Source organism: Oncorhynchus tshawytscha, linkage group LG07 (genome assembly GCF_018296145.1).
Source record: "Oncorhynchus tshawytscha isolate Ot180627B linkage group LG07, Otsh_v2.0, whole genome shotgun sequence".
NCBI lineage: Eukaryota > Metazoa > Chordata > Actinopteri > Salmoniformes > Salmonidae > Oncorhynchus > Oncorhynchus tshawytscha.
The window spans coordinates 33,983,202-34,127,380 of record NC_056435.1 but is presented as its reverse complement, the minus strand read 5'-3'; the positions used below and the strand labels follow the sequence as shown (position 1 = coordinate 34,127,380).

General features: G+C 42.6%; 3 protein-coding genes across 7 annotated transcripts in view; 2 read left to right on the top strand and 1 right to left on the bottom strand.

The window, feature by feature from the left end:
* Positions 1 to 11,249, bottom strand: part of LOC112254425 (NEDD8-activating enzyme E1 catalytic subunit) — an 11,912-nt gene extending 663 nt beyond the window's left edge. The window contains exons 1-17 of one of the 3 annotated variants that reach the window (XM_024427004.2): positions 11,146 to 11,245; positions 10,977 to 11,015; positions 10,200 to 10,320; positions 9,914 to 9,994; positions 9,551 to 9,633; positions 7,810 to 7,890; positions 7,429 to 7,472; positions 7,245 to 7,309; positions 6,870 to 7,025; positions 6,666 to 6,768; positions 4,307 to 4,420; positions 982 to 1,035; positions 771 to 807; positions 588 to 669; positions 370 to 470; positions 185 to 248; positions 5 to 59 (exon numbers count right to left, since the gene is read on the bottom strand). In XM_024427004.2, coding sequence (XP_024282772.1) covers positions 5 to 59; positions 185 to 248; positions 370 to 470; positions 588 to 669; positions 771 to 807; positions 982 to 1,035; positions 4,307 to 4,420; positions 6,666 to 6,768; positions 6,870 to 7,025; positions 7,245 to 7,309; positions 7,429 to 7,472; positions 7,810 to 7,890; positions 9,551 to 9,633; positions 9,914 to 9,994; positions 10,200 to 10,320; positions 10,977 to 11,015; positions 11,146 to 11,165 — 1,300 coding nt within the window. In that variant the 5' untranslated portion in view covers positions 11,166 to 11,245. Of the gene's footprint in view, positions 1 to 4; positions 60 to 184; positions 249 to 369; positions 471 to 587; positions 670 to 770; positions 808 to 981; positions 1,036 to 4,306; positions 4,421 to 6,665; positions 6,769 to 6,869; positions 7,026 to 7,244; positions 7,310 to 7,428; positions 7,473 to 7,809; positions 7,891 to 9,550; positions 9,634 to 9,913; positions 9,995 to 10,199; positions 10,321 to 10,976; positions 11,016 to 11,046; positions 11,070 to 11,145 lie in introns of those variants that run through there. The other 2 variants (XM_024427005.2, XM_024427006.2) reach the window with 2 other exon arrangements.
* Positions 11,250 to 49,029: 37,780 nt separating this feature from the next.
* On the top strand, positions 49,030 to 95,060 carry LOC112254423 (FYVE, RhoGEF and PH domain-containing protein 5). Of its 2 annotated transcripts, none has more exons than XM_024427003.2 (20): positions 49,030 to 49,322; positions 51,953 to 54,731; positions 60,731 to 60,848; positions 61,500 to 61,558; positions 62,056 to 62,086; positions 71,890 to 72,041; positions 72,462 to 72,618; positions 83,723 to 83,813; positions 83,984 to 84,034; positions 84,213 to 84,271; positions 85,542 to 85,613; positions 85,822 to 85,890; positions 90,732 to 90,815; positions 91,658 to 91,737; positions 91,916 to 92,012; positions 92,213 to 92,350; positions 92,556 to 92,795; positions 92,916 to 93,017; positions 93,439 to 93,593; positions 93,681 to 95,060. In XM_024427003.2, the coding sequence occupies exons 1-20, from the start codon at positions 49,313 to 49,315 to the stop codon at positions 93,715 to 93,717; spliced, it is 4,581 nt and encodes a 1,526-aa protein (XP_024282771.1). In that variant the 5' UTR covers positions 49,030 to 49,312; the 3' UTR covers positions 93,718 to 95,060. The 2 variants fall into 2 exon arrangements, with proteins under 2 accessions (XP_024282771.1, XP_024282770.1); XM_024427002.2 differs by having other exon boundaries at positions 92,916 to 93,044.
* Positions 95,061 to 103,964: 8,904 nt separating this feature from the next.
* Positions 103,965 to 142,008, top strand: LOC112254422 (protein kinase C delta type-like). Of its 2 annotated transcripts, none has more exons than XM_042324336.1 (17): positions 103,965 to 104,112; positions 127,148 to 127,280; positions 127,460 to 127,729; positions 131,197 to 131,362; positions 132,273 to 132,304; positions 132,492 to 132,577; positions 133,324 to 133,453; positions 133,601 to 133,701; positions 133,807 to 133,900; positions 134,330 to 134,454; positions 134,764 to 134,937; positions 135,059 to 135,150; positions 135,331 to 135,393; positions 135,539 to 135,677; positions 135,844 to 136,032; positions 139,342 to 139,470; positions 139,628 to 142,008. In XM_042324336.1, exons 2-17 carry the CDS (start codon positions 127,172 to 127,174, stop codon positions 139,784 to 139,786), a joined length of 2,058 nt encoding a protein of 685 aa, XP_042180270.1. In that variant the 5' UTR covers positions 103,965 to 104,112; positions 127,148 to 127,171; the 3' UTR covers positions 139,787 to 142,008. The 2 variants fall into 2 exon arrangements, with proteins under 2 accessions (XP_042180270.1, XP_042180269.1); XM_042324335.1 differs by having other exon boundaries at positions 131,194 to 131,362.
* Positions 142,009 to 144,179: the final 2,171 nt, after the last annotated feature.

Sequence of the window (144,179 nt, the reverse complement as noted above, 5' to 3'; positions counted from 1 at the left end):
TCACCTTTCAGTGACTTGCTCAGATTGGGGCGTGTCCTCTGTTCAATTGACGCGACAGTCTGTCAAAACAAAATATGAGTCAATAGCCAGCCAACTACTTGTATGCCTGCTCAAGACTATTCTTTTCACCATGATCAGAACAAAAAAAACTTTACATATTGCATATCAAAATGTGAAAATTCACCTGCAAATACAATGTTTTATTTTTTCCTTCCAATGTCGCAGTGATGGCTGGAGATTTCATTTGTCTGAAAAATGTACAGTTGTGAATGTCATTATGACCAAGACGCAGTCCAAACTACTGTATAATATCACATTGGGGGTCACAGATTTCAGGAAACATAACACCTACGTGGCAGGTGAACTTACAGAGAAGCGTTTTCAGTCAGGTAATCGACCACCTCCTGGAGCTTGGCTGACGGAGAGAAGTGCAGGTCCTGGGGGACTTGGCTGCAGGATGAACAGTTCTCCTGACATTTCAAACAAATATAGAGGTATTAGACAAAAATGTATTACCAGTTACCTTTCATCATACCATTGTTAACCTGAGAGCTGTACACAGAAATCCCAGTACACAGAAAACCCACCTTTCGCTCTGCCTCAAACGTATAGGTATACAGACCATCAACGTCATTGAACACCATGTAGTTGTTCAGAGGAATGTAGGCACTGCAGACAAAGCGGAAAGTCATGAAGCTGTTGTGTAATGCATATGCACTTCCATGTACTTATGGACTGGTTTAGTAGTAAATCAGCAATTGAAAACTCACCTTGATGCTATTTTGAAGACCTCCGTGGCACAAGCAGCTAAAATGGGGTCAAAACGTAATTAGCTAAAGACATTTCTATTTACTAATAGTAAATACAGAAAGTCCTATCACAATGCTGCCTAATGTTTAATCTAGCTCGTAAAACCCTTTATGCACAAATAAAACTAGCCAAATAAAACGTTGACATTTCCTTTAGTGTGTACTCATTTACCAGCAATGACTGCATTTGTGGACGCCACAGCCGGGATGATCCTCTTTACAACACCTGTAGCACGTGTACAAAAAGAAAACATTCACTGTGACAATACTACCGGTCAACATTTTTAGAACACCTACTCATTCAAGGGTTTTTCTTAATGTATTTATTATTTTCTACATTGTAGAATAACAGTGAAAACATCAAAACCATGAAATGGTAAACAAATCAAAATATATTGGTCCTATAAGAGCTCTTTGTCACTGTTCTGACAAAAACTCATACTCATTCTTATGTTTTACAAATGTATCATATAGTGTGTGTGTGTGGCAGGCTTACAACGATGGCAAAAAACAACATATGAGAGTGCGCTGACCCTGGTGCTAGAAGGGGTACGCAGCTGGAGGTTGAATGTTTGAAGGGGTACGGGACCAGAGTTTCTCTGTGGAGATGGGAGAACCTTCCAGAAGGACAACCATCTATGCAGCACTCTACCAATCAGGTCTTTTGGTAGAGTGGCCAGACAGAAGCCACTTCTCAGTAAAAGACACATGACAGCCCACTTGGAGTCTGCCAAAAGGCACCTAAAGGACTCTCAGACCATGAGAAACAAGATTCTCTGGTCTGATGAAACCAAGATGGAACTCTTTGGTCTGAATGCCAAGCGTCACATCTGGAGGAAACCTGGCACCATCCCTACGGTGAAGCATGGTGGTGTCAGCATCATGCTGTGGGGATGTTTTTCAGCAGCAGGGACAGGGAGACTAATCAGGATTGAGGGAAAGATTAACGGAGCAAAGTACAGAGAGATCCTTGATGAAAACCTGCTCCAGAGCACTCAGGACCTCAGACTGGGGCAAAGGTTCACCTTCCAAAAGGACAACAACACTAAGCACACAGTCAATACAACGCAGGAGTGGCCTCAGGACAAGTCTCTGAATGTCCTTAAGAGGCCCAGACAGAGCCCTCGGACTTGAACCCGATCGAACATCTCTGGAGAGACCTGACAATAGCTGTGCAGCGACGCTCCCAATCCAACCTGACAGCCCTTGAGATGATCTGCAGAGAAGAATGGGAGAAACTCCCCAAATACAGGTGTGCCAAGCTTTTAGCGTCACACCCAAGAAGACTCGAGGCTGTAATCGCTGCCAAAGGTGCTTCAACAAAGTACTGAATAAAGGTTGTTTTTGTTTTTACTTTGTCATTATGGGGTATTGTGTGCAGATTGAGGGGGGGAAATAAATGAAGGTATTTTAGAAAAAGGCTGTAGCGTAACAAAATGTGGAAAAAATCAAGGGGTTTGAATACTTTCCGAATGCACTGAATATACAGGCTTATTATCTAGTAATCTATTTCTCTTGTTATTAGGTCATTTATTCCTCTCTTTTGGTTTACCAGAATATACCGTTAGACATTAGCTTTCAGCTCAAGTAGACTATTTGTAGGTCTAGGTTTTGATTATCAGGTCAGTCTCACTGTGCATGCTGCAGATGCATCAACTACTGCTGAACAATTTCAGTAGGACATTAGGCTATTTAGAAAAGGTGGGTACGTCGCCAATGTTAGTTGTGGTTTTGGGGGTTCGTTAGTAATACTGTATGTTATGCTATGTAATGAAACTGTATGTCATGGCTGAGCTGTGCTCAGTTAGGACCTTTCAGCATGCAGTCTGCTCAAGAATCCATCTGTCTGCCTACTCTTCATGGCCTACGGAGAGGCAACAAACATGCATATCAGTATCGTCTACTGTATGGTCTTCGATCTGTGCAATGTCTTCTGTTATATAACCACGTATGCCTTTTCTATTCCAATTTCAGGAGGGCAAATGTGCCTTATGTTCCAATAGCAGGGGTTCAGTTCATATTGAGAGTTAGGACCTTTCAGCATGCAGTCTGCTCAAGAATCCATCTGTCTGCCTACTCTTCATGGCCTACGGAGAGGCAACAAACATGCATATCAGTATCGCTCCTCTCTCTCAGTAGCACAAGTTTGAGTTCACATTAAGGCAACGGTGTTGGGTTTACATTATGCTGTTCCAGTGGTGGTCCGTATGATGGCATTAGGGGTACTTCAGTATGATTACACTAAATGTTCCTTCCCTTCAATCTTACATGATCTCTTAAGTTCTGTTTGCATTACGGCGTCTCATATGTGGAACATTGTCGTCATCATCAGAAATAACACTGCTTTGTCCTCTCATGTTGTGCTGCCGGCATGCTGAGCACGGGCAGCACCTGGCGAACCTCAACATTGATGCTGGCAACCAATGACAAAATACTGGAACTCATCACGGTTCTGGTTCCTTCGTCAGCACTGGGGGATAGCTCTGAGTTATAGGCCGTCCAATTCTGCATCGGCGCCGCTACGGGTTCTCAATTGATCCCAGCTTCACTCTGATCCTCTGCTGCTACAATGCATTGCTTCTGAGCTTGTGAAACATACATGAGTTTGTGCAGTATTCTTGCTCCCACCCCAGCCTCCACCTGTTAGGTTCCCTGTTCCTGTTAGGGGGATTGGTATAGCTTACCACACTCATTGCTCGTCAGCCATATTTTATATGACTGCTTTACTCGGGCAGTGAGTTACCCTGGAGGAGCAGAGGCTATATCGCCAAGACATGCATTATTCATTGCTGAATAAATGGATGAGCATATTTCTACGCAGCGTTTTCTTTCTGAAATGAAACGTTCTGTTTTCCTTATCTTAATCTTTGTAATGGAATGCTTGAATAATATAAGACTAAAATAAGATGTAGACTTTCACTTCTCTTCATGAAGATTGAATGGATATGGGTGTACAGGTCTGAATAAAAAAAACAAACATGTTATAGCCTACCGCCATCGTGCGTTCTCTCTTGATTCAAACTCCCTGTGCGTTCAATTGGCTGCTTTATTTAGCATTACATGTTCAAGTCTTTGAAAAAGCTATTAGTGTAAGAAATGCCCCCCCTCCACCGATTAAGCTTTTTGTGAAACTCCAAGAGCTATGGGGTGTTTTTTAAAGGAGAGGCCAGGGGAGCACAGGTGAGTATTGCGCAAGAGACAGAGGCTATAAGTTTGAAGCTCATGCATAACCCATCATTCCTTAGCTAAATATACAGCTAATACTCTATTGACTTTATTACCTGAAAGAGGTAGGCTAGGACATTGAGAGATATATAACCATCTTTAACAGGATGATCTATTTTGAATGCAATTTGAATGGAATTGATTAAGAGATATGGAGTGGGTTTAAGCATGAAATCTCAGTAACCCGTTTCCCGGTATTCAACCCTAGTCAGATCCTTATGGAGGTCCAAGAATAGGAGCACAATTCAGTATTGCAGAATGTGTGTTCTCACCCTGGGTGAGTCTGTAGGTGACTCCTGTGATACTGAACTCTGCTGCCCGCTCCTGAGACTTCTGGTACACCCACTGGATGTGCTCCGGGTCATCTGCATCCAGCCCCACACCATCTGACAATACAACACACAATCAGGATAGAAATGTTAAGGGATCTTCATGTACAGTTGCAAAAAAAAAAGTATGTGAACCCTTTGGAATTACCTGGATTTCTTTCACCAAAATGTGATCTGATCTTCCTCTAAGTCACAACAATAGACAAACATAGTGTGCTTAAACTAATAACACACAAATTATTGTGTTTTTCTTGTCTATATTGAATACATCATTTAAACATTCAGAGTGTAGGTTGGAAAACGTATGTGAACCCCTAGGCTAATGACTTCTCCAAAAGCTAATTGGAGCCAAGAATCCGATAACCTAGAGTCCAATCAATGAGAAGAGATTGGAGATGTTTGTTAGAGCTGCCCTGCAATATAAAAAACACTCACAAAATGTGAGTTTGTTATTCACATGAAGCATTGCCTGATGTGAACCATGCCTCGAACAAAAGAGATCTCAGAAGACCTAAGATTAAGAATTGGTTTAAGGGTTACAAAAGTATCTATGAAAGCCTTGATGTTCATCAATCCATGGTAGGACAAATTGTCTATAAATGGAGAAAGTTCAGCACTGTTGCTACTCTCCCTAGGAGTGGCCGTCCTGCAAAGATGACTGCAAGAGCACAACACAGAACTCAATGAGGTTAAGAAGAATCCTAGAGTGTCAGATAAAGGCTTACAGAAATCTTTGGAACATGCTAACATCTCTGTTATAGGTCGACTGATTAATCAGATTGGCCGATTAATTAGGGCCGATTTCAAGTTTTTATAACAATCGGAACAATCGGAACAACCTTTATTTAATCTTTATTTAACTAGGCAAGTCAGTTAAGAACACATTCTTATTTTCAACGACGGCCTAGGAACAGTGGGTTAACTGCCTCGTTCAGGCGCAGAAAGACTTTTCACCTTGTCAGTTCGGGGGATCCAGTTCTTGCAGTCTAGTCCAACTAGTCCAATGCAATAATGACCTGCCTCTCTCTCGTTGCACTCCACAAGGAGACTGACTGCCTGTTACGCAAATGCAGTAAGCCAAGGTAAGTTGCTAGCTAGCATTAAACTTATCTTATAAAAAACAATCAATCATAATCACTAGTTAACTACACATGGTCGATGATATTACTAGATATTATCTAGCGTCTCCTGTGTTGCATATAATCTGACTGAGCATCCAAGCATACAAGTATCTAAGTATCTGACTGAGCGGTGGTAGGCAGAAGCAGGCGCGTAAACATTCATTCAAACAGCACTTTTGTGCGTTTTGCTAGCAGCTCCTCGTTGTGCGTCAAGCATTGCGTTGTTTATGACTTCAAACCTATCAACTCCCGAGATGAGGCTGGTGTGACCGAAGTGAAATGGCTGGCTAGTTAGCACTTGCTAATAGTGTTTCAAACTTCACACGCTCTGAGCCTTGGGGTGGTTGTTTCCCTTGCTCTGCATGGGTAACGCTGCTTCGATGTGGTGGCTGTTGTCGTCGTGTTGCTGGTTCGAGCCGAGAGGGACGGAAGCTATACTGTTACACTGTTCTTAACTGACTTGCCTAGTTAAATAAAGGTTAAATATATATATTTTTTTTTACATCTGTCCGCCAATTGAAGCTCAACAGAAGTTGGGTGATGCAACAGGACAACAACCTAAAACACAGAAGTAAATCAACAACAGAATGGCTTCAACAGAAGAAAATACACCTTCTGGAATGGCCCAGTCAGAGTACTGACCACAACCCGATTGAGATGTTGTGGCATAACCGCGACATCCTAAGAATATTGCTGAACTGAAACAGTTTTGTAAAGAGGAAGGGTCCAAAATTCCTCCTGACCGTTGTGCAGGTCTGATCCGCAACTACAGAAAACGTTTGGTTGAGGTTATTGCTGCCAAAGGAGTGTCAACCAGTTATTAAATCCGAGGGTTCACAAACCTGCATTATGAATGTTTACACGTTGTGTTCAATAAAGATATGAAAACGTGTAATTGTTTGTATGTTATTAGTTTAAGAAGACTGTATTTGTCTATTGTTGTGACTTAGATGAAGATCAGATCAAATTTTATGACCAATTTATGCAGAAATCCAGGTAATTCCAAAGGGTTCACATACTTTTTCTTGCCACTGTACCTATGGCTGGTACTACTATTGAAATAAATCTGTCACTCCTTATGGAGCATTAACATATTTGAATCAAAAAATAATCTGTGAGAAAACGAAGGCACAGTAATATCTGGTCAAATAAGCATGTTAACAAGCTGATTGGGTACATACCTCCGAAGGGTTTCTCTTTAGGCCACAGCAGCATGCGGACATACTCAACACAATGTTCTGGTAACCGGGGCATGGAGGCTATCGTACACATGGGGAAGTTAATCTGAGAAAATAAACATATTTAGAGGAAGCAACACATTAGATCCCGGAATAAAAAGAATAGCCATCCTGATACATCTGGACGTAAAACAAAAGCTAGCACACCTGTGGTGGGTAGAGCTCCAGGGTGCAGTCGATGCAGGCAGTCATGCCAGGGAAGATGACCCGAGCGTTTCCCTTGAAGCCCTCTGTCCCCCCGTCAATCAGCGGGATGATGGAGCTGGGGTCCAGCACCCCGTCTTCATAAACCAGCAGAGACAGCTAGAGAGGAATGGAAAATCACACAGGGTAAATTGTGAAAAAGGCAGACCAACTGATCTCTGTTTAACAATCAGGTTTTTTTTTATATCTAATGGACTGGCTTTTTATAGATTGATCATGGAAATCTGTGCAGGACATAAGGGTACTCGAACAAGTGAGCACTAGATTGCATTCCACTTGATCTATATTTAACTTAGAATACATTTTGTAATAACATACCAACATGCCATTCATCCATCTCCTGGCGATTATGGAGTCGAGTCCACAAACTATTATGTGGAATTCTGTGTGAGGGAGACAAAGCTGTAATTATTTAAAATGAAACAAAACATACAGCTAATTTGATATTTCCTATAATGAGTCATCTGAAAGAGGACGAGGATAGACGAATCCCAGGACTTACGTCTATAAAACGACTCATCAAAGTCTTGTATTTTCTTGAAATGGCTGTGCAATTTTATAAGGATATCAGTAGATTAGGGAAGCAGGTAGCCTAGCGGTTACAGTGTTGGGCCAGTAACCGAAAGCGTCCTGATTTGAATACCCGAGCCGAAAATGTGAAAAATCTGTCAATGTGCCCTTGAGCAAGGCACTTAAACCTAATTTGCTCCAGGGGCGCAGTACTATGGCTGATCCTGTAAAACAACACCTATCCGGGTGTATGTGACAAACTTTTTTTTTTATTAACCTGGGCTATAATAATAATGTATTATATATTATTATTATTATCATTATTATAAATCAACTCCCAAATCATCCATTTTACTTCATCTCCAAAGGATACGGGACCACGTTGCATCCTGGAATGCGTCCATTGATAAAATCCGCTGCAATGTCTGCCTTTGGCCGACCCACATCCTTTAGCCTTCAGAGATACACATACCATCCATTAGAAAAAGTATAGTGCATTTGGAAAGTATTCAGACCCCTTGACTTTTTCCACATTTTGTTACGTTACAGCCTTATTCTAAAATTGATTAAATTGTTTTTTCCCCTCATCAATCTACACATAATACCCCACAATGACAAAGCAAAAACAGGTTTTTAGAAATGTTTGCAAATGTATTAAAAATAAAAACGGAAATATATCATTTACATAAGTATTCAGACCCTTAGTACTTTGTTGACGCACCTTAGGCAGCGATTACAGCCTCTCGAGTCTTCTTGGTTATGATGCTAAAAGCTTGTCATACCTGAATTTCGGGAGTTTCTCCCATTCTTCTCTGCAGATCCTCTCAAGTGCTGTCAGGTTGGATGGGGAGTGTTGCTGCACAGCTATTTTCAGGTCTCTCAAGAGATGTTTGATCAGGTTCAAGTCCGGGCTCTGGCTGGGCCACTCAAGGACATTCAGAGACTTGTCCCGAAGCCACTCCTGCGTTGTCTTGGCTGTGCTTAGGGTCATTGTCCTGTTGGAAGCTGAACCATCACTCCAGTCTGAGGTCCTGAACACTCTGGAGCAGGTTTTCATCGAGGATCTCTCTGTACTTTGCTCCGTTCATCTTTCCCTCGATCTTGACAAGTCTCCTAGTCCCTGCCGCTGAAAAACAACCCCACAGCATGATGCTGCTACCACCACCATGCTTCCAAACCTGCTGGTGCCAGGTTTCCTTCAGACATGACACTTGGCATTCAGGCCAAAGAGTTCAATCTTGGTTTCATCAGACCCGTTTGTGTACCAATGTTGTTTCTCATGGTCTGAGAGTCCTTTAGGTGCCTTTTGGAAAACTCCAAGCGGGTTGTCATGTGCCATTTTACTGAGGAGTAGCTTCCATCTGGACTGATTGAGTGCTGCAGAGATGGTGGCCCTCCTGAAGGGTTCTCCCATTCCCACAGAGGAACTCTGGAGCTCTTTCAGAGTTACCATCAAGTTCTAGGTCACCTCCCTGACCAAGGCCCTTCTCCCCCGATTGCTCAGTTTAGCCAGGCAGCCAGCTTTAGGAAGAGTCTTGGTGGTTCCAAACTTATTCCATGTAAGAATGATAGAGGCCACTGTGTTCTTGGGGACCTTCAATGCTGCAGAAATGTTTTGGTACCCTTCCCCAGATCTGCGCCTTGACACAATCCTGCCTTTGAGCACTACAGACAATTCCTTTGACCTCATGGCTTGGTTTTTGCTTATATAGACAGGTGTTTGCCTTACCAAATCATGTCCAATCAATTGAATTTACCACATGTCGACTCCAATCAAGTTGTAGAAACATCTTAAGGATGATCAATGGAAACAGGATGCACCTGAGTTCAATTTCGAGTCTCATTGCAAAGGGTCTGAATACTCATGTAAATAGGGTATTTCCCGTTTTTAAAACATTTCTAAAAACCTGTTTTCACTTTGTCATTAAGGGGTATTGTGTGTAGATTGAGATATTTAAATGTAAAAAACTATTTTAGAATAATGCTGTAACATAACAAAATGTGGAAAAAGTCAAGTGGTCTGAATACTTTCCGAATGCATTGTATGTACAAAATCAACAACACCAATAATGACAAGGGATGAGTAGAAAAAAGTGAAAGGCAAATGATCTGACCTAAAGAGGAACTGTCTGTTGAGGTTGGAAACGTCAATGGTATCCATGTCAACAACGTGTATGTGACGAAAACCTGACAAGGCCTGGTCCACAGCATCCCCAAAAGATGGGAAAACGACAGAGTGAATATCTATCAGAACCAATGTTGTTATAAGTGTCCTAATTAAACTACTTAAGTAAGTCTACACTGGGTATCTTTCTCCTCAAGAAATAGGCTATTCAGCATTTCCATGAAAGATATGATACGCAAACTGACGGTTACTAGCAGAACAGTGTGTGCAGGTCTATCTCTCACATTGCCACTCATTGCAAAGGGAAAATATGTTGTAGAGTAGCATGTGCATTCAAGAGATGAAATCATACCAGATCTTTGAGAAGTTCACATCCAAGGCCACCTGCTCCAATAACAAGTATTTTGCAGGTGTCTAACAAAAACTGGAGCGACTGTAAGGAAATAAGCAACAGTTCCATTAGGGTTAGGTTAATCAGTAATAAAGGAAGCCATCACAGCACAATCAAAAGTATTCAGATGTGCAACTGAGCTCTGGTATGACATGAACCATGGCTTTTAGTATGAAATTATTTGCAACCTATTCAGTGCTGTTCCTTGTTTTATTTACAAACTTTGAGTATGCACTGTGATGATTACCTCTGTGCTCGGCTCAAAGTCAGGGTGAGTGAAAGGTCCTGGTCTTTCCAGAAACGTATTGATGTGGTTCCATCGTCCGTCCCATTCGCCCCCGTCTCTGCTGCCCCCATCCACCACCATCCTGGAGAGAACACAGGACAGGAGTCCAGCTAAATATGTCAGTGGGGAGACATTTGAGGAATATAAAACTTCATTATCTAATAAATGTTTTATCAATTAGAAACAGCTGCCATACATGTTTATAGCAGACATGCAAATAGCAGAGAAGCACATTGTTATTTTATAAACAATCATATGTAGAAAGTACAGTCATGATTACCTAGCAGCAACCTTATGACATATCTTATTGTCTCATATGTTTTTTGTTTATAACTCTGTGATGGTTTAAACGTGTATCGCTGCACATAGGGTGCCATGCTATGGAAGAAGCACAGTACCTTATTGGCAGCCAGTAAGTGGATAGCCAGCTAGCCAACAAGCCTACACTACAGTAACTGTCTCAGCGCCTCTAGCACTGAGATGCAGTGCCTTAGATAGCTGGGCCACTCGGGAGCCCATTCAATGATTGAATCGGTTTCAAAGCAGCCATTTGTAGGGATACTATATTATAGACCAATAACAACAGGAAATATTTACTGTAGGCTAGTTAGAACTAGCTAGCGTAGCTATATATTTATTTGGATTTAGCTGCCGTCTGAGTTATTCGAGACAGCGTTTTAATCCCTGCTCTATTCACCCTCTCAAACCTGCTGCCAGTTCTAGCAATTCATTACTAACTTCTCAGTCAGCTCCACTACTCTCCTTCTTTTCTTCTCCCTAAAAAGAGAGAATAAAAGAAGGTTCATACATGCTTTGCTTTCAGCAGGTAACCAGTTAATGGGATGTGAAAGCATCGTTCGGGCAGTTAACGGCTATGTCTTGCTTGTTTACTTCTGCAGCTACTTACGGCTCGTCAGTATCCGCCATTTTCGTGCCCAGGAAGACCAATAGCTACCCACAATGCATTGCACGGACACCGGTGTGGAATGGACAATGCAATCCGAGATCCTTGTGACGTCCCTACCATAAAACCCTAACCTTAATATAAGAAATTCTAAATAATTTATACTTTTACTTTTTATTTAAGTACATTTAAAACCAACTACGTTTAGACTATTACTCAAGTAGTATTTTACTGGGTGACTTTCACTTTGAGTAATTTTCTTTAAAAGGTATCATTACTTTTACTAAAGTATGAAAATGGGGTACTTTTTCCACCACTGCTGATTGGCTTCTACGTTTGTGGCTACTGTCTAGAAAATTGAGTACGGACCAAAACGTGCACGTTCGAGTTGCGTCAGGGACAACTGTAAGCATTTTAGCTAAACCTAACCCTTAACCTACATTCAACGTTAATTCTCCTAACCTGCTACTTTAATTATTCAAACCTACTGCGTTAGTTCTCCTAACCTGTTATGTAAAGTCTGGTCATCAGTATTGAGAAGCCAATAGTAGGCCTTTCATCTGTGTAAAACTAAAACGTGCACCAAGGGTGGAGGCGGCGCCCAGACCGAGATTTGGAAACCGAGATCGAGACTAGAACCCCTTGGGAAAGCCTTTATTCACCATGATACCAGTAGGTGGTAGTATATACTATGAAATGACAGAGAGAAACTCGTGGAAGATCAAACATATTGAATAAGGGTAGGCCGAGTACACAAAAAGCAAACATGCAGTGTATTTCAAGTACCCTGTTTGCCGTTCTCTTTCACATGTTCTATGTAACGTTTTACTTCTAATTGTGGTTCTTTTGTAACTACGTTTCTTTGGTCCCACGTGTTGGATGGATGGTGGTTTAATAATGGCAAAGAAGGTGAATGTGACTCATTGGTAATTACTTGATAATTACACTGCTGAAGGAACAGCTCTTTAAGATTAGCAATTACCCATAAAACCAGTTAACAGTCTCAGAGGGGATGGGAAAATAGCTTGTCTGAAGTACATTTCTGTTCAAGAAGAAATAGTCCTTGAGAGTGGCAATTAATGTCAGTTGTCCTTATTGGCCTGGATGCAATCTGTAGCACAATCAATTATTCAGGGCTGCCTTGGCATATATTTACATCACTCTTCTCTTGGGTGTTATTTTTAGATGTAGGGCTATCTATTTACACCAATGGTTCCCAAACTAGGGTTCACAGCCCCACATGGTTTCACCTGATAAGAAAATGGGGTCTTGGGAGAATTTTCAAAATCCACAAAAAAAAAAAAAATATACAGTACCAGTCAAAAGTTTGGACATGCAGACTCATTCAAGAGTTTTTCTTTATTTTTAATATTTTCTACATTGTAGAATAATAGTGAAGACATCGAAAACTATGAAATAACACATATGGAGTTTTAAACAAATCTAAATGTAATTTATATTTAAGATTCTTCAAAGTAGCCACCTTTTGCCTTGACAGCTTTGCACACGCTTGACATTCTCTCAACCAGCTGCATGAGGAATGCATTTCAATTAACAGGTGTGCCTTCTGAAAAGCTAATTTGTGGAATTTCTTTCCTTCTTAATGCGTTTGAACCAATCAGTTGTGATGTGACAAGGTAGGGGGGTATACAGAAGATAGCCCTATTTGGTAAAAGACCAAGTCCATATTATGGCAAGAACAGCTCAAATAAGCAAAGCGAAACAACAGTCCAGCATTACTTTAAGACATGAAGGTCAGTCAATACGGAAAATTTACTGGAGTGCACTTGCAAAAACCATCAAGCGCTATGATGAAACTGGCTCTCATGAGGATCGCCAAAGGAAAAGAAGACCCAGAGATACCTCTGCTGCAGAGGATACGTTTATTAGAGTTACCAACCTCAGAAATTGCAGCCCAAATAAATGCTTCACAGAGTTCAAGTAACAGACACATCTCAACATCAACTGTTCAGAGGAGACTGTGTGAATCAGGCCTCCATGGTCAAATTGCTGCAAAGAAGAGACTTGCTTGATCCAAGAAACACGAGCAATGGACATTAGACTGGTGGAAATCTGTCCTTTTGTCTGATGAGTCCAAATTTGCGATTTTTGCCAACCGTCGCGTCTTTGTGAGATGCAGACATGGTGAACGGATGATCTCCGCATATGTGGTTCCCACTATGAAGCATGGAGGAGGTGGTGTGGGGGTGCTATGCTGGTGGCACTGTCTGTGATTTATTTAGAATTCAAGGCACACTTAACCAGCTTGTCTACCACAGCATTCTGTAGCAATACCCCATCCCATCTGGTTTGCGCTTAGTGGGACAATCATTTGTTTTTCAACAGGACAATGATCCAGAACACACCTCCAGGCTGTGTAAGGGCTATTTGACCAAGAAGGAGAGTGATGGAGTGCTGCATCAGATGACCTGGCCTTCACAATCACCCGACCTCAACCCAATTGAGATGGTTTGGGATGAGTTGGACAGCAGAGTGAAGGAAAAGCAGCCAACAAGTGCTCAGCATATGTCAAATCAAATCAAATGTTATCGGTCACATGCACGTTTAGCAGATGTTATTGCGGTTGGAGATGTTATTGCGGTTGGAAAAATGCTTGTGCTTCTAGTTCCGACAGTGCAGCAATATCTATTAAGTCATATCTAACAATTTCACAACAAATACCTAATACACACAAATCTAAGTAAAGGAATGGAATTAAGAATATACAGTGGAAAGAAAAAGTATGTGAACCCTTTGGAAATACCTGGATTTCTGCATAAATTGGTCATAAAATTTGATCTGATCTTCATCTTGGTCACAACAATAGACAAACACAGTCTGCTTAAACTAATAACACACAAACAATTATACGTTTTCATATCTTTATTGAACACCCCATGTATACAGTCACAGTACAGGGTGGGAAAAGTATGTGAACCCTCGGATTTAATAACTGGTTGACCCTCCTTTGGCAGCAATAACCTCAACCAAACGTTTTCTGTAGTTGTGGATCAGATCTGCACAATCATTTTGGACCATTCCTCTTTACAAAACTGTTTCACATCAGCAATATTTTTGGGATGTCTGGTGTGATGTGCTCTATTGAGGTCATGCTGCAGCATCTCAATTGGGTTGTGGTCAGGACTCTAACTAGGCCACTGCAGAAGGTGTATTTTCTTCTGTTGAAGCCATTCTGTTGTTGATTTCCTTCTGTGTTTTGAGTCGTTGTCCTGTTGCTTCACCAAACCTCTGTTGAGCTTCAATTGGAGGACAGATAGCCTTATATTCTCCTGCAAAATGTCTTGATATACATGGGAATTCGTTTTTCCATTGATGATAGCAAGCTGCCCAGGCCCTGAGGCATTAAAGCAGCTCCAAACCATGACGCTCCCTCCACCATACTTTACAGTTGGGATGAGGTTTTGATGTAGGTGTTCTGTCTTTTTTTCACCACACATGGTGTTGTGTGTTCCTTCAAAACAACTCACCTGTATTTCATCTGTCCACAGAATATTTTGCCAGTAGCGCTGTGGAATATCCAGGTGCACTTTTGCAAACTTCAGACATTCAGCAATGGGTTTTTTTGGACAGCAGTGGCTTCTTCCGTGGTGTCCTCACCATTCTTGTTTAGTGTTTTACATATCGTAAACTCGTCAACAAAGATGTTAGCATGTTCCAGAGATTTCTGTAAGTCTTTAGCTGACACTCTAGGATTCTCCTTAACCTCATTGAGAGTTCTGCGCTGTGCTCTTGCAGTCATCTTTGCTGAACGGCCACTCCTAGGGAGAGTCGAAACAGTGCTGAACTTTCTCCATTTATAGATCATTTGTCTTACTGTGGACTGATGAACATCAAGGCTTTAAGAGATACTTTTGTAACCCTTTCCAGCTTTATGCAAGTCAACAATTCTTAATCGTAGGTCTTCTGAGATGTATTTTGTTCTAGGCATGTTTCACATCAGGCAATGCTTCTTGTGAATAGCAAACTCAGTTTTTGTGTGTTTTTTATAGGGCAAGGCAGCTCTAACCAACATCTCCAATCTCGTCTCATTGATTGGACTCCAGGTTAGCTGACTCCAATTTGCTTTTGAAAAAGTCATTAGCCTAGGGGTTCACATACTTTTTCTAACCTAAACTGTGAATGTTTAAATGATGTATTCAATATAGACAAGAAAAATACAATACGTTGTGTGTTATTAGCTTAAGCACACAATGTTTGTCTATTGTTGTGACATAGATTAAGATCAGATCAATTTTGATGACCAAATTATGCAGAAATCCATGTAATTCCAAAGGGTTCACAATTTTTCTTGACACTTTATAAACTTGACTTGGAGTAATGTTTGAGCTTTACATACTAAGCATAGCCTGTAGATTTACCCTACTTTTAAGATCATGCTATTGCAGGGTGGGTGTAGAGAGACACATGATATGACCCCATTGGATATGACTTTCAGTCTACTCCTCTGCTTCTCACCAGTAAATCTACCCAGATTACACTAATGACACTGGGAGGTTAATCTCATCACAGAATGATTAATAAACCTTAGATGTGCCTCAACGTATTTTAAGATACATGCCTAGGAGCACATTAATGTCATTAATCCATCTGCCCAACCCTCACCCACCCACATTAAAGCACATTTGCAACCATTACCTTCCGCGGAGGTCACCAAAATCTGCCTAATGTATGCAATTACATCATGGAGCTCCCTGCAGTTTGATGCAGATATAATTCTGGGATTTGTTAAAAACATCAGCATTGGTGTGTGAGAGTCTCTCTGTGTTTGTGTATGCAAATCATGTGTATTCATGCAATATAAAGTGCTCTCTGGGTTCTATCTGAAGAGAACATTCAAGTTTTTTTCATAATGAGATTTTTGTTCCATGCGACAGCCTCTGACATCTGATGACTAATAATCATGTTAACCCAGAGATGTCCTTCATAGCTGACTAACTGACATTATTATAACCTCCCTCTCTCTCTCTCTCTCTCTCTCTCTCTCTCTCTCTCATCAATGATGTCAACAAGGCAGACAACAGAGCAATCCGATCAGAATTCTATCAAAAGAGCTTAATCACCGTGAAAGAATCTAATTTGAAAACATTAAAAAGTTCCATGTGGAATATGCAATTTGATCTCTTATTGTGATATCATTGGTAGAAGGTTTTTGACATTGGAGTGATTCCCCAGTACTTTTGTATACTTTTGAGCCAGTAGTTCTGAAAGAGGCACTCACAAGCCAAAAGTGGTCCCTAAGAATTGCATACTACGTCACATATGTGCAGATATGTGCACCACTTCATTGCTTTCTCGTTCTGCTGTGTGTGTATCTTGCTAGATGTCACTCAAATGGCGGGGGGCTGAAGCTCATTGGCTAGAACTCAAATTGCTAGAGGCCTGGCCCATGTCGGGGAAGATGCAGGGAAAATAGTCACTTTCAAACTAGGGATTTTGTCGCCAATTGATGTAAAACAGTAATTTTGCTCATAGATTATGCATGTATGAACTACATATTGACACTTCCAGCCCAATACTTAGTAGTCGCCAAAGTTCCGTAGAATGTCTTTAAGACTCCATAATGTTTTATCTGGAGATGTTACAATGCAAAAATTGGTGGCTTTAGCACTTGCTCTGTACAATGAGTAGTATTTTGATCTCAATAAAGTATTTATGAACATTGAAGAATATATACATGAATATTGAAAACTTAACATTTTTGATTTGGCAAATGTTTTAATATATTGTGGAATATAATATACTCTATGGGCATATCAAAGTTCCAAAGTGGGATCTCTGCTAGTTTTGAAGGTAAGGTCCATTTTATACAGATAAATTGACATAATAGGCAAAGGACAGTTGAAGTCGGATGTTTACGTACACCTTAGCCAAATACATTTAAACTCAGTTTTTCACAATTCCTGACATTTAATCCAAGTAAAAAATTAGGTCAGTTAGGATCACCACTTTATTTTAAGAATGTGAAATGTCAGAATAATAGCAGAGAGAATGATTTATTTCAGATTTTATTTATTTCATCACATTCCCAGTGGGTCAGAAGTTTACATACACTCAATTAGTATTTGGTAGCATTGCCTTTAAATTGTTTAACTTGGGTCAAACGTTTCAGGTATCCTTCCACAAGCTTCCCATAATACGTTGGGTGAATTTTGGCCCATTCCTCCTGACAGAGCTGGTGTAACTGAGTCAGGTTTGTAGGCCTTGCTCGCACATGTTTTTTCAGTTCTGCCCAGACATTTTCTATAGGATGAGGTCAGGGCTTTGTGATGGCCATGCCAAGGACAACAAAGTCCTTAAGCCATTTGCCACAACTTTGAAAGTATGCTTGGGGTTATTGTCCATTTGGAAGACCCATTTGCAAGCAAGCTTTAACTTCCTGACTGATGTCTTAAGATGTTGCTTCAGTTTGTCCACGTCATTTTCCCCCCTCATGATGCCATCTATTTTGTGAAGTGCACCAGTCCCTCCTGCAGCAAAGCACCCCCACAACATAATGCTGCCACCCCCGTGCTTCACGGTTGGGATGGTGTTCTTCGGCTTGCAAACCTCCCTCTTATTCCTCCAAACATAACGATGGTCATTATGACCAAACAGTTCTATTTTTGTTTCATCAGACCAGAGGACATTTCTCCAAAAAATACAATCTTTGTCCCCATGTGCAGTTGCAAACCGTAGTCTGGCTTTTTATGATGGTTTTGGAGCAGTGGCTTCTTCCTTGCTGAGCGGCCTTTAAGGTTATGTTGATATAGGACTCGTTTTACTGTGGATATAGATACTTTTGTACCTGTTTCCTCCAGCACCTTCATAAGGTCCTTTGCTGTTATTCTGGGATTGATTTGCACTTTTCGCACCAAAGTACGCTCATCTCTAGGAGACAGAATGCGTCTCCTTCCTAAGCGGTATGAAGAATGTGTGGTCCCATGGTGTTTATACTTGCGTACTATTGTTTGTACAGATGAACGTGGTACCTTCAGGCGTTTGTAAATTGCTCCCAAGGATGAACCAGACTTGTGTGTGGAGGCACAGTCAACTTTATTTATATAAACTTCTGACCCTCTGGAATTGTGATACAGTGAAATAATCTGTCTGTAAACAATTGTTGGAAAAATTACTTGTGTTGTGCACAAAGTAGATGTCCTAACCGACTTGCCAAAACTATAGTTTGTTAACAAGAAATTTGTGGCGTGTGGTTGAAAAATGAGTTTTAATGACTCCAACCTAAGTGTATGTGAACTTCCAACTTCAACTGTAACAGATCACAGTCCTCCTTTTACTTCTATCATTGCACATCCTGCAAATGACCAGCAGAGGGCAACCATTTTGAATTAATTTTCACATTCTCTCAGTTGGTAATGCTTCAAATATGATCATAACTCCAATAGTAGCAGAGATCCCACTCAGGAACTTTGATTTGCCGAGAGAGTATTTTATGTTCAACAATAATGTGAAACATTTGCCAGATAATTGTTTTGATATTTTCAATATTAATGATTATATTGTTCAATGTTCATAAATTAATGTAAAAAAACATTATTGCAATCAAAATAGTATTCATATTGCAGATCAAGCGGCAATGCTTCATATGACACTTTTTTCCCCCTTATTTTTTTCCCCACACATTTGTGGGACACATTTTTTAAATGTATTATTAAATTGCTTCTTTATTATAAAAAAATATGTTTTTACCATGGAACAATAGGGAAGTGTGGGCTAAAGGTTCATGGTCCCCCAGACTACCACCCACAACTCCCCCAGAACACCCTCACCCTATTCAGCCCACTACCTTGATGAGGTGGACACACAAAAAACAAACAAACAAGCAATTACCCTAACAAGCTACAAAAGGACATGAACAGGAATTACATACAACAAAATAAAACAATAAATGCACCTCAAGAAACAAAAACAAGAAACAACTAGAATTGTCATAAGACTGGAGCACCTTCCCTTTGTATATGAAATTAGGCCCATCCCTCTTGACATGTTATTTGGTCCCACTTATCAGTCAAATCTTGGGACCTCCCACTTTCACCCTTCTAGTGTATAATAGTGTTTTTCTTTAATATTGAAAGAATCCAATACAAACATATTTGTTTTCAGATTTTTTAAAAGTGAGAACCTTCCCCAGCAGAGTCAAGAGATTGTATATCTTGTTGCATCTGTCCCTTAAGCCATACAATTTAACTGTTTGTGGAGAGATAACAAAATCTTGTGAAACAGGAAGTGACCACTCTTGTACTTTTGCCCAAAAGTTAGAAACTACGGGGCAGTGCCAGAAAATATGTAACAAATCCTCCACTTCCAAACAACAAAAACAGCACAAAGGGAATTCTTCGATGCCCCATGTTGTAGCATCTTGTTAGTAGCCCGAAATGTGTCTGTTGTTTTATAAATCAAACCAAAAACCTATTCCCGAGGGTTGGGAGTATCAAACTGCTCTTTCCAGTAAGAAGATTTGTTTTCCAAATGAAAATGGTACATGTCTTTATTGATTTTATCTCTAATTAGCATCTGTGAGATTTAATATAAGGTCTGCAAACAAACAGTTTCTCTTTTCTTTCCCTTAAAACTTTTTCTTCAAATCTGTTGGAATTGCTGCCAGTAACTGATTGTAATTATGATTTGTACATACGATATGTTTACATACATTGGGGATAGTGTTTCAAATACAATAAAATTCCCATTACTATCAATGATATCTTTTAAAAAATAAGATCCCATTTTCCAGAAACACTTTTTTTTTATCAGTATATTTGAATTCAGCTATATGATTTGGCTCAGAAAATCAGTAATTTTTTCCAGGGGAAAATATTGAAAATGCAACCAAGCTTTTACTGATTCTTTGAAGAATGTGGATATGTCCATTAAGAAATCCTGCAGGAACCAAGTAAAGTGCAAAGACTTAATTTGTATAAAAATGTATATTTTGGAATTGAAACGTGGGTTTGTCTTTTCTCAGATTTGACATGAGATCCAACTCATATTTTACAAATAGTTTTTGAATCCATGAGGCTTTCAGAAATTGATTTAAGGCTTCAATATTCTTTAAGTACAGCCCTCCATTGTCATACGTAATATAGATATAATTCCATTTGACCTTTTCTGGTTTACTATTACATATAAACGGAATGATCTTGGCTTCAAACTGATTAAAGAAAACCTAATCTGGGGATGGACGTGACAGGAAAAGATAGATAAACAGAGACAATGAAGGTGTTTATCAATGTCACTCTGCCATATAAAGACAAAGCTTTACATTTCCCCGGCAATAGTATTTTGCCAATTTTGGCTAGTTTCAAATCAAAGTTCTCCTTTACAAGATCCTTCATTCTTGTGTATGCCAAGCATGTCCACTGGGCCATTTCTCCACTTAGTTAGTACGCAACATGGCAAAGGATAGTTGGACTTTTTTAAGGAACCCACTCTCAAAATGGTCAATGTCTCATCATTTGGTTTAAGACTTTATAAGCTGAATGGGAAATGTTGTATCCTCTGGATAAGGACATATTGGTTTCAAGACCATTGATACTCAGACCGACTATATTGGAATTGTTCCTGATTCTGATGGCCAGCATCTCAATAGCCAATAGGAATAAATTAGGCGAAACTGGATCCCCGTGTCAGACCTCTCTAAATAGCTCAATGTTCTCCTTTAAATACCCATTATTCCCTACTTTACTCTCTGCTTTCTGATATAAAATTTAAACCACTGAATAAATTTAAATACTGAAGGCACCTATGAATGAAATCCCACCTTTTCTTATTAAAATCCTTCAAAAAAATCTGCAATGAACACCAAACCTATCTTTTCTTCTTTTACATAATGTTCAATCATTTCCAGAAAATAAAGAATATCGTCACCAATGTAGTGACCCTCAATAAAGCCACATTGCTCACGGAGTCATTTTGCTTATTACTTTCTTTATTCCAATGACAAACATTTGAATACAATGCAGGTGTCACAGCACACTACGGGTCTCTAGTGTTTGAGGTGTACAGGGGTTTTATGCTGTCTCAATAGCAATGTAATCAGTCCCTCTCATTGGGTTGTTGATAGTTCTCCCCGTTCAAAGGAAAAATTTAAGCAGTGTAAAAAATAAAATAAAAACATATACACCTCAATTGGTGTACGGTCATAGCCAGGAGGTTTACCAGTTTTGAAAGGTTAATTTACATTAGTAGTTCATCGTCAGCAATCAACCCCTCACAGGATGCTTTTTGTATTTCCATTAACTGGTACCCATCGTCTTCAGGGAAGGTTAGCCGCTCCTTGAAAGAAGAAATGTGACTGAAATGTTGTACTTTCTCCTGTATTATCTGGTTGGGTGATAAGAAATTAAGCCCTTCAGAGGAAAGCAGTTTTATGACAGTTTTCTTATGTTGATTCCTTTGGTTCAACCTACAAAAAAAAAGCATGTAACACTTTTCCACTTTTTCCATCCAAGCTGCATTTGATCTGTAAATAATACCATTAACCCTTTCTGCATAAAGGCTCTCAAGCTCATGATGTCTACTCTTGATCAGAATAAGTATTTCAATTGGAGGTTCTATTACTGCATCAATTTGTTTATTCAAGTCATTTATATTCTCAGTTAATTAATTTTCCCTCCTAACATACTGTATATCCCCCTCCCCCCCATTTTTGAAAGTGTCCCAGACAACCTGAGCATCAGTTGATCCCACATTATGTTGAAGGAAGATCAAAAATCAAACAAGATTAGTCATTTTTTATAACAAAGTCTTCATCTTTTAGGAGTGATTGACTGACACCACTGTTTGCTTTGTAGCACCTACGGATGGAACCCTGTGAAGTCTTAAAGGAGACCTGGGTAAGGCCAAAATGTCATAAGTCATTTCTCAATTATGCTTTTAGATATAAATGTCAATAATCCTTCCTCCAAAGGACTATTCTATGAACTGCATTTCTTGAGAATCATGGTCTTCATTTGTCTGGGTTTCATAAAGAATCCCTCATCGTCTTCGTATCTGTTGAAGAAGTTATCTGACTCCTATGGATATTGATCAAAGTGCGCCATCATTCAGGATTTTCCTAATCAAGTCCTGACGGTCAATACAACTGTGATAAGATACTGTGTGTAGTCTAATTGAAGAAATGAGAAAATGTCTTTATAATAGAAGAGAGATGATCTCATATTAGTGTAATAACATGCCACATGGTAGGCTACAGCTTACATAAGGCAGTGATAGCCTAGCTACACATTACAGTGAAAAACACTCCTCAGGTATCCATTCCTGCCCCCTCGTGTGAGATTCCTCTCGAGTTGAGGATACTTGATGCGCTTTGAGGAAGTGAGAACACCACGTCATCTGTCAATTCTCCCTTTTCAAGAACATTCTGAATGTTATCCATCATAGTACAGTTACTGTTGTAACCAGGGAGGGACTGTAGTGACCAGAGGAATCCTAGCCCAACACTCAATCATTATGGGATGGTCAGTCTGTGGTCAAATCATATTTTATTTGTCACGTACACATGGTTTGCAGATGTTATTGCGAGTGGAGCGAAATGCTTGTGCTTATATACTCAGCAAAAAAAGAAAACGTCCTTTCACTGTCAACTGCGTTTATTTTCAGCAAACTTAACATGTGTAAATATTTGTATGAACATAACAAGATTCAACAACTGCGACATAAACTGAACAAGGGGGGGTGGCAAAATCAAAATTAAAGTCAGTATCTGGTGTGGCCACCAGCTGCATTAAGTACTGAAGTGCATCTCCTCCTCATGGACTGCACCAGATTTGCCAGGTCTTACTGTGAGATGATACCCCACTCTTCCACCAAGACACCTGCAAGTTACCAGACATTTCTGGGGGGGAATGGCCCTAGCCCTCACCCCCCGTTCAAACAGGTCCCAGACGTGCTCAATGGGATTGAGATCTGGGCTCTTCGCTGGCCATGGCAGAACACTGACATTCCTGTCTTGCAGGACATAGGCAAGATACAATAGATGGTATAAAATACAGTATATACATATGAGATGAGTAATGCAAGATATGTAAACATTATTAAAGTGGCATTATTAAAGTGACTAGTGATCCATTTATTAAAGTGGCCAATGATTTGAAGTGTGTATGTAGGCAGCAGCCTCTCTTTGTTAGTGAGCGTGGGGACTCTCACTAGAACCTGGCATCAGTTTTTGGCATTATCTTCCTTGCACTGAAATGTACCATTTTAAAGTCAATCAAACACATTAGCATTTGTGTCCATTCATTTTATATAGATTGTATTTTGTGGGGGGAAAGGTTATTCTAACATGAGTCCCATTGCCATACTGGACATTTAGAGTATGCTAAGTCTACAGTGGTGATAGTAGTAATGATGATGTGTCACCATTGTCTTCCATGGAGGGCAGTGAGCGGTGCTGTCAGGGCGAGGAGAGGATAGAGGGACACTACCCAGATTGTTATTGCGCCGTGAGTGATTCATTACTCTCTCCGCCTTAGTGGTTTGATTAAGGCTCCTGTGATTTATCTATGTTATTCAGAACATTATTATACCATCCATATACGCACTCAACAAAGACACAGTGTCGACTGGCTTGTGCACGTGGGTGCATGTGCGTGTGTGTGAATCTCCTTGCTATAATATAAATCTTGTAGCTTGCCAAGTGCGTCTGAATAAATTAGGAAATGTACTCCCTCCAACAATTGCGCATTAAAGCAGTATTGTGGAAAAATCTAACCAAAGACTAAGGCAGAGACTACTTAATTGTATAATATAAAAATCGTTAAACAAGCAGCTGTGAGGGAGATCTATCTCTGATTTCACAGAGAAGAAGTTCAAGAGTAAAATGGCCCTTATATAGTGGGAGGTAAAAATACAAGTATTATTGCCCTCTGACAAACCATCAAACAGGCAAAGCATCAATACAGGACTAAGATTGAATCGTACTACACCGGCTCCGACGCTCGTCGGATGTGGCAGGGCTTGCAAACTATTACAGACTACAAAGGGAAGCACAGCCGAGAGCTGCCCAGAGTCAGGAGGCTACCAGATTAACTAAATTACTTCTATGCTCGCTACGAGGCAAGTAACACTGAAGCATGCATGAGAGCATCAGCTGCTCCGGACGACTGTGTGATCACGCTGTCCGTAGCCGATGTGAGTAAGACCTTTAAATACAAGGCCGCGGGGCCAGACGGATTATCAGGACATGTACTCCGAGCATGCGCTGACCAACTGGCAAGTGTCTTCACTGACATTTTCAACCTGTCCCTGACTGAGTCTGTAATACCAATATGTTTCAAGCAGACCATCATAGTCCCTGTGCTCAAGAACACTAAGGTAACCTGCCTAAATGACTACCGACCTGTAGCACTCACGTCTGTAGCCATGAAATGCTTTGAATGGCTGGTCATGGCTCACAACATCACCATTATCCCAGAAACCCTAGACTCACTCCAATTTTAATACGGCACCAACAGATCCACAGATGATACAATATCTATTACACTCCACACCACCCTTTCACACCTGGACAAAAGGAACACCTACGTGAGAATGCTATTCATTGACTACAGCTCAGCATTCAACACCATAGTGCCCACAAATCTCATGACTAAGCTAATGACCCTGGGACTAAACACCTCCCTCTGCAACTGGATCCTGGACTTCCTGATGTGCTGCCTCCAGGTGGTAAGGGTAAGTAGCAACACATCCGCCACGCTGGTTCTCAACACATGGGCCCCTCAGGGGTGTGTGCTCAGTCCCCTCCTGAACTCCCTGTTCACCCATGACTGCATGGCCAGGCACGACTCCAACACCATCATTAAGTTTGCAGATGACACAACAGTGGTTGGCCTGATCACTGATAACGATGAGACAGCCTATAGGGAGGAGGTCAGAGAGCTGGCAGGACAACAACCTCTCCCTCAACGTGATCAAGACAAAGGAGATGATTGTGGACTACAGGAAAAGGAGGACCGAGCATGCCCCCATTCTCATCGACGGGGCTGCAGTGGAGCAGGTTGAGAGCTTCAAGTTCCTTGGTGTCCACATCAACAAACTATTATGGTCCAAACACACTAAGACAGTTGTGAAGAGGGCACAACAAAGCCTATTCCCCCTCAGGAGACTGAAAATATTTGGCATTGGTCCTCAGATCCTCAAAAGGTTCTACAGCTGCACCATCGAGAACATCCTGACTGGTTGCATCACTGCCTGGTATGGCAACTGCTCGGCCTCCTACCGCTAGACACTCCAGAGGGTAGTGCGAACGGCCCAGTACATCACTGGGGCCAAGCTTCCTGCCATCCAGGACCTCTATACCAGGTGGTGTCAGAGGAAGGCCGTAAAAATTGTCAAAGACTCCAGCCACCCTAGTCACGGACTGTTCTCTCTGCTACCGCATGGCAAGCAGTACTGGAGCGCCAAGTCTAGGTCAAAAATCTTCTTAACAGCTTCTACCGCCAAGCCATAAGACTACTGAACAGCTATTCAATTGGCTACCCTGACCCCTCTTTTATACTGCTGCTACTCTCTGTTTATCATATATGCATTATGGATAGTCACTTTAACTCTGCCTACATGTACATATTACCTCGACTAACCGGTGCCGCCGCACATTGACTCTGTACCGGTCCCCCTCTGTATATCACCTCACTGTTGTTATTTTACTGCTGCTGTTTAATTATTTGTTACTTTTATTTTACATTTTTTACTTAACACTTTTTTTCGATTAAAACTCCTTGAAGCGTTGTTGGTTAAGGGCTTGTAAGTAAGCATTTCCCTGTACGGTCTACACTTGTTGTATTTGGCTCATGTGACAAATAAAATTTGATTTACATAAGTTATTTTATACAAGCAACAGTTCCAGAACACAATGGCCTTTGTTAGGGTGCAGACATAGCAGGAGTCTATGAAAGGCATGACATCACAGTCCAACACAGAACATATCCTTTGAGAAGTTACAACATCCCCTGATGCGCATTACACACTTATTAAATTATTTAAAATGTGATGGATGTGTTTACTTTCAGCTGAAATTGCCTGGGTATGTTCATTGTGCCAGAAGCGTAGTAAATATGTCTTATCTGCTGTGAAAATGCATGTTGTGCGTTTAATGGTTCAGATCTGTGAGCTTCAGTTTGTCTTCATGTCATCAGGTTGACAGAGTGGAGGAAGCAAGATAGCAGCAAATGCATAGAGTCCCTAGACGTGAATGGAAAGGTGGAAGTAAATACATACATCATCTATGATTTAATGTCAAATGAGTGTAGATGCTGGATACACTTTCAAGAACTTTGGCTACATATCAATGGATTTGAGGGGTTTTCAGATCTTCATCTTTCAACCTGTACAACGTGTACCTTTTCACCTCGAAAATGTTTTGATGACCCCCACTTCCTCCCTTTAACAACTGACCCAGGGCCTGCATTGGAATAGTCTTAATCATAATAGTATCAGTGAAGCTGTAATACATAGACCAGTCTAAATCAGTCTTTAAAAAACAACCAGGGAGTTCAGTAGTCCATCTTCTGGATTCTGCTGTCTTCCTGGTGTGAGGGGTGGGTGGGGCGTTATTGCTGGTTTGCACGTTGTACTTCCTGTTTCTAATGGGCAGACCCCCACATACAGGCAGTTTGTGCTCGGCAGTTCCTGCCAGGAGGGGTGGAGGGCTAGCACTGACCTTGTTTCGCATGTTTTTTCCCGCTGTTGTCCCCAAGAGCTTTTCTAAGACGGAGGAAAGGCCCTGCCTCTGTGATGTTGGCTGGATCTGAAGTAGGCTAAGTCAGAGACGCATCTATAGTGGAATTCACATTGATCCCAGTGTTTATAATGGCCCAAAAGTAACATTTACACACACGTTGAATATGTAATGGACAAAAGGACAATCTTAGATGTTTTGTTTTAAGAATGCAAGGCCGTTTCTTCTGTCATATAACAATGTTTACACTTGGTATAGGCTTACTATAGTAGTCACCAAGCATATTAAACAAATTGAGTTGAAATCTGTTTTTGGGACCTGTAATAGTGCTAATATTACTGCACACATTATACAGCACCTTCAGAATGTATTCATACCACTTGACTTATTTCACATGTAGTTGTGTTACAGCATACATTTAAAATGGATTAAATATATGTTTTTTTCTCACCCATCTACACACACAACACCCCATAATGACATAGTGAAAACATGTTTTTCGACATTTCTGCAAATTGATTGAAAAGGAAATACAGAAATAGCTAATTTACATGTATTCACACCCCTGAGTCAATGCATGTTAGAATCACCTTTGGCAGCGATTACAGCTGAGAGTCTTTTTGGGTAAGTTTCTAAGAGCTTTGCACACCTGGATTGTGCAATATTTGCACATTATTATTTTCAAAATTCTTCATGCTCTGTCAAGTTGGTTATTGATCATTGCTAGACAACCATTTTTCAAGTCTTGCCATAGATTTTTATGCAGATTTAATCCAAAACTGTAAGTCATTGTTCATCTCCCAGTGTCAGGTGGAAAGCAGACTGAACCAGGTTTTTGCCTGTGCTTAGTAGGATTTTGCATGTGCTTAGCTCTATTTGGTTTCTTTTTTTATCCTGACAAACTCCCCAATCCTTAAAGATTACAAACATACCCATAACATGATGCAGCCGCCACTATTCTTGAAAATATGGAGTGGTACTCAGTAATGTGTTGTATTGGATTTGCCCCCCAAATAACTCTTTGTATTCAGGACAAAAAGCTTTAGGGCTATTACTTTAGTGTCTTGCTACAAGGTATTCTGTCCAGGCTTCCTTCTTTTCACTCAGTCAATTAGGTTAGTATTGTTGTTGATCGAACCTCAGTTTTCTCCTATCACAGCCATTAAACTCTTTAAATTTTTTAAAGTCACTATTGACCTATCGGCAACTGAGTTAGGAAGGGCGCTCATATCTTTATAATGACTTGGTGTATTGATACACCATCCAAAGGGTAATTAGTAATGTCACCATCCTCAAAGGGATATTCAATGGCTGCTTTTGTTTATTTTGACCCCTCTACCAATAGGTGCCCTTTCTTGTGATGCATTGGAAAAACCTCCCTGGTCTTTGTGGTTGAATCTGTGTTTGAAATTCACTGCTCAACCGAGGGACCTTACATATAATTGTATGTGTGGGGTACAGAGATGAGGTAGTCATTAACCTCTTACATGTAATGGCAAAATTAAGATTTCCATGTAAGTAGACATACCCAAAAGTATCTGCTATTCATGTGTAATTACATGATTCTGACATGCAAATCCTTGGTATATTTGGAAAGAAGACATCTGGGAGATTATGAGGAAATTATCAGAAGACAGATAGGAGTTACATAGCTCAGAATACACAAGGTCAAGCACACACAAAATAACCTTGTTAAATTTTGAAAGTCATTGATAATCTATAAGTGAATTATTGATGACCAGAGCTGAAAACACATCAGATAGCATCCACAACATGTGAAGAATATCAGAAAAAAATGGGATTGATAGACCTAACAACTAGAAATGGGAAGATGTTTTAATAAGTGCTGTCAGGTGTGGTCACGGGACATTTCCAAGTATCCCTAAACCTCTCCAAAGTGGTATATGTCTGTAAATTAGATCATTCCAATGCTATTTCATATTTGTCCTTTCAACCTCTCCAAAGTGTCCGAATGTGGTAATTGCACTGTTTCAGCACACTGGATGTGCCGAAAAGGTATTGTTCACTATAAAAAATAAATGTATACAACACCCAACTCTTTCAAACTATTGTGGTGGTTTTAGGTGCCAAACAGGGGATATCCATTTTTTTTTTCAACCTCTCCAAAGTGCCTTAACATTTAGCTTAGGCATATCCAATGTATTGGTCCTAAATAAAAATTAACTGTTTACAAAAATAATATAAAAGCAACAGATATACATTAAAAATATATATAAAATGTCTTATCAAACACAAACTTGGTTACACACGTGTCCTTCACTAAAAAAGGTGCAAAAATAGAAATAAGCTAACTATTTACCAATTGCGTTCGTGTTTGTTTTACATCCGCTGTGTAGATGATTAGATTTCACTTTCACCATGGCTTGTGCACGTGCTGATAGTCTTTGAAGCAGTCCCCCTCTGCCAGGAAACAAAAAGTGAACTGGCATTTCAGACAGAAGATCTGGCATTTCCCCCTTTTTCCCCCACCTGTGTTTTGTGCAATGCTTGCAGTTCTTCCTTTTGTCTTTTTGCATGTGTGTTGGATAGTGGAGCTCACCTTGAGTGGGTCTTGTGACAGTTGTGAAGTTGCTTTGGGCCCCCAATTCAGCCATTTCCACCACCAGCTGCTCTCTGAAGGCCAACTGGGAGAGAGGGGTTTGACCTTTTGCTTTGGCCATCTGCTTGTGGAGAATGAAAGAAAGCATTTACTGTAGCAATGTCCACAAAGTGGTAAAAAACATAGGCTCATACCACTTCCTGGTCTTGTGGAGGACCTGGTTGTAGCCTATCAGAGCATGCTGTCATTGTAGTCCTTCACAGAAACAGGAATGGGGATGTTCTTCCTCACTCATGCCCATTCGCATTTTTCACCCTCCTTGAGACATGGTTGTTACTGAATGCCTTATGCTGTGTGGTGAGCATGGTTACTTCCCTGGTGTCCTTCCATTTCACAAAAAGCAGCTTGTTAGTCCTGATCCAACGTATGGTCCCCCTCTCCGCTGTCTTCATCATGCTGTTTACCTTGGTCTCGGGGAAACTGGTTCTGTTAGGACAAATGGTGCCACAAGCCCCCATTTTCTTTTTCAAGAGGTCTATGAAAAATGGATGTAGAATCATCAGACGGGCTGATTGATATAGCAGTGGGGGGTGAAGACCTTGACCGGCGGGGGCGCTTGCTGGGGAAGGGTGGCTCCCAAACGTCAACATCCAAATCTTCTGCAACCTCCAGTCTGTGGTGAATAAAATAAAGGGATATATTGTTGTAAGACACACAGAATTACATTTGACAAAATCTACAAAACAATATTACTGTAATGTAAAAACACCAAACCTTAACTTTGTCTGTACAGTGACTCACATAGAAGGTGTGAAGCACACACACACAATGCAAACAGTAACACTTCAGAGACAAAGGTGAGAACCACAAATAAACAATGGCCATGAGAGTTTATTAGCCTCTCCAAAGTTACAAGGATGAAATTTAGAACAGCAAACAGTGAACTAATATGAAACATAGACAATAACTACTTTGGAATTATATAATATTTAAATTATTTGTTAAATAGGCCTATGTCAACTAAATCCAAAGCACAAAAAGCAGACAATTTATAAAAAAACAAAAATACATATAGTAAATTAGAAATATAAAGTAATGAAAATAATTTACTTACAGATCTAAAAGTGGATCCAATCCTCTAGAAAACAATCTTCGTCAGCCGAGTTGAAAACCTCGTTGTCCAAATCGCTCCCCTGATTCTCGAGTCTGACTCCAGTATTTTATTCAAAGATTCTATTTCGGTATACTTATTCATAGTTGTCTTTTTTAGTAGCCATTCCCCTGTGTAATGGATGCCTACGTAAGCAGGCGACGTCATATTTTTGATGAGCAAAGATAGTCACTCGGTGGACATTCGATGTTTCCATTAAGTCATACTTCATCAGATAACAATGGCAGTAGGCTAGATTTGTTCCTAACAACCTAAGGATTCATTTGATACCTATAGCCCAAACACAGACCAAATCGAAGCTTACCTTGTAAGATGTTTGCTGTTTGGTGAAAACATTGTGTAAAATAAACATTTAGACTCTCGGGGCTGGTGATCAATAATGGTAGGTCCCAGGCAGACAATTAACATATCCTCATGATCCATGGAGTCCTGGCTTTCAGTGTGTATCATGTATTCTGTGTCTATTTTGTTTATGCTTCACAACGCTGTCTGAAATGTGGGTAGCAGCCATCTTGAAATTAGGTTATCTGCTCGACCTTCTTTTATATATTCGTATCTCCATATATGGTAGTAAGTCACACCAAAGATTTTCAAGGAACCGATCAATAGCCAAGATACTCAGCTTTCCGCAGACACCCTGCGTTTGCAGCAGTGGTGTAAAGTACTTGAGTAAAAAATACTTTTCAATCGTTTTTTGGGGTATAAGTACTTTACTTTACAATTTATATTTTTGACAACTTTTACTTTTACTCCATAATATTCTTAAAGAAAATAATGTACTTTTTACTCCTTACATTTTCCCTGACACTCAAAAGTACTCGTTACATTTTGAATGCTTTGCAAGGACAGGAAAATTGTATAATTCATATCATGGACTTATCAAGAAAACATCCCTAGTCATTCCTAATGCCTCCGATCTGGCAGACTCACAAAACACAAATGCTTCATTTGTGAATTTTGTCTGAGTGTTGAACTGTTCCCCTGGCTATCTGTAAGTTTTTTTTAAACAAGACCATTGTGTTGTCTGGTTTAATTAATATAAGACATTTTAAATTATTTATACTTTTACTTTTGATACTTAAGTACATTTAAAACCAAGTATTTTTAGACTTTTACTCAAGTAGTATTTTACTGGGTGACTTTCACTTTTACTTGAGTCATTTTCTTTTAAGGTATCCTTACTTTTACTCAAGTATGAAAATTGGGTACTTTTTCCACCACTGGTTTGCAAATAGGGGCTACAGTTCTCATAACAGACTGAATTGAATAAAAAATATATATAATAGGGACTTTACATTTAATAGATAAAAATATATATTTTTAAACACTGTCCATGCAACTTATTATATTTTTACTCCTGAACTTATTTAGGCTTGTCATAACAAAGGGGTTGAAAACTTATTGACTCAAGACATTTCAGCTTTTCATTTTAAATTAATTTGTAAAAATTCAAGCTGTAACACAACTAAATGTGGAAAAAGTCAAGGGGTGTGAATACTTTCTGAAGGCACTGTATATTATTTTCACACTAAAAAGGTTTATCAGTCCTTATGTGCCTCTAGACAGGGAGAAGTGGTTTGGTGTCTCCTCTGTGCTGATCTGTATCATTGTATTGGATGTTTGAATGTGATCTTCCTATCAGTACCTGCATCTGACAGGGAAGCACCGGCTGTGTCTTTCAAACACAGAACAGGAATATAACTACAAGAAAGCCTTCAAACAGAGGAACGGAAATTTCCTCTCCGGCTATTTCAACCCCGTTTATTCCTGCTTGTGCTTCTTATTTCCTGTCCTCCTCAGTATACTTCCTGTCATTCCATGTCTTGTGTTCCTCCAATAGCATTGGCTCCCCATGCTGAATGAGATTACGTTGGAGAGATAAGAACCTATCCCCAGTCCTGCAGAATTTCATCTGCTGAACAAAACAAAGAACCTGGAATTATTTATTTGACTATGGACAGTTTATTTATTATACATTTTTTACCTTTATTTTACCAGTTTTGTCTCACTGAGATTAACAATCTCTTTTACAAGAGAGACCTGGCCTAAATAGCAGCAGACAAAGTTGCAGACACATTTACAACATAAAACACAAAGCACAGCTTAATTGACACATATTTGTGATCATTGTTGAGTGGTCCCTGCAGCGTACCATCACAAATATGTGGTTGGAACAGTAGCAACAGAACATATGATGCAACAAATGCATCTGAACAGCATTGTTGTCTGAAAAGCATCAAAACAATGTTTTGTAATGATGGGAAATAAAAGGTACTCAACTTTATTACCAAATTTCACCCTTTATTGTAAAAGATAAATGTGAACACATCCACAGCCAAATTCATTCCATAAACCAGTCTAAATAACAGGTTACCAGAAAAATGAACAGCCCCTCATTTAAATATTGGCATGACATTGATGAGTGTTTCATCAAAATAATTTCTTTGCTGCTGCTTCTTGTTGACTTTTGTACATTATGTAGTTGACAAAAAAAAACACGAGTTAGCGACCTAACAGCTAGACTTGTTTGCAATGTACCACATCTCTGGTGAGCGAGCACAAGGGAAACATTTAATATTGTTTAGAAAAGAGATGCGGGTCACAGCAGTTAACAACAGCAAAATTCTTTATGATTGGAGCCATGTTTGTTTATGTTTGACAAGCAAAAACGTCCGAATGCCATTCACTATAGACGCAAATAAACAAAGTCAAAGTCAAAGACTGCTGCGCCCACTGGAAAAATATTAGCTCACTTTGGCCACTTATCAGCATATTACACATCTTCGATGTACACATGTCCAAAGTTATTATTTGTAAGTAAAACAACAATGAGGGCAATGAGGGCACCAGCTGTATAATGAGCCAGGGGGAAAAGTTTGTGCAAGTTCTGTTCTGACTAGAGATGCACAATGTCTTCATACTTGTTCTGGGAAACACTGGGGAAGTGCTTGGGCTCTTGTTAAAGACAGCAGTTTGTCCAGCTCAGTAAATCCTCAAACATAAATTGTCCGCAACAATGAAATGGGCTACTTCTTATGTGAATTAATGAGGAGGCAGAACACACCTCAATTCAAACTGTTGTTAGAAATGAAAACTTGTTAGAAAATAGTTAGAAATGGACAAGTTGAAACATAGCCTACAGATAATTAGCAGGCAGTGTGCATTGGTTTGAGGGCAGCGCAGGTTGACTGTCTTGTTGCATAACAATCACATTTTGGAACAGTTTGTGCATTCTGACATCACTCTCATAAAAAACTTATGCTGCGGCAACCGTTATGGATATTTGGAACTCAAGAGGGAAACGGTTCAAAAACGAAAAAACTGCAAAATGGTTTGGGAAAATGTGGTGCAACTAGGTGTCAAAACATTGACAGCCCCCCACTTCATTTTCCATTATATTATTTAACCTATCTTTAAACTAATTTAAAAAGACAAGCTCCTGTAATTTCAGGACCCTTAGAAGCTTGTTCCAAGCGGAGGGGGCGGAGAACTGGAAATATTTTTTCCCCTAGCTCTATATAGGCCTTAGGCACAATCAACAAAACATAGTCGGTCATGTGAGTGTAGGCGATAGTTTTAATTTGTCTGCTGGGCAATGTAGTTACACAAGTATAAATAAAAACGTGCCAAGGATTTAATTTCCAAAGAGCTAAGGATTACCAGCCCACTCTTGTATAGAGGGTACAGTAATGAGTGAGAGCTTTAGAATGAGTGACAAACCTCAGTGCCCTATGGTACACAGTATCCAGCATATGTATTGACGTCACAGGGGCATACATGTACAAGGCATAACACATATAACATTGTTAGGCAGGCCTACCACTGCAATGCTGGACAAAGGGGCGCTATTTTGGAACAAGCTTATATGATGGACCTTAACAGACAGATGCTCCATTCCTCCAACATTTTCCAATGGGTGAACGTGTGTTTGTAGTGGAGAGGCTTTGGACTGGTGCTTCATGTGTGTCTGTTCCCACCCTCAGGTTCATCCCCTGGAGAGTCTTTCAGGCCCACATTTGTATACCCTCCTCTTTTCTCTCGGTACACTGGGCTTGGGCAGGGTGGAGCCCTAGGAAGTGGGGTATATCCTTCCTCTCCGCTGAGGACATTACTGAGGAGGGGGTGGCTGAGTGGAGGGAGTGCTGCAGGCCCTGTGCTGGCGATAGGGATACAGTGTGGGGCCCTCAGCCTGTCTCTCTTCTCTGACAATATGCCTTTATTAAACACTTCATGAACCACAGACTTGGCCAATTCACTTTTAAAGGAAAACTTGTGAATTGTGGGTTTTGTATCTTCAAATGTATGTTTCTGCAATCTAATAGCCCATTTCGCCCCACCAGCAGATTGGCACAGAGGTACTGTAGCTGTAGATCTCGCATTCTGAGATAATTAGTCATTTTATATGCACATATAATGGAATGGAATCCCCAATATGCACAGTAATAAAAAGGGATTTAATGTCCTGCCATTATCACTCAATTTAACAGCAGCACCCCATAATCATTTAATTGTTACGACTCTTGCCAGTAGTTGAGAGTACAATATGAGCTGTTTCGTTCATAATGAGCATTCATTTGAGCATTAATGAATCATAAGATTGTTCACCTGTGGCTACACTGTGGTTCTGGTTTTCTAAAATGGGATATCCAGGTGTACATGTACATGCATTTATGTAACTACATAAATAGGCCACATTATTTCTTTCTAGTCATACAATGACATTTACATTTTAGTCATTTAGCAGACACTTTCATCCAGAGCGACTTACAGTTGATTCATTCAGAAGATAGCTAGGTGAGACAACCACATATCACCGTCATCGTAAGTACATGTTTTCGCAATAAAGTAGTTATCAGCAAAGTCAGTGCATTTTTTTATATTGTATGGTAAACAGTGGGGACAGAGTTCCATGACAGTGACTTAGAATGACTCTCCTCATCCTTCAGGCACCCAGAGAGAAGACAATAAGTGTCACTCACGTGCTTATTTAGAATGATCCCGTTGTACTTGACCAAATGGGGAGTCACAGGAACACACTACCCACAAGAACGCAAGAAGGCATTTATTGTTAAGTATGCTCAGTATTTTCCATAACCTACGATATTGTGTTGTGTTCATGAGTTCACAACTGAGATGGGCTCTTGATTAAAAACCAGTTCTGTAACAATGTGTTCATCATAGCACACACACACACACACACACACACACACACACACACACACACACACACACACACACACTAGTATCCTCTCTCCACCCCAGCCAATTCAGCCTGGTCCTGATCATGTGTAGCCAGTACGGGGAGGCGCGAGGGGTAGTCTGTCTTCTGCCTGTGGTAATGATGCTGCTGTGTGTCACTGTCTCCCAGCGTCACCCTGAGTGATTGCCAGTACTGACACACGCCTGCTTGTACCATTAACAGACCCAAATGGCCAGGAAATGAAACGCTCTGCTGAGGTAACAACAAGAGTAAATCCTGGGCCTGTGTCTACTGAGGAGGTGGGCGGTGCTGGGCCTGATATTACCATATTAACTTGACTAGAGCTAGGGAGGTCCCATCTGTACAGCCACTCATTTTAAATCCTCTAAAGGCGGTACACTACTGATTTACTGCTACTTAAACATAACCGCTATGGTAGTATACCTGTAGAGCTCTATAACATTCCAATAATGTTGCATAATATCCAACTAGGTACTAGATGCTAGATGCTCCTCCGTGTGTTGTATCGCAACAAATCAATCCGAGTAAGAGCATGAACACTTTGGGATTCATCAAAAGACGGGCTATATTTACTCAATATTCTCATCTCCACATCTCTTCTCCCTGTACTGCCAAGGGGGCAGACATCTACCAAAACCCTTAAGATATTGTTTGATATCAACAACATCTTTTCCACAGAAATTTGATTCCCTTGGTGATACTTCAGCTGAACAGTTTTGTCATATGTCATGAACAAATGATAAATAGCAACAATTGATGTACATAAAAAGAACATTATCTTTTTTGAAATCTTCATCTCGTAAAAGCCCATTCTGTACTATAAGTATTGGTCCCCAAGGCACAGTGGAGATGAGGTAGTTCATACAATAGACTCTCCTGTGACCCAATCTAGATTTGGTGAATTTAACCCAGTGTTTTTATTTTTTTCAGAGTGACCCTATCTGCCTGTAGGTCCAACCCCCTGGTAGATTAGAACCAGACAGGTGAAATCTACTCCTGCCCGCCTGTTTCAATCCCTGCACCAGTCCATCACAACACCACAAATACTGCTCTTCCACAGCTACAGTACAAATACAGCTCTTCCACAGCTACAGTACAAATACTGCTCTTCCACAGCTACAGTACAAATACTGCTCTTCCACAGCTACAGTACAAATACTGCTCTTCCACAGCTACAGTACAAATACTGCTCTTCCACAGCTACAGTACAAATACTGCTCTTCCACAGCTACTGTACAAATTCAGCTCCACAGTGCTCCCCAGGAAGGTACAATGCACTACACTTCCAGTGAGCTGTACAACACTAATACAGAACCTGTGTGAGATGTGGTAGCTACTGTGCAGCTCTTCCACTGTTTTTTAAAATGTTATTTCAGAGAAGGTATGGTAGGTGTGTAAAGAGGTAGATGGGCCTATACTGTAGATAGGGGGAAGAATAGGATGAAAGAGTAGCAAGAGATGGGAGGAGAGAGTGGTAGAGAGAGCGTTGCTAATCAGGGCAGAACGTGAATCAAATCTTTTGTCCGCGCTCCGCAACAGAGGGAGGGACACATTAAGTCTCTGAGGACACTGTACAACTGAACGCATACATTTGAACGTATACTCCGCTGATCACACACACGTTAGATCACTTAGCCTATATGTGCTGAGACTGGATGTTCACGTGGAAACCTGATGACTCAAAGAAGAGGCTGGGATTTATGCCTGGTGTGGCTGGCAGCCTGGCGCTGTGTTCAGCATTAAAGGACACGATCACATTTAATGGCCTTCAATAGGATGCCAAACAGCCCTTCTTTATAATATAGCTTCCCTCATTCATCCTGCTTCTCTCAACACGCTGCCTTTATTACCATCGTGGCTGACCGTAAAACTTCATTACTTTATATGAATAATACAGTACATACTAGGGTCTTTGTAATAAACAAGTATTATTTCAGGAAGTGATATCATCAGGGAAAGAAAGAGATCAAAGGGATAAGGTATAATGTAATAAGAGAGTGTTTTAAGTAGAAAACAGATATTAGCCGTACTGAGGCAGTGAAACATTTTAATCACGGTATTACTCTGTTTACTAAGTGGTGTTCAGGGAGATGCTGCTGTCACTTTGAATGGCGGTACAATTAAATGAACCGGCGTGGAGAATGACGTGTAAAATATGTACTGCAGGTCGATGTTTAGCTAAACGTTCTGTTAATTACATTGGTTTACAAGATAAACGCTGAGGGAGAATGAGTAGGGTGTCTATAAGTGTACACATACACTACGAATCAGAGGATGGACCTTTTATACCAACACAGTCAACACGTCTGTTCCTTCCAGTGAGTATAAGTGGACGTTATGATTTCTATTCATTTTAATTGCTGAGTTGTTTGGCGTGTTGAGAAAGTTGCGTCAATTGATCATGCTACGGAAGGTGTATTAGCTGTCATTATGAAATCAAATCAGATTTTATTGGTTGTGTACACATATTTTGCAGATGTTATCACCAGTGCAGAGAAATGCTTATGCTTCCCGCTCCAACAATGCAGTAATCAGGTTGAGCTGGAGATGTTTCTGTGGGTGCCTTTGTGGTGGCTGATCTCTCCCATTATTCCTTGCAGTAAGTGATGCACATATCAGACGAGATGAGACGACTGAGGTGGCTCTGTCCTCTAAGAGAGAAAAAGCAGGTTTGATTGGTTAGAAGGTCTAGGCCTACAGGTCAGGATCCGTCTGGACTGGAGGTTATTTTATCAGACATCTCAGAAATGTGGTCTTCATCATGTCTAATCAGACTGTCGCTATGTTTTGTAATATGATTGATAAATAATGTAGCCTTGATTGGAATTCCTATCAAAGCTCTGCAATACATTTAGTGGTTTAGATGCTACAATGATTCTCTACACTCGATACATTGCTTGCTTTGTCACGTAAAATGAAATTAGGCAAACCATTAGAATGTTAGCAACCAGGCATATTGCGCATTTAAAGGCTATTCTAGTCCCGCCTACTTGTACTGTGGAGTGTACTATGCTGTTGCCCGTGGAGGTCTTAATTAGTCCCCTACCGTAGTATCTGAGTCAGACATCTCCTGTTCCACCTCACCATCCACCAGCGCTTCATTTCCCTGCCTGTCACATCTCACTGTCTGCTGACACTTTAATAAAAAACGACTCCGAACGTTTCTTCTCATTTCTCCTCAGCTATAGAAGCAACGTGGAAGTGTGTTCCCTCACCTCTGTTACTCCTAACCTCCTCACCTTACCTTAGTAAGGTAATGAAAAGTGCAGTTGAGCATAAGCACAGGCCACCCCCTCCCCATTGGCAGGAGGGGGGAAATTCTGAAACTGATATAATAAACAGAGCAAGTGTTTATTCTGCAGAATAAGCACATATCATATTATGTCCAACCTGAAGATAATAGGATTTCAATAGTGAGTTTGCCCTGAGGATGATGTTTTCCATTTTATGACCCATTCATGTCTGTGTTAGCACAAACTCATGATAGGACTCATCAAATCTGTTGTAGTAGAAAGGACAGCATTCCCTCCTGTGAGAACCTGTATCAGCTGCAGTAGCACAATCGCTAAAGCTTGTCTGTGCCTGCTCTTTGTTTTATTATCACTCATAGCATAGAGATCTCTACATCCTCACACTGCACCTTCAACATAAGCGGTCAGTGGTTGTTATAAGTGCCACATAAATCACAAGCAGACATTCTGGTGGAGAGGTTAAGAAATGATAGTGTTCCATCCAATGCAGCAAGCTACTGAAACATTTCAAATGTGTACCTGCTCTTTATACACTTTCCCAAGAGCCCTCAGAAACAGAGTAAATGTTTGAAAATGGCGTACACTCGACTCCGCCCTCACATGGAGTGTGTGCTAGTGTGCAGCTTGTGTGAGTGTGTGTCTGTTCAGTCTGCCTTGTCAATCTGTCTGCTCCGCTTCAGTGGAATCTGAGAATCTGTGTTTGTCTTGCCACAACGTTGAGATCTTATGCTAACAATGTCAAGGTCAATCCACCATGGCTTTATCAAGACCGTGAATGCCACTCCAAAAGAGAGAGGCGGCTGCCATAACAACTGCGCTACTTAATACCACAGCTCATGAATCGGGATGCAATTTGAGAAATCTCGTCTATCTAATCAATTGTATTTGATTATGATTGAGTGAGCTGTTCTCGAGTTATCACCACATCTATTACTCATTAACAGTCAGATACATTTCGACAGTGCTCAGTGGTCGGAGGGAAATTGGGTTTTACTGGAGGAGTGACAAATGAGGTCTGAAGGAAATAGGTTGTAAAGGCCGTTTAAGGCTGTGTATGAGTTTAAGAGGTTAACGGATAAAGGCAGCTGTCTGCTGCTCCAGCTCCGACCCCAGCTGGGTCTCACCTTTATGTGCCACAACCTCGTTACAGAGAAATGAAACGCTACTCAAAACACACACACACACACACAGACAGACTATACACGCTTTGCACTTTCCACAACACTTTATCAAGAGCTATTCCTTTTTACTGCCCACTTAGGGTAAAGTGCCCCGGTTAGTTGAGGTTTAATCTCTCATTTACTGCAATGGTGCCTCAACAGTGGATCCATATAATGATGACGAATGACACAACATATCCCTAATCCTTGTCAAGAGGCGAGCCCCTGTCTGGGCAATAACGACTGGAATCACAAAAGACAGGTGAAGGAGGGGAGTTTAACCCTGGAGAAAAGGAGAGATGGTGGTTTCATTTGAAAACTGATAATAAAGGGACAAACAATATCCGTCGTCAACTGTTTACACAAGACAGTGATTAGTGACATTCAGAGGGGGGATCGTTGTATCAAAAACAGACCTCTTTGACCCCATGTGTTGCCATGGCAACAGCAAATCCATCACAATTCAGGTGCCCAGAGTGATAGACATCAGTTGATATGGAGGTTGGCAGGACAAAAACGCAAAGATACAGAAAAATAATGTCACCAAACATATCCCATTGAAAAGTCCCCCTTTCATCGAATGTCCTTTTACTGATGCCCCACACAGCTACGTTTATTTGGGACATGCTGATTTAAACATGCACAAACCCTCCAAAACATATTTTGCACTTAATAACATTGCTATTGTACTGCCATAAATGAAAATTGACTTTGCCATTTATGCTGATCTGGTGAGAAAGGCAATAGCCAGTGCACGGAGCATCCTCCCTCCATCTCCTGGGGATTCTTGTGCATGTGAGCTCCTGCTAAGACCACCGCAGCAAAACCCTGACCACAAACAACCCTCACAAAAGGTATGTGTGGGTTTGTGCGTGTGGAGGACACAACAGACGCACAGAGATCTGAATATGGATGACACACTATGTGCCATTTAGTCTGAGCAGTACCTCAGAGGTCCTCAACAGAGAATCCCACTGGCTTGTTACCTACAGGAGGGTCACCTTGCCCACCCATTGGACCCTAGGAACGTGGGGTGTGGTATGTCCTGCTTATATCAGGAGATCGTGACAGAAGTTATCTTGAGTAAACCAGAACATCCCTGGACATAACGGCGGACATTGGGTGGCAGGTAGCCTAGCGGTTAAGACGTTGTACCAGTAACTGAAAAGTCGCTGGTTCAAATCCCAGAGCCGACTAGGTGGAAAATATGTTCATGTGCCCTTGAGCAAAGCACTTAACCCTAATTGATCCTGCAAGTCGCTCTGGATAAGAGCGTCTGCTAAATTACTCAAATGTATGAATGTAAATAAGGGATAAAGGGCCTCCCGGGTGGCGCAGTGGTTAAGGGCGCTGTACTGCAGCGCCAGCTGTGCCACCAGAGACCCTGGGTCCTTGGGGCGCGACCGGGAGGTCCTTGGGGCGACGCACAATTGGCCTAGCGTCGTCCGGGTTAGGGAGGGCTTGGCCGGTAGGGATATTCTTGTCTCATCGCGCACCAGCGACTCCTGTGGCGGGCCGGGCGCAGTGCGCGCTAACCAAGGTTGCCAGGTGCACAGTGTTTCCTCCGACACATTGGTGTGGCTGGCTTCCGGGTTGGATGCGCGCTGTGTTAAGAAGCAGTGCGGCTTGGTTGGGTTGTGTATCGGAGGACGCATGACTTTCTACCTTCGTCTCTCCCGAGCCCGTACAGGAGTTGTAGCGATGAGACAAGATAGTAGCTACTAAAAACAATTGGATACCACGAAATTGGGGAGAAAAAGGGGTAAAAAAAAAAGAAGAAAAAAAAGGGATAAAGACATGAGGACAAAACTTTAAGGGCACGTCCTGTACTGTACAGTAGATGACACGACGGTGGTAGGCCTGATCATCAATGACAATGATACCGCCTATAGAGAGGAGGTTAGTGACATGGCAGTGTGGTGCCAGGACAACAACCTCTCCCTCAACGTCAGCAAGACAAAGGAGCTGATCGTGGATTGCAGGAAACGGAGTGCCGAGCACGCCCCCATTCACATCAATGGGGCTGTAGTGGAGCGGGTTGAGAGCTTCAAGTTCCTCGGTGTCCACATCCCTAAGGAATCAATAAGGAATTAACATAGTCCACACACACCAACACAGTTTGGAAGAGGTCACAACAACGCCTCTTCTTCCTCACACCATACCCAAACCGGCCGCGTGCGTGCTCCATCGTACGCAAATTGATTTTGCCCCCCCCACACCAAACATGATCAAGACACGCAGGTTAAAATATCAAAACAAACTCTGAACCAAATATATTAATTTGGGGACAGGTCAAAAAGCATTAAACATTTATGGCAATTTAGCTAGCTTGCAGTTGCTAACTAATTTGTCCTATTTAGCTAGCTTGCTGTTGCTAGCTAATTTGTCCTGGGATATAAACATTGGGTTGTTATTTTACCTGAAATGTACAAGCTCCTCTACTCCGACAATTAATCCACACATAAAACGGTCAACCGAATCGTTTCTAGTCATCTTTCCTCCTTCCAGTCTTTTTCTTCTTTGGACTTATATTGTGATTGGCAACTAACTTTCATAAAAGGTGTATTACCACCACCGACCTCCGTTCGTCTTTCAGTCACCCACGTGGGTATAACCAATGAGGAGATGGCACGTGGGTATCTGCTTCTATAAACCAATGAGGAGATGGGAGAGGCAGGACTTGCAGCGCGATCTGCGTCACAAATAGAACTGACTTCTATTTTAGCCCTTGGCAACGCAGGGAGCAGTGTGGGTGCAATAATTGAATAACATGTATGTCAATAATTGAATAACAACATGTACGCGACGCTAGCGGTGTAGTCAACATGTCAGGATGCTGAAAAGACTTGGCATGGGCCCTCAGATCCTCAAAACATTCTACAGCTGCACCAATGAGAGCATCTTGACTGGCTGCATCACTGCTTTGTATGGCAGATGCTTGGCATCCGACCGTAAGGCGCTACAGAGGGCAGTGCGTATGGCCCAGTACATCACTGGGGCTGAGCTCCCTGCCAACCAGGACCTCTTTACCAGGCAGGGTCAGAGGAAGGCCCTTAAAATTGTACAGATGCACGAAGTCTGGAACCAACAGGACCCTGAACAGCTTCTATCCCTTAGCCATAAGACTACTAAATAGCTAAACAAATAGCTACCTGGACTATCTGCATTGACCCTTTTTGCACTAACTCTTTTGACTCCTCACATACGCTGTTGCTACGGTTTATTTTATATCCTGTTGTCTAGTCACTTTTACCTTACCTAGTGTATATGTACAGTACATATCTACCTCAATTACCTCGTACCCCTGTACATCGACTCGGTACTGGTACTCCGTGTATATAGCCATGTTATCTTTACTCATTACGTATTTAATCCTAGAGTTATTATTTTTCTATATTTGCCTCTCTGCATTGTTGGGAAGGGCCTGTAAGTAAGCATTTTACTTACAGTTGACATCTGTTGTTTATGAAACATGTGACAATTACACTTTCATTATATTTTGATGTGTACCACTGACTGCTGGTATAGAACAAGACTGATTCATGACGACCCATTTAGACTCCTAGTGAACAACACGCAGAGCAGTTTAACAGTCCAGTGGTCTTACTGGTCCCATATCTCCTCCTCTGAAGGGCAGGAGAACTCACATACACATACAGTACATTCAGTTTACACCCGATAGGTGAAGTTTGGACAGTATACATTTGTCAAAACTCAGTTCAAATACTCTGCATGGCATTAATTAAAAAATGAGTTTAGAATGACACTTTTGAGTGTCAGCTGTGAATGCTGAATATGCATCACTCGTAGACCGGCGCTCCCATATTACTAAATAACAATGTTATTTTGACCTAGATTTCTAATTTCCTGTCCGTCAGTAAAGAGAAAATACGTAATTAATCAAAGGCAGAGGAAAAAAGGTGGAGCTACTGATATTGTCCCAACAGACAGCCCTGAGCAAGAAGGAAGTGCTCTGAGCTGCCAAGAAGCAGTGTTTTGGGGAGGGTGGTGGGGATAAGAGACCACCCTGTCATCTTTGTGTAAAAGTCACACAGGTCTGGCGGAAGAACCAAAAACAACAACCTTGTGTGTTTTCCCTACTTCTGTAGTGGGCTATCGCTGAGCAAACCAGCACCCAGATGTCACATTACTCATTCATATATACACACAGGCAGAGTGACGAAAGATGCATTGTCAATGCAATGTGAAACCCCCTACATGTTTTCTTTCTTATGGTTGTGCCTGTGTAAATGCACTCCATTTTCTCCCCACCGTTAAGGTTCGACGACATAGCCTCGGCTTACAAAACGACCACTGAGTTATAGTTTGTGTTGAAGTTATTATTCATTTTGCATAAACGTTTAAATGGACTTTCCACTTCTTGAGCAAAAAATATCTACTGCTGCGGTCATTTCTTTGTTAAATCCTTGTGCAGCGTAATCACATAACTTATTTCCATATAGTTACACTGGAATAATGCCTAATCAATGCAAAGCATTGCCAAATATATTTTTGGGGCTACAGTAGTATCTACATCTTCCCAGTCTCCTTTGGCTGAAAGATCACAGTCCACAGGAGGAGCAAATCCAGGCAAAGGAATTGTTTCATTATCCTAATATTTCCTTCAGACAAAGACCCGCCCCTTAGTACCACAGGCTATACTGAGCCTGATAACACAACTAGGGATTTCACATGATACCATGTGCAGAACCATGAGACATAACCGTAACTGTTCAGTCCTATTACGATGAAAAACAGAAACACGTTGCAGAGAATGAGGAAAATATAAAGCCATATACAGTATGTGCACAAACACTCTCAATAGGATAGATCTTTACAGTGCTCATAAATCTATCTGGCTAAAGGCCATCGGCTAATGTTTTGATTGTGCCATAGTGCTTTATTTTAAAGGCCACACACAACTCTTTTTACTATGCTTCTTGAGGGGTTGTATTTTGAGCCTATAAATTGCTGTTTTTACAGTCAAGCTTGGAGGACTGTCTCTCTATGAATAGAGAAAGTCTAATAACAAAGTGGTCTGTTATCAGAAGCTGACCTCTTATTCTCCAGGCTCTCGGCTAATTCTAAGGGATTCGACAGCCATTGTACAGTGGCACTGCCCTTTAGACAGACAGGAATAATACCTTGTTATTAACTGGGGAAACACAGCTAGAGGCATTTAATTCGTATGTAGGCGTTTACCTTTTTCAATGTACACAAAGATCATTACAGAGAATCCAGAGAAGTGCCATATAATGAGACATAATGCACAAAACTCTCAAGCACCGCACATCTGAGGAGAAACTCTACAATTATTATACCCAGTACTAACACAAAGGTTACAGTGCAGTAAATAAAATAACCAGACATAAGGCTGTTGCAATATGTATTATGGAATCTGGGTTGGTTTCGGTGGCTGTGGTGATACAAGCCTGCCGTATTGATTGGTTGGAGGTTCCTGGGCCTGTGGGGAATAAAGCCTGTATTTGCTGTTTTTTGATAAAGCGCTGACGTCCCAGGTCTACCTGTTTACTGCAATACTGTGCTCCAGGCTGTGTCACTGGGGGAGGTGTGAGTAGTGGTCCTTAGTTTATGCTGTTGTGAGAGCATACTGTAGTATACGCACATTTCTGACACCAGGGTTTTTTAATTTTACTTTTGGTATAGAGAAAAATACCTATGCTTCTTTGGCCAGATGTGCTATTTCTGTGGATTTGGGTCACGATATTCATCTGACGCAGGTCAATTTACATGCAATCAACTGAATTCATTGAAGTGGTTTGTCTTAATTTGATTGTATTTTCATTTAATTTCCATGCTTCAATACTCAAGTGACTTCATTTGGGTATAAACCTCAGGTCAAACAAGCAAGTCTCTAAAGGATTTATTGGTTGTCTAGGTTTGTGATCAATAAAATGTGCCAATACTCTTTCAGTGTTTCAGACGTGTGTCACACTTTACCATCCATTAATTACAAAGGTGTTGAGGTCATTTTAAGGAGATAAGAATTTCTCCTTGATCGCTTTCTGAAATCACACTCATCAGTACACTACAACCCTTTCCAACTAAAGTGTAATCAAGGCTAATATTTCCATTGAATTGAACTTTACAGGTAATACATCAAGGACACACAGTAAGGACACATTTTGCAATGTTTGGCAGTGAGAATTCATACCAACTAAAACGGTGGTTTCCAGTAATTGGCTGCATTACAGAAATAATGTCTGACAACTTAAACTGGGGACAAAAACATTGAGCATGTCCATGTCCAGTAGCAGAGCAGGTGTTACGAAACATCTCGATATGTCTAGAGGACTGGGAACAAGTTGCTGACCTCTTTCCCTGATCTCTTTCCTGTTTGGGGCAGCAGAGGGAATGGGGGGGTCGGGTTATTCTCTCGTTCTTTGACATGTTTTTCCTGATGTCTTCACTCTCTCTCTCTCTCTCTCTCTCTCTGCCTGTGTTCCAGGTGGTGGGATAGAGCGCTGCACAGACCCTCGTAGTCCAGGAAATGTGCGTCCTGAGTTCAAAACATGTTGTTTTATGGTCTGTACTACGTCTGTAGGGATATTTACCCCTGAACCCATTCTCTTTTCTGTCCACATCTATTATGACACATTACACAAGACCCGTCCGTCCTCCAGTTGCAAATCATATTTGTGAAATAATAGTGAAACCAAAAAAGGTCAGATTTAGCTACACTGAATACAGCACAATCCAAAGAGAGACACAACTGGCAGTGCCAGGCCAGAGCTATCTTTAGAGTTACTTTTCCATCTGGATAACAAAAGGGCAGGCACTGCAACTGAGCTACTGACATATAACATTGACCTGGCTGGCTTGAATAGTAGGCTAATATGCCGTGAATATTCCATGACAACAACAAGCAAAACTCCACTCTGTTATCATTTGAGGCTTTGCACAAGTTAATCAGCCTGTTTAACATAATACAAACTCCACATACAGTAGCAGGTGCAAAACATATTTCAGATACAGTCTCAAGGACCTGGATCACCTACTGTGACCTAATAGATCTGCAACACACAGTGCTTTCTGCACCAAGCCATCTGGACTGGGGAGCATGCTACGTGTAACACATAGCATACCTCTGCAGTCCACAGGCCATGTGCCCTCCGGCGATTCAAGGTGATTATTCTATTGTACTTTTCTCCATCCACTTCTGTTTTATCCCCAGGAGGATCAACTGCAGTGTCTGACCTTCAAGTGTGAAGAAGAAAAGAATAGAGAGGTAAGATTGTCCCTTCCCAACGTGTGGCCGTTTAACCAGCGATGCGAGCTGCCAAAAAAGAGGCCCCAGGTGGTTGACTATCCCAGTCTCCCCCTGTGTTTCAGGACGTCTCTGTGTCCTTGAACAGCCCGAGTCTGAGTCTCAGTTGGAGATTACTGTAAGTTTGGCTTTCCTTGAGCCACAGCACCACTCAATCATCCCACATTAGCCTACCCAAGGGGTTAATGTTGCCAACCTTGTCCATCTGTTGCTAAGGAAGTGTTGCCTGTTGTACAGGAAACAGGGAGAGAGGTTTCCTGTTATGAAGAGAGGTTTTTAAAGGGTTGCTTTCCTCCAATCATACAACAGATGCTGAGCCAGGAAGTCGGGCCAATAGCAAACGCTTTTGGTGTCCCAAAAAAACTGTTTTTAGAAACGGTTTTTAGAAACTGTTTTTAGAAACTGTTTTGGGGAACTGTTTTTAGAAACTGTTTTTAGAAACTGTTTTGGGGAACTGTTTTTAGAAACTGTTTTTAGAAACTGTTTTTGGAAACTGTTTTGAAGAACTGTTTTGAAGAACTGTTTTTAGAAACTCTTTTGGGGAACTGTTTTTAGAAACTGTTTTAGAAACTGTTTTTTAGAAACTGTTTTTAGAAACTGTTTTGGGGAACTGTTTTTAGAAACTGTTTTAGAAACTGTTTTTTAGAAATTGTTTTGGGGAACTGTTTTTAGAAACTGTTTTTAGAAACAGTTTTTAGAAACAGTTTTTGGAAACTGTTTTGAGGAACTGTTTTTAGAAACTGTTTTTAGAAACTCTTTTGGGGAACTGTTTTTAGAAACTGTTTTAGAAACTGTTTTTTAGAAACTGTTTTTAGAAACTGTTTTGGGGAACTGTTTTTAGAAACTGTTTTAGAAACTGTTTTTTAGAAATTGTTTTTAGAAACTGTTTTGGGGAACTGTTTTTAGAAACTGTTTTTAGAAACTGTTTTTAGAAACTGTTTTGGGGAACTTTAGAGTTCATAGCATTCTGGAAATGTTTTAGGGACAAATATGTTCTGGAATATTAGATATTACAACACAAGTTTATCATGACTCAAACTGATTATGCTGACTGAGTACTCAGTCCTATCTCAGATTCAAATTATGTTAATTCTATATCAATAAAGACATCAATAATGAAAAGGAAAGCTACTGTTCTTATTTAAATGCACATTTGTTTTAGTCATATGTGAATAATTTGAGACACTGAAACCAGATGCTTAAAAACGACCCTGTTAATATGAACAATGTCTCATTAAGCTTATAGCCTGGGATACTTACACATTCAATGCATCCAACTCTGTACTGACGTGTCAAATACATGAAAGTTCTAGCAAATCCAAATAAATCAATTTCAGGTAGGCAAATAGGTCACAAATAATTTGCAATTTATAAAAAACGATTTGCTCATTTGAAATACATAAATTTATGGTGTACATGTATAGCTATTGTAATTCGAAATGCAAAACTTTTATTGAGTTGAATGTGGATGAAGTGGGTTTGGTCAGTGTTCCATGTCCGCGAAATAGACCTTCCTTCTCAGGATGCGCGACAGAGCGCCTCCGGTATACTTCGCGAGCGCACCAGTCGCGCATCAGCTAAAGAAAAGGGATGCCGGCTCTGTAGGCAAACAGCTACTACCTTGACAGAGTAGTAGAGTAGTAGCCAGTACTTGGAAAAACAACCAGAGAAAATTGTGAAATGTTGAATTTAGACCACTTGAATACTTTCAACATGAATTTGGGATAAGTTCACAGAACCTGTGGACATATTGTGGCGGTTGATTCCTGCGTTTGAAAAAAAAAACACGTGGATAACTCTCGGTTGCTATAGCGGATGATGTCCCAAAATGAACACAGGTATGTAGGCTAAAATTCAAGTGACGATGCATATTCAAGAAAATAAATTGGGAGCCTGATATAGCCTACTCATCTACTTACTGTGTTTACATAAAGGATACTCCAAGTGTGGGTGTATGTGTGTGTGAGAGAGAGCGAGAGAGCAAAAGAGATTTAGCACTTCTCAATTTTGTGTTAAACAAATGTATTTTTTTTCCTACACCACTTGAAATAGCATTGGAGAACAAATTGAATAACTAAAATCACTACAGGATTAGAGACCAAACAGGTTATTGTTTCGATTAGTTGTTATTTTTTTTAAAGGACTTTTTCCTTTTCTTTGATAGATCAACTAATAGGGTGTCAAATCTCACTTTGGGTGAGATAACAGCTATTGCAGAATTAAAGTAAATTAACCATAATAGGTGAACCAGTTTGTGTAGTTCTGTCCTTGGGCTGTTCGGGCGATTCATGTGGCATGTTATTAAGCGCAATCCATACAGAAAAAAGGTATATTTTGAATTCCAGCTATAATTCTGAAAATATCAGGCGATATATCGGTGAATATTTCCACTCTAAAATCGGAATCCGTATTGGATCTGAAAATCCTATATCGGTTATACTGTATGGGGTACAGTATGATGGGATTATTTATGCCAGTTTAGAGGTGAAGCCAAAGGTAGCTCTACTGCATTTCTACTGCACTGTGGTGATTGGCCTATTCACAGAGTATTTTATAGAATTGTTGTTATTATGTGATGGGGGATATTTCATGATTATCCTGTAAGCTTGGCACAGTCATGGTCCCATTTTTCTATCTTTCCTTTGTTTTTCAACCGTTTGTTTTAATTGAATTCTTGTTGCGTAATTCATATCCTGTTGTTTGCAGAAGGACTTTGTGGGACTGGAAGTTTGTTTTTTCTCTGTTTTATTGTTATTTTTCCCACTGAAAGGACCTTTTCAGAAAAAGTGTGCGTGTGTGTGTGTGTGTGTGTGTGTGTGTGTGTGTGTGTGTGTGTGTGTGTGTGTGTGTGTGTGTGTGTGTGTGTGTGTGTGTGTCAGGGGAAGAATGACAAAAAGGAAGTCCATTTGTGTTGTTAGAATTTGTACTCCTAGAAGGGTTCATGGAGGAGTGAGGGAACACTGTTAATGTCCTTCCTTCGTGGACTTCCTGCGTCGAGTTCTTCAATGGGAGTCTGCTGGAATAGTTCATTAGCAGTGTTGGAAAACAACAGGGAGAGAGACAGACAGACAGACAGACAGACAGACAGACAGACAGACAGACAGACAGACAGACAGACAGACAGACAGACAGACAGACAGATGTCAGACAGACAGGCAGACAGATGTCAGACAGACAGACAGACAGACAGACAGACAGACAGACAGACAGACAGACAGACAGACAGACAGACAGACAGACAGACAGACAGACAGACAGACAGACAGATGTCAGGTAGAGGCAGACAGACAGACAGACAGACAGACAGACAGACAGACAGACAGACAGACAGACAGACAGACAGACAGACAGACAGACAGACAGATGTCAGGTAGAGGCAGACAGACAGACAGACAGACAGACAGACAGACAGACAGACAGACAGACAGACAGACAGACAGACAGACAGACAGACAGACAGACAGACAGACAGACAGACAGACAGACAGATGTCAGGTAGAGGCAGACAGACAGACAGACAGACAGACAGACAGACAGACAGACAGACAGACAGACAGACAGACAGACAGACAGACAGACAGACAGACAGACAGACAGACAGACAGACAGATGTCAGGTAGAGGCAGACAGACAGACAGACAGACAGACAGACAGACAGACAGACAGACAGACAGACAGACAGACAGACAGACAGACAGACAGACAGACAGACAAGACAGACAAGACAGACAGACAAGACAGACAGCCAGACACGCACACAGAGACAGAGAGGCAGACAGATGGACAAGGAGGTAGAGTACAGAGTGCACACAAAGTTTAATAGGATGTGCGTCAGGGCAGGTACTAAATAACAGGAAGAGACCAGGGGTGTATAAGTTTTGTTAAGTAAGGGTGTGTTTCACCAAAAGACTTATCAACCAGTCAGCTATCTTTGACAGGTTTTCCACCCTTCAAAGCAAGTTGGTAGAAAACACTGGACTTGACTGAGAGGTACATGCTGCATACAGTATCTGATTTTCTAAACAGGGGACTTTGACATAGAGGTAAAAGACAATGAAAGTTTGTTTATGTCTGTCTCCACATGTCATTTCATTATGATCATGCCCTATAAGCTGTAAAGTGTAGAGCATGCAATACATCTCTGTATTCCACTCAGGTAGATGTTATTGTTCCTACAGTATGTTACCTATGGGTGTGTTGTTTTTCCTGTAGATGCGTCCCCTCTAGCCATCTGCATGTCACGGAGTTTGAGACATATCTGCAGCCTTTCCCTTACCAAATAAAAACAAGGCTAAGGGGTTGCTTGTTTTATATCCATACATCCAAAAGCCAACCAAATGTATAAAAGGTTAATGAAAGATGATTCTAGGGAGGATATTGCACCTTCAACTACTACTTCAACTACTATTGAGGTTGAACATTGTATTTGAACTGCAATGAATCACGCTTTCTGTCATTTCCTTTCCAGATTTACAGAAGCGACTCCAAGTTCCCCGACCAAAGATCCGTAGTCACCTAACGATCAAGGTGCAGTCCAAACTGATGTCAAAGCCTTGTCCCTCTACCCGGGGTCCCAAACCTCCCACCGCTGCAATGGCCAGACCCTCCTCATCTGAGACAGAGGCAGAGGAAGAGCAATGCCCCCCTCACGGTTTGAGCAATGGAGACTTGACCTCCTCAGAGGGGGAACCTAAGGACCACCAGGAAGGGTCAGAGGACCCCATACCCCACTCCACAGATCACAACCAGGAGGAAGCAGCACCAGAGGAAATCCTTAATGACAATGGCATCACAGATTATGGTGAGAAGGAGAATGAGCAGGAGGGGGATGAGATAGAGAGAGAGAACAATGCATCTGAAATGGGAAACACTGGTTCATCTGACACTCACATTGCTGCAGAGGAGATAGACTGTACTGCAGCAGATGACTTGAACCTACCTGAGAGTGACAATGTGTTTCTGTGTGAGAGAGGAGATGAGGAAAGGGGGGGAATCAAAGCGGAGGAGGAAGATAATCAGAGTTTAGCTGAGGAGACTGAAACATCTGATAAACCTATAGGGTACCCAGAAGAAGATGTTGAAGAACCAGACACCGAAGATCATGATCATGGGACCACCCCTAGTCAGCCTGCTGCAGACACTGACATTGGGCTTGAAGAGGAAGTCAGCTCACCTGGTGGTGAATATTTACAGTGGAAGGTACCCACTGATGAGGCTGAAGAGGAAGCAGAGGATCTCTTACTGGGAGCACACTGCTGTACACTCCCACCCGTCGGCGAGGAGTATCCCTACGATGTGATTGGCCCCTCAGATGAGCCTGTTTACACATGTGACACTGGTGAGCCCGGTGACACAGGTGTGTGGCAGCCTGAGCGTGCCACCAAGGACCCCTCTGGCCATTTCCGTTTCTCTGGTAGCACTGAGGATGTGTTTGGGCCTTACTCCGTCATCGAGGCAGTGCCTGCTGACAGGATGAGCGCCGCCTACCCTGAGGTGAATCACGATGATACATTCTGTGGTGACAAACCACACACTGCAAAGGAGATGGACACAGCAGGCACCTCTAACCAAGAGCCTTATTATTTGTCATCAGACGATGTGGAAGAGCTAGAGGTTAAACGGAGAGAGAGTGTGGTCCAGGACACTCCTGAACAATCCTCCCAACACATAGAAACAGCCATACAGGATGTGGATGAATACGCAGATATCGATGACTCCCTCTGCCCTGAGGCACATGACTTTCAGCAGCTGGACGGTGCCTCATCAGAGGACTATGTGGAGATTGGGGACGATGATGAGACGGATGACACGGAGAGGAAGCAGATCAGAGGGAGGAGTGTGAGAGAGAGAACAGCCAAGCGTGAGCAGGCTTTCTCCAGCCAGCGGAACAGCTGCCAGCCCCGTCTCAGGCTGTGTAACATCACAGTGCCAGCAGACCTGGACCGGACACGGACCCCAGAGCTCACCAACAGGGTGGTGTTCGCCCACACCACAGAGGCCTTCGAGGAGGACATAGAGGAGCTAGACTGCCACATCGTACCTTATCACGATGACTCAGAGTCAGACAGCGAGGAGCACATCTATGAGGAGGCCGGCTTTGACTCTGAGGGGGAGAACTTTATGTCTCTGGACCGGAAGAGCATTGTGACGCGGTCGCGCTCCTACTCTGGGAAGGTTTCGGGTTATGTCCCTGAGACAGTTCCCGAGGAGACATCAGAGTACCAGAGTACTTATGACTACTGTACTGTGGCCTTAGACCAGAACGGAGAACCTCTGCGACGTCCTGAGCAGCCTGAGGTCAACAGACTCATCCCCTCTCTGAAGCCACGCCCCTTCTTACTATACCCAAACTCATACTCCGCAGAGGGTCGAGAACTGTCATTGGGAGCTCACATAGAGGCCGACCAATCCCTGAAGGATGATGGCAGGATGAAAAGGACAGATGACACCCTCTCTCTGCCATGTTTTAGCACTTCTTCCGGAAGCTTCTCTCAGCGGAGCCACCAGTCGTCCAGCGATGTCTCCATGCCAACCTCTCTGGTGGACATCCCACCTCCCTTTGAGCTGGCTATCATCACCAAGAGACCGGTCACTAAGAGCTCCCCATCCCTCCTGATCAGCGTCTCTCCTGAGTCCACAGACAACAAGCCCAAGAAGAAGTCCTCATTCAAGCGCTTCCTGACCCTGAAGTTCAAGAGGAAAACGGACACTAAAGGCTTTGGTGACGGGAGCATACGCTCCTCGCGCTCCTCCTCTGAGTCCAGCCACCATGGCCCAACAAGACTCCTGGAACTGGAGCGCAGGAGCACTGGCTCCCCTCAGTCCCAGTCCCGTATGGTGAAGCCCCAGCAGCGCCCTCCAGACCTTCCCTCCACCTTTCTGCTCTACAAAGACCTCAGGAAAGAAGACCCTAAAGCCTATGGTAGCAGGGGCGTGTCCAGGGTGGAGTCCTTCGAGGAGCGCTCCCGCCGCCCCCTCATGCCCCTCCCCCTGACTAAACCCCGCTCTATCTCCTTCCCCAGTGCAGACACGTCTGAATATGAGAACATCCCAGCTATGAGCTCTGACTATGAGAACATCCAGATCCGCCCTGGCGGGAGACCTACCAGATCCATGAAAGTCACAGATTTCTTTGAGGACCCCAAACGCATAGTGGCCCCCTCTAATGACAACGATGGTTATGTGGATATGAACAGCTTCCCTGGGATCGACAGCAAACCCCAGTCACCTGAGCAGGAGCCTGAGAGGTACAGTAATACAGTAAAACAAATTCACAACCACGGATGTCGGGCCTCTTCAGTGGTCGTCTGAACTGAAAAAGATAGTGTACAGTCTGCAGTAGGGTTGCAAAATTCCAGAGACTTTCCCAAAATTCACTGGAAATCACAGTTGGATGATTCCTAGAATCAGGGGGGAATAAGCATGAAATCCTGAAATCCTCCTACTGTGATTTCTGAAAAACTTGGAATTGTTTTAAGTTACCAGAATTTTGCAACCCTAGTTGGCAGAGAGGGCTCTTCCCCATAACCACTCTCCCCCGTCGTCCAGTGGACTGGTTTGGCCAGGCTGCATCTCTTCAACATTGCAATCTCCAGACCAGCTTCAAGATAACTGTAGCTCAAATGAACATCAGTTCCTGGCTGACCAGATTTCTTGGAGAGTGTTATGTTCTGTGAGAGATGAGCAGCCTGATTTGACGAGGCTCGTTCAGTTTGGGAAGATGGACAATGCTTGTGGGAGAGCTTATCCCGCTTTCTCATTTCCTGGATTTCAGGGTCGCATCTGGTGTTCGCTTCATAGTGTGTCTGAGGGGATGGAATAGCTCACAGACTGAACACCGTAGACAAAGCTCAGGTTTATTCACAATAGAAGTAATTATGGGTTAAAATTAAAAGTGAGAGAGAGTGTGTGGGTGGGTGGGTGGGTGGGTGGGAGAGAGTGAGAAAGAGAGGGAGAGAGAGAGGTACTGTAGAAAGCAGGACAAGGGGACTTGGATTACAAAAGATGAGAGAGAAAGTGGGTGCTAGAAAGAGAGGGAGGGAAAGGCGTGATGAGGAACAGAAAGTGGAGGAAGAAAGAGAGGGAGAGCCATGGAAATGAGACAAAGTGATGGCAGAAAACGAGAAAGAAGGGGGAGGAGTAAGAGTGGGTTGGTTTAATTGCTCTCTTGTCTCTGACATTTGTGGTTAAGTTTAGGATCGCTTTTATTAAAGGCGGTTTCCCTGAGTGCCTCTCTTTGATTGAGCCCTGGAGGGATGGAGAGATTTACAGCAGAGAGAGATAGAGATAGGAGGATCAATCACTGGGACCTGCTACTGTAGGACCAAATGTCCCTCTCGTTGGTCTCTGCCACCACTCTCTACAGCCAGCCCAGGCCACCCACAGTCACAATTAGACACCTGTTTGATGGCTGGTGTGCGTTTATAGGGACTGGCCATTACTACAGGCCTCTTAACATTAAAAAAAAAAAGCATTTTCACACCAGTTCCTTGGAAATTGCCACAGCTGCCATTTATGGTTGCTTCGTGCAAAGTTGCTTATTTCACACTTACAGTATATTGATCATTTGAATTCATTATTTTTATTTAGACATTTTAGATCGAGAGTTGTATTATGCAATTATTGTATATTTTGATTCACAGTTTATTATGTTGCTTATTTCCAATGCATATTCGACCCATAGTTCCATGCAAGTTCTCTTTTAGAAGAGGCTAAAAGCCTGCATGTCTTCTCAGAGGGAAGCCTTTCTCACAAAACCAGGCTTATTGTCGACTTCATAGGCACTGCGAGTCTCCGTGGATGAATACCATTCCCTATCATGATCAATGACCTCACTATTTATCTGGAGTTTGTTGGAAACCAATGTGCCACACGTTTGAATCTCCTCCATTTCTCAGACAATAGTCCCCCAGAGCAGGATCTTTTTCTGCTGGTGACGTTATCGATTGGGCTCATTGTTTGCTAGAAGTCTGAAACCTAACTGATCTAAAGGGGCCTATCTGTCCTGTCGCCTCGGCTGCATTTTCCCTGGATAGACTTCTGTTGCCAGGGATGCTGTGTCTGTTTTGTGTCTGTTTTGTGTCTTTGTGTGTGTGTGTGTGTGTGTGTGTGTGTGTGTGTGTGTGTGTGTGTGTGTGTGTGTGTGTGTGTGTGTGTGTGTGTGCCTGCCTGCGTGCGTGCGTGCATATGTGTTTGTGTGTGTGCATTCGTGTGTATGTTTTCCTGCTAAGCTCTTGCTGAGGGGTTGACATTGCTACTGTCCTAGCCCTGCGGGCCAATGATGGCAGGGTGATTTATTGAGCATGTATTCAGAAGTTAACTTAACACTCTTCTCTCGCCGCCCAACAGAGAGGATCGGGACTGTTGAGGGCAGAGGGACCAAGGGACAGTGGGCGGAAATGAGACAAGGGGATATACCCACAAAATAAGGCAAATAGTTACCACAAAGTCAGAATGTTACTACAGCATACAACATTTTACACCAGGTTTGATTCATGTCAAGAGAAAGAGAGAGAGATAATTATTTTCTCTTATGGTAAAAGGCTTAAAGTGGACCTTGGGATACAGCAGTATGATTGGCAATTCCCTAGTGCAGCCTCTAGTGTATCCTCTCCTTTGTCGTTCCTCTCTGCCTCTGTGCTGTGTTAGTTCTGCTCAGAGAGACGTCCTGAGTGCATTGTTGTAGAGGGTGGTGGCTGTCCACTGTTACCGTGGTGGCTGGGCGGTCTCTGGTGCGGCAGGGCTATGGGGCGGCAGGGCAGGGCGTGGGCTACAGCAGGCCTGGAGCCAGGCCCTCTGAGGTCATTGCCAGGTAATCCCCAGGGAGGAAGAGTCCTGCCTTATAGGCTTACACTCCACCCTGCTGTTTACAGGAAATGCAAGACAAGGGCAGAGGGAGCGAGGGAGACAGGACTGAGGGGTAGGGGGAAGACGGAGGCGATGGGGGCCACCATGGCGGGGTGGGGTGTGAGGGCGAGGCAGGGTGTATGTTCCCAGACTCCCCCAGGACTGGAACAACAAGACGAGGTGTGGTGTTGTCAGGAATGTCAGGTCCGACCTACAACTACAATGTGCTGTTGTTGTCTTCACTGGTAGAACAGAGGAGGGGTTACTGTAAAAGAGTCAGCGGGACCCAGTCTGGACCATTTAAAGCAGGGTTCTCACAGTATGACAACACCAGGTCCCACTCAATAGAGAAATAGCCTGTCAGATGCTCTCCTGTTGTTTGCGTTGATGCCTTATCATGGCAGTCACAGTCAGGGGACAGGCTCTAAGCATGCTACCTCATACAACACTGTCAGACAACTAGCAGCACAACAGCCGTAGATCACACATAATGATCAACATAAGCAGCTCAAAACAATTTCAAACGGTTATGTTTTTAAATCCACATCTGCGTTTACATCTCCCATGTCGAGTCGACTAATGACCGTATTCCTATTTTCTTTAATAGTATTATTACGAAGACAGAAAATACCCTTCTGATTGCATCTAATACATATTACATGCCCCATCTAATCCTTGGAAAAGGGGGACATATAGGTCTTTTAATAGAAAATCACTTTTGAATTTGTCACATTAGATTTAACTCCCAGGTATTAAAGAAGACACTGGTTGCAAAGGCAAAGAGATTGCTGGCATAATTATATTGCCGTGTAATGAGCATTTTAAAGTCTTTCAAGTATTGTTCGTAGGAAGCAGTTTTACTGATAGCAAAATTATATAGTGTGATTGAGGACATATATTACATATGGAACCAGGGAAACATTTTTGAATTTTTAATGTGGAATAAATCAGGATAATAAACCATTACATTTGGGCTTTCTATTATAACAGAGGTTGAGCAGGAAATCACTCTTGGTGACTCTGGTGAGAAATTACCCTCAGTGGGCACTGAAATGCTATTATTTCAATCTAACTGTTCAGTAATGGTTTATACATATTGTCACTAATGTAGCTCTCTACTGCTGTATTGCTATATGAGCCCAATTATGTCCCTTGTGCCTAGACGCTGGCAGAGAAAGGATAGTACTATGAGATATTATAGGACAAACTGAGCATTGTGATGCAGGATCAGGTGCAGAAGTTAAGCTTTTACTTATAGTTGAATATGATGGTCCACATGTGCAATTGGCAATATTTACAAATAATCACAAATATTTCAAACTGCTCAATAATACTTCAATGAAAAGGAAATGACTTGGAGCAAGCAAACCTGTCTATCCCATTGAGGTTGAGGTATGCCATGCTCACCTCAGCCTCGCCTCACGTTTACCACACCAAATCTGCCGGAGATCAAAACAGACGCTTAAAATCACTTAATCCCTGCCTGGGACATACCACTGTCAAAATTACAATGAATCACATAACCAGTAATCAATGTAAAAGGCATGTTTCCAAATCCTTCATTTCAAAATCCTTAATAATAAGCAGACATAACCCGTTCATAAAATAAATGTTATTTAATTCCCTATTCACAGTTGACTCCTTTCTAATATTGGCGCCCTTGCAGGATGATGTCATGACTACAGGAATGTGCCCGCTCCCATAACTTTTGACAGGTACTGGAGATTTGAAACAGGCAAGAGGTCCTCCAAGGACTAAACAGCAAACAAGTTGCCTACACATGGGAAACTGTTGAGCATGAAAAAAAAACAGAAACGGTTGCACCTACTACCATGCCCCTGTTCAAAGACACTTCGATACTTTGTCTTGCCCATTCACCCTCTGAATGGCACACAGACACAATCCATGTCTCATTTGTCTCAAGGCTTAGAAATCCTTCTTTAACCCGTCTCCTCCCCTTCATCTACACTGATTGAAGTGGATTTAACAAGTGACATCAATGAGGGATCATAGCTTTCAACTGGACTCACCTGGTCAGTGTATGTTATGGAAAGAGTTCCTTATGTTCTTAACACTCAGTGTATATGTCTAACACATACTGTATGGAACCAACAAAACATATTTGCACTAAACGTGGAATTAGATTATGAAAGGAAACCATTTGGGCTTCCCATTATAACAGAGGTTGCACAAGAAAAGACTCCTGTGCCCAGACACTGGGGGATAGAGAGTATGCCTTTAGTAGCCTAGGCCTACTATCTAAACAGCACTATATTATTGGAGAAGCTGAGGATGGTGATGATCTATGGCACAGTGCAAAAGCTGAAACGGTTTTGATCGCAAGAAAATGTATAACTCTATTTTAGATAGCCCAGCTATATAGTAACTATGAGCTCCTAGGACTCAAAGGTTCACAGACACTCTCTAGCCCTATCACCATCAACAGGGACCCCCAGTGTGATCTGGCCCCTCAGGGGGGGATAAAGGGAGGTCACAGATGAGTAATGCTCCTCCAGCCCAGCCAATAGCACCGGGTCCTGTGTGAGAGCCTACAGTGTGGTAAGGGCAAGATGAAGGATGACTGTGTCTCGGTGAATATGAAGTCCAGCTAGGAACTCTTTTAACCTTTGGTACTCAGGGGCTGAGAGGGTATAGATGCAGTACAGGCCTGTAATAGCCTCTGTCTCTACAGGGTGATCTGTTATAGTCGTCATTATAAACTGGGTGGCTCGAGCCTTGAATGCTTATTGGCTGACAGCCGAGGTATATCAGACCGTATATCAGGGGTATGATAAAACATGTATTTTTACTGCTCTAATTAAGTTGGTAACCAGTTTATAATAGCAATAAGGCCCCTCGGGGTTATGTGGTATATGGCCAATATACCACGGCTAAGGGCAGTATCCAGGAACTCTGCGTTGCATCGTGCTAAAGAACAGCCCTTAGCTGTGGTATATTGGCCATATTCCACACCCCCTCGAGCCTTATTGCTTAAATATAACATACTCATTATATCCTCTACCGAAATGTGTGTGTGGTTCCATCACACTGTATCTGTGTGTATATTGGTACAGCACAGTACTTCTAACAGTGTGTGTGTGTGTGTGTGTGTGTGTGTGTGTGTGTGTGTGTGTCTGTTCTGTCTTGCTGTGATGAACCTGTTCACAGCAAGACCCCAAACAAACGCTTCTACTCATGCTGTTAATGTCCTGGCAATCTGGCTTCAGTCATCCATGTTACTACTGTAGGACACACACACACAGCGGAGAGGATAATACACGCAAGGGCAAGGGGATAGGTGAATTGAAAAATGAATGTGTCTTTTTTGCATTCTTGCAGCATCTATAGTAAAACCTTTGCCAGTGAATGTAATGTCCCTCTCCTCTCCCTGATGTTGCAGTGCCTACACAGAGCCTTTCCCAATGAGCGATACTCTAGCGGGGCTCTCAGCTGAAGAGGACCATGGACTCACATCAGAGGAGGAGGAGGGAGGAGTGGAGCACGGCTTTGACAAACAGGTGATACACACAGCGAGCAGTAAACACATTAGACGATGAAACTCTGTGGGCATGTGTTAAGTCACAGGTTGTACAGATCTTGAAAGATTTGGGAATGAAACGCTTATTATTAAGTATATCTAAGATGGATGACCTTTACTTGTAATATCCACGACATAATATTTCACTTGGCTACCACATTCAATGGTGGCTATCACTTTCTGTTGAAACTTCTTTCTATTCAAGCAGCCATTTTACAGTAGCCCAGAGATGGACCCCACCCCCATCCCACTGCCACAATAATATCAGCCGGGCTCCCGCCACGTGACTCACACTTCCTTGCTTTCTTCTTCTTCTTCAAAAGAAAAACACAATAAGGAGAAAAATAGTTGCGCCAGTCCCAGAAATAGCCAGCCAGCCTCTCATACATAATGCATCTGAATTTAAATTTGTGTATTTTAAAAAGCTTTCACGTCTATGCTCCACTCTAATCAAATAATCACTCTTATTTTGACAGTGGATAATTAAGTAAATCAAAATGAGCTTTTCCTCAATCTCCTTCTCCCGTGTAGCTGTTGCTATCAGTGTTTCACAGGAATAAGTACCTAAAGAGAGCATTTTAACATTAGCTCTGTTCATTCACTTCTTGCTGCTTTCGCTTCTGTCACCCAGATTGATGGACGATCCAGAGCCTTCTACATCGCCAAAGAGCTGGTGGACTCTGAGAGACTGTGAGTATCTCTTTTAATGGATTCAGTAGCATCCCTGCTTTAGTCAGGCCATTCGCCCTCTCTCTCTCTCTCGTTCTCTCTCTCTCATTCTCTCCCTCTCTCTCTCTCTGTCGCTCATTCTCCTCTCTCTCTCTCTCTCTCTCTCTCTCTAACTCTCTCTCTGTACAATTCATCACTGTCTTCACTAATTTATTGAGTAGCATCCACAGCATCCCAAACTGACAGCCAATTAAATGAGTGTCTGGTGTAAGTTATTGAATATCAGCACAGCCTCAGCAGACAGTGAACTGTTCTTCTGATATACTTCGGAGAGTACATTTGACTTGTTGGAGAATATTTTCTCTATGTAAATCATGTGACACACATTTTGTATCTTGTTCTTTTATATCTTGTAATAATCTGCTAAAGTATTTACCTCTCTGAATGGATGTGTGAATGGATTCCCATTTAAGCTGACAATATCACTAACCTATCACTCTCTCTTGTTGTTTTTTTAGACATGTAAAGGCCCTTAAGCTCCTTCAAGAGGTAAGATAAACAAATGGAGCGACATCACTCTCATTGTACAGAGTAGAAGATATTCTGGTAAAAGCCCTCTGAATACTCCAATTATTCAACTTATAATGCCACGCCCACTTGATCCAGTTCCTGATTGAAGATGACTGTTTTCCTCCTTCCGACCCATTCACAAACAAGCAAAACTTTGTTAAATATGAATTACATTTGTCAAAACTATTACATAATGTTCACAGAATTTGAAAGATATGTTCATTCTATGTTGAGGAAAATTACAGCTCCATTCCGTCTCTTTGTTATCCTGAAAACTCCCCAATCCTTAACGATTACAAGCATACCCATAACATGATGCAGCCACTACTATGCTTCAAAATATGAAGAGTGTTACTCGGTAATGGGTTGTATTGGATTTGTCCCAAACATAACGCTTTATATTTAGGACAAAAAGTGAATTGCTATGCCACATTTTTTGCAAGGTTACTTTAGAGTTGTTGCCAACAGGAAGAATGTTTTAGAATATTTTTTATTCCCTACAGGCTTCCTTCTTTTCACTATGTCAAATAGGTTAGTATTGTGGAGTAACTACAATGATGTTGGTCCATCCTTGGTGTTCTCCTATCACAGTCTTTAAACTCTATTACTGTTTTAAAGTCACCAGTGGCCTCACGGGGAAATCCCTGAGCGATTTCCTTCCTCTCTGGCAACTGAGTTAGGAAGGATGCCTGTATCTTTGTAGTGACTGGGTGTATTGATACACCATCCAAAGTGTAATTAATAACTTCACCATGCTCAAAGGGATAGTCAATGTCTGCTTTTATTTTTACCCATCTGCCAATAGGTGCCCTTCTTTGCGAGGCAATGGAACATCTCCCTGGTCTTTGTGGTTGAATCTGTGTTCACTGCATGACTGAAAGACCCTACAGATAATTGTATGCGTGGGGTACAGAGATGAGGTAGTCATTCAAAAATCATGTAAAATAACCATAGTAGGCTTTTAAAATAGTGATGGTAGGAACCTCCAGGTACCTCTACTGGTGAACGATAAACTGAAAACTTGAAAGAGTCATGATTCCACAAGTGTCATAAAAGTGTGTATAGGTGGCAGGGAAATCAGGTGCAGGAGAATCGAACTTGGTAAAATGGAGTAGTTTAATAACTTAAAAACATAGCTCCAAAACCATGACAATAATCAAAACAAAGTGGGCACCAATACAAACAACATGATAAATTAACAACAAACAATCTCTGACAAGGACATGAGGGGAAACAGAGGGTTAAATACACAACAGGTGCCTCCCGGGTGGCGCAGTGGTTAAGGGTGCTGTACTGCAGTGCCAGCTGTGCCACCAGAGACCCTGGGTTCGCGCCCAGGCTCTGCCGTAACCGGCCGCGACTGGGAGGTCTGTGGGGCGACGCACAATTGGCCTAGCGTTGTCCGGGTTAGGGAGGGGTTGGCCGGTAGGGATATTCTTGTCTCATCATGCACCAGCGACTCCTGTGGCGGGCTGGGCGCAATGCGCGCTAACCAAGGTTGCACGGTGTTTCCTCTGACACATTGGTGCAGCTGGCTTCCGTATTGAATGCGCGCTGTGTTAAGAAGCAGTGCGGCTTGGTTGGGTTGTGTATCGGAGGACGCATGTCTTTCAACCTTCGTCTCTCCCGAGCCCGTACGGGAGTTGTAGCGATGAGACAAGATATTAGCTACTAAACAATTGGATAACACGAAAACGGGGTAAAATACACATTTCCTACACACCTGGTTCCAATCCCAGGTGTGTAGGAAATGTGTATTTTTTGTGTGGTTTTTTTGTGAATTTTACCTCATCAAGACAAGACAAAACCAATGGAAAATGAAAAATAGATCAATGATGGCTAGAAGACCGGTGACACCGAGCACCGGTGGAACAAGGAGTGGCATCTACTTTGGCAGAAGTCGTGACAACAAGCCTCTTGTTCACATGTCATTCACCATAAAGGGGCTTATTGGAGCTGTCATTTGTGACTGAGACTTGTAAAAGTGTGCTTTAAACGATGTACATTTGTTCATTGTTAGGTATACAAATAATATTATTTCTTGATGCATTTGAAAGAAGTTTTAGTTGTGGCCGATACTGGACTAGATTGTGAACAACTCTTTGCGAAATGCATTGGTTGACTGCCATGAGGTGATAAGCACAATATCGTTCGTGAACTGCAGCCCCCCCCAAACGATTCGTTCGAGTTTGAGTTTGTTGAGCAAAGGCTGTGTGTATGTTTTGGTTCTACAAAGCTATGTCCATCAAAACGTTCAATAATCAATTACTTGCTTTAATTCTTGCACCATGCAATCAATTATCAGTTCAATTATCCATTTTTCTTCTCTATGCTGCCTGCAGAATGGTTTATGTTCCTGCTTGTATATACACTCACCGGCCAGTTTATTAGGTACACAACCCTGTTCACAAAAATGTTTTTCTACTACAGACAGTGAGTCACATGGTCGTGGCTTGCAATATAAAGCAGGCAGACAGGCATCAAGGCAGTCAGTTACTGTTCGACTAAACATTAGAGTCGGCAAAACAAGTGACCTAAGCAATTTTGAGCGTAGCATTTTCGGTGGTGCCAGGCACGCCGGATCCAATATCTCAGAAACGGCCTCACTTCTTGACTTTTCATGCATAAAGGTCTCTAGGGTTTACCGAGAAAGGTGCGAAACAAAAAACATCCAGTCACCGGCAGTCATGTGAGCGAAAACATATTGTTGATCAGAGATGTTGAAGGGGAATGACAGGAATCGTGCAAGCTAACAGCCACACATAACAGCGCAGTACAACAGTGGTGTGCAGAACGGCATCTTGGAACGCACAACTTATCGATCCTTGTCACCGATGGGCTATTGCAGCAGACGACCACACCGGGTTCCACTCCTATCAGCTAAAAACAAGAAGAAGCGGTTTCAGTAGGCAAGCGATCACCAACACTGGACAATTGAGGAGTGGAAAAACATTGCCTGGAACATGACAGCGAGTTCAGTTTACTTGAGTGGCCTGCGTCCTACCCAGACCTCAACACAAAACAGGCTGTTTGCAGCATGAATGTACCACCGTCCAATTTACAGCAACTGCATTATGTCATTGCGTCAGCATGGACCAACATCCCTGTGGAACGTTTACAACACCTTGTAGAATGCCCCAAAGAATACAGGCTGTTCTGGAGGCAAAGGAGGGGTCCGACCCGGTACTAAATGGGTGTACATAATAAACTGTCCGGTGAGTGTATCATAGACAGCTGTTGGTCGGAGCACGTCTCCAGAGCCGCTGAGCCAGAGTATTGCGTATTAATCCTGCAGTAGAATTCATTGCGGCCAGACAGAAGTTCAAACGAACGACTAAAGTCCCTCAGAAAAAATAATCATGACTCTCGAGGCAGTAGAAAGAGTCATTCAAAAAAGTTACAAATAATTCCTGAACTGCATATCACTACATTTAAACGTGATTGTGTTAGTGTCACCACACAGGCTAAAACTTCAGTGGCTTCATGGCTCTTCTCTAGGAAGGAATGCTCTTGAGAAGGGTAATTTCTCTATTGGGGCGGCAGTGTAGCCTAGTGGTGAGAGCATTGGACTAGTAACCGAAAGGTTGCAAGTTCAAATCCCCAAGCTGACAAGGTACAAAATCTGTCGTTCTGCCCTTGAACAGGCAGTTAACCCACTGTTCTTAGGCTGTCATTGAAAATAAGAATTTGTTCTTAACTGACTTGCCTAGTAAAATAAAATTTAACATTTTTTTAAAAATTCTAAGAATTGGGGAAAACATATGAAAGTTCACTAATTGATTGAAGGTGTCAAAATGCTTCAACAATATCAATTGTCCCTCCTGGTATGGCTGTCTGGTAGCTAACACCATCTATAATATAAATCCATCATGTATCTACAAGGACAAGCGTCTGGACCTCATCAATTTCAGTTTTAGAACACTGCAGACACAAAACAAGTCGAGACATACACACCACAGTGAGATAATACTGTGACACTGTGTGCTTTAACGCCTCCCGTTCATCATGTGCTATCGATCCCATCTGAGTTAGCATTCATCACTGCTGCTGTGAAGGAGACCTGGCTGCTACTTTATGTCCTGGCTGCTCCCTCCCCTGGGACAGACACAGTTGTCTTACTCACAGCTCACTAAGCCCCTACACAGGACAGCAGCTTTACCCTCTACTTATCTCATCTACTCTCACCCCCAGTGTATAGAATTAAAGCATATAGGGTCAAATGACAACATTAGACAGTTGGTTGAACAGGGAAGCCTCGTCAAACTTGAGAGACAAATATATGAACAGATCAAACGTCAGCCTGTTATTTGGGAAAGTCCTGGAGAAGAAAACTCAGAAGAAGAACTTCACTTCCCATTTGGGGACAGGGTCTGGAAATGTGTTGTATTTTTTGTTATTCCTCATCAAACAATGGAACAATAGCTTGTGTGTTTTCTCCCAACTCTCACTGACGGTGGTCTTTCCCCCCAGCTGAGTGTGAGTGTTAGAGAGCTCTAGGGAGTGTGTGGGGTGTGTGTGTGTGGGGGGGGTCGTCTAGGAGGGGGGTGTCGTCTAGGAATGTCTGGTCTGTTCCAATCATGCATGGATTGCTGAGTTAGGTCTGTTGGAGAGGGAACACACTTAGGAACATCCCTCTACTGTTATAGCTTTAAGATTCATAAGAGGTGAGTGTTGCATTTATGCATTATGCAACAGAATAATGAAATATTGTTGAATATCATGCCTGGAAGGTGCATATGAGGGACATGTAGCTGATATAATAACCTTATTGAGAAGGGGGGGAAACAAGGTTAAACAACCTGCATTCAGTATTCAAAAAACCTAGCAAGTGTGCAGGATTGAGAATTCATGAAAGAACACACTGTACAAAAGGTAATGAATAAGAATGTTCATGATCTTTACATGAAAGACTCAGTAACAAAGCAACAAAAAGACGTCGATATGTCTACAGAATCTACATAAGAAACCTAGTATAATGATGACGTATAGTACAAAGAGTGGACTTGTGTATGATATTTGCATTACTCAGTTTGTTTAATGGGATCAAAGTGCATAGACTACAGCTTTTACATTCAAATGAACCGATCATAAATCATGGGTGTACACCTAACTAACTAATTCAGGTAGTGCCCTTGCTCAATGGTATCCAGTATGAATGATGAGGTTCCCTGGATTCAAGCTGTCAGGTTCCAACTATCCAAGCAACCACACACACTAGCTCCATGACAAAATATCAACAGTTTACCAATTCAGCAAACTATTTTTTAATTTGACCTTTATTTAACCAAGCAGGTCAATTAAGAACAAATTCTTATTTTCAATGACTCCTTCAAGGCAAGAGTCTCATTTAGCTTTTGTTGCATCTGGAAATTGAATCCACAACATTCTGGGTTAGGGGTTTCCCTACTTCAAATGCATTGGCTCTCCATACAACATTCTTCTGAGATCAAAATGGGATCAAATGAATTACTCATGGTACCGTATTCAATCTATTCTATATGTGAAGGTCGAGCTCCAGTGCCTTACTGGAAAATGTCCATTTTTCAGCCAAACCTGCTGGGATCTAGACTGTACACTTACTCTGACAGGAAGTAAATGAGAAATCATGGAGAGGAATGACAACAGCTGTATTTGATGCATCGCTGACCTCTGGGAATCAACAGTTGGTTCTCCTCACTGCCCTCATTCAGAATGTCCTCTACTGCTTGACTCTATTATCTGCCTAAGGTAACTGGTACAAAGAACCAACCCCATTGCTATCTTATACTTATACTTATCTATTTTTGAAGAGGTGAAGTTACAGTGAACATAGCTGAATAAAGCTAAGTAAGTAGCCTTGCGCAAGCCAGAACAGCTCATATGGGAGGAGCCTATCCCGTGTAGCAGCTTGATGTACAAGTACACCCCGTGGACAGGATGCTAGTCTATCACAGGCCCTTACCCCCAATCTCTCCCCTTAATGCTGAGATGCATCAAGTCCCATTTTTACTGTCTTTGGTATGACTTCCCCAGGGATCAAACTCACAACCTTCCAATCTCGGGGTGTACACCTTAAATGAAGGTAACATTGACCTATTCTAGATTTTTCTCTGTGGAAGGTACCCTGGCGTCAAATGAGCACCGATGTGCTCCAGCGCTTGTGTAAATTCACCTCAAACAATGCCTGGTGCGTACGTTTCTGCATAATCATCTGACTGACTACCCCTGGGCTGACGAGCCCACATTGTCAAGGCAAGGTAGTCAATCTAGCTGGAACAACACTGATAAACCTAAGCACAGGGCTGGCTGGCGGCCGGAGAGAACCACCACAAACCAAGGAGCGGACACACAGGATGTGATGTCATCAATGGCTTCTGGAACCTATTCACCTTATGACGCCTGACAACAAGAGCACATCCAATTTGTTGTGATTGTTTTTTTCCTTCCGGCCCACTCACAAACAAGCAAAACATTGTTAAATATGAATTAAATATGAAAAACTATTCATTCATGTGCACAGGATTTGAAAGATATGTTCTATTTTGAGGAAAATTATTTAAAAAATGAAAACATTTGTTTTCACTTAGTATGGAGGAAGACAGGTTTGTGTCATCGATAATGTGAGGCTATTGTTTAGCAACGACCACAAAGGGTAAAGAAAGCTTCAGAATGTTGGAAAACCCATTCACTTACAGTACATGTGTTTTGTTTGAAATTAACATGTTTATTTTGGGGGTTTAAATAGTATGCTCTCCATCTTAACTGGATGTATAATAGATCCTTTACTAGCTACAACGCTACTAATATCCAACTTCGTCTTGATGAATGTCTCTTCTGTACTAGATATATTTAACTGGCTAGCTGCCCATTGCTAGCTGGTTGTATGGGCAGCTAGCTAGATAGATTGGAACTGCATAGCTAGCTAGCATTACAGATCGACAAACAAGGTGAAAAGTATTATCTTAGCTAGACGGGTTATGAAAGTAATGCCTTATTGGAAAATAGTTCACTAACTAGCTAGTTTCCTGTCTTTAGTTTGCTTTAAAGTCATGTTCAAAATGTTCAACAGCTAGATCAATAGCTTGGGTATGCAGTTTGTCCTGACCATAACACACATTTTAGGTTTTTCAAACCTGATCTGTCATCCACGACAACTTGGCTTGGGTCTTTGAATTGCACAAAGTGGTGATGTAATTTTCTCATCAATATTTGGGATTTATGCTGATGAAGAGTGACAGCTTCTGCTTTGACTCAAGCTAGATAAAGCTAGCTAGGTATACATGACACACAAGTTCCTCTTTTTAGTTTAGCTATCTCAAATAAATTACAGAGATGCAAATTATTGGGGCATAGATAAAATATTGCCGTTCTAAAGCAAGTTTGCTACAATTCTACAAATTTTGCCATGGGATGGAGAGAAGATTTAGCAATTTTATAACTCATTTTATGCAATTCTACACATTTTGCCATAGGCTGGAGGCAAATATTTTCCGTTTTTAATATGACAACTAATGATCAATGGGCCCCACCCCGGTCGGTAATTTAACCATGCTTACTACAAGTTTAGAAAGCTGGCCGCGAAACTAACTTAGCAATCTAAAAATATTTTGCTGACACTGGCTAATTGAGTGACTGCACAACCAAATTCCGAAATTGCACCTATTATTCTAACTCTCAACAGTAAGTTGAGACCCCGACGGAGTACCCCCCCCCCCAATTAAAAAAATATAGATTATTATTATTATTGGTTGTCGGGCCTACAAAAAGGCAGTGGGGCCAGTTCCCCATCCCTGTTGTAGGCTATTGAATTAGCATTTCACCACCATGGCTTCGTAGCTTGAAATATGTGGTAAAAGTTTTTTTTTTAAATTCAAATTGATGGCTAGCACAACACAAGTCAGACATCAACTCAGTTATAGATACAATACAACATTTTAAAATATATATTATCATATTTTAAGCCATTTAATGCAGCACTAAAATGAATGAATGCATTTGAATGAGAGATTCACTTATCTTTACCTCTTGTGGGTAGTACCGAAGTTGTTGGCAGGGGGCGCGTCTGAACATTTAAACTTGTCTTCCTCCATAAGCACTCAGAAGCCAATGTTCATTAGCATTAATACATTAATCAATCAACTGTATTTTATAAAGCCCTTTTTACATCAGCAGTTGTCACACAGATACCCAGTCTAAAACCCCAAAGAGCAAGCAATGCAGATGAAGTACAGTGGCTAGGAAAAACTCCCTAGAAAGGCAGGAACCTAGGAATAAACCTAGAAACCAGTCTTTGAGGGGTGGCCAGTCTCATAGAGAATGACTGGTGGTGTTAGCTAGTTATCTTTATGGCACAACAGATTGCAAATATCTACTTAAAACATTTTGTCATTGATATTCTGTGTCTAACAAAATTGCAATTTTAAGTATTGTTCTTTGATTGAAAAGGGATACAACCGGTATGAATCACGGCCATCAGATATTCTAAAATGCTAACTAGGTAACACCGCCACTCATTCTCTATGAGAATGCTAACGTTAACGAACGTCAGCTTCTGAGTTGGCTTTTTCCACATTTTGTTGTGTTACAGCCTGAATTTCTAATGGATTAAATTGAGATATTTTGTCACTGGTGCAAACATAATTCACCATAATGTAAAAGTGGAATTATGTTTTTTGAATTTTGTACAAAATATTTATAAATTAAAAGCTGAAATGTCTTGAGTCAATAAGTATTCAAACCCTTTGTAATGGCAAGCCTAAATAAATTCAGGAGTACAAATGTGCTTAACAAGTCACATAATAAATTACATGGACTCAATCTGTGTGCAATAATAGTGTTTAAGTGACAATGCCCTCAAAGCCGGTGTTTGAAGGATATGTTGGCAAGGTTGTTAGGCCCGAGACGAAGTCCAATATATCCTCCAAACACCGGCTTCGAACAGGTTAAGAAACAAATTCAAATTATGATTGACATATTTTCATTTAAAAAATCATTTTGTTTGGCCTGCTTTTCTATAGAAATGTCTTTGAATATATCCATAAAAACTATTCTGATTCATGATTTTGACTGGCTAAGAAAAGTTGCCTGCCTGTCTTTCCCATCCTAACTCACGACACATTCATTACTATGGGACAGCAGGAGATTGAATTTAAATACTGAAACAATGTTGCAAATGTCGAAGAGGCAGACAACAAGTTTTATACAAATCTCCGTTGTTGAAAACCAAATGTTAGTCTGAAAGAAAGGGGAGATAATGTTACAGTAGAAATCAAGTTTATAAATTGCCTGGTTGGGCTGATGAGACAGTGGATTGCGCAGTGAGATGGAACAGTAAATAGGCATTTCAACGTCACAGCCTTACTTGTGTAACTTATGGAATAGAAACCGGTTGGAATGTGGTTTTAACCAATCAACATCCAGAATTAGACCCATCCGTTGTATAAGAACATATAGTTCATGTCAATATGTTGATAAATGGTAGGGTTGTGGTCAACAATGTATCAGTGACCAAGGTCATTATGCAACCTAACAGCTGGTAGGTAACCCAGGTCCAGAACCCCTTTTCCTGAGTGGTTAGACAGGCAGAGACTGGGGAAGAGGAAGACAGACTGAGATGATACTGGGTTAGAGAAACAGGAAGGATGTTAAGCTCTAGGAGGATCTGACCCGTTCCCCTTGTAACTCTCTCCCTCCTTTGCCCTTTCCCTCCTTATTCTTTTCCTCCCCTTCTTCCTGCCTCAATCCCTCTCCCCTTCTCCCTCTACCCCCTCTCTTCTCTCCCCTTCTTCATCCCTCACCTGCAGGACTTCAGGGCAGCAGTGTCGGAGGCGGTGGGGGAGGATGGGGAACCTGTGGTGGAGGAACAGAGGCTGGGGGAGATACTGGGCACACTCCCTGAAGTCTACATACTCCACAGCAACATCCTCACTGAGCTGGACTCACGCATCAGACAATGGTGAGACATTGAGTACGTTAAACACAGTGGGATATCTATATATGCAGATTAAGTGCCTCTTTTTATATCCCTGCTGAAGACACAATTTTATAAATTTTATAAAGATGTGTTTAATGTATTATTTTAATTAGCTAATATTATTGTTATTATTATATGCACTCGTAAATAAATACCCACAGCCTTGTAAATTCCATAGAAATGAAAAAGCATAGACAGTTCTACATTTTAAACGCATCAAGTGGAATGATTGTAAATAGTATCCAACTGTATATTTTTTTTATTCTTATCCATTCAGGAGCTCAGGAGGTATCGACATGTTTCTATGTCCGTAATTCAATAACTTACCTGTCAACTGTTATTCAATAACATACACTCATCTAATCCTCCAAGCCTCAACATAATTCCATTCCCCATCACCAGGGAGGAGAGCCAGAGGGTGGTGGATGTGATCCTGTCTCGACGGGAGGAGTTTGCTGGGTTTGCTACCTACATCTCTGAGTATGACCGGAGCATGTCCCTACTGGCAGAGAGCTGCAAACTCAACCCTGCCTTCCATGACATCGTCAAGCAGTTTGAGGTAAGAGGCTATACTTAGTCTGAGCTTAGAGACTACTTATAAAAGTGGAAGTCCTTTACCTAAAACCCCAGTGTGAGTCTTTATCTTGTGTTGATTTAAACTAACCTTTGGATATGCATGCTCAGAAGAATCAGTCCTGAGGTCATAGCCACTGTACCTGCCAGTCTGTAACAATGTCTTTATTCAGCCAGGAGTTCCCCGTTCCCTTTATATAGCAGCTTTAGTCTGTCAACCAGACTCCACTGGGAGTCAATGGCCTTTCCAAACCCTCTCTATTTTGCTCTGCTCTATGGGACTGACCTTTTCAACGTGCTACTCTCATGTTTTATACCTCTCAAAGACCGAACACCAACCCTTTTTTGTACTGTGCATCCCTTTATCTTGGCTGTCAACAGGAAGTACTATCTGAGAGGATGTCATCACTGGTTAACGGGAATTGATCATGTGATCACCATATCCATCAGGAAGAATACGTCACGCAAACTTGCTTTGCACAGCTCCGTAGTATGCAAAGGGATTCTCAGTTGAGTAGGGAATGTGTAATCAAGGTCCCTAATGATGATGATAGGAACCATTATTAACCATGGCAGATGATGTAAAACATGCTCCCAGATAAGACCATCTGGATGCAGCCATGGATTTCTTATTTCCTCTCCATGCCTGAGTGGCCTGTATCATTGATTCAGTGCTCATATAGTGGAAGTTTCTCACATGCTTCAGGTCACCTTGCTTTTACCGTGTTCTAAGTCCTATTGATTGGTTATGATAGAGTTAGCAGTTTGACTTGGAGAAGGATCTATAAACGCACTATTTCAGTATTGGAGTGGCCTTTGTGTTAAGTTTTTCCAATGAATCTACCAATTAGTCTCAGCTCTCATTAATACAAAGATTGTACACAAGACCACCCACATATATGCATAACATACAGTTTCTTGCATATAAATGAGTTAGACATAGACATAGACATATTTTGAAGCACCTCAAGTTTCATTATAATTATGTTAATTTTGGAAATGAGTCTTGGCTCTCACTGCTGCTAAGATTGTACCCAAGACCACCCACAGATATGCATAGCGTACCGTTTCTTGCATAGTCATGAGTTAGCGGTTCCTAGCCATATTTTGATGCGTAGTGATTGGTAGACAATGATTCTACGCATCTCAATAGTGATTAGGAATGCAACCAGACAAGGAAGCAACTGTCTCAGCTTATGAATATTCACGAGCAGCTGCCCTCACCAGATATACTGTGGCTCTACGGACTGGCAATGTAGGTATCGCAGAGAGAAAGAGGGAGGGAGAGAGAGAGAGAGGGAGAGGAAGGATAAGTGTCACGAGTCCGACCAAGGGTGGTTCCCCTTCCCGGGCGGATGGCGCTCGGCGGTCGTCGTCACCGGCCTATTAGCTGCCACTGATTGTCTTTCCTCCCCCTCCTTGTATGTTTATTGGTAGCACCTGTTTATGTTTAATTAGTTTGTCTTTATTAGACAGCCGGCCCGCCTGGTTGTTGTGCGGAATTATTTCAGTGTAACCTTCGGCTCTGTTGTAGAGGTACGTGTTAGTGCCTGGTCGTGATTTTTTCCGTTGTACATTTTGATTCCCTGTGTTTGGGAACGTAACTATTGTGAGCACCCTGTGGTGCGTTGGTGCTATTAAAGACGCACAGCATTTCACTCTCTGTCTCCTGCATTTGACTCCACACCCACGACACCCGGAGCATTACAATAAGAGAAACATTTGACTTATATAAGCTCTTTTTTTCAACCACTCTATAGATAAAATAAGCATTATCACTGAATGTATGTCAGAAAAAATCCAGTGTTTATCTCAAAGTTAAACACTTTGGGGAATGTTATGAATATTAACGTTATTTCTAGTTAAAAGCTTTTAACTACGCATAACATCCCCTCGTCCTGGCTTTGTAGTGGTTACATCAGAGACAGTAAGAGGTAATAAAGGTGTGATGGCTGCTGTGTGGTGTGAGAGGACTGCCAGGGGGACTCCTTCTGTGTGTAATGAGACACACAGGGCTCTCTGGGACAGCAGTAGAAACACAGCCAGAGTCACAGCCACGCAGCAGTAGGTTATCCTGCCATGGCAGTTTAGCCAACGATCAATGCAGAAAGTGTTTTCCATAATGTCAGGTGACCATTTAGATGATTTCGTGACCTTGGGACTATTAAGGTTCTATCTGCTCCTAGTTCTGAGATATTGGACATCAACGTTTTCACATCCAAGATCTCAGAACGGTTTTGTAGTGAATTCTTCTGTAACGGTTTTCTAGTGGTGATGAAGGAGAGTCGGACCAAACTGCAGCGCGTCGATTGCGATCCATGTTTAATACAACAAAGAAACACGAACTTACCAAAAAACAATAAACGAAACCGAAACAGCCTATCTGGTGCAAACTAACAGCGAGTACACATAGGACACTAAGGACAATCACCCACGACAAACTCAAAGAATAAGGCTGCCTAAATATGGTTCCCAATCAGAGACAACGATAAGCACCTGCCTCTGATTGAGAACCACTCCAGACAGCCATAGACTTTGCTAGACAACCCACTAAGCTACAATCCCAATACCACCACCAAAACCCCAAGACAAACACACCACAATTACAAAAACCCCATGCCACACCCTGGCCTGACCAAATACATAAAGATAAACACAAAATACTTTGACCAGGGCGTGACATCTTCTTTCATAACCCATTAAGTTCCTCACCTTAGAGATACCCCAAAATTTGAAGACATTTGTAAATCAGTTTTTTTAGGGGTTGTCAATCTGGGTTCAGTCGTAAGGTTCTATCTGGCACAGAATGTTGCATTTATTTCAATTTCAATAGAAACATGCAGACATTTAATGATTCAATGAAGAGAATACCCTTCCTTCTTTCTAATCACATCATCAAATATATTCATTCATGTTCATCACACATTTGTTAAAGCGATAGTTCACTAAAATGACAAATACACTATATCCTATGGAGAACTAGCAACATTGCTAAAGCTTAGCTCTGGATGAGTAAACGGACATATTGTTCTGGTCTCTGACACTCAAAGTCAGTAAACAACTTACTAGTTATCAATAAAATGTGGTAAGTTTGTAATTGTAGTGAAATACCACTTCCATGGAGGTTTTCTTATTGATATAGAACAAGACAAAAACAGCAATGTCTCTACAGTGGGCTCTAAACATGCTTTAGGGCACCTGTATTTATTTGTTTCTACCGTACGTTATGCCAATTCTTCTGAAAAGTCGTGGAAAAAAATAAATGACAAAAGAGGACCAGAACCGACATGAATAATCAAGGATATGATAAATGTATAGTTTTGAGAGAATTCATATTTTTCAAATCTCAGATCTCAGAACTGTTTTGTGATGTCTTTCTCTTTCATGACTCATTAAGTACAATACCTTACATACATATGTTATTTTATTGTGTGATTAGACTGCAGATGAACCTTATAGCACTAAGTTCAAAGGATTTTGCTCAGATAGAACTTTCAAATGTTTCATTTAAAAAAAAATCATAAATGTACTTTAAAACAAAATCTGTCATATCTCACATGTAAAGGACCACCTAAAGAGCAACTCTATGTGAAGAACTAATTCAGATCGAACTTATAGTCCCAAGGTCTCGTACATCTTGTATACTTTATATCTCTTCGTTATTGGTTAGATTAATGTTCATTTTGTAAAGCTTAAAGAGTTCATCTCTCTCTCTCTCTCTCTCTCTCTCTCTCTCTCTCTCTCTCTCTCTCTCTCTCTGTCTCTCTCTGTCTCTCTCTGTCTCTCTCTCTCTCTCTCTCTCTCTCTGTCTCTCTCTGTCTCTCTCTCTCTCTCTCTCTCTCTCTCTCTCTCTCTGTCTCTCTCTCTCTGTCTCTCTCTCTCTCTCTCTCTCTCTCTCTCTCTCTGTCTCTGTCTCTCTCTGTCTCTCTCTCTCTCTCTCTCTCTCTCTCTCTCTCTCTCTCTCTCTGTCTCTGCCTCTCTCTCTCTCTGTCTCTCTCTCTCTCTCTCTCTCTCTCTCTCTCTGTCTCTCTCTGTCTCTCTCTGTCTCTGTCTCTCTCTCTCTCTCTCTCTCTCTCTCTCTCTCTCTCTCTCTCTCTCTCTGTCTCTCTCTCTCTCTCTCTCTCTCTCTCTCTCTCTCTCTGTCTCTGTCTCTGTCTCTCTCTGTCTCTCTCTGTCTCTCTCTCACTCTCTCTCTCTGTCTCTGTCTCTCTCTGTCTCTCTCTGTCTCTCTCTCTCTCACTCTTTCTCTCTCTCTCTCTCTGTCTCTCTGTCTCTCTCTCTCTCTCTGTCTCTGTCTCTGTCTCACTCTCTCTCTCTCTCTCTCTCTCTCTCTCTCTCTCTCTCTCTCTCTCTCTCTCTCTCTCTCTCTCAGGTAAGTGGAGGGGTAAGCTCTTCAAGCGTTGGTCCAGCAGTGCTGTGTTGTGGGGTGTAATTTCATTGTGGATGTGGTGATGACAGTGATGAAGTAGCTATGCGTTGTGATCAGATCACCATAGGACCTTAAAAGATAAAAGCCCCTCTTCAGCCAATTTGTTGTTTACTGTGCTGCTATATACAGCAGCCAATGGTGTGTGTGTGTGTGCATGTGTGCATGTGTGTGTGCCTGTGTGTGTATGCCTGTGATGTTGATGTGATATTGAATGCTTGTGTTGGTGTTTGTGCCTAGGTGTTTGTGTTCCCTTGAGAAGGAAACACAGGAGGAGGAGAGTGTTTGTGTGTGAGATGCAGCAGGTGCACAGAGAGAGATAAAGACAGTGTGATGGTGATAAATCCCAGTATAGGCAGCTGGGTAATGAGGCAGACACAAGCTAATTAGAGAGGCAGCCTCCTTTACAACTCCCCAATTAGATCAGCTGTGTGTGCAGCCAGCGAATCAGATGGCCATGACTGTATGTATGAATGTGTGTGTGTGTGTGTGTGTGTGTGTGTGTGTGTGTGTGTGTGTGTGTGTGTGTGTGTGTGTGTGTGTGTGTGTGTGTGTGTGTGTGTGTGTGTGTGTGTGTGTGTGTGTAGGCACCGCCTCTTTTTGCCTCACTCACCCAAACAACCACGCACTAATTATCATATTTGGCTCGCCACAGAAGCCATTTCAGCCGTACAAGTGTCAGCTGGATCACAATTTACATGAACAAGCGACACTTGAGGTGCTGGTGTTCTGTCAGGGAGAGGTTTTAATGATGGGATGTTTTTATTGAAAAGGGAGGGGGAAACTGAAGGGTAATCCAAAGTGAGAGAGAGGAAACCACACAGAGCTAATGTAAGGTGCCTTTAGAGAGACCCTTATGGAAAAACACATGACTTTCACATGTGATCACATGTGATCTCATGTGAAGTTAATGTGATAACGTGACATCATATAAAAGCAACATGTGATAACATGAAACTACACGTGATAACATTTGAGCACATGTGAAAGCATGAGTTACATGTCTAGCATATCACAGAGGGTGTTCTTTGGTGAAAGAGTATCCAACATAATCCAGATAGAATCCAGAATTCCCCAGGGCAGCTGTCTAGGCCCCTTACTTTTTTCAATCTTTACTAATGACATGCCACTGGCCTTGAGTAAAGCCAGTGTGGCTATGTATGCGGATGACTCAATACTATACACGTCAACTACTACAGTGAGTGAAATCATTGCAACACTTAACAAAGAGCTGCAGTTAGTTTCAGAATGGGTGGCAAGGAATAAATTAGTCCTAAATATTTCAAAAACTAAGAGCATTGTATTTGGGACAAATCCTTCACTAAACCCTAAACATCGACTGAATCGTGTAGTAAATAATGTGGAAATTGAGCAAGTTCAGGAGACTAAACTGCTTGGAGTAACCCTGAATTGTGGTGAAAACTTGACACAACAGTAGTAAAGATGGGGAGAGGTCTGTCCATAATAATAAAGCACTCTGCCTTTTAAACAACACTATCAACATGGCAGGCCCTACAGGCTCTAGTTTTGTCGCACCTGGACTACTGTTCAGTCGTGTGGTCAGGTGCCACAAAGAGGGACAATTACAATTGGCTCAGAACAGGGCAGCATGGCTGGCCCTTGAATGTACACAGAGAGCTAACATTAATAACATGCAAGTAAGTCTCTCATGGCTCAAAGTGGAGGAGAGATGGATTTCATCACTACTTGTTTTTGTAAGAAGTGTTGACGTGCTGAATGCACCAAGGTGTCTGTTTAAACTACGAGCACACAGCTCAGATACCCATGCATACCCCACAAGACATGTCACCAAAGTCTCTTCACAATCCCCAAGTCAAGAACAGACTATGGGAGGTGCACAGTACTATATAGAGCCATGGCTACATGGAACTCATTTTCACATAAGGTAACTTATGCAAGCAGCAGAATCGGATAAAAAGAAAACAGATGAAAAAGGATGTGAATAGTCACACACAGGCACAGACACACATGAACATGATAAGACACGCACTCTAAACACACGTACATGTGGATGTTGTACTGTAAATATGTGACCGACCGGCTCAAATCGGTCTTATGTAGCAAAATTCAAAATTGTGTTTTTACATTGGATAAAAGTAGAGACTCTGAGCTACAGAATTGTATATCATACACTACAGTTGAGGAACAATGGGAAAGTAATTCTGCTTTGAAAGTGAATAAACTTGTAAACTCCCTTTTGAGAAAATGGCCTTTGAATGTTTTGGTACTACTATTGGAGAGCCCTTCTTTGTCTACACCCATTCAGCAACGTTCCCACCCTCTTTAGCTTTAGCCCCACCCATCTCTTTAAAGGGTTGATCCGAGCGTTCTGTACAAACAACAGCAGTCAGGCACCCAAGCTAACTTGCTAGTGAATTCCAGATACAAATGAGAGAACATTACTCGCCCTAGCGGAGCTGGTTAGGCTGTTATGTTATCCAGAGCGTTGGTGACTGCAACTGTGCGTGTCCATTCATATATTCTGAGAGTTTCGCTCTCAGACCGTCCAGAGTGCACACTGGACGCTCTGGCCAATGAGTAGAGTTGATCTGAACGTTCTGACCTCACAATGGCAGTTAAGCACCCAAGCTAACTAGCTAACATTGGCTAGCTTGCTAGCTACTTCCAGACACAAATGAGAGAACACCCTACTCTGACCATTTTACTCGCCCTGGCAGAGCTGGTTAGGCTATTTTCATGTTTTTCAGGGCGTTGGTGACTGTAATTGTGGTGCTGGTAACAATTTACACAGCTAGCACAGTGGATCTGGACCGATTCCGGCTGAGAGTCGAGGCACTCGGCTGAGAGTCAGACTCGGCTGAGAGTCAGACTCTGCCAACGTCATGTGCCTTTGGCAGTATTACTTGTGGTTAGGATGCAGAGATTGAGCTTGTGCCGATTCCGGTGTGAGTTATCTGGCCCAAATGTATTACTTGGAGCTCGGGCCGATTAGGGCTACGCTCTGGCAGATGATTACACGGGCTGCTTTATATAATTAACATTTTATTATTTATTTTTCCATATTTTCTCATTGTTTCTGTGATTTAAAAAAATACAATTAACATTTAAATGAGTCCTGTGTAGTATTTTAGTATTTTGATACTTTGTGCAAGCATTAAAAAAAATTGTGTCTGGAACTTCCCAAGTGGCGCAGCGGTCTAAGACACTGCGTTGCAGTGCAAACTGCGTTTCTACAATTGCTGGTTCGAGACCTGTGTTGACCGGGAAACCCATGAGGGGATGCACAATTGTCCCTGTGTCGTCCGAGTTAGGGGAAGGTTTGGCCAGCTGGGATGTCATTGTCCCATCGCGCTGTAGTAACTCCTGTGGCAGGCTAGGCGCATGCACGCTGACACGGTCACCAGGTGTATGGTGTTGCCTCTGAGACAAAATGCTTTTTTGTGGATGGGAAGCATTTGTATGTATAAAATGTATAATAGTAATATTTTAAGTCACTGAATCAGGTAATTTTGTATACATTTATTTAAATTTGCATAGGGACGCTTCTGGGGGGATTCTGGTGAGATGCCGGCAAAGTGGCTGAATTCTGGTAGATGGAAACGGCCCGATGTACTTGGGCCCATTCTGGGTAGTCATTCATTTTGATTCCGGGCCGAGTCCGACACCTGATTCCAAGCCAATTCAATCAGTTCCGCCCCCCCAGAAGAGTGCCGTTTCTGGGCCGATTCCTCATTGCTAGCTGGGTAATTACGCTTTTTTACCAACGTTTACTGACACGGGCTATATTCAACTGGTGGTGAGCGTTCGGAAATTCATAATTTATTCTGTGCTCTGGCACACTCAGACAAGAGTGCTCTGAAATCGGAGAAGATAGCCAGACTGAATTTACGAACGCACCCAAAATGGTTACTTGCATAGTGGAGTCTTTTGTTAAGACATGTAGCTAGCTAGGTAAACAATGAAACATAATCCCATCTCATGACATTACTACCCTGCATGTATCTGCAGGAAGCTAACCAACCCGGTTCAATGTTAGCTAGCTGACATTGGGCTATAGCTAGCCAAGCAAATGTCTCTGAGATACGAATAATAAGAACATACACGTAACGTTAGCTAGCGAGCCAGCCAGCTAACATTAGCTAGCTAGCCAACAGTACACATTAACTTGAAATGAAACCACTTTCTGTCAAAATTAGAAGCATGTATTATCTGAAAATGTAGCTAACTAGACTATCTTACACATATACATCAAGGATGGACGCATCTCCTGTCGGATGCCATGGTTGCCCTTAGTTTGAAGATGTAATTCGGAGACAGGTGTTTTCTCCATCTCCAACATTCTCAAATTCCACTGATTTCAAAACTTGGTCCTGCAGAAAGTGGAGAGCAACACTTATGCAGTTTTACTACACAATACATTTAAAAAACTGTGTTAGACAGGATTACCTAGACAGACTGACCAGCTCAAACAGACAGAAGAAGCATGCTATATGGCAGACCAATCCAAACTCATCTCTTGGCATGTCCAGCCCACCCATTATCTGATTTAATGAAAAAGGTAACGTTCAAAGGTTCTCCTGTGAAGTAGTGACCCACAACATGCGCCTAGTTTTCTGAAACGGGTCACATATGTGATAGTGGAGTAGTGGCCTGAGGGAACACACTAAATTCGATTAGCTTTGCAGCAGCTAATGGGGATCCTTAATAAATACAAATACAAATCATCTCATGTGAAATAAATGTGACAACATGGGGTTGCAAAATTTCAACATATGATAACATGAAACTACACATGACAACATTATACATTTTTCACATACAAAACTGCAAGTCCGATTTTTACATGTGAATGTATTTTAGATGTGCAAAATGCAATTCCACATGTGAGAGTTAGATATTCACATGTTAATATTTTTCACATTTGAAAGTGAAAATTACATTTTCACATGTGAATGTTTTTCACATGTGAAACTGCAAATTCACATGTGAATCTGCAATTTACATGTGAGATGAAAATATGTTATTGTCCCTCATGTGAAAAGGTGGTGCAGGTGAACTCTAAATGTAATACATGTGAACAGCTGACCTCACATCTGTCTATTTTGTTTTTACATGTGAACATTTCAGCTCAACATGTGAAAACAGCTATTACACATGTGAAACTACACATTTCACATGTGTTTTTTTGTAAGGGAAGTAATACATAGTGTCACGCTGCTCTGCTAAAATAGTGTAAACGTCTTTATGTGATCAATGTGATTACATTTGATATTATCACCTAGTGCTGGCTTTTCAATATGATTTACTTTGAAGTCCAACGTGTTGGAACCCAAGTGAAATCAGTTATTGACATAGACATGGTGGCATAGCAGGAAGATTCTCATTTGAAGGGATTCCATAGGGCAGAAGAATAGAGACAGTACAGGGTTTGTGTGGTGAAGAGATTTGGAGTGGTCGGGTTGGTGGTCAAACGTTATGTCAAGATTATCTCATTCATCCTTCTGTCATCTATGTGTGTTCAGATCGTGAGACGTGTTAAATAATAGTTACTGTGTATATACGTATAAACATGCACAATATAATGTAAAAGGTTATGTGATCACGTGAAAATCGTCATGTGAAATACATTACATGAGAACGGTTCCAAAAACACATCATTTCACATGTGAAATCATGAGACATTTCCACATGTGAAATCATGTGGTTTTTCCATAGGGGGAGGGAATGGAGTAAGAGAAAAGGGGATTGAAACAGAGACAAAGAGAGAAAGAGAATTTAGGGTGGTGGATTAGCTGATTAGAGGTGGGGGTTTGACACTAGAATCCTGGTTCCAAATCGTTGCTCTATTTTTACTCCGTTCTGCTATGCTCCATCTCTCATAATGAAGACCAAGGTTGATGTGTGGTGGCTATTAATCCTCCCCTTTGTAGGGCCAGCAATATTGTCTCGCCAGCCCTGTGTGTGTGTGTGTGTGTGTCCGTACATTTGTGGGTGTGCTTGCATGTGTCTGTGTGTGTGTCCTTGCTTGCCTGTTTGCGCGTTTGCATGTGTGTGCGTGCATGCGTACGTGTGTGTGTGCTTACATGTGAGTGTGTGTATGTGTGTATGTTTGCGGGCCTGCGTGTGTGTGTGTGTGTTCCACAGTCACGCAGTGTAAATGAAGAGATGGTTGTCTCAGTCCCGTGGGGGGGTTATCTCTTCGTCTCTAATGAGGAACGGGGCTCTATTGGGTTAGGAGACTTCTCAGTCAATGGTGATGTGTGGATCTGCTCTGGGCCCTTTGTATTATAGACCCTCTCTGGGACTGGGAATACATGTCCGTCAGACACAATTAGCCTCTGAAAGATTTGTTTTAGATATCTCGCTTATTCTCCCCTTTGAAGGGATTCCATAGGGCAGAAGAATAGAGACAGTACAGGGTTTGTGTGGTGAGGAGATTTGGAGTGGTCAGGTTGGTGGTCAAATGTTCTGTCAAGATTATCTCATTCATCCTTCTGTCATCTATAGCTTTGATTGCATCATTTTAACAGCGGTTACCCAAGTTGAGAGTAGTGTTGTGCATTGTATTATTTATTTGCGTGTGCGAGGTTACGTGTTCATGTCTGTGCGCAATGCGTGTGTGTATGTTCCACAGTCATGCATGCAGGTGTGTGTTAACCTGGCAATGTGTTTATGTGTGCAGAAGCAAGGTCCAGATGGAGCTCAGGTCCAATTGAAGCACCAGCTGCTGCAGGTCATTGTGAGAGTCCTCCAGTACCGCATGCTGCTCACAGGTATTTGACACACACCTCATAATGTACTATTGCAAAATTGTAATACTAACTTCCATTTATGTACCCCATCTTGGCTCTCGACCTTGAATAGTGTTATGTGGCATTCTGCACATTATTCATCCATTTCTGTTTTTGAATCATTTGTTTGTTTGTGCCATTATGTTTTGTAGATTACTTAAACAACCTCTCCCCTGATTCGAAAGAATATGAGGATACACAAGGTATGGTCATTCTCTGCTTTTTAAGAATTGCCAAAAACATGTTTTTGGCAGAGGTCAGACACACACACACACACACACACACACACACACACACACACAGATACAATATCATAGGTTAGTTGTTTACTCCCTGCATATTAATGGACATTAACCCTTTCTGTCTCTCCCTCTGTTCCAGCTGCCTTAGTCATCGTTTCAGAGGTGGCAGACCAGGCTAATGAAAACCTCAAGCAAGGGGTAAATCGGTGTGTCTGTATGGGTGTTTCTCTATTTATTTCAGATGACTGTGTACATGTGCTCATGCAAGTGTTTGCTAGAGGTATGCATGTACAGAATGTACAAACTTGGAGTGTGAACTTGAAAGTGTGGAGACAGCTCACATTTTCCCTGTGTAAATCCTTCTTGGTTCCGCATGGCAACACTATTGTGAGTGAAATCGCGTCAGTCATCTTGGAGAGGCCTGTCTCTCTGCTCACACTGGGCTCTGTTGCCTATTGATTAATGTGAGGGCGAGGAAAGATGATATCATCAAAGATCCCAGGTGCTTCGTAACAAAGGGTGCAGTATGAGTAAGGACATTACTTACATTGTAGAGCACACACACACCCTCACGCAGATCCTCCTAGGATAGATCATATATCCCCTGTCTCTCAAACAGCCACACAGATCATCCTAAGATAGATCGTATATCCCCTGTCTCTCAAACAGCCACACAGATCCTCATAAGATAGATCATATATCCCCTGTCTCTCAAACAGCCACACAGATCCTCATAAGATAGATCACATATCCCCTTAAGGCAGAAAGCCTTAAGCCTTAAATGGTTGAGCATTTTGCCCTGTCTGTTTTGGTCTGTAGTCATTGACAGTTTGGATGCCTTTGTTAAGGCCTCTAGAAGTGCCACCAATTATGAATTAATATGCTGTAATGTGAAAACACTTCACCTAGCATCCAACCTGCTTGCACCAATCTCTTGTAATTACAGAAAAATACTGTGAAAAACAAATGCCTCAATTAATTTAATTAATTTATCCATTCATTCCCGATTACGGTAGCATTTGCTTTTTTACAGTATAATACAGTATATTGTTAGGGAATGTACTGTGTGTCCTTACGGTACTTTCTTTGATACCGTTTTTATATTACTGTAATATAAAATACAGAATTTTATTTGCCACCGAGCTGCCTGTAAGCTACTTTTTACTGCCTGCAAGCTAGACTGTCAAATTCACAGTAACCCATTTACAGTGTACGCGTGTCACACACACACACACACACACACACACACACACACACACACACACACACACACACACACACACACACACACACACACACTATCTCTTCCACTCCTATTCAGTTTCCAGCAGCACATCCCTTTCCACTGCCCTCCCTCTCATTCACAAGGACAGTTCCTCTCTTTACCCATCTCTCACAGGAAAATTCCTCCTTATCTCACTCTCCTCTCTTGTCCCTCTCTCTCTCTCTCTGTCTCTCTGACACACAGGAGAATTTGTTGCGGCTGGTTCACATTGAGTACAGTGTCAGAGGCAAGAGAGATCTACTCAAGCCAGGAAGGGTGAGATCAGTCTGCCTCTCTCTCTTTCACTCTCTCTCTCTCTCTCTCTGAACAGTGTTACTCTGTTCAACAAACAACATAAACAGTGAATAATACCAATCTCAGACCGTGGCCGCCTAGAAATCCGACACAGGATCTAAAAGCCCACTGCTAGTGCAGTACAGGCAGTCCTCTTGTTAACATGTTCTCTATTTCTGTGTGTTTGCAGATGTTTGTGAAGGAAGGCACTCTAATGAAAGTTTCCAGGAAAAGCAGACAGCCCAGACACCTATTTCTGGTAACTATTACCGGGCTACTAACCACTATCCTCTTCATGTGCCATTAAAACTTTCACTAATATTTCAGAATCACACATGGTGGTCATTCGGATCATGAAAGGGTGGGGTCTCATCCAAGTTTTCTGGATACTGTTGTGGCTGGTAAAGGCAATCAGATGTAGAGGGAGACAGGTTCTGACTTAGAATATGTGGACAACTACAAATACCTAGGTGTCTGGTTAAACTGTAAACTCTCCTTCCAGACTCACATCAAAGATCTCCAATCCAAAGTTAAATCTAGAATTGACTTCCTATTTCGCAACAAAGCATCCTTCACTCATGCTGCCAAACATACCCTTGTAAAACTGACCATCCTACCGATCCTCTACTTCGGCGATGTAATTTACAAAATAGCCTCCAATACCCTACTCAATAAATTGGATGCAGTCTATCACAGTGCCATCCGTTTTGTCACCAAAGCCCCATATACTACCCACCACTGTGACCTGTACGCTCTCGTTGGCTGGCCCTCGCTTCATACTCGTCGCCAAACCCACTGGCTCCAGGTCATCTACAAGACCCTGCTAGGTAAAGTCCCCCCTTATCTCAGCTCGCTGGTCACCATAGCAGCACCCACCTGTAGCACGCGCTCCAGCAGGTATATCTCTCTGGTCACCCCCAAAACCAATTCTTCCTTTGGCCGCCTCTCCTTCTAGTTCTCTGCTGCCACTGACTGGAACGAACTACAAAAATATCTGAAATTGGAAACACTTATCTCCCTCACTAGATTTAAGCACCAGCTGTCAGAGCAGCTCACAGATTACTGCACCTGTACATAGCCCATCTATAATTTAGCCCAAACAACTACCTCTCCCGCTACTGTATTTATTTATTTTGCTCCTTTGCACCCCATTATTTCTATCTCTACTTTGCACATTCTTCCACTGCAAATCTACAATTCCAGTGTTTTACTTGCTATATTGTATTTACTTTGCCACCATGGCCTTTTTTTGCCTTTACCTCCCTTATCTCACCTCATTTGCTCACATCGTATATAGACTTGTTTCTACTGTATTATTGACTGTATGTTTGTTTTACTCCATGTGTAACTCTGTGTTGTTGTATGTGTCGAACTGCTTTGCTTTATCTTGGCCAGGTCGCAATTGTAAATGGGAACTTGTTCTCAACTTGCCTACCTGGTTAAATAAAGGTGAAATAAAAAAATTAAAAACAGGGTGAGGCAGAGAGGCAAAGGGAGGAGACAGAGGGAGGCAGAATGTAGAAGCAGGCAGAGGAAGGAGGACAAGGCCACAGGGCCACACCTAGGGTTGCAAAATTCCAGGAACATGAAATAAATTCCCTGGTTTTCCCAAAATAACAGTTGGAGGATTCCGGATTTCCTGCTTATTCCCTCCTGATTCCAGGAATCCTCCAACCGAGATTTTGAGATAACCAGGGAATTTGTTGAACGTTCCCAGAAATTGACAACCTTAGCCCCACCATACCCAGCCAGGTGCCTCCCTCTCTCAGGGCTTGTTTTCGAGGGCCCTGCTTCCTCACAGGATGTTTGGTGTGGGTCACTGGATGCTGGCTTCCTGTGCAGTGAGGGGACTGACAGGGCTGCAAAGACCAGACACTCTGTAAACTGGGGGGAGTGACATAAAACAAAGTCTAAGGGAAGTAAATGGTAGAAAGAAGAAAAGGGTATCATATACTATTGTGACATTTACTAGTATGCACTTTATATTGAACTAAAACAAATAGCACAGTTGGTTCCTTGGAAGTTGTGGGAACGTATGTTTTTGGTTTCACATTGGTTGTGGGAACAACGCCATATGTTTCTTGGAACAATTTGAGAGCATGACTTCAAATAGAACCATGAGGAAACATGTAGGAAACATAATGCTGAAGTACTGAAATTCCCACAGAAGAACTTTGTTTATGAACATTCTCCGAATATTCTGAAAATATACATTTAAATAGAACCATAAGGAAACCTGTAGGTAACATAATAACATAATGCTGAAGTATTGAAATTCCCACAGAAGAACATTGTTTCTTAAAGTTCTCTTTTTGAGAACATTCCCAATGTGAAACTAGTTGGAGAACATTCCTAGAACATTACCAGAAATGTCATTCAATGTATCCATGTTTGAACTTTTAGGAAACATTATGTTGAAGTAATGAAATTCCAAGAAAATAAAATTATTTTGTCAAGTTCCTTAAATGTGCTGAGAATGTTCTAATGCCAAGCAACTGTCCTGCACCATTCTCAGAACATTGTGGGAAAGTTGTATGCAAAATAACCATAGGGCAACCACGCTCTCACCGAGCTCTAAGAAACATATGGTTCTCAGAACGTTATGTGCTAGCTGGGAGCCATTCTCTGAGGAGCCATTCTCTTTCTCTGCTTCCTTTTCCTACCAATTTCTTATTGTCTTCATGTCTCTCTCTCCCTGTGTCTCCCAAATGGGTTGTATATCAAATCAAATCCATGTTTATTTGTCACATGCGTCGAATACAACAGATGTAGACCTTCAACCGACAATGGAGTTCAAGAAATAGAGTTAAGAAACTAAAGTTTAAAAATATATATAAAAAAGTATCACAATAAAAGAACATTAACGAGACTCTATACAGGTGGTACCGGTACAGAGTCAATGTGCGGGGGTACAGGTTAGTTGAGGTCATTTGTGCATGTAGGTATGGGGGAAGTGACTATACATAGATCATAAACAGCAAGTAGCAGCAGTGTGAATGTAAAAAGTCCAGGTGGCCATTTGATTAATTGTTCAGCAGTCTTATGGCTTGGGGTAGAAGCTGTTAAGGAGCCTTTTGGTCCTAGAGTGATGGTTGAGAGACTGATGTGTGTGAGTAACTGGGTAGCTCCTCTGGAGTAGATGGCTGGAGAGGGGCAGCAGGTGTAATGTATGGGCCAGCGAGTCCAAACAGAGATGATGAAAGCCATCACTCACTTAGTGACACTGAGGAGCAGCTCTCAACAGCCATTAAGGCACTGTCATGGCAACCAAAGGAATGTCACTGTCATGGCAACTAAAGGAATGTCACTGTCATGCTAACCAGATGAAAGTCACTGTCATGCTAACCAGAGGAAAGTCACTGTCATGCTAACCAGAGGAAAGTCACTGTCATGGCAACCAGAGGAAAGTTTTAGAGAGGAGAGAGCCATGAGTGAAGGAAAGGATTAGGGGAGGAGTGAGAAGAGAGAGGGACTGTCACAGAAGGGAAGAAACAGGTGAAGTACTTGAAGCAGAAGAGAGGAAGAGAAACGTGTTGGGAAAGTGAATTTGCAGTAGTTGAGCATCTAATGCATGATTAAAATGGAGTTTCTAGGTTGTACTTTGTACACATCTCTGTAGGTGTCCTGGAGGGCAGGCAGTGTGCCCCCGGTGATGCATTGGGCAGACAGCACCACCCTCTGGAGAGCCCTGCGTTTGCGGGCGGTACAGTTGTCGTACCAGGCGGGGATACAGCCTGACAGGATGCTCTCAATTGTGCATCTGGAAAAGTTTGTGAGGGTATTAGGTGCCAAGCCAAATTTCGTCAGCCTCCTGAGGCTGTTGCGCCTTCTTCACCACAATGTCTGTGTGGGTGGACCATTTCAGATTGTCAGTGATGTGTACTCCAAGGAATGTAAAGCTTTTCACCTTCTCCACTGCGGTCCCGTTGATGTAGATGGGGGTGTGCTCACTCTACTGTCTCCTGAAATCCACGATCAGCTCCTGAATTATGTTGATGTTTAGGGAGATGTATTTTCCTGGCACCACAGTCAGGACTAGAGGGTCACATGCTGTTTTGTCCCTTTTGAGCTTGTTTTGTTGTTGTAGTGGTGGCTGGTTCCAGAGCCTCCACCCAGACCAGGCAGTTTCTCAGAGCAGCTGGGAGCTGGAAGGGACCGGTGGAGAATTCCTGGATGCTGCCTTATGGGCCGCGGATGTTTAGAGCACACAAAATGTGTGAATAATGATGTCACTGCTTTTGTCCCACTCTAAATAAGGCCCTCCAACACAATAGGCTGTAGTATGTTCTGAGGATTACAGTACGTTGGGTGTAATAAGCAAATAAACGTTGGTGCCTTTTTATCATAAAGCCTTTGTTGTGTGTGACATGGGAATGTGTGGTTTGAGGTGTTAACGTTTGAATGTGTGAATAATATGAAAGGAAATCCCCCCCCCCAAAAAAACAAATTGAGACCAAGGAGGTTCTACATTAATTGCTCTAAAGTCCTCCTCCAGTCTTCTTTTCACCTCATTGAACACCTGATTTACTAAACAAAAGGCACATCTCAATAGGTGGTCCAGGTATGACATGACATGACACAGGTGGTGGGGTGGGGTCTTCCTCTTTTGTTCTCTATTGCTCCTCAAGCAAGTCGGGAGATCAATGACATCACATCTGACCATCAGACCAACTCCTTGAATGCCTCACTCTTCGAAGTTTGCAGTTGTGTCGAAAAAAATATTATTTTGCTCAAAACATATATATTTTTACCCTTTAGTGTGTGTGATTTTCAAAAATCACTGGAGGATGTCTTCAAGTTTATAGTGCCCCCTGTGGCAAATTCCCTTGGAACGAGATAAGGGTTGTGTTTCCAATCTCCAGAAGTGTGTTCTTGTTCACTCCCCCCATGCATTTAAAAGCATTGGATTGGATGCAAGCATGGCTGGAGGGAGTATTTCTCACATTACTTTTAAATCCATTAGGGAAAGTATACGAGCATACACTTCAGGAGAAGGGTAGAGTACCGGAATGTAGCCGTACATTTCAGGCTGGCAGTCAGGCTGTGTTTGCACACATGATAGTAATCATACCTCTGTCCCTCTGTTTCTGTCTACACCAGTTGAATGATGTGATGCTGTACACCTATCCTCAGCAGGATGGTAAATACCGGCTGAAGAACACTCTCTATCTGTCTGGGATGAAGGTGAGTCCCACCCCCTCCTACTGAGGTGACCGTCCCTGATCTTCAGACCTCACCCCTGACCTATCAAATCAAATCAAATCAAATTTATTTATATAGCCCTTCGTACATCAGCTGATATCTCAAAGTGCTGTACAGAAACCCAGCCTAAAACCCCAAACAGCAAGCAATGCAGGTGTAGAAGCACGGTGGCTAGGAAAAACTCCCTAGAAAGGCCAAAACCTAGGAAGAAACCTAGAGAGGAACCAGGCTATGTGGGGTGGCCAGTCCTCTTCTGGCTGTGCCGGGTGGAGATTATAACAGAACATGGCCAAGATGTTCAAATGTTCATAAATGACCAGCATGGTCGAATAATAATAAGGCAGAACAGTTGAAACTGGAGCAGCAGCACAGTCAGGTGGAAGTTGAAACTGGAGCAGCAGCATGGCCAGGTGGACTGGGGACAGCAAGGAGTCATCATGTCAGGTAGTCCTGGGGCATGGTCCTAGGGCTCAGGTCAGTTGAAACTGGAACAGCAGCATGGCCAGGTGGACTGGGGACAGCAAGGAGTCATCATGTCAGGTAGTCCTGGAGCTCAGGTCCTAGGGCTCAGGTCCTCCGAGAGAGAGAAAGAAAGAGAGAAGGAGAGAATTAGAGAACGCACACTTAGATTCACACAGGACACCGAATAGGACAGGAGAAGTACTCCAGATATAACAAACTGACCCCAGCCCCCCGACACATAAACTACTGCAGCATAAATACTGGAGGCTGAGACAGGAGGCTGTGACAACCTATGGCTGTGTCACCATGTCTTTCTGTCTGTCTGTGTGCTGACTTCTGTGCTGTGTGTACTGTTCTCCCAGGTCAGTATACCCGTCATAGACAATGTGCTCAATGCCCTGAGGATCGAGGTGAATGACGTCAGCATCACCCTGTCAGCCAGGTAAGTCAGAGCAGAGGACACCTGTCTGGGGCTTTGTACCAGTCTTGTCCGTTGGTTACATACAGTATATAATATATGTACTTATATATACACATATACTGCATGTATACTGTATGTACACATGTATATGTCTAATTATGTGTACAGCCTGAACACATACCTGTTTCTGTGTCCCTAGTTCCTGTGGTGAGAGGGAGGACTGGTTCCACACGCTGAGTCGGGCCATAGCAGATCATGCTGCAGGCCTGTGTACTTTCGGTGGCCTCTGCAGTGAGGTAATGAGTTCACCGCTGAATGACACTCAGGACAGGACATACCATGAAAGCTCACTTGTAACCAATTTAACGTGTGACATTTATAAAATGCACAAAAGGTTGTTAACGTTGTTGTAACATTGTTGTTATGCTGTTGTAATATTGATGTATTGGTTTGTAATGTTGTTGTAACGTTGCTGCAACATTGTTTCCCCATGCAGGCACGTGAGAAGCTGTGGATGGCCCTGGGGGAGGCAGCTCCAGTGCTGGTGCCCGTGACTCATGTGATGATGTGTATGAACTGTACCTCCGACTTCAGCATGACCCTGAGACGCCACCACTGCAACGCCTGTGGGAAGGTGAGACACACACGGGCCTTACTGTAGGAGCCTGTCAATCATACTGCTGTCATAGGAGACTCTCACTCATACTGACCCCAACCCACTGTTTTACATTATCCTGGCAGACTCTTTTAGTATCTTGACTTCTTGATCTCCAACACTCCTTAAATCAGAGGTCCTCTCGTTCCACCTTCACACCTGTTCTCTCTCTCTCTACACCCAGGTGGTGTGTCGTGCCTGTTCCAGGAACAAGTATCCTCTGAAGTACCTCAAAGACAGGGTGGCCAAAGTGTGTGACCACTGCTACACTGAGCTCAGGAAGAGAGGTGTCAGTATCTCAGGGGCGTGTGGTAACTCCAGCCCCTGCACCCACCGGGCCAGTCGGCCCCTCTCAGCTGTGTTCCAGAGCTTCCAGCCCCCAAGCCTGTGGAGGAGCAGGAAGAGCACCTCTTCTCTCAACCAGGTCTGCAATACCTCATCACCTTTGACCTTTATCAGTGTAGTTCTGTAGTTCTGCTCTGATGCAATATTCTGTGGTATGCCCTACTAACTTCCTGATGTTGACCTCTGACCTATGTTGCAGGTGGTGTTGGGGGCTGAGGGCTCGGCCATGAGTGGCAGCCTGCAGCGGCGTAAGAAGAGCAAGAGGAAGTGGAAGAGGCTGTGGTTCCTCCTCAAAGACAAGGTGCTCTACACCTTCACAGCACGTGAGGTGAGGGGGCACAGAGTCTCCCACACCAGCCCCAAACACACACACACACACACACACACACACACACATACATACGTACACACACGTGAGCACGCACCCTCAATATACTCACAATATGCCCATATTATTCTGGACTCTTTTAAAAGCTTCTACAAAGTCTCTCCTGATATGGAGAAATTCTGTGCTCTCTCTTTATTTGTACTATTTATTGTATGTTTATTTTTACAAGCTTTGTAGGTACCATTTATAATAAGCAGTGTTGTTAACTTAAATCACAAATACAAGTGTGTGTTAGTTTCCTTGTTTCTCAAAATTCTGTAAAAACCTAATTGGTATATATAGCTTAGTATGTGACTTGTCCTTTATAAATGTCCCTACCTCACTCTCAACACAGGACAAGATGGCATCAGAGATTCTGCCCCTGCAGAGTTTCACAGTGAAGCTGACAGAGAGGCCGGAGGGAGAGGAGAGCTCCAACATGTTTCAGCTCTACCACAAGAAGACACTATACTACACCTTTAGAGCAGACGATCAGCACACTGCCCGCAGGTCAGGCTACACACACGCACACACACACACACAGGCAGACACACATACACATCTACCGTGTTCATGCTATTCACTTTTGTTTTGCAGGTGGGTCAATGCCATGGAGGAGGCCACAGTGTTATAACACCTGTCTGCACAGACCAACGCTGCCTGTGCATCGCCTATCGACCCACTCTCTCTTTCCTGGTGTCTTCTGCGCAAAACCATCCTTGACAAGGCTGCCATCTACAGGCAGAAGGGCATACATGCAGACTATGTGTGGGGAAAACATCCAAGAGTGAGCCTCTTTAAGGTGAAAAACCTCTCAGTCGAGTACAGTGTATACTCAGACTGGGTCAGTTCCAAACTCACTGCAGGACTTTGTTTGGGTCAGCAGTGGCGAACAGGAACCTGAAGAAGGATGAAACGTTGGTTGCTAGACCCATTAAATGTTTGTGAGCATAATTAAAGTGTTTGACTTTCTTTGAACACAAATCTTCCGAGGAAATACATAGAGCCAGCTCAAACACACACAGGTCCCTGTGTCAAAAGACCACAACTGCATGTCACAACATGCCACAACTGTAAAACTCCTAGACAATGTGTATCAAAATGTTTGATTGACAGCCTTCAGTGCCAGTGCACATTCACACACTTGTCTTTTCTGACACTCTTTGTCTACCGTGAACTTGTACATGGAACAACTTTGTATGGGTTCTGTTTTGGATAGTGCACACCGCTGTACAAACAATACCAAATCAAAATGCTGCCCTACCATGGCAAAACGCAGTAACTACCTCGTTTTTCTGAAATGCAAAAAAATATATATATCAAGACAGACTGCAATTTCGGATATTCCATGATATATTCTGATCAACTGGCTTGTTCTTGTGTCAGGAAACGAAATAACACATTAATCAGATAATATACCTGGCCATTAAAACAGATCAAAGATTTTTGATCAGAATTCATAGTTACTGCGTTTTGCATTTGTCGGGCAGTATTAACAACTTTGCTATTGTATGGAGACGTTTATGTACTGTAAGAGACGCATCGTATTTCAAATAGTGTAATATTCAATTCACACATTTTGAAGTGAGGTATAATAAGTATTTGTACAGCAATGTTATTGAATGATGTTACAAGCGAAAGCCATTTTAATCATCATATCTTGTCCAATGTACTCTCTGTGAACATACTTGTTTTACACCACAGGTGTAATAACAATGCCAGAATGTGAAATGTTACAGACAGTTTTAGTATTATTCAACAAAAGATCATCTTGAAGTATATTTCATAGCTGAATGTACAGTTTCTGAACCTTTTCTGAAAGGGTGGTTACGTTTTTGAAGTGCCAACCGTTTCCATTTGAATGCCATGCCATGTGTTTTGGATAAACAAATGTGCATATATCAAATGATAGTCTTTATGGGAACGGCTGAAAAGTAAATGGTTAAACAAATCAATAAATATCAGTTTTAGCATCAACTGAGCGCTTTTCTTTGATGCTGATGATGTCACTCTTTTTTTTCCTCTCTTTTCTAATTCTCCTTCTTTGAGAACATCAGATATTAACAGACTATCCCTGTCAGACTTGTCAGACTACATTTTATTCTAGTCAAAAATGCAGTCCTGCACATCATGAGTACATGTATCTACACTCGGTCGATACGTTTGGTCTTCACACCTGGGATTATGGGTTATACCAATAGTATTATGAGATTGTACCTCTAACATGGCGTTGCATATAGCACCATTTAAATGTTGATGTACAGTATACAGTTAAACAATTACAATAAATAAACTCATCAGAAAAAGTTGCTTCTTCCGTGCTTCCATAAAGACCAGCAGAGACGGAATGTACATTTCATCAGAAACAATGATGGTGCAGTTGATATGGCACAGTTACTAGGAGTATGTAAATCAAATCAAATGTTATTGGTCGCATACACATATTTAGCAGATGTTATTGCGGGTTTAGCGAAATGGTCAGTGGGTTATTTCCAGGTGAACATCATAGTGAAGGTCATTTCACAAACAGACAAACTCATCATAAACAAACTGATACCCGTGCAGATCATGGCCCTCTGTTTCTCTCGAGCTTTGAGCCTGGGGCTGATACCCGGATAATGCTAAAAAGTCGTGCAGGTGTATTTGTCGATCAAGCGGTGGTTTAGCGATACTGTTGAAGTTTGAGCCCGGTCTAGTCCTAGAGATATAGCCTCAGACGAAGCTACCAAACATTTAAAAATGGAACTATCAAGAAGAAAACATCTCGCCTTGGAAGGTCACTTGATTAACTATCAAAGTCTTACGGATGAGTCTACAGCTATACACAGTCAAAATGCAGGGGCGCCTGTAAGAGGAGAACGCTATGAGGAAAATGATGAAGCTAAACAGAATGTAAACATGCGAGATCAGGATGATTCGTACGAAGTTAGTGCTAGATTCCATTGGACTAGAAACGAGAGACTGTTTTCATTTTTGTAACAGGCTTGACCAATGGTATTGCTTTGTTGATTTGTTTATTCTACTTACTTTATTTTTAAGTATCCTGCTTTACTGAGATTAGAATACCTGTTTTAACTTATCATAACCAAAATTGTTATAAATGTTTTATTATTTTCGCAGACACTCCTATCCAGTGCGACTTACAGAAGCAATTAGGGTTAAGTGCCTTGCTCAAAGGGCACATCGACAGATTTTTCACCTAGTCGGCTCAGGGATTCAAACCAGCAACCTTTCAGTTACTGGACCAACACGCTTTGCCGATAGGCTACCTGCATCACTTTATATTGTTCTATTGGGTGGCCTTTTCTTTGATGGTATGTACATCAAAGAAATGACATATTTACACTTATCTTATCCCCCCTACACTATGTAAAGTATACAAATGAATAAGTATTGGACCATATTGTTTCTGTGTGTGCTCTCCCCTTTTGAAGACTATGCAATACAGTTTTTGAGAGAACCTCAGACACACACATCAGAAACATACACGATGTGATGCCTTTTACTTCAATTCCCCTCTCCACATAACATGGGTTAAAGCTGATGACGATACGCATGATACACATTGAAAGATTCCAGCCTCTTATTTTCATTGTGATTGTTGTATTATATGATGTTATGAGGTGATGATCGATATTACTGGTATGGCTGCAGTAGGCATTGGCATGTCATCAGCCTTTGACACACTCATATCTCTGGTATGTACCTAAACAGGTGTGTCTCTTGGCTCCTGTGGTTGTTGTTTCTGTGTAACTATGCTGCCTACCTGCAGTAATCTAAAGCACGTGGGGTTTCCTGATTCATTTTTATGTATGTTTACAGTATATCCGTGTGATGACATTTGGGAGCAGTATTCCAAGTGCATGGGTGTTGTGTTGAGTCTTGAGAACAGTAATTGTGAAGGGTTTATGATACGGACTCTACCTCAAATCTACAAGTCTACAGGTGCATTCATCCCATACTGTCTTTGTGCCTACCCTGCTTCCCTGCTAGGACTGAACTGATGGTAATATGACACAAATAAGATAAGCTAATTAGCCATATCAAAGAGTTCCACTGAGCCCCAACCGACCAGCAGACCAGGGAAAGGAATGCAGCAGCTGGTATGAATAATTAAAGTTAAGAAACAGCACAAAACATTTTGTCCTACTTCTTTTCAACGCCTGCAATATTAATGGTCACAAGTTAAACAGAACACTGAAGGCCAACGGCAAGAGCTTTCCAGCAAAACAAGACTTGTTTTCATTTTAATGTCTGATCCAGCCAGGTCCCCTGAAACTATATCAAAGCTTGGGTTTGATCCCAGAGTACACAGACTAACAGAACCTTAAGGTCAGTGAGGAGAGGAGAAATGGGGGGAACTTGACAAAGTGACAGTATGGGAGAGGACAGAAGACTGGAAGATGTACGATGCAGGGGTTGAGGGGTAATGTGGAAGTATGAAGTATGTTTGGATATGTTAGATAAAGATAGAAAGATGGAGTGAGTGAGATTAGAGGAAGCAGTGAAGGATGGATGAAGAAGGAAATGGGGTTGCTCTAGTTACCACCATCCCTGGAGTCATTGTGGCCCAATACTAAGTCAGTGCTGAGAGGGAGAGAAACAGAGAGAGAGACTACGGGAAAAAAAATCCCTCTCTGAAGAACCTGAAAGACATTTTGCTCTACTTTTCGCTAATCCATCATGTCCTTTCCCACTGGGCACAGACGTCAGTTCAACATCTAGTTTTGATTTACATTTGGTTGAGTTGTCAACTAAAATGTCACCATGTCTTTGCTTTTAGGTTAAAAGTTGGGTGAAAGAAATAAAAATATGAAATGCCCTTATGTTGACTTTTTGCTAATACTATTAGTTTTTGACGTTGATTCAACATAATCACATTTTTTTTGTCTAAATTATTTGGAAACAACATTGATTCAACCAGTTGTTGCCAAGTGGGTTGTGCTCTCCCTCTACCTGAGTCTGTCTCCCCTTGTTCTCAGTGTTTCTCTCTCTCTCTCTCTCTGCAGGAGCCAAGGAAAGAGGAATTAGAGACGGGTCACTGTGAGCATGCCAGATCAATGGAGTCTGTCTGTGTTCTGCAGTGCCCTCAAGGTGAGAGTGGAGCTCTAAAGATATACAATGACAAATCTGTCCCTCCTTGGAAAGTTTGGATCCACAATCAGGAGAGAGTAATTCATTGACTGGTGGAGGGATGTAGAAAGAGAGAGAGAGTCAGAGAAAGGTTATGTTTAATTGAGGCATTTTTTAATTAAAAGGGCTTCTTTCTCCAGTGGTTCCAGTGTGACCTTTCCTCCTTGTCAGCATTCCAGGGATGGTCCATCCTCTACACTGCAGACAGGAAACACCTGACCAGGCTTCAGGATCAGGGGTCAGTTAATCATCAGGAAGCATGGTGTTTATTTGAAAATAAATATGTTTTTTTTTTAAAGCAGGGCGTTCGATTTCTGTGAAAGTCCAAAGTAAGAAATGGAGAGTACAGTACACAGGAAGGGATCATGTGTTTACCAATAGAACATCTAGTTCAGATTTAGTACAGAACATATTTTGTGCTTCAGATCAGAATGTACTTGTGTCCATTTGATAATCAGGCCATCTATGTCATCTACAGTATAGGCTAGCATGGCATGTAAAGCATGTCAAACAGATGGACAAGCCTCTAGGTGTTTGTAATTTCTTCAAAAGTTTTCAAGATAAAAAAAAAAATCAGTTAGTCAGTGGCTAAAATAGGAAAGTAAGGTTTTGCTGCTTTTAGAGAGTGATAAGTGTTCAATAAAGTATTTCAATGTTTGACACTCACACTGTCTCCATGTATGTGTAAAACATCTCAGTGTTGGCCACAGCAAAATGGATTGGTTTACCACATGCTTGTGTGTAAGCCAATTTAAACGGGAAGCTGATATCTTACTATCCTCTCCACATGTGCACACACCACAAATAGTAGCCTATTCGTACAGAAAGCCACTGTGTCAGTTTAAGAGCAATGTTATGGTATGATGAAGCTCACATGAATAAAGACAGGCTTTAGGACATGTGCAGGAAGGAGACAAGAGGAAGCGAAAAATGACAGGAGACAAAGAAGAGAGAATGGATGGAATAGTAAGAGAGGAAGGACATATAGAGAAAGGCTTGCTTCTTTAGCAGAGGTCAGGATGAAAGGACAATTCTCATTTTTTAGGTGTTTTTGCTTTGCCCTCCATCCATCCCTTCCTCTCATTACTCACCCTGATGTTTGCCCTGGCACCATAGGGACAACAGCAGCAGGCATAACCGCAGGAAACGTCTGTGTTCCCTGCCCTAACGTCCAGTGCCAATATGAAAACAAAGTTACACTGTCTGGGGCAGGACACACACTCTAAAAAGTAAAGATTCCTGGAGGATCCTTTAGGGGCTCTTCAAATTGAAACTGTGGGGGAACCTATAAATTCTTCAAAGAACCCCTTTTAATGGATCCCCTAAGCAGAATAAAACATCTTAATATGAGGTAAACTCCCAGCAGAGCCCCAAGTCCAATGGGCATATCCTCTGGCGTGTTGATGTTAACGTGTTCATGTTCTACGTATCCATAGCCAGAATGATTTTGCTGTCCATGGTGATCAAACAGGTTTCCTGTTATATTCAGCAGAGGTGAAGTCTGTGAATCCCCCAAAAATGTGTTATATAGATGTTTAACAAAACATGCGCCTCAGCTAGCCTTCAACATATTCTTATAGCATACATATTCTTACCTCTGTTGATTTTCTGTTTTAGAAAGATTTGCACTTATATGAAAAGATAAATGGAATCATCATAAAACAATATCAACTTAGACCATGCAAGGGACAAACCTTACCTTAAATTGAAGTGTAACGGCAGTCCTCTTGGTCTCAGGAGGAGGAGTAGGAAGGATCGGACCAATATGCAGCGTGGTAAGTGTTCGTCATTTATTTCAAATGCCCTGAACACTAAAATACAACGTAAACAAAAAGAACACCCGAAACAGTTCGGTCTGGTAACTAATACGAAGACAGAAAACAACTACCCCCAACCCATAGTGGGAAAACAGGCTGCCTAAGTATGGTTCTCAATCAGAGACAACGATTGACAGCTGCCTCTGATTGGGAACCATACCAGGCCAAAGACATAGAAATCTAACACGCAGAACAAAACATTGAATGCCCACCCCAACTCACGCCCTGACCAAACTAAAATAGAGACATAAAAAAGGAACTAAGGTCAGGACGTGACATGACAACACTACTACAACCGATCGGAGAGTGGACCTCCGATCGGTTATGCTCCTAAAAACCAATGAGGAGATGGGATGCCGGACTTGCAGTGCTTTGAGCATCACAAATAGAACCAATTTCTATTTTAGCGCCTGGCCACACAGACGGTCGCAGAGGTACACGAGTGGTGTGGGTGCAATGATTGAATAACATGTATGTGTACATTTATTTTGCAACGCTCGCGCACGAGACGCGAGCCATGTGGTCAGCATGTAAGGTTCTTCAAAGAACTTTGAGGGTCTTAGAAGAACCCTTGTTGAGCCCCTCATTTTTTAGAGTGCACAGCAGTAGTATCCCACACATCATAATCAGAGCTAAATTAATGGTATAGAAGACAAGTCAAACGTACCACTGTTTTAACACTGGAATGTGATGACAACACAGGAGAACAATCTGACAAAAGTAAGGTTAACAAAAGCCAAGCATCTCTTTCACACTAAGGTTGACTGTACACTGTACATGTCAAACACATGCATACTTTAGGAAAATAACCAACCTAAAATATATTGTGTGTGCGAAATAGTACAATAACATTTACATTACCTTACCTTGTCTAGGGAATGTGCTACGTCTATACCATTTACACAAGACAGTACACAAACACATTAATAACACACTTTACTTTCTTCTCTCACAGCAGTGCCACGGCCATAGGTATGACATAAGCATTAGGAGGTTGAATATGATTACTCAACCACTGGCACCTCTTATTAGAAACCTCTGTCTTTTATTTAAAGTTGGGAGTACAACACCACACCATGGTGATTATGGATATGATTGATGAAAAACCAAATCTGTGTCAGCATTCACTTCCAATTAGAAATACAAGTCTGTGTGACACCCATAAACTTTGAATGGGACTACAAATAGCCCTATAGAAGCTGGGACAGATTGGCTAAATTTAGAAGCTTCTTGTCTCTTATAGCCAGAGAGGTGGGCGGGTGGGGTATGATGACTCTTGATTCACTGCCTTGTATGGGTGAGGAGGATGGATGGATGGAAACAGATTTCTTAAATGAAGATCACTTAGAGCTGATTTTTTATATCCAACAATAAAAATCCACAAAAAAAAACAAATATTTATTTATTGCTCAGAAAACTTGGGGGGCCAAATAAATCCCTGCTCTAACCTATGGAGTGAGGGACTACATTTTCTCTCTCTCTCTGTGTGTGTGTGTGTGTGTGTGTGTGTGTGTGTGTGTGTGTGTGTGTGTGTGTGTGTGTGTGTGTGTGTGTGTGTGTGTGTGTGTGTGTGTGTGTGTGTGTGTGTGTGTGCATGTGTGTGTGTGTCTGACCTCTGCCAAAAACATGTTTTCCTGGAAAGAAAGTTACAGACGCAGCCTTGAATTCTGTGGCCTATTTATGAACTTTACTGGGTTTTATTTTCAACATATAAACATTGGCTAAAAATCCATTGGAACATTTAGAGGACTGAATCTTGTTGATACTGTTTGTTACAAAAAAAAAACATCAACCTGAATGTTATTCTTTGGAGGCATGTCTCCAAGCAGTGAAAAGGACAAATGTGGTAAAAATAGATTCTCAAGGGCAGACAAATCACAGGAGCCCGTCCTCCCCAAATGAGGTGCCACTGGCCACCTGTGGCAGACATTTAGATGACTGCATCTTCGGTACCATTGTTGATACTGTTTGTTACAACAATAGAAACCTGTATGTCTTCTTCGAGGCATGTCTCCAAGCAGTGAAAAGGACATATGTGGTAAAACTAGATCCTCAAGGGCATTGTACTGTGCTGGTAAATGTACAATCTCTCTATCTCCAATTGATTGTACAATGTACATGCATACAGTACCAGTGAAAACTTTGGACACACCTACTCATTCTAGGGTTTTTCTTTATTTTTACTACTTTCTACATTGTAGAATAATAGTGAAGACATCAAAACTATAAAATAATACATCATGTAGTAACCTAACACTGTACGCCTATGTAGATATTCCATTAAAATTCAGCCGTTTCCAGCTACAATAGTCATTTACAACATTAACAATGTCTACACTGTATTTCTGATCAATTTAATGTTATTTTAATGGACAAAAAAACGTCATTGTCTTTCAAAAACAGGGACATTTCTAAGTGACCCCAAACCTTTGAACGGTAGTGTATATATTATATTTGAGATTCTTCAAAGTAGCCAACAGCTTTGAACACTCTTAGTATTCTCTCAACCAGAATCACCTGGAATGCGTTTACAAGAGTCTTGAAGGAGTTCCAACATATACTGAGCACTTGTTGACTGCTTTTCAGGTCAGGTAATTGTGGAGGCCAGCTCATCTGATGCAGCACTCCATCACTCTCCTTCTTGGTCAAATAGCCCTTACACAGTCTGGAGGTGTGTTGGGTCATTGTCCTGTTGAAAAACAAATGACAGTCCCACTAAGCCCAAACCGGATGGGATGGCGTATCGCTGCAGAATGGGGTGGCAGCCATGCTGGTTAAGTGTGCCTTGAATTCTAAATAAATCAGTGACAGTGTCATCAGCAATGCACTGCAATGCAATGCATACAATGCACACCATCACACCTCCTCCTCCATGCTTCACGATGGGAACCACACATGCGAAGATCATCCGTTCACCTACTCTGTGTCTCACAAAGACAGAGCGGTTCGAACCAAAAAATCTAAAATTTTGGACTCACCAAGCAATTCTCTTCTTATTATTGGTGTCCTTTAGTTGTGGTTTCTTTGCAGCAATTTGACCATGAAGGCCTGATTCACGCAGTCTCCACTGAACAGTTGATGTTGAGATGTGTCTGTTACGGAAACTCTGTGAAGCATTTATTTGGGCATCAATTTCTGAGGCAGGTAACTCTAATGAACTTATCCTCTGCAGCAGACGTAACTCTGGGTCTTCCTTTCCGGTGGCGGCCCTCATGAGAGCCAGTTTCATCATAGTGCTTGATGGTTTTTGCGAATGCACTTGAAGAAACTTCCAAAGTTTGTGGGTGTGTGATATGGAGGTTGGAGACATATTTATTTTGACAATATAAATAACAACTTCTATAAACAACGGCAACACTGCCATGTTGCACTGAGTCTTTCTGTTGGAAAACCACATTAATGTTCGACTTTCGGATGTTGCAGATGCACCTCCCCCGACTTCACTCCTCGACTTTCGTCTACAGTCGGTTGCTTTCGCCTCACCACTCAAACGAAATCTCTCTCTCTCTCTCTCTCTCTCTCTCTCTCTCTCTCTCTCTCTCTCTCTCTCTCTCTCTCTCTCTCTCTCTCTCTCTCTCTCTCTCTCTCTCTCTCTCTCTCTCTCTCTCTCTCTCTCTCTCTCTCTCTCTCTCTCTCTCTCTCTCTCTCTCTCTCTCTCTCTCTCTCTCTCTCTCTCTCTCTCTCTCTCTCTCTCTCTCTCTCTCTCTCTCTCTCTCTCTCTCTCTCTCTCTCTCTCTCTCTCTCTCTCTCTCTCTCTCTCTCTCTCTCTCTCTCTCTCTCTCTCTCTCTCTCTCTCTCTCTCTCTCTCTCTCTCTCTCTCTCTCTCTCTCTCTCTCTCTCTCTCTCTCTCTCTCTCTCTCTCTCTCTCTCTCTCTCTCTCTCTCTCTCTCTCTCTCTCTCTCTCTCTCTCTCTCTCTCTCTCTCTTGGGAATGCACCTGCCCGACGTCACCAATGACAAGTCTGCGAGTGAGCGAACGGTCGAATGTTTCCTCAAACACACTCTAGATGTCCAGTGTAAGATACCTGTCAGTCTAGGTGCCGAGCACAAGGGAAAGCAAACTTGATCAGGAACACGAAGGTAAGTCGACTCCCTAACTTTTAAATCATTGCAACAGTATTGGAGGAAATCTTCAATAGTTGACAGAATTAAGATACTTGACAAATCAGACCGTATAACTGCACATTGACAGCACCAGGGGAGGACTTACTTTCGATATTCGCGCACGTGCATTATATATATATATTTTTAACTAATTTTAGTGTATTTTAAAGTTTGAGTGAGACTTTGACACTACCGCGTCTGCTGATTGTTGAAAATGAGCAAGTTGGCTACAAAATAATCACTGCGGTAAAGTGTTCTGTAACCTATGCGCGCTTCAAAGCACAAAAACCGTTGCGAGAACCCTCCATCTCTGTTGATGTAGGTAACCTATGTTCTGTAGGAATCCTTACACAAACTTTTCTCGATTGCTCTTGGTAGATTAACTGTCTGTCAAATGTTTTTGGTTAGTCATTTAATACGCATTACTCACGCTCAGTTTCTGTGAGAATGAAGTTGAGCAAAAATAAACATCAAGCAATTTATTCTTGTCTAGTGTATTTCTTTCCATGGGTCTTGATGCTATCATGGTATTTAGAATGGATTGTTATTTGTGCGGAGGGATCTTGCTCATTTCAGCCACCGCCAGTCCTTAATGTGTGATATTTATTTCACTTAAATTTATCTCCACACATACCACAATATTCGAATTATATATTACCATGTTTGCCACAGATATGAGTCACTCCTGTTTGCTAGTGCCACTTGTGATCTAGGAATGCTGCACCACAAGTCCACAACCCCAAATTGTGTAATTTGTTGTCCATGGTGCCAATCACCACATAGTACAGTACGTTTATACAGTATGTGATCTATAAATTAAAGATTTGTAGACACTGGCCCAGTTGTTTTTCAACATGTGTATGTGCTGCCTACTGAGAGGAAATTTGCAGAAAGATGGTCAACTAATTATTTTGGTGAGGTTGAATTCCTTGTACTCAGTGGTGTCTGGAGAAATTAAGATACTAAAATGTTTCCCAAACAGCACGCCAGGTGAAGGAAAGGTGCCCTGTGTGAAAAATGATTTGAGAAACAGTGACATGTACTCTGAAAGACCTAAAAGGCTAAATCCCATATTGGGCCAACTTAAGATGTATTGTGCAGGTAGATTAATATTAGGCATACTATTGAAATTGATAAATGAGGCCGTCACCTGAGTCAGAAATTCACAAGTTTCAGATATTTCTTTTTTTTTCTTGACAACAACATTGGATGTTTTAAGTCCACAACAATGGGGTCTGGGAAAAGTCCACTTTTGAGGTCTGGGAAAAATCTAAGAAATTAGGATTTGTGAGCGTAGTTACCCTTTAATTCAAGTGGCAGCCACCTAGCACTGTTTGGTTAGCGGTGTTTCTGTAGTGTACATGAGATGGAGTTTGCAAAACAGATGGCCACTGGGTTGATGCAAGGTATCATGATATCATTCTACCAGGTAGGCATAGGCTACTTTGTAGCTAGTTAACGTTTAATTGAGAAGGTTTCTGGGAAAGCCTTTCCATCTACGGGTCAAAAGACAGTACGGCCTGTCATTAGCATCACTATATTTTCCCTGTTCCTTAATTGTATGAAACCTGGATGTTTTACTTTATATTATGAGGCATGTCTTACTGTCATATCTGCTATGCTCTTTTAGTGAGAGATGTAACGACAATATTTGAAAACGGTGATTAGTAAATCCAATGAGAGCTCGCCAGAGGAGAAGCCAGTGAGATGATGTTGTTGTATCGCGTCACCCAGAATGTGTAGACTCTCGAGCTGGAGCAATGACTGCTACTAGTATGCCTTTGTGTAATTTGTGCCGTAGTGTCAAATCGTTACAGCTCTGACAAACTCTTTACACACAATGTTATTCAATTCCAAATGTATTGGCTAGATATTTAAACTCTGCGAGACAGCGTGGGTTCCAGAATCCTCAAGACCCCGTGAAGAATGTTGTGGTGTGTGACCCTCCCCCCTGTCTGTGCCACATCATTTAGAGAGTACAGGAAAGAAGTTCCTTCATTGATACCTAACCTGACCGTTTTTGTACTTGACCATACTACTTCATTGCCTTGCCAATGACTTGTTTGGCAAGACAACAAGTCGACTAAGGCAGAAACAGTGTGTCACCCAGGCTACATATTTTGTCAGATACAGTTTTTCATTATCTCTTTGACAGGCCACAATAGCACAGTAAAGGTAATCCTATACACAGTAGGAGACAAGAGAGGTGTGTCTACTTGCTACTACCGTTGTGACAGCTGCTCAGTGAAGAGCTCCCAAACAATGAAGCACAACAAATATGGCCAGCTACCCTCTATGGATCTGCTAGAGCACAATGTGTGAGCTTGTACATGTGATTTATAAGTAGGTTTAATTGACTCTGCTTTGATTCTCTCTCTCAAATTATTAAGCTGAGGCTAAAGACTACTAATAACACTCTACACTAGCATAGCCAATAAGGCAAATTCTTTTTAAGAGGGTGAGTCATCTTTTTGAAGCGCAACTATCTTTTTGTCCTTAATCTCTGGAAGGAGAGAGATGGTGGTAGAGCAGAGGTTCCTAAACTTTTTTCGCCAGTAATGAACCCACCATGTAAAAAAGTGATACAATCAACGGCAATGTTAACTTTTTTAATTGAGACGATGACAGTCTATTAGTAATCCGTTGGCCAGTACTTTTGACTATTTCAATCTGAAGGAAGTATGGTATGAAGTGACTGAAATGCATCAGAAAGGTATTGGGAAGTTCAGAAGATCATTCAGGCAATCATTTTGTATGATCTTCTGTGTGGAAAAGGACGTAATCATTTAATGACGATCTTTCCCCCCCACTCTGATTTAGTTAGTGTCTGGTCTTGTCCACCTTGTTATAATGAGTCGTGCGCAGCTTGTGGGCATTGTATGACAGACTGTGTGTTTTATAATCCTGTTTGCCACCCTAACACAGACCTTTTGTTGTCTGCTCTGTTGTGGTTTAGGCCACATGGCAATGATGTATTATTTATTCATTTTGACCAGAACTGCTCCCAGGCATGGCTCTCAGCACATCACACACAGCGAGAGTGAGTGGAAGAGAAACACGGGTAATTGGGCTGAATCTACAACACGCTCCCGTACTCCATTATTTATCCCAGCAGTTAGAGAGGTGATGAGTTAGCTTCTTTTTTTCCTTTTTTACACGTTCTGCTACTTATAGTGACACTCTCGAAACACGTTCTCTCTGTCACCCACCTTGGATGACAGCAGTCTAGTAGCACCCAATGTTGCCTTCTTACGTCATTTAGCATCTCTCTCAGCACCATGCTTGTCTCCATCCCACCCTGTGGTGTACTGTTTGTCGGTCTACCTCAGTCCCCACTGTGCTCTCTGTTGTCTGGCAATTGCACGAGGCTGTCTGCGGCTTGTGGTAATCAAGACCGTGTCGACTGTGAGCAAAGCAGAAATGGAAACCTTAATGCAGAGAGAGAGGCGCCTACACGACCACACGCACTAATGAGCAGCATTCCTGTTATACTGAGTGTGAATGAGCAGGTTTAAGGCATGCAGCAGGAACTAGATTTTAATATTTTTTACATTAAATGCATTATGTGGGTGGAATGCTGTAACAACACAGAATAGAACAAATAATAAAAGTCCCATGATGGTAGTGACTTCCCATTACTCCTTATTTTATTAACCATTTATTCCCATTCATTTCCTTTTAATAAAATATTTATTTATTTGACTTTATTTCATTATAAATAATCTGCTACCTATGCTGTCTGACAAAATCACTATTTTAGTAGTTATTTCAAGTAAATAAGGCATACTTTTATCAATCACTTAGATAATGTATTTTCAGCTAGAGATACCTCGCAAGTGACTGCTTTCTATCCCTCTCGTGCGTTCTCTCTTCTTTCAGTTAACGGGGTCTCCGTGTCTGCTCAACACAGGTCAGACGAGTAAGCGGACGTGCAATGGATTATGGTCATTGTAGTTAGTTTCGCACTGGAAATGTGGTAATTATGTAGAATGTTGGCTTGTTGGAAACTTCAACTCCCTACTACATAGCACAGCTTGATCTGATTTATCTCTTCAGAAACGGAGCATCGAGTTCACAGAGGGGGAAAAAAACAGAATGAAATGTAATTCAAATAATTGAACCTACGTCGGTCAATTAGTTGTTTAAAAACCGAAAAATTACCATTTGAACCCATAGCCACAGGCAAAAAGCTTAAGGCCGTCGCTCAAAAATTATAATGGCAACAATTTAGTGTAACCCTTTATGTATTACAAGGACATTGTGTACGTGTTTGTATTGATTTGAGAGTCGGGTAAGTACGGTGGGGAAAGTGAATGCGAAAGCACTCCATGACCACAGACACGCTGCTCTGACCTTGAACTTGTTATTCCACCCCTCTCCCTCTGACTTTCTCTGTCTGTCTGGTTGGAATGTCTCATTGACCTGTGTGTGTTGGTGTCTGCCCATGTGCGCTCTAGGCTGTGTCTGCTGTCATGACCTCTGTCAGTGTGTGTGGTGTAGGTAGAGTGATGCATTATCATCTGATGGATGGGAAAGGAAGGTTTTCATTTACTCAGTATAGTCTCTACTGTAGAATACTTCCTCACACTCAAAGTTGTAAGGGGTGTTAAAGTGATATGCAAAACTGTGGAAATGGGTTTACATATTATATTACAGAGTGTGTTATAAAATAGGTCCAGATAGAATCAAAAGCCCAAAATGCTAGTAACACTATCAAATCTAGTCCAATCAAATCATTTTAATACTTTCTTGCCACAGCAGTAGTCACCATTAAAGAGAGCATGTCATGGTAGTTTTTATTTATTTTGTTTGTCAAAGCTTAGGTGAAAGTGGAACACTTTAGGGAATGGTCATATTCCAAGTTGATCACAAACGTGTCCTTAAATATTCACTAATCATTGTAACCCCCTCCCTAAACGGGAAGCCTGGGGAAGTCCAATGCACAAAATCAGCTGAAAAAAATGGTGGGAACCTGGTCTAAATCGGTGGCGCCTCGCAACACATCAAACCAATCAAATGCCTTGTTTGGGCGGAGGAGCTCAATAGATTAGTGTCGTAGGTGCAATTGTGCATGAGTATGGCTGTGAAATCGCAAAGACCCCATCAAAATATGTTGACGTAGACTATACCTTGTTTGTGGTGAACCGTACGACTGTAACAGGAGCAAACATAACCTTTTGCAAAGTAAATCTTCTTTATTGCGACTTGACTACACACAGGCTTTAGAAGAGATAATGGGACCTGTCACGCTGAGTGATGGGTTTTCAAAAGCAGAATGTGACTCCTGTCGCAATCTTCTACTCATATTAAAGTATATACAGTGCTTTCGGGAAAGTATTCAGAACCCTAGACATTTTCCACGTTGTGTTACATTACAGCCTTATTCTAAAATGGATTCAATTGGTTGTTTCCCTCATCAATCTACACACAATATCCCATAATGACAGCAAAAACAAGTTTTTAGAAATTTTAACAAATGTATAAACAATTCAAAATAAATATAAAATGTACATAAGTATCCAGACCCTCTACTCAGTACTTTGTTGAAGCACCTTTGGCAGCAATTACAGCCTCAAGTTTTTTGGGTATGACGCTAAGTTTGGCACATCTGTATTTGGGGAGTTTCTCACATTCCTCTCTGCAGATCCTCTCAAGGTCTGTCAGGTTGGATGGGGAGTGTCGCTACACAGCTATTTTTAGGTCTCTCAAGAGATGTTCAATCGGGTTCAAATCCGGGCTCTGGCTGGGCCACTCAAGGACATTCAGAGACTTGTCCCGAAGCCTCTCCTGCGTTGTCTTGGCTATGTGCTTAGGGTCGCTGTCCTACTGGAAGGTGAACCTCCTGAACACTCTGAAGCAGGTTTTCATCAAGTATCTCTCTGTACTTTGCTCCGTTCATCTTGCCCTCGACCCTGACTAGTCTCCCAGTCCCTGCAGCTGAAGAACATCTCCATAGCATGATGCTGGTATCACCATGCTTCACTGTCATTTTAAAAATATTGTTTACATTTAACCTTTATTTAACTAGGCAAGTCAGTTAAGAACAAATTCTTATTTACAATGAAGGCCTACCCTGGACGACGCTGGGCCAATTGTGTGCCGCCCTATGGGACTCCCAATCAGAGCCGGATGTGATGCAGCCTGGATTCGAACCAGGGACTGTAGGGACGCCTCTTGCACTGAGATGCATTGCCTTAGACCGCTGCGCCTCTCGGGAGCCCAACCACCCTAGGGATGGTTCCATCAGACCAGAGAATCTTGTTTCTCATGGTCAGAGTCCAAGCAGGCTGTCATGTGCCTTTTTACTGAGGAGTGGCTTCCGTCTGGCCACTCTACCATAAAGGCCTGAGTGGTGGAATGCTGCAGAGATGGTTGTCCTTCTGGAAGGTTCTCCCAACTCCACAAAGGAACTCTGGAGCTCTGTCAGAGTTACCATCAGGTTCTTGGTCACCTCCCTGACCAAGGCCCTTCTCCCCCGGTTGCTCAGTTTGGCCAACGGCCAGCTCTAAGAAGAGTCTTGGTGGTTCCTAACTGCTTCCATTTAAAATGATGGAGGTCACTGTGTTCTTGGGGACCCTTAATGCTGAAAAAATTGGGACCCTTCCCCATATGTGTCTCGACACAATCCTGTCTCGGATCTCTATGGACAATTACTTTGACCTAATGGCATGGTTTTTGCTCTGACATGCACTGCCAACTGTGGGACCTTATAGACAGGGGTCTGTCTTCCCAAATTATGTCCAATCAATTGAATTTACCACAGGTGGACTCCAATCAAGTTGTAGAAACATCTCAAGGATGATCAATGGAAACAGGATGCACCTGAGCTAAGTTTCAAGTCTCATAGCAAAGGGTCTGAATACTTATGTAAATAAAGTATTTCTGTTTATTTCTAATAGATTTGGGGGGAAAAAACAGTTTTTGCTTTGTAATTATGGGGTATTGTGTGTAGATTGATGATGTAACGATCTGAGTGTAGTGGGTGAGGAGTCAGGCGCAGGAAGCAGAGAGTTCAGGGGAGTGCTATTTTAATGCACAGAGAAACGGCAAACATAAGCCAACCCTCACGAAAACACAGGGAGTACTGAACAAACAAATGCCCCAAACAGGGGGACTTAAACTGTCCAGAAAAAACCCACAAAATGGGAAAACACAAAACCCATAGATGTGCACACAAGTACACCAAACAGACGGTCACAATAATTAATCCCGCACAAGGAACCATGCGGGCCGGCTGACTAATAAAGCCTTACTACTAACTACCTAACTCAAAACAGGTGCACTCAATAAACACATAAGGTGGGGGAGGAAATAATCAGTGGCAGCTAGTAGGCCGGCGACGACGACCGCCAAGCGCCACCCGAACGGGAAGGGGAGTGTCCTTCGGTCGGAGTCGTGACAGTACCCCCCCTTGACGCGTGGCTCCCGCAGCGCGCTGACACCGGCCTCGAGGTCGACCCGGAGGACGAGGCGCAGGGCGATCCGGATGGAGGCGATGGAAATCCCTCAACATTGACGGATCCAAAATGTCCCTGGTGGGTACCCAGCACCTCTCCTCCGGACCGTACCCCTCCCAGTCCACGAGGTACTGCAGGCCCCTCACCCGGCGTCTCAAGTCCAGAATGGCCCGTATCATATACACCGGGGACCCCTCGATGTCCAGAGGGGGAGGAGGGACCTCCAGCACCTCACCGTCCTGTAGGGGACCAGCTACCACCGGCCTGAGGAGAGACACATGAAACGAGGGGTTAATACGATAATAGGAAGGGAGTTGTAATCGATAACACACCTCGTTTATTCTCCTCAGGACTTTGAACGGCCCTACACACTGCGGCCCAAGCTACCAGCAGGGCACGCGGAGGGGCAGGTTTCGGGTCGAGAGCCAGACCCTGTCCCCTGGTACAAACACGGGGGCCTCAATGCGGTGGCGGTCAGCACTCCTCTTCTGCCGTCCACTAGCCTGTTGAAGGGATTCCTGGACGGCCCTCCAGGTCTCTTTGGAGCGCTGCACCCATTCCTCCACCGCAGGAGCCTCGGTCTGGCTCGGATGCCACGGTGCCAGGACCGGCTGGTACCCCAACACACACTGAAAGGGGGACACATTAGTAGAGGAGTGGCGTAGTGAGTTCTGGGCCATTTCAGCCCAGGGGATGTATCTCGCCCACTCCCCTGGCCGGTCCTGGCAGTACGACCGCAGAAACCTACCCACCTCCTGGTTTACTCTCTCCACCTGCCCATTACTTTCGGGGTGATAACTGGAGGTCAGGCTGACCGAGACCCCCAGACGCTCCATGAATGCCCTCCATACTCGGGACGTGAACTGGGGGCCCCGATCAGAAACGATGTCCTCCGGCACCCCGTAGTGCCGGAAGACGTGGGTGAATAATGCCTCCGCAGTCTGTAGGGCTGTTGGGATACCGGGCAACGGGAGGAGACGGCAGGACTTAGAGAACCGATCCACAATCACCAGAACCGTGGTGTTGCCCTGAGACGGGGGAAGGTCGGTCAGGAAATCTACGGATAGATGTGACCATGGCCGTTGTGGAACGGGGAGGGGTTGTAACTTCCCTCTAGGAAGGTGCCTAGGAGCCTTACTCTGGGCGCATACCGAACAGGAGGAGACATAAACCTTAACGTCCCTAGCCAAGGTAGGCCACCAATACCTCCCCCGAAGGCTCCCCACTGTCCTCCTCACCCCAGGGTGACCCGAGGAGGGTAGGAAGTGAGCCCACCGAATCAGTTGGTCCCGAACACCAAGCGGCACATACCTCCGCCCCGCCGGACACTGAGGAGGCGCGGGTTCAGCCCGTAACGCCCGCTCAATGTCCGAGTCCACCTCCCATACCACCGGTGCCATCAGCTTTGAGGCCGGAAGGATGGGAGTAGGTTCGGTGGACCTATCCTCCGTGTCGTAAAGGCGGGACAGTGCGTCCGCCTTCACGTTCTGGGAGCCCGGTCTATATGATAAAGTGAACCGGAATCGAGTGAAAAACATGGCCCACCTTGCCTGCCGCGGGTTCAGTCTCCTAGCTGCCCGAATATACTCCAGATTTTGGTGGTCGGTCCAGATGAGAAAGGGGTGCTTAGCCCCCTCAAGCCAGTGTCTCCACACCTTCAGAGCCCTGACCACCGCTAACAACTCCCGGTCCCCCACATCATAGTTACGCTCCGCTGGGCTGAGCTTACTCGAGAAGAAAGCGCAGGAGCGGAGTTTTGGTGGCATACCCGAGCGCTGTGATAGCATGGCACCCACCCCAGCCTCGGACGCGTCCACCTCCACTATGAATGCTAGAGAGGGGTCCGGATGCGCCAACACGGGTGCATCCGTGAACAGCGCCTTCAACTTGTTGAAAGCTCTGTCCGCCTCTGCTGACCACCGCAACTGCACCGGGCCCCCCTTCAGCAGTGAGGTAATTGAAGCCGCTACCTGGCCAAAACCCCGTATAAACCTCCGGTAGTAGTTGGCAAAACCCAAAAACCGCTGCACCTCTTTTACCGTGGTCGGAGTCGGCCAATTACACACGGCCTTACTGCGGTCACCCTTCATCTCCACCCCCGAGGTGGAAATGCGATAACCCAGAAAGGAGACGGCTCGTTTGGAGAACACACACTTCTCAGCCTTGACGTATAGGTCATGCTCCAGCAGTCTACCAAGCACCTTGCGTACCAGAGACACATGCGCGGCGTGAGTGGCTGAGTAGATCAGAATGTCATCAATATAAACAACCACTCCCTGCCCGTGCAAGTCCCTGAGAATATCATCTACAAAGGATTGAAAAATGTCTGGAGCATTTTTAACCCATACGGCATGACGCAGTACTCATAGTGGCCCGATGTGGTACTAAATGCGGTTTTCCACTCGTCTCCCTTCCGAATACGCACCAGGCTATACGCGCTCCTGAGATCCAATTTTGTGAAGAACTGCGCTCCCTGAAAGGATTCCACTGCCGTAGCAATGAGAGGTAGTGGGTAGCTGAACCCCACTGTGATGGCATTTAGACCTCTATAATCAATACACGGACGCAATCCTCCCTCCTTTTTCTTCACAAAAAAGAAACTCGAGGAAACGGGTGAAATGGAGGACCGAATGTACCCCTGTCCCATAGACTCCGTGATATATGTCTCCATAGCCAACGTCTCCTCTTGGGACAATGGGTACACGTGACTCTTGGGAAGCGCAGCGTTTACCTGGAGATCTATCGCACAATCCCTTCCCGGTCGATGTGGTGGTAATTTAGTCGCCTTCTTTTTACTAAAAGCGATTGCCAAATCTGCATACTAGGGGGGAATGCACACTGTGGGATCCTGGTCTGGACTTTCCACCGAGGTGGCACCGACGGAAACTCCCAGACACCTTCCAGAACACTCCTCTGACCACCCCTGGAGAACCCCCTGTCTCCACAAAATTTTAGGATTGTGCCGGGCCAGCCAGGGAATCCCTAACACCACTGGAAACGCAGGCGAACCAATAATATAGAGACTGATACGCTCCCTATGATTCCCCTGCGTTACCATGTCCAGTGGGATCGTGGTCTCCCTGACCACCCCTGACCCTAATGGCCGGCTATCTAGGGAGTGCACGAGAAAGGGAGAATCTATCGGCACAAGCGGAACACCTAATTTAATATATCCATAAAGTTCCCAGCTGTGCCTGAATCGACTAGCGCCCTATGCTGGGAAGAGGGGAAAAATTTAAGAAACAAAATCAAGACAAACATGTGACCAACAGGGGGTTCTGGGTGAGTTTGGTGCTGACTCACCTGGGGTGATCGAGAAATGTTCCGCCTGCCATCTCGACTCCCAGACGGACCCCCCCAGCACCGATCGGCCGTGTGTCCTCTCCGACCACAGTTGGTGCAGAGGGAGCCTCCTCCTCCGGTACCCCTCGGCAAAGCCCCTCCCAACTCCATCGGAACAGGTGGAGGTGCTGGGTGGTGGAACACACAGGACCCTCTCCGAACGCCCGCGGGCAGCCAGCAGATTGTCCAGTCGGAAGGACATGTCAATTAGCTCATCCAAGGAAAGAGCGGTGTCCCGACACGCTAGCTCCCGGCGGACGTCCTCCCGGAGACTACACCGGTAGTGGTCGATAAGGGCCCTGTCGTTCCACCCGGATCCTGCTGCCAAGGTACGGAACTCCAACGCGTAATCCTGGGCGCTCCTCTTCTCCTGCCGGAGATGGAATAGTCGTTCTCCCGCCGCTCGGCCATCTGGAGGATGGTCAAACACGGCACGGAAGTGGCGAGAAAACTCGGGGTAGTGCTCCTTAGCTGAGTCTGGGCCATTCCAAACTGCGTTTGCCCACTCCAGAGCACAACCCGTGATGCAGGAGATGAGGACATTCACCCTCTCCGCTCCCGAGGGAGTAGGTCTGACGGTGGCCAGGTATAGTTCTAGCTGGAGTAAAAACCCCTGGCACCCTGCTGCCGCTCCATCATAGACCCTCGGGAGCGTAAGACGGAGGGTGCTGGAGTCGGGAGATGGGGAGTCCTGAGGAGGGGGGGCCGAAGGTGGAGAGAGGAGACCGCTTCTCTCCCATCGGTCCATTCTCTCCATCACCAGATCCATCGCCGATCCGATGGAGAACGGTGGTGTGATGTAGAACCCTCTCTTCCATCGATGGGAGGGGAGTGGCTGTTGCTCCTGCTGACTCCATTCCAAGGTGCGGGATTCTGTAACGATCTGAGTGTAGTGAAACATAAGCCAACCCTCACAAAAACACAGGGCGTACTGAACAAACAAATGCCCCAAACAGGGGGACTTAAACTGTAGACGTGCACACAAGTACACCAAACAGACTGTCACAATAATTAATCCCGCACAAGGAACCATGCGGGCCGGCTGACTAATAAAGCCTTACTACTAACTACCTAACTCAAAACAGGTGCACTCAATAAACACATAAGTAGGGGGAGGAAATAATCAGTGGCAGCTAGTAGGCCGGCGACGACGACCGCCGAGCGCCACCCGAACGGGAAGGGGAGTGTCCTTCGGTCGGAGTCGTGACAGATGAGGGGTAAAAAAATATTTAAACCATTTTAGTATAAGGCTGTAACGTAACAAAATGTGATTAAGTCAAGGGGTCTGAATACTTTCTGAATGCAATATACATAAATGTGCCAATGACATAAAAATAATTTCTGTTTTGTGAGGGAAAGTGCAAATTCTAGAGTTAAAACGAAAAGATGTGTCGCAGCTGTCTCAAACGCCAGAAGTACCAAAAGACTGTCTGTTCAGGAAAGCACTGAGAGTCTGGCGAGACGAGGCCTATTCAGGGACCCAGAGACAGATGACCGCCCGCCAGATATAGGAATTCAACTGCTACAAGCATCGTTTTTGGTGCAACCTCGACTAGAAGTGACAACTAAAGTGATCACAGTTTTTGGGTGGAATTGTCCTTTTTAATCATCGTTTGGTATTTGTTTCATTAGTCCGTTGTTGACGTAGTCCCAAAATGTTTTGTTTTGTCAGCAATCAAGTTTTCAAAATATGTAACTTTCAAAATACAGAAATCATCCCAGCATGATGTATTTTGCATCATATGATACAGTGGTATATGTCTTCAACATAGTCAGCCCAGAGCAATACCAAAGTATTTGATGCAAGAACTGCAAACACCATGTGCGCCTCACAAAATACCTCATCCAACATCCAGGGGTCCATGTCCAGTTTGACATGGCACAGAAAGACAGCAGGACCGTTGCAGAGCAGACAAGACCTCATGCAATGATTTGATGAAGACTGTTAGCTGAAGCCAGAGTCTGGAAAGCACTCAACCTCAAGTCGATCTGAGACATCAACCATATAGTATTTGTGCTTCTTGATCAGAAGGTGTTTGCTTTGACACCTGGAAGGTGCTACCCAAGCTTCCAGAACTTTCAAATAAATCTGTTGCACAAATTGAACTACGAGGAACTAGTGAGGTGGATCAGCAACCACAAACTGAACTTCCACCGGGAGAAGAAGAAACGGTCTGCTCGTTTGGCATGCAGACAAAGAGGCACAAACGTTGACAGTTGATTTCAGCTGTAGTGCTGAGACCCTAGAATGGAAATGATCTTCAATTCCACAGAGAAGTAATGTAAGAAAGAGGAAATAAGGCGTAGTACTGAAACCAATGACAATGTAGACTCACAAAACACGTGTATTTACTTTTATAACGTTACATTCTTTGTTGTGTAATTATTTGAATAGAACATATTCTGTGTTCCTTTTTTTTACTGTTTATTTTGGTCATTATTCTTTTACTTACAATTTGATGTACTGTTAACATTGTTCCTGTTATTGCTGTCTGAAACTGTATATCGGTATATGTTTTATGGGCTGTGATGTGTACACTGCAAAAGCAGTAACACAACGGCTATAGCCTTTTCACAATTCTCTAGGCCAACACTGGGGGGAAAGCCCACACGTTTTCTGTTTTGAAAGTTGTGTAGTACACTTTACTTGTTTCATCCAGAAATGGCAACTACAAGTTCATTTACAATAGAGTCATAACATCCACTGACCATGGATGTTTCCAAATCTGGATTTTATTGGTCAAGTGAAAAGCGAAAGATTAAAACAAATAACTTTATGAACAGGTAACTATGGGTGACAGGTCACATCTTGGCCCACTCTATACTTTAAATCAGTGGTTCCCAACAGGGGGTATTTGGCTTATCCACAGGGGGTATGGTGGATTCATGAGACCATAGGCTTACAGGTAAAATGCACATAATTCAGTTAGTGGTACAGTAACTGAAAAAGGTTGGGAACCACTGCTTTAGATAAATGAGTATTACGACAAATCTTTAAGCTAAATTATTTATTTACAGTGTGTGTATGGCATACATTCTACTCTTCCATACAGCTCAATGGTAAAAGGGCCTGTTTCCACAACAAGAATATGTTAGACTACATACCGTAAGGCTTTTGAAGTGTTAAGCAGATGAGACAATGCCTACAGTATTAATCCAAAGCCCTAAGTTGTCATAAATCATCATCACTTAAGTGTTCATCATCCTCCAAAACCTCAGTGGTGATAGACAGTAAGGCTATTGCATGTCTCATTTCAGTAATTGGCAGAGCAGAGAATGTTTTTCCTCATTTCAGAAAATTAAAAGAAATGCGCTCAGAAAGTTGATAATTTTGTCACAGGTACCCTCATTGGCTGATGTGCAATAAACAGAGACACTCCCATGAACACCTGATGCTCCCGATACTCAACTAGTCTAAAAGGCCAGTTTTATTGCTTCTTTAATCAGGACAACATTTTTCAGCTGTGCTAACATAATTGGAAAAGGGTTTTCTAATGATCAATTAACCTTTTAAAATTATGCACTTGGATTAACTAACACAACATGCCATTGGAACACAGGAGTGATGGTTGCTGATAATGGGCCTCAGTACGTCTATGTAGATATTCCATTAAAAATCAGCGGTTTCCAGCTACAATAGTCATTTACAACATTAACAATGTCTGCACTGTATTTCTGATCAATTTGATGTTATTTTAATGGACAAAAAATGTACTTTTCTTTCAAAAACAAGGACATTTCTAAGTGACCCTAAACTTTTGAACGGTAGTGTGTATACTAAAATGCACAAGCACAACTGATCAAAGAATTTGCAGATAACACACATCAGACACTCATTTTACAAGTCAAATAATACCAGGGCATATCAAATCATAGGTACATACACATACTCATGGTATAACCCCCACCCCACATAGCTGCAACCATATCCACTCACCACTCCCTCTCTCACCACATAGCCATACCTCCATCCCCCCCTCCCCCAGATCACCATTGAACCATTGTGTGGACCTCATCGACAGCCAATCCAATGAGACGCTCGTGGAACAATGATGTTTGAAGTAGGCCTCACCATTTCTCTGAGCCAATTAAAGTTTCCGGAGTCCAGAAGACAATCGTGTATTCACCCGTGGCAATTTTCTTACCCTTCTTCACACTTTGACCTGTGTATGTGCCTGCTATTCCTTCAGAATACAAACCTGATCGTTGATTATTGTGAAACTACTATTACCATCCATTTATCCACTTTCAATAAATCACAGACTGTTGGCCACACTTGATACACTACACTTTTACCATAGCCTGTAGGTAAACTCACCAACATGTCTCTTTTCTTTGAGAGTGTTCAAGCAGAAGAGGGAGGGTTCTTGAAATGTAACAGCCAATCAAAATCTTGCATCTGGGAGCCAGTGGACCATTCAATACAGAATTCAATACAATACAGAATTCTCCAAACAACAATGTGATTTTGGAGGTATGGCAAAATGAGACTACCCCCCTCCCTACCTAATTTATGCTTGCTCTATTGTTCTAGTTGTGTGTAAGGACATGGTTATCTTGCACAAGCAGCTGCCATATAGTTTAACCATATTAACACAAAGAGATGACGTATTAACAGACATAGAGTAGTAAATTACACTGACGCCCTTTTTTTCCAAAGTCAAAATGGCAATTTCTGTCACAATGAGCAATAACTTCAGTAGAAAACATTATTCTTTGAGTTGACACACACAGTAGCTATTATCTAATCCAGGCTGACGTAGGTTCAGGTTCATTATTGCGTGGAGGCTGTTTGCTTAACTGTAATTGCTAGGGCTGGGCCTGGCCCTGCTCAATAGACCCTCCTTGTCCTCTGGTTGGAGTTTCTCCCCCCCATCTCTCCTCTCTCTCACATCTCAGGTTCCAGTCACTCTGGCCATCTAGGTCTAAGTAGAACTTTGTCAACAGCACAGAGAGCCTTTTACCGTTCAGAGGACACAGTCTTCGCTGCTCAGTCTTGGAGTCCGAGTGACAAAATGCTGTTTGAACTGAATTGAGCTTGGCCTGGAATAGCCTGGGTTCTAATCTCATAATCCTGGTGCTAGAGGAATCCCACTGCTTGGGAAATGGTTTGTGTAAGATTGATTCTTAACATTGTGCACCAGCTGTGTTTATGTCATATTTCCCGGGTGTGAACATTTGGTTGTGGTGGGGCCTGTGCATGTACTCTACACACTCACTGTGAACTCAGACAGATTGACGGATCCATATTCTGTTGTTGAACAGAGAATTCACATCAAGGCACTTTGATTAATGGACAGGCCAACACAGACCCTGAGCCAGCCCAGCAGCAGACAGTGTACAGTATGAGAGAGAGCATGTTTGGTAGAGCGATGAAAAAGAAGATGTTTTCACAGTCTTGCTTTGACCACCAGATGACAGTTATGATAAGAAAACAGTTAGGCGCTGAACATGACAGTATGCCAGTGGAGGGGAGGACAGTAGCAGGTGACCCAACTTTGGTTTGTCATAGGGATGTGCACTGTTATTAATTTTTGAACGAACGTTAGTATTCAAATAGTTTTGTTAGTATTAATTTTTGCGAGCTAAAAATATATAGCCTAATATATATATATATATATATATATATAAATATATAGGCCTATTTTGACCTGATTTTAACCCTGAAAATTATATTTCTAAATGAAATTAAAATATCCTTGTGACATTGGTACATACAAGGATTTACCATGACATTTCAAATAATACATTTAAGAAAATGTACAACTTTTCAATGTCTTTTTTATGATGTGCGTTGTGCCCCCATAAAAAGACATGTAGCCTTCACACGTGTAGCTTGTTGTTTTGTTTGGCCAGACAAAGTGGCAAAGAGAGGCTCAATGTGTATGTAGCAAGTGGAGTGAGAGTTCACTAATGCAATATAACATCTAGCGAAATGAGAAGGAGTAGTCTACAACGAGCTGTTCTTTTAACGGAATGGGGTTGGGGAGAAAGTGCAGCATGTGGCCTCAAGCTACTCTTAGCTGTAGCAGAGTTGTCTACTTGCCCCGTATAACCTCCGCAGCTGCAGCAATATAGTGCCAGCCTCTCCCTCACGCAGCAGTGCTCAGGCTAAAAACTACAGTACCAGTCAAAAGCTTGGACACACCTACTCATTCAAGGGTTTTTCTTTATTTTGACTATTTTCTACATTGTCAACACTATGAAATAACACATTGGAATCATGTAGTAATAAGCAAAAAAGTGTTAAACAAATCAAAATATATTTGAGATTCTTCAAAGTAGTTGATAGTTGGCAGGGTTCTTCAACATTATTGTGCTTTAATGTATTTCTAATACTTTTAAAATACTTTTGGTGTTCAAGGTGTTCTGCAAGATATTTCCTAAAACCTCTTTTCCATTTGTGTGACCAGAAATCTAAGCTTAGTCCTAATTTTTAGGATGGAAAATGGTTGAAACATTTTACATATGGAAATTCCCTCAGCTCTTATCTTATTTTCAAATGCGGCCTAGGAACAGGGGCAGAATGACAGATTTTTACCTTGTCAGCTCGGGGATTTGATCTTGCAACCTTTCAGTCACTAGTCCAACACTCTAACCACTAGGCTATCTGCCGCCCCAAATATGGCATCCACAGTAGAGGGAAACGGCGCCCCGCAGACATTGTAAGTGTTATTGGGTTTTCTTTGTTTTCAGTAACTTTTTTTGTTAATGTAATATCGCAAATGGACGTGGCAGTTACACCATGAAGGATTCCAGCTTTAAAGGGAATTTTCACAATTTTTCAACATCAAATTCATTATCTCCAGCCACCCTCCTAACATCAACATGTAAAAGTTGCAGGTACATGTATTTGTGCTTTTGTAGTCTAAAAGATGGAAGATAAGTGTTTCAGTGGACATCAGCCGGTGACATTGATAACATCTGGTGTGCATCATGCGACTTTAACCAACTATGAGCAGGCAAAGATTACTTTACTCATCCATGTATGTAGGTAGCAGCCAGGAGTCAGCAGCTACTGAAACACTGCATGATGACATGATGGAAACACACAGTCATTGCCATTGCCCCTGTCCCATACTGTAGATAGCAGATCAGCTGAAAGTAATGATGATTGAGCCAAACAGAAGCTCCCAGTCTAAACCTGCCAGTCCTGCTTGGGCAGAGCCCTGAGCTTAGTGCTGAGGCCACTGCCTCCCTCTCTAATGACATCTCTCTTGAATGCCAACCTTTCTACGAATGTACACTGGTCTGTGTTGTTCCACTGAATATTCCTTCCCTCAAGATATATACATTGAGAACACCTTCCTAATATTGAGTTGCACCCCCCTTTTTGCCCTAAGAACAGGCTCAATTTGTCGGGGCATGGACTCTAAAAGGTGTCAAGCTTTCCACAGGGATGCTGGCTAATGTTGACTCCAATACTTCCCACGGTTGAGTCAAGTTGGCTTGGTGTCCTATGAGTGGTAGACCATTCTTGATACACACAGGAAAGTGTTGAGTGTGAAAAACCCAGCAGTGTTGCAGTTCTTGATACAGTCAAACTGGTGCACCTGGCACCTACTACCATACCCCGTTTAAATGCACTTACATCTTTTGTCTTGCCCATTCACCTGCTGAATAGCACACATACACAATCCATATCTGAATTGTCTCAATGATTAAAAATCCTTCCTTAACCTGTCTCCTCCCCTTCATCTATACTGATTTGAAGTCGATTTAAGTGACATCAATAAGGGATCATCACTTTCACCTGGGTTCACCTAGTCAGTCTGTCATGGAAAGAGCAGGTGTTCTTAATGTTTTGTACACTCAGTGTATATTAACACGTATTGCACCTAAATGCGATATTTTAGTTTTATATTTATGGTTACTCTGGCCCTTTAATTTCAGCACAACAGCTAAATAGTTACTTGAGTGCCTAATCTAAATAGCACAGTTGAGGCCCTCCGGCTCCAAGTCATATTCCCTAAAGAAAACACACACACAGAGAAACCTATTCTACCCACAGCCTCTTCAAGTGGACGTCTCTGTGACTCCACTCTCGAGAGGTCTGAAGACTGTATATGTCGCTAATGTTTGATTTTCACTCCTGTCCACTAGCCTGCCTTTCAGTATGCTGCCCACCTCCGCTGTTTCCCTCCGTCTCTCTTTCCCCTCTCCTGTTTTTTTTTGCACACTCCCTCCCCGGCTGCTTGTGCACACTTTTTCCAGTCTCTCTGGAGAGACAACAGATCTCTTTTACAACGTTGTGTGCATATGGCTGCCAGTCTACAAGAGAGCGCAAATGTATTTACTATGTCTATGGTGTATATATCAATGGTATGCAATGTACTGTAGCTGTTTCAGACTGCTGGCATCCAGTCTTTAGTTGCTTTTGGGCTTATTTCCAAGTCAACTCCAAAGTCTACTTCCGGAAGCAGGGATTCCCAATTTCCCATGCAACCATATCTTTTGTGTTTATCTACATGGGTAGCGCGTGGGCGGAGGAAGACAGTGGGAGAGTTTCACTCACAGCTGTTTCAGCCCTCTTGACCTCAGGCCATTAGGTTCAGGTGATATACTGTATACCGGGGTATTTCAAAATACCGATGGTATGATTTTAAATACGTGCTGCGTCACTGCTTATAACTATAAGAAATCTAAGCTGTGTCAAATAACTTCTACCCAGCTCAGGGCTCCAGCTATTTGGTTTGCTAACTTGCTAGCTAAGTGGTTAGATGTCAAGCTTCTTGGTTACAGCCGATGCATTCAATCCCCTCCTGGCTCAAGATCCCTGTTGCCTATCATGTTTTGGGTGCACATTTGGTAATACTGTATACCCTGGTATGGTACAGAAACGGTATGAAAATCGGGATATCACCCAACCCTACTAACTACTATCCCTCAATGGGATCAGATTCACAGTTCACTTTAAGTCCCGGAGAGGGAGTGAGTGAGAGCAGTACCATTAGTTAACCTAATGAAACCAGAACCCGTTCTGACTTCAGACATGTACAATACCAGTAACTGTGAGCTGAATGCTCCTCAATGCCACAAGGTGTTCCAGTCTACATGACTAACCCAGATAATGACTGACATACAATAATGTAAAAATGAGCATGAACACAAAGCAGTGTCTGACTGATTTCTCTCTTTACACACAAGGACACTTGTACCACTACATTGGCAGTACATACTGTATGTTATGTTGCAGAGAAGTTAAAGGATAAGACCATATCATATCCTTAGCTAATACCACACTGTACCAACACACGACGCTTTGATAAGAACAGCCACAGGACTTCTGAGTGGCTGGAGTCACGAGATGTCACATTAGTTGGGTTACGGGAGAGTAGTACTTCACTGAAATCACTGTTTGTTAACCCACATGAGTATTGCCACAAACACTGAAAAGAGGAAATTGGAGTAGCTACAACACAAAGCTCACAAGAAAACGGCTGTGTGGAAATTCTTGAAGGAATTCTGTAGGATTTCATGGCTGCTTGGGGAATTATGATGTAGGCGAATGCCGCCTCCCTCTTTGGCATGCTAACGTTAGCTCTGTGACGAACTGTAGCTCTGCTGTTCAAATGTTTTGTTCTAAAGAAGCCTTATGTAAGAAGGTAGTTCACCATTCACTCACTTACCATTAGCCTTAGTGATGAGGGGGAAATGGATACAGCTGCATATTATTTTTGACGATATATCGTATAGTTTTGACGATCTCGCAATATTATTTTTGCGCTAGTTGTCTGCACCCTCTTATCTTTTTTAATTGGGGGATCTACACTTTCAGCAGTTTTCTCATGGCTCTCTCTTGTCCCTCTGCAGCAGACAGGATGAGCAATATATTTGGGTAATGTAAAGCAGGAGCTGGCGCACACACAGAGAAAAATGTATTTAGTTTAGAGGTGCTAACTAACAGTGAATAAACTGTAAGCTATAAAAAATAAAGAGTCGCATACTCATATATGGAGTACCTGTCAAAAGTTTGGGCACACCTACTCAGTCAAGGGTTTTTCTTTATTTTGACTATTTTCTACATTGTAGAATAATAGTGAAGACATCGACTATGAAATAACACATATGAGAACATGTAGTAACCAAAAAAAGTGTTAAACAAATCCAATATTTTAGATTCTTCAAAGTAGCCACCCTTTCCCTTCATGACAGCTTTGCACACTCTTGGCATTCTCTCAACCAGCTTCATGAGGAATGATTTTCCGACAGTCTTGAAGGAGTTCCCACATGTGCTGAGCACTTGTTGGCTGCTTTTCCTTCACTCTGCGGTCCAACTCATCCCAAACATCTCAATTGGGTTGAGGTCAGGTGATTGTGGAGACCTGGTCATCTGATACAGCACTCCATCACTCTCCTTCTTGGTCAAATAGCACTTACACAGCATGGAGGTATGTTGGGTCATTGTCCTTTTGAAAAACAAATGATAGTCCCATTAAGCACAAACCAGATGGGATGGCGTATCGCTGCAGAATGCTGTGGTAGCCATGCCGGTTAAGTGTGAATTCTAGAATTCTAAATAAAATCACAAAGCACCATCACACCTCCTCTTCCTCCATGCTTCACGGTGGGAAACACACATGCGGCAATCATCCGTTCACCTACTCTGTTTCTCACAAAGGCACAGCGTTTGGAACCAAAAATCTCTAATTTTGACTCATCAGACTGAAGGACAGATTTCCACCGGTCTAATGTCCATTGCTCGTGTTTCTTGGCCCTAGCAAGTCTCATCTTCTTATTGGTGTCCTTTTTAGTAGTGGTTTCTTTGCAACAATTTGACCATGAAGGCCTGATTTTACACAGTCTGTTGGAAAAAGCATTCCAGGTGAAGCTAGTTGCGAGAATGCCAAGAGTGTCCAAAGCTGTTATCAAGGCAAAGGGTGGCTGTCTACTTTGAAGAATCTAAAATAAAATATATTTTGATTTGTTTAACACTTTTTTTTTGGTTACTACATGATTCCATATGTGTTATCGTAGTTTTGATGTCTTCAATATTATTCTACAATGTAGAAAATAGTACAAATAAAGAAAAACCCTTGACTGAGTAGGTGTGTCCTAACCATTGACTCGTACTGTATATAGTGTGCAACTCTCTTTATTTTTATAGAGCAATTTATTTGGAACATTGAAATCTCAATATATAGACAATCGTGCAAATTGCAATACATATTGTATCGGCACCTATCGTGATAGTATTATATCGTGAGGTCCCTGACAATTCCCAGCCCTAATTAGACCCGTTGGGTTATGAAAGACATCGATTCCCCGAAATGACATGTAGGAACAAAAGGTGTCCTAATCCGGGAAACTGCTGTCACCTTTTCAAATTGTTGGTAGCAGTAAGCTGATGAGTGAGCAGTCTTTCTAGACTTGCCAGTTCACATTTATCCAGCCAACGTCATGGATCCTTTGACAGTAAGTGCAGCCTTCATGAAAAAATGTGGTTTGTTTAGCTTTGAAGCTGTATGGGAAACATTGTCAGGCCTTTTGTGGTCTGTAAGATTGTGGAGTCCACAAACGGCATGCTGGCCACAATCTTTTGTGTTGCTGTGCTGTGTATCCAGTCAGCTGTCTCACAGCCTTGTCTCCTCTTTCCTCTATACTCCTGGTCTCCGCTTTGGTAGAGGTTTTAGTCACTATATCGTCAAAACCGACCTCATCCTTTCTGGGTTTCGATAAGGTTTTTGCAGGTGTAGGGATTTGGTTGGCCTCATGACCCAGGGAAGGACCCCTATGACTACATCTCAAAGGCGTGTCTAAGTCGGCCAACAAAAAACTATTGGCGGAGGGAAAGGAAAAGCCGGCGGACCAAATTTAGAGCACTCTCCCTCTCTGTGACTTAATGTGGCGTGTGTTTCTGATCCCAATGATTTTCTGTCTGATTCTCTCTTCTCCCGCTGTCTTATATTGCTCTCTCTCTCCAACTCTCTCACATAGTCCCTGGGACAGGAGAGGAATTTATTCTTCTTCTGAGTCTTTCACAATGGTCTCTCTCCTCTCTGATGTCGCAATGTAGGGTGTTATTTTAGCATGGACGTGACAGTGGGTAGCTTCCACTTCCTCTGTATTTCCTGTCTCTTTGGTGGCCCACAGCTGTGCCTTTTGTGTTTTTACTTTGTGTTTTTAGGATATGTGTTGAGTATGAGTGTTTGTTTGTGCTGTGCAGCCTTATGTCTTTCATAATTGTAACCCTGACTGTGTCTGTTTTACAGGAGGCTGCTGACTGAGTGGTCACCATGGAGCCCTTCCTGCGCATCGCCTTTAATGCGTTTGATGTGGGAGTCCTGCCCCCCTCGACTAACGATCCCTTCTGTGCCATTAAGATGAAGGAGTCCCTCAGCACTGGTCAGTAGCACTACCCATAGAGTACTACCAAACTGTATATACACACACCTCTCACTCTCACCTTTTACTCTCTCTCCCTGCCTTTCACATGTACACAACCACACTTTGTGACAAGCACATGTGTAATCTGTATGTAGTAGTGTATCTCATCTCCCTCCCTCTCTTCTCTCGCTCTCCAGAGCGAGGGAAGACCCTGGTCCAGAGGAAACCCACTATGTACCCAGCCTGGAAGTCCTGTTTCGACGCCCACATCTACGAGGGCCGTGTCCTGCAGGTGATTCTGATGAAGACCACAGAGGAGCCATTGGCCGAGGCCACGGTGGGCGTGTCCGTGCTGGCCGAGCGCTGTAAGAAGGGCAATGGCTGTGCTGAATTCTGGGTAGACCTGCAGCCTTCTGGGAAGGTTCAAATGGCCATCCAGTTCTTTACGCAGGACACAGACACAACAGGTAGTAGCCCAAACATACATGCTCTCAATCTGACACTTACTGTATATCTCTCTGTCTCTCTCTGTACTCTCTAGCACTCATAAACACTGGTTAGACAGTAAACAGTGGCCTCTAGTGGTATATGGATAATTGTGCTGGAGGGAATGGCCGCTGTTTTACGGGCTCCTGAACAATAGTTAAACATTTTTATTATTATAATTATTTCGATTTTTATCTCCCAAAATTTCTATCTTGTCTCATTGCTGCAACTCTCCAACTGGCTCGGGAGGTGAAGGTCGAGTTATGTGTCTTCCGAAACATAACCCACCAAGCTGCGCTTCTTAACACCCATCCTCTTAACGCGGAAGCCAGCCGCACCAATGTGTGGGAGGAAATAGTCTTTCAACTGACGACCATGGTCAGCCTGCAGGCGCCCGGCTCGCCACAGGGAGTCGCTAGAGCTCAGTAAGCCAAGTAAACCCCCCCCCGCCAAACCCTCCCCTAACCCGGACAACATTGGGCCAACAGTGCGCCGCCGTATGGGACTCCCAATCACCGTATGTAGTGACGCCTCTAGCACTGCGATGCAGTGCCTTAGACCACTGCGCCACTCGGGAGGCCCCGGATAGTCATACTCAAAGCTGCTCCTGATCAATTGTGCTATTTTGTGTGTTTTTCTTTTGCGCTGCTTCTAACATGTTTCATCCATCGTTTCATATGATTGAAAAGAGCTTCTTGACATCAAAACAGAGATCAATAACCTCGATTTGGATAAGGACTTCTATTTCAACGAATCAGAGGGAAAGGACATAAGGCTCATCCCAGAACAGACCCAAATCCCCGTCACTCGGAGGCGGCGGCGCTATAGATAAGCTGTAGACCACACTATTTACCAAGAGAGTTTTATTTTTTATAGTTGTCTATTTCCCACCACAAACTGATGCTGGCACGAAAACTGCACTCAACGAGCTGTATAAGGCCATAAGCAAACAAGAAAATGCTTACCCTGGACCCACTCCAAATCACATACCGCCCTAACAGATCCACAGATGACGCAATCTCTATTGCACTCCACACTGCCTTTTACCAACCTGGACAAAAGCAACACTTAGAATGTGGTTCATTGACTACAGCTCAGCATTCAACACCATAGTGCCCTCGTAAAATGCATCACAAAGATAAGGATCCTGGGATTAAACACCTCCCTCTGCAATTGGATATTGGACTTTCTGACGGGATGCCCCCAGGTGGTGATGGTAGGCAACAGCGGTAGGCTTGACTGGCTGCATCACCGCAAGGCTCTACAGAGTGTAGTGCGTATACCTCAGTACATCACTGGGGCTGAGCTCTCTGCCATCCAGGATCTCTATACCAGGTGGTGTCATAGGAAGGCCCTACAAATTGTCAAAGACTCCAGCCACCCAACTTAGTCTGTTCTCTCTGCGACCGCACGGCAAGTGGTCCTGGGGCGCCAAGTCTGGGACCAAAAGGCTCCTGAACAGCTTCTACCCCAAAGCCAATAAACTGCTGAACACTTAATCTGCTTTTCACCCCCTACCTACATATTACCTCAATCACTCACCCAACTCCCTCAAACTCTAGTACACTGACTCTATAGGTACTCCTTACATATAGCCTCGTTATTGTTATTTTATTATGTTCATATTTTATTTCTGTCTATTTGTTAATTTTCTTACATTGCAACTGCATTGTTGGAAAAGGGCTCGTAAGTAAGCATTTCATGGTAAAGTCTGCACTTGTTGTATTCGGCGCATGTGAGAAATATATTTGATTTGATTTAGAGAAATATGCTGCTGCACAAGTCTGCCAGGCCAGCTCGTCACATTGAGCTCAGCCTAGCCCAGAAGCCCTGCAGGCCCTGAAAGGGGGAGTGTGTGTATCTACAGCTGGCATATGACCCAGGTCTAGGGAGGGACTGTATGTGGGAGTGTCCCATTCAGGCTGAAACTGCTCTGGCTTGGCCCGGGCTAGGCTAGGCTGGAGCAGCATCCATCATACCCCCCTCTCTCTGCAGGTTTCCTGAAATGCAGCCCAGACTGTGGTATATTTAGGCCTGTGTGTCTGAGTAGCCCCCTCTGCCTGACTCTGTCACCAGCCTGTATCCAGAGCTGGCAGGCAGGAGCAACTCTTCTCTAAACATATACACCAGTCAATGGAATGAGATCTTTTCTTCTTCTTCTCAATCTATTCATCTTCCCGCCTGTCTGTGTCCTCCCTCACTCTCTTTTGTGTCTTCTCACAGTCCTCATATCAGTTTTTATTTTCTTTGTTTACCTCTCTCACGCCGCTCTCATTTTCTTTTCATGACCTTTGACCCAGCCCCCTTGGCTTCCTCCAGCTGCATCCACATTTCCCAGAAGGTCGTCACGGTTTACTCTGAAAGTCAAACAAGTGTGACCTCAGTCTGTAGATCTCTTTTCCTTAATATATCCCAATTTGATGGTTCATGTTTTATAAATGGTATTTCTATAGCAAATAGATCATCTCTAACTCTGAGACTCAACTTATACCGGTTTAGAATATAACATTGTAGATACAAGGTGCATGAATATTTGCAATTCCATATATATATATTTTTTACCAAGGTGCCATTTGTAACAACGTAACAACGTTTCCATCACCAGTTTTCCACCATTTCATGATGATTTACCTGAAAAACATGAAAAACGTCACGACCAGGCTGATGGAAATGCCAACGGAAATGCCAACAGACAATTTGTTCGTTCGACATGGTGGGATCTTTTTGTCTCTGTAAAATGTATTATGCGAGAAATGGTGATTGGAAACCCCTTTTTATGTGCAAATATTGAAATAAAAACCATCATATTGGAGTAAACTTGGTCTTCCCACTATGACTCGGGAAACCATACAGTTTATTAGGCTACAGATGAAATAAGTTATGAAGAGCTTTACAGGGTGGTGAAAGTGCAAGGCTTTGATGCTCCTTTGCAATAAATATCGAAGGTGACATGATGATCGATGCTTGGCTGCCGTTTGACAGTAATAATATCACTGTTAACCATAATAATCTCATAATGTGGGTAGCCTACCCGCTGCAAGCTGATGATTTAAAGTGCTTGTGCCAAAACCATTGTAGGCACATTTGCTATATAACGCAACAGTTGTTGTGACAAAACCATCGGTAGAGTTGAAAATGCGATGGAAACCCATTTAACTTTGTATTTTTCATTTGGTACGTGGGATTTTATCAGCAAAAGTTTTTTATGTGCACTACATCAACACGGACAGCATTTTATACGCAAAAAGTCATTTTGATGGAAACACATTCTGGTTGAAAATGCGCATATAGTTTTATGCAGATTTGTTTATGTTTGCATGAAAATCTGTCGCAAATTGGATGGAATCCTAGCTACTGTAACAAAATGTCTCAATATCACCCACAGACACAATGGTATGACTGAGAACATAGAATCATTAGCTTGATCATTTTCATGTGTCCCCAGCAGCGTTTAAATCGACAGTGAAGATGCGCGAAGTGGAGGACGAGCCGAAGACACTGAACCGAAGGAGAGCCATTAAACAGCCCAAGGTGCACTTCATCAAGAACCATGAGTTCACCGCCACCTTCTTCGGACAGCCCACCTTCTGCTCTGTCTGCAGGGAGTTTGTCTGGTGAGAGACGGAGAATACCTATCCTAACACCACCATGACCAAATCAAAGTGTATTGGGCACATACACATGGTTAGCAGATGTTAATGCAAGTGTAGCGAAATGCTTGTGCTTCTAGTTCTGACAGTGCAGTAATATCTAACAAGTAATCTAACAATTCCACAACAACTACCTAATACGCACAAATCAAAGGGATGGAATAAGAATGATGTACATATAAATGTGTGGATGAGCGATGACCGAGCAGCATAGGCGAGATGCTGTATAATACCATCCATACTGACCATGGAAAAAGAGCATGACTTTCTCACACGTCATTACTGCATCAAAGAGTGGGCTTTCAACCTGGTTTACTTGTGTAGTTGTTTGTTTTACACGCAAACGGTATTATGCCTTGGCCTAGCAGTAAACCAGAGTACAGAGAGAGTTGACTGATTACCCCAAAACCAGCCCCCATGGGGTCTCTAAGTAGACCCATTAGCAGCCCTAATTGTTCCCTGACTGGAGTAGCCAGGTCAATAATAACAATAAGACTGGCTGGCGCGACCTGTAATGTGAGCTCTGTAGGTCACTGTCTTGGGAAAACCCACAGGGTGTTCCAACAAGGTCAGCAGCTCAGCACAATCCCCAGGGCAGGGCTGTCCCCTTCCGACCAGAGAAGAAAACTGTTATTGGTTCCTAATGGCGACAGGTTGAGGAATGACCAATGTCCCTTTTGGCCTTAGAAGTGTGTGCGGACGGTGTTTGTGCAAAAGATGAATGAATGTCTCTCCTCTCTTTCATTCTGTTGAGCTACCGTTGTTTATTGTCACCATCAATACTTTTCATGAGGTTTTCTCACCTTCTGGGAAAAGTGCACAAAGCTTAGAAATGTATTGTATGACTCTTACACCCTGTTTTCTTTTCAAACAGGGGACTCAACAAGCAAGGCTACAAGTGCCGACGTGAGTGTCTCTCTGACCACTTGCTGTTTAGATTATTCCACTATATGGACATTGTTTTGTAGCTTGGAGGCATCCTAAACATTCGCTGTGCAATCATTCACTCCCAAAAATATACACATTTCTCATATCAATAGGTGAATGTCTCAACTGTGAGCTTGCCCTAATGTGGCTTTATCTCTGTCCTCAGAATGCAACGCGGCTATCCACAAGAAATGCATCGACAAAATCATTGGGAGATGCACCGGAACAGCAGAGAACAGTAGAGACACTGTGGTAAGCATTATGACCACCTGTCATAATACATTGCAAATAGTAGTTGGTGTTTGAAGATCAGTTTTCAACGGAGCATTTCCCTTGATCAATATGTTTACTTGGATCGTCATGTTCCCACGACAATTCCTGATTGCATCGCGGTCATGCAGCTGTGAGGGAACTGTGTCACGCTTCTCTGCATCCCTTTAATGGCAAGACGAGACCCATTCAGGGAGGCCAACGGCCGTCAGAGACCAGGCAAATCAATGGGCTCGTGTTTAAAACTGAACAGTGGTGCTCGGTTCCAGTTGTAATTTAGCTAGCAAAGGACCAAAGTAGCCAGTATAGTGCCAGTGGTTTCAGTATAAGACCATTGTTACCAGTAGTGGAGCACTTTTAACTAGTGTTGCTTATGAAGTATACAGCCAGGGAGATCGTAAGGCTGCTAGTATCTGCCGCAGTAGGATCAGCTCTTCAGCACCTGAGGCAGCTAGGATAGATCTGCCTTCTCTTGGAGGGCAGAGTCCTCTGTCTGCAGCCTGTATGGGAGCTCCCCTGGGTGTGTATGTGGATTTATAGGCCAGTCAGTGCTTTGAGGGTGGAGTCAGTCCAACAGTTAAGGGTGTAGGTGTGTGCCCCCTGCTCCCTTTGGGGAACCATGAGGAGCTTCAGAAGGGCTGTGAGGCCCCACAGACTCCCAGGTTTTTGGGCAGTGCTCATTGGTACTATGGACTGGCTCTTTGATGACGGGAGCTCTGTGTCCACAGTTCCAGAAGGAGCGCTTTAAGATCGACATGCCGCATCGCTTCAAGAGCCACAACTACATGAGCCCTACCTTCTGTGACCACTGTGGCAGTATGCTGTGGGGAATGGTCAAGCAGGGCATCAAGTGTGAAGGTGGGTGTGATGCCCCTTCTCTCTCATTCCCTCTGTCTCTTTCCATCTATCTTCAATACACGCAATCTGTTAGCTCTGGCCCTCTATCTCTTTCCCTCTCCGTCTTTCACAACCAGTGTCTTACTCTTCTCTCCTTTCTCCTGCCAGAATGTTCCATGAACATCCATCACAAGTGTCAGAAGAAAGTGGGCAATCTCTGTGGAATCAACCAGAAACTTCTGTCTGAGGCCCTCAACCAAGTTAGCCAGGTGTGAAAGGCAGGGATATGCACTTGGTCATACCCACATATGTGTTTTTTAGAATCATTAATGCACATTCATAAACCTATTGTAATGGCATTTTTACCCCCTCAGAAATCCATAAGTAGGTCTGAATCCAACAAATCCGAGTCAACGGACATTGGAATCTACCAGGACTTCAACAAAAGCCCAGGAGCGGACCCTAGTGGTGAGTAGCTGTCACTGTTGCAGCTGAGAGCAAGGTATTCTGCATTATAAACTGGGTGGTTCGGGCCAGGAATGCTGATTGGCTGACAGCCGTGGTATATCAGACCGTATACAACGGGTATGACAACATGTATTTTTATTGCTCTAATTACATTGGTAACCAGTTTGATAGCAATAAGGAACCTCAGGGGTTTGTGGTATATGGCTAATATACCACGGTTAAGGGCTGTATCCAGGCACTCCATGTTGTGTCGTGCATAAGAACAGCCCTTAGCCGTGGTATATTGGCCATGTACAACCCCCCAAGCCTTATTGGTTAAGTAAACTACACTTTTTGGTTTTTCTTATCCATATTTTGTTGTTGTTGTGTCTTTACATGTGTAAATGTATCTATTGAAATTATGCCCCTCTCTTTGTGTGTGTTCAACAGAAGCCAATGAGAAGCTGTGGGAGGGTGGTAAAGTCCCTGCCCCCACCAACATCACCCCCACGATCCACCTCACCATCGATGACTTTGTGTTCCACAAGGTGCTGGGCAAGGGCAGCTTTGGCAAGGTAATGTAGGCCCCAGGCCAACCACTCTGGTACATTTACCCTCACATCACTGACACCCATGCACACACACTCAATTGCTTTCCCACAAGTGTCACATGCTAATACTGCTTTGTCTAAAAGGTTCCAAGGCACTCTTCAACTGCTGCAAACGAACCTACTTTAGGTGTTTAGTTACTATATGTTATTATCTGTTGTCAGAGTGACAATAGCAACCCAGTGGCCTGCTCTGGTCTGATAGTTGTTCAACATGTGTTTTCTCTCTGGGAGTATACAGCCTAACAGTATCACCTCTCCCGTCTGGCGCTCCAGGTCCTGCTGGCTGAGCTGAAGGGGCGAGGGCAGTACTTTGCTGTGAAGGCCCTGAAGAAAGATGTGGTTCTGATGGATGATGATGTGGAGTGTACCATGGTGGAGAAGAGAGTCCTGGCCCTGGCCTGGGACAACCCCTTCCTCGCACACCTCTATTCCACCTTCCAGACCAGGGTGGGACCCCTCTCCAAAGCTTCATCTTTTATTATGAGAACTATTTTCCCTCAGACTGATTTGTGTCACTATACTTATCTGTGTAAATGATAGGATTATGTGCGTGTGTGTGTTTTTCCAGGAACACCTGTTTTTCGTGATGGAGTACCTGAATGGAGGGGATCTGATGTTCCACATACAAGATAAGGGTCGCTTTGATCTCTACAGAGCCACGTGAGTGACAGACTGCAGTGTTATGTAGAATCTATCTCACCATCCACCAGCAACTAAGTAGTTATGTTACTTTAAAACTCATCCAAGAGGGTTTGATAACAGGTTAAGGACAGACTGTAGGCCTTTCATAATGATGATGCACTCAGAAGTAGTTGGGTCTCTACCATTGTTCTCCCCCAGGTTCTACTCAGCAGAAATCGTAATTGGACTGCAGTTCCTCCATTCCAAAGGAATTATTTACAGGTGAGCTCCATGAACTGCGATGGCCTAATCTTGTCGTGCACATGATTCACCCCTGTATTAATGCTTAATAGATGAACTTAATTCCCTTTAATCAGGGAGCGGATTGAACCCCTCTCCCCCCTGCCCTAACCCTTCCCTGCTACAGGGACCTGAAGCTGGACAATGTGATGCTGGACAGGGACGGCCACATTAAGATTGCTGACTTTGGGATGTGCAAGGAGAACATGTTTGGAGAGAATCGGGCCACCACTTTCTGTGGGACACCAGACTACATCGCACCAGAGGTTTGTGTGACTGTCTGTGTCTATGCGGGATAGGGTTTTGTAGGATTCTGTTGAAAGCAATTTACTCTCTGTCCTGTATTTGTTAGCCTGTGTTTTGATCCTGACTGTAGTTGACTCCTAACATAGTTGACTCTTAACATCTGTCTCTCTGTCTGTCCATCCTCAGATCCTGCTGGGACAGAAGTACACCTTCTCCGTGGACTGGTGGTCGTTTGGCGTGCTGGTGTATGAGATGCTGATTGGCCAGTCGCCATTCCAGGGTGATGACGAGGAAGAGCTCTTTGAGTCCATCAGGATGGACGTGCCTCACTACCCTGGCTGGCTCACCAAGGAGGCCAAGGACCTGCTGGAGAGGGTGAAGCTACTGCTCATTCTCTTCTCTCACTGACCCCTGACCTCCTTTTCACAATGTTGTATGTCTGTGACAGTTGGTGGCAGATGGGGCTCCACTAGTAAACAATGTAATCTTGCATTCTCCCCTAACTTTCATCCACACTAACCATGCACACACAGACATTCACACGTAAACTCAGCAAAAAGAAACGTCCCTTTTTCAGGACCCTGTCTTTCAAAGATAATTTGTAAAAATCCCATTAACTTCACAGATCTTCATTGTAAAGGGTTTAAACACTGTTTCCCATGCTTGTTCAATGAACCATGAACAATTAATGAACATGCACCTGTGGAATGGTCTTAAAACTTCTTAGGGCTGAGATCCCGCTAACGGGATCGATATGACAACAGCCAGTGAAAGTGCAGGGCGCCAAATTCAAAACAACAGAAATCCCATAATTAAAATTCCTCAAACATAGAAGTATTTCACACCATTTTAAAGATACACTTCTTGTTAATCCTACCACAGTGTCCGATTTCAAATAGGCTTTACGGCAAAAGCACCACAAACGATTATGTTAGGTCAGAGCCAAGTCACAGAAAAACACAGCCATTTTTCCAGCCAAAGAGAGGAGTCACAAAAATCAGAAATAGAGCTCAAATGAATCACTAACCTTTGATGATCTTCATCAGATGACACTTATAGGACTTCATGTTACACAATACATGTATGTTTTGTTTGATAAAGTTCATATTTATATCAAATAATCTCAGTATACATTGGCGCTTTATGTTCAGTAGTTCCAAAAACATCCGGTGATTTTGCAGAGAGCCACATCAATTTACAGAAATACTCATAATACATGTTGATGAAAATACAAGTGTTATGCATTGAACTTTAGATACACTTCTTCTTAATGCAACGGCTGTGTCAGATTTCAAAAAAGCTTTACGGAAAAAGCAAACCATGCAATCTGTGTACGGCGCTCAGTCACCAAACAAGCCAAAAAGATATCCGCCATATTGTGCAGTCAACAGAAGTCAGAAATAACATTATAAATATTCACTTACCTTTGATGATCTTCATCAGAATGCACTCCCAGGAATCCCAGTTCCACAATAAACATTTGTTTTGTTCGATAATGTCCATCATTTATGTCCATAGAGCTACTTTTGTTAGTGCATTTTGTAAACAAATCCAAACTCACGAAGCACGTTCACTAGGAGCAGACGAAATGTCAAAAAGTTCCGTTACAGTCCGTAGAAACATGTCAAACAATGTATAGAATCAATCTTTAGGATGTTTTTAACATAAATCTTCAATAATGTTTCAACCGGAGAACTCCTTAGTCTTCAGATATGCAATGGAACTCAAGCTAACTCTCACGTGAACGAGCGTCACGAGCTTGTGGCACTCTGCCAGACCACTGACTCAAAGAGCCCTTATGAGCCCCTCCTTTACAGTAGTAGCATCAAACAAGGTTCTGAAGACTGTGGACATCTAGTGGAAGCCTTAGGAAGTGCAACATGACCAATATCCCACTGTATCTTCAATAGGGAATGAGTTGAAAAATGACCAACCTCAGATTTCCCACTTCCTGGTTGGATTTTTTCTCTCAGATTTTTACCTGCCATATGAGTTATGTTATACTCACAGACATCATTCAAACAGTTTTAGAAACTTCAGAATGTGTTCTATCAAATACTAATAATAGTATGAATATTAGCAACTGGGACTGAGTAGCAGGCAGTTTACTCTGGGCACCTCTGGGCACCTTATTCATCCAAGCTACTCAATACTGCCACCAGCCATAAGAAGTTAAGACACTAACAGCTTACATATGGTAGGCAATTAAGGTCACAGTTATGAAAACTTAGAACACTAAAGAGGCCTTTCTACTGACTCTGAAAAACACCAAAAGAAAGATACCCAGGGTCTCTGCTCATCTGCGTGAATGTGCCTTAGGCATGCTCTAATGAGGCATGAGGACTGCAGATGTGGCCAGGGCAATTAATTGCAATGTCCGTACTGTGAGACGCGTAAGACAGCGCTATAGGGAGACAGAGCGGACATCTGATCGTCCTCGCATTGGCAGGCCACGTGTAACAACAGCTGCACATGATCGGTACATCCAAACATCACACCTGTGGGACAGGTACAGGATGGCAACAACAACTGCCCGAGTTACACCAGGAATGCACAATCCCTCTATCAGTGCTCAGACTGTCCGCAATAGGCTGAGAGAGGCTGGACTGTGGGCTTGTAGGCCTGTTGTAAGGCAGGTTCTCACCAGACATCAACGGCAACAACGTCGCCTATGGGCACAAACCCACCGTCGCTGGACCAGACAGGACTGGCAAAATGTGCTCTTCACTGACGTGTCACGGTTTTGTCTCACCAGCGTTGATGATCAGATTTGAGTTTATCATCGAAGGAATGAGCATTACACCCATGCCTGTACTCGGGATCGATTTTGGAGGTGGAGGATCCATCATGGTCTGGGGTGGTGTGTCACAGCATCATCGGACTGAGCTTGTTGTCATTGCAGGCAATCTCAATGCTGTGCGTTACAGGGAAGACATCCTCCTCCCTCATGTGGTACCCTTCCTGCAGGCACATCCTGACATGACCCTCCAGCATGACAATGCCATCAGCCACACTGCTCGTTCTGTGCGTGATTTCCTGCAAGACAAGAATGTCAGTGTTCTGCAATGGCCAGCGAAGACCCGGATCTCAATCCCATTGAGCACGTCTGCGACCTTTTAGATCTGAGGGCTAGGGCCATTCCCCCCAGAAATGTCCGGGAACTTGCAGGTGTAACTTCTCACAGCAAGAACTGGCTAATCTGATGCAGTCCATGAGGAGGAGATGCACTGCAGCACACCAGATACTGACTGTTACTTTGATTTTGCCCCCCCCTTTGTTCAGGGACACATTATTCCATTTCTGTTAGTCACATGTCTGTGGAACTAACTTGTTCAGTTTATGTCTCAGCTGTTGAATCTTGTTATGTTCATACAAATATTTACGCATGTTAAGTTTGCTGAAAATAACCCAGTTGACAGTGAGAGGATGTTTCTTTTTTTGCTGAGTTTAGTCACACCCAGACATACAGAGAAAGACAGGCATTGGAATGTCACAATGTTGCCCCGGGGGAAAAAAAGGTTATTTTTCCATAAATACGCAAACAATGTTGCGATTACAGTATAACCCTCTCGACCCCTCCCATCTACACACTCACAAGCTCAAGCTCTGCACACACACACACCTTACATCTCAGATGGGATGCCTGTTTCTAAGCTCTTGTGCGTCTCTGTGCTCAATCCCCAGCTGTTTGAACGAGACCCTAGTAACAGACTAGGGGTGGTGGGGAACATCCAAGGACACTCCTTCTTCAAGACCCTCAATTGGCCTGCCCTGGAGAAGAGAGAGCTGGAACCCCCCTTCAAACCTAAAGTGGTACGATCTGGTTCTCTGGCTTTGATGTGGATAGTGAAACTCACACACTGATGCTTTTGATTGGTTTACACCATTGTGAATGACTTGTTTGGAGTTGTGGTGTGAATGTTTCTATTGGTCACTTGTTGAACTGACACCCCTTCTCTGCCGAGCACAGAAAGCGCCCAATGACTGCAGCAACTTTGACCGGGAGTTCCTGCGTGAGAAGCCCCGCCTCTCCCACGCGGACAAGAACCTGATTGACTCTATGGACCAGGCGGCCTTTGCAGGCTTCTCTTTCATCAACCCCAAGATGGAATGCATTATGGTCAATTGAAGGCACAACATGATTCCTCTATCTATCCATTATAAACATATAAACGGAAGGAAGGAAGGAAGGAAGGAAGGAAGGAAGGAAGGAAGGAAGGAAGGAAGGAAGGAAGGAAGGAAGGAAGGAAGGAAGGAAGGAAGGAAGGAAGGAAGGAAGGAGAGAGAGACCAGTATAGCATTTATCACTGTGGTGGGTCCAATCAATAGTGGTGTCTTTCTTTTCCTTGTGATCAAATATTGAATCATTATGAATCAGTCCATATACTGTACTTTATCCCCCAACAACACTTACACCACCCCATAACTCAGACTGTTGTTTAATATTTTGCATGCTGGGAAGTCGGGGATCAAATGTGGCTCTATTATCACACCCCTGTGTGCCCTACCTACTGTCTGTCACTCTTTCCTGTCCTGAACATTCACATAATACTTTGTGTGTCTGTGCGTGTCAGCACTCGCTGTGCGTAAATGCATAAATTAATGTGTCTTTGTGAGTGACAGCATGAATGTCTAGTATTTCCCCCTAGCTGTAGCAGTTACTCTGATTTGGAGTCACATGCTGGTGCCAGTTATGAATTGTCTATAATGAAAAAAATGTTTGTACTTTTTCAGGTACAAAATGAAAGGGTGCTGCATACAAAATCTTGTTGTATAATACCCAAGAAACAGGACCATTAGAGAACGCACAGATGTATGCAGGCATGGATAGTCTCATTCCCCTCTCACCGTGTGGATCTAGCTGCCCATCCACACGGTATAAAACTAAGGGTTTGCAACCAGTACTGCAACTTCCCCACTTTCCTGAACCAACTGCAGCTACTCTGATTAAGACTTGAGTAAGTGTGAAACAGTGGAACATCTTTCTGAAGGGAGTAAATTTAATGTTACTACACAGTGTGTCGTTTTGAAGGATATGGGTGTGTTGGGGGTTATTCCATTGGCAAAAGGATGGATAATTGGGTCTTGTGTTACTTGAAAGTATTGTCAGAGGAATCATGCCCATCGAGGGCACAAGGGCACGTGCCTCTTCACGTTACATTATTTACTAAATATCATTTTTAAGCCAATCATTCAAATGTATTTATAAAGCCCTTTTTTACATCAGCCGATGTCATGAAGTGCTGTACAGAAACCCAGCCTAAAACTCCAAACAGCAAGCAATGCAGATGTAGAAGCACAGTGGCTAGGAAAAACTCCATAGAAAGGCAGGAACCTAGGAAGAAACCTAAAGAGCCCACATATTTTCATCATTATTTATAAAAAAAGATCTGTCAGCTGTATGTTGCGGAGGGGACACAGAGTCTGAACCAGTAAGTGGCTCCTTCCAAGGTGCATCGTGGACCAAAGATACGCGTGCAGAGAGTATTGTCAGTGGAGGAGGAGAGTGTCGAGTGAATCACAGTTCATTTTTACTGACGGTTATCGGCAGGCCTCACAGGAGCTATGTATGAAAATAATTTTGATCACGGTATGTAGCCAATTGATTCATTCTTGATAAGTAAATAAAACACATGTTTGGTTGTTTCTCTGTAATACTAGCCACCTAGCAATTTTATGAAGTTGACTAGCTAGCTAGCCAGCTACAGTGCCCTTTGTAATTATTGGGACAGTGAAGCGTGTTTTATTATGAATAGTTTCCTAATCTCCCAGCCTCATAAATAGATTCCCAGCCATTTCAGGCTATCAGTCAAGTTAGAGTAGCTTGTCTAACTATCTTAGCTGGCATGTCTGCTGGCAAGGTTGCTAGACTTTAGAAAATACAAAAATAGCTTTAATTCTTGGGTTATGAGACTATATACCCGTGTGGCAGTTTGTACTAAACTCTTAAAATATAAAAGTTCTTAAAGAATCAATGTGCATCATTAATTAAAATTACAATTAAACCGGTTAGGGGTATGGTTAAATAACCTTTCCAGAAAAATATAATAGAATTAGGCATAACAATTATTGCTCTAGATTGCAGGAAAAAGCTGTTTCAGGTGTTTGAAAAATGCTAAACTCTCCAACTTGTCAGAATTCTCACCATCCATCTTCATGTACTATATCACCCCTCTAAAATAATGGGTGCATGAGGTCCCTGGTATTGTAACAATAAAATAATAATATGCTGGATATGAAATGAAAATGTTGATTGCCCTAAACAGACACTTTATAAATATTGTATGTACTTTTTTACTGTCTTCATATTTTACATCTGATTATAAATAAACACATTTTTATTTATGGTCATGTGTTTTCCATTACGTTTTGATTGCCTCTATTTGCAAAATGTGACACTTTCTCATAAATGTGTTGTTGCTCCTCAAGAGACACATTCACAGCAAGATGATCTTTTGACCATCGCTGGGCTTGATTTAATTTGATTTATTAGGATCACCATTAGCTGACACCAATAGCTAGTCTTACAGGGGTCTGACATATAACGAACAAAAAACATTACAGACCAAATACAACTTACGAGCACGATGGCGGTCTATGCAGATAAGTTGTTTTGGTAGCTGAAGGAATTATTGGATTTCCTTACCCAAATATGACTATTTGGTCATTTCTACGGTCAAACGCCGTATGAATATGGTTTAGTTTACGACAACACTAGATAGCTAGCTCAAAATCTAATTTGTCAAACGTACATGGACACTTCCAGAACCAAAATAAAATAAATGGAGAGATCGTCAGATGGACAATTAACCACAAAAGATGTTATGATTTTGGGTACTCCTCTTCAGAATGTAACTGTGGGGGGAAATACTGCAATGGGTGATGAAAATGTGGTGAGCACGGACAACAATGCTCACAACTCTGCGCCCCTCCAGTCCACAGCTCAGGCCGTTCGTTACCTTACGACCCCGGCACTCCAGTCAAGCCACAGGGGAAAAAGATGAGGCCAAGAGGGTATGTCACTTCTTGAGATGCAAAACAATATTGTAATGCTTTTGACAGCAAAGATAGATGAAAAGGCAAATGGCTTGGAGGACATGGTGAGGGAGAATACGATGAAAATTGAGGCCATGAAAAAATCTGTTGACTTTATCTTTCAAGAAGTGAAAACCCTCAAAAGTGACATGAAAATGTTAAGAATGTGGCTGATCTTGAGCAAAAGGTGAATGAGGCAGAGAGATATCAGAGCAGTTGGGTGAGGACATCAAATGCAGAGTTGTTGACATCTGTGGAGCTGTCATTCCTGAATCAAAAGCCAAACTTCAGGAAAGTGTAGACATCGTTCATTGTTTGGGAAGAGTCAATGATCAAGACGACCGAGGACAACCATCATCCGGTTCACCAACAGATCTACACAGGATCTTCTCTGGAGGCGAGCGAAGAATTGTGAATTCCTCATCAAGCAAAAATTGAGGTTCACAGAGGATCTGACCTCAGCAGACAAAGTGACAAGAGAGAGACTGTGGATGATGGTGGCTGCAGCTCAAAAGGCACGGAAAACTGATTTTTTTGGTCGGTGCAAGAGTGATCATCTATGGGAAAGAAATGCGGCCAAATCAGAACATTTGAGAGAGCGACAGAATCTAACTCGGACAGAACTGTCAGCCCAAAAAGGTGCCTAAGTGCCAGGTGAAAAGCAGCCTTCTATTATAAAAAATGTACACAAACACTTGAATGAGAAAAGGCTGACATGAGAACTGGTCAACTAAACACTAACTCTAGGTGAATAACTGCTTATTGTAAAGTCTACACAATGTCTCCCCCTTGTGGGAGTAAGAATACTTTGGTAACTTTATGACCAGTATTTGTTTGTTTTTGTTGGAGAGGTTATTAATGGGATGGAAATCCTTTTGAGTTATGTATCCTTAGAAAAAGCTTATATTAGCATAACAAGGTTGTTGGTTGAAGTTTGTCTTTATCTCTTTGTTCAATTAATGTCAGGGGTGTTCGTAATTTACTCAAACGTAAGGCTATTTACCTGTATTGTTTGTGTCATTTGATTTACACAACATGCCTACCACTTTGAAGATGCAAAATAAAAAAGAAATAAACAAGAAATAACACATAAAACAGCGTGCATAACTATTCACCCCCCAAAGTCAATACTTTCTAGAGCCACCTTTTGCAGCAATTACAGCTGCAAGTCTCTTGGGGTATGTCTCTATAAGCATGGCACATCTAGCCACTGGGATTTTTGCCTATTCTTCAAGGCAAAACTGCTCCAGCTCCTTCAAGTTAGATGTGTTTTCTGCTGGTGTACGTGTTGGATTTGTGCCAGACATAGCGTTTTCCTTGATGGCCAAAAAGCACAATTTTAGTCTCATCTGACCAGAGTACCTTCTTCCATATGTTTGGGGAGTCTCCCACATGCTTTTTGGCGAACACCAAATGTGTTTTCTTATATTTTTCTTTAAGCAATGGCTTTTTTTCTGGACACTCTTCCGTAAAGCCCAGCTCTGTGG

Bases quoted from the DNA above. Each gene is read 5' to 3' on its own strand.
- LOC112254422 (XM_042324335.1), top strand. From the start codon at position 127,172: ATGGAGCCCTTCCTGCGCATCGCCTTTAATGCGTTTGATGTGGGAGTC. The intron at 131,363-132,272 runs GTGAGAGACGGA...CTTTTCAAACAG, and splicing joins GTCTGCAGGGAGTTTGTCTG to GGGACTCAACAAGCAAGGCT. The intron at 132,578-133,323 runs GTAAGCATTATG...CTGTGTCCACAG, and splicing joins AGAACAGTAGAGACACTGTG to TTCCAGAAGGAGCGCTTTAA.
- LOC112254423 (XM_024427002.2), top strand. The intron at 60,849-61,499 runs GTGATACACACA...TCTGTCACCCAG, and splicing joins AGCACGGCTTTGACAAACAG to ATTGATGGACGATCCAGAGC. The intron at 72,042-72,461 runs GTGAGACATTGA...CCCCATCACCAG, and splicing joins GACTCACGCATCAGACAATG to GGAGGAGAGCCAGAGGGTGG.